The 144179-nt window shown below is 39.4% G+C and overlaps 2 protein-coding genes across 16 annotated transcripts; both read right to left on the reverse strand.

The window, feature by feature from the left end:
• Nucleotides 1–985: 985 nt before the first annotated feature.
• Nucleotides 986–96327, reverse strand: ATF2 (activating transcription factor 2). 14 transcript variants are annotated; one of them, XM_040971752.1, is made up of 16 exons: nucleotides 96259–96327; nucleotides 95301–95405; nucleotides 92713–92804; nucleotides 70255–70351; nucleotides 52128–52202; nucleotides 42566–42635; nucleotides 39624–39720; nucleotides 36607–36725; nucleotides 36346–36474; nucleotides 32269–32447; nucleotides 31488–31602; nucleotides 29950–30036; nucleotides 21818–21967; nucleotides 19355–19561; nucleotides 6853–6958; nucleotides 986–3521 (listed from the first exon to the last, which is right to left on the reverse strand). In XM_040971752.1, the coding sequence occupies exons 5-16, from the start codon at nucleotides 52157–52159 to the stop codon at nucleotides 3295–3297; spliced, it is 1518 nt and encodes a 505-aa protein (XP_040827686.1). In that variant the 5' UTR covers nucleotides 52160–52202; nucleotides 70255–70351; nucleotides 92713–92804; nucleotides 95301–95405; nucleotides 96259–96327; the 3' UTR covers nucleotides 986–3294. The 14 variants fall into 14 exon arrangements, with proteins under 14 accessions (XP_040827686.1, XP_040827687.1, XP_040827685.1 ...); XM_040971753.1 differs by lacking the exons at nucleotides 95301–95405; nucleotides 96259–96327 and having other exon boundaries at nucleotides 92713–93490; XM_040971751.1 differs by lacking the exons at nucleotides 92713–92804; nucleotides 95301–95405; nucleotides 96259–96327 and adding an exon at nucleotides 87699–87857.
• Nucleotides 95788–100328, reverse strand: ATP5MC3 (ATP synthase membrane subunit c locus 3). 2 transcript variants are annotated; one of them, XM_040971767.1, is made up of 5 exons: nucleotides 100250–100328; nucleotides 99962–100060; nucleotides 98737–98814; nucleotides 98209–98402; nucleotides 95788–97270 (listed from the first exon to the last, which is right to left on the reverse strand). In XM_040971767.1, exons 2-5 carry the CDS (start codon nucleotides 99998–100000, stop codon nucleotides 97261–97263), a joined length of 321 nt encoding a protein of 106 aa, XP_040827701.1. In that variant the 5' UTR covers nucleotides 100001–100060; nucleotides 100250–100328; the 3' UTR covers nucleotides 95788–97260. The 2 variants fall into 2 exon arrangements, with proteins under 2 accessions (XP_040827701.1, XP_040827700.1); XM_040971766.1 differs by lacking the exon at nucleotides 95788–97270 and adding an exon at nucleotides 97304–97565.
• Nucleotides 100329–144179: the final 43851 nt, after the last annotated feature.

Raw genomic sequence — 144179 nt, forward strand, 5'->3', positions numbered from 1 at the left:
TTTCACAAACCTTTTCGTCATCACACAATACATCTTTAAGCACAGTAGTAGAATGTGTTCATTTACAAAGTAGCTATGGAATTCCTTCCGTTTCCTCAGACTGGTTCCATTTTACAGACATGACTAACATGTGCTCCCCAGCAAAACTGCTGTTAAGTCTCTATCCTCATTTAGCACATACCACTTAATACACAATTGATTTATTTATTGATTATGTTCTCCAACACTTCCTCTGCTCATATGTGCCTGGAACATGTTCGAACAACATGATGGGAACTGAGATCAGAAATGTCATGGAATGGGATCGGGTAGGACCTTGAAGCCATTGCCAGGATGCAGCACTCATTGAGTGATGTGTGAAACCAGTCGGGCTTCTGAAGAGAGCGGTGCTGTGCCCTGACGTGGTCATAGAAGCTGCTGGTGTGGGCCATAGGGGAGGTGACAGAAAGCTGAGACAACCAGAGGAATCTGGGGGATGGGAGAAGGGATGGAAGAGAGGAAGCTGCTACACATGCTGAGAAGTGGTTGACATCTGAAGAGTGGGAAGGTGAAGCAACAGTGTCTCTTTCTGGGCTGGATGTGAGTTGGGAGATAAAGGGGAATCCAGGGCACTGCGAAGGTGGCTCTGCCTTTAGCACCTGCCAGAACCGTGCTGTCACCAACTGACTTCCGAAAGATTCTGTGTATGTCATGAAGCAAAGTGTAGTTCAGTGATGGACATGTTCTGCTTAAAAGGTTGTGCTAGGCGGCCATCTGAGGGCATGTGGGTCTGTGGATGAAATCTGGGAGTGTCTCAGATGGGGGACACCCTGCAGTTGGAAGTGTTTCATGAGAGATTTAATTTCATCACAAAAATACAAGGAATATTTTATCACAAAAATACAAAGCCTCTCAGTTCTTTCAGTTAATAAATACTTTAAAGGGGGAAAAAAGAACAAAAACCAAGCAAAGCGTGAGAGAGGTAAGAAAAAGCAAATTATAAACATAATTTAAAGATAGAATTTATTCTCTGATGGTTTACTCATGCAAACTGCACATAAAAGAAAATAGTACAGTTTGTGTAACATTGCAAATATAAGGACTCAAAATGCTAGGTACAGAAGTAGTGTGACATCCTGAAAGTCAAAATGGAATTTGTGTTCATACAACTGATAATGATTTTTATTTGCTGAGTACAGATTGATTTACAATGAAAGTTTTGCTAACCTTGGTAAGCTCATTAACCGTTTACATAACTTCTTACATCTATGTAGATTTATTTTACAGTTGCAAGAATTCTGTTACCGAAGAATGTTAACTTGCATAAATAATAAAATAAAAGAAATGCATTGAAGGACCCAGGAGACTGAAAAATCGAGGCTTTTCCTAACCTATCCAAACTACAATAAAAAATAGTCTTGTTGCAGAATTCATATTTTGTGCCTTTGAGATCAACTCCTTAGCATAACTACAGCAAAATCATCATGAGAAATTGATTACTTGAAAATTATGAAGTTGGTGAAAAATAAAAAAAATTAGAAGGAATATCAAGTAACAGTGCTCTCATTTTTAATAAGCCAAACAATAAAATGCCTATTATCTTCATACTTAAAAGTCCTGAAATGTCATTTGTATAATTTGAATGTTTCCCAGTTTGGAACTTACGCAGGTGGGATATTTCCCTGAATTATCAAGGATATTCCATACAGGCTTTTTAAATGTCAGTCTCATTAGGAGATGGCTCTGAGACTTTAGCAAATGGTGTAGTATGGATGCAGAACAAACTACACAACTTATTATAAATGCATTAGATATTTACATAATGGAATCCTGCTTGAATTGTTGCTACTGGGTAGGACTCATAACTATTTTACAAAGTTTTCTTACGCACATCTACTTTTTAATTTTTTGTTTAACAATTTTGTCTATTTTAAAATATTGTACTGTAGTTTGAATGTAACTGCAGAATAAAAATAGATAATGGCACATTAGAAAACTCAGTATCCCACAGATGACTGGATAATGAGAAAAGTGTACCTACAATCATCTCATCAAGAAACAAGCTACACCATGGAATGTTAGTTATCCAAGCCTGCACAGTAATGACATTTTAAACTGCAATCATCTATAGGCCAGCATCACACTGAAGGCATCGTTAAACATTCAAGCAAAGATTGCTGGCATAAACTACTGACAGACACACATACACGCTACAAGCACACCCTTTCTCACACACACACTCACATTCCTCACATTATAATTACATTGTTCTAAAGATAGATACTGATTTTTTTCCACGAGAAACGTTATCAAAATTTGCTACTAAAAGATGACAGTGCTTTCACAAGAATAAGTACAAGTTAGCTCGCAAGTACAAGACAATGGGGGTAAACAGTCTTAAATTGTCTAAGTAATAATTTTAGGCTTCTCTGGCAACCATATCATACTTGATGTATGCATCAATTCCTCAGTTTGTCACCTGAAATCTGCAAAAACAAAAAAGCCTGAAAATAAAGCTAATTTCAAAAATTACTAGACAACTGATAACCCTGTATCATATATAATTTCATATTGTTAGCCTCAAAACATAGGTTTAAAATACTGAATTTAAGACTTGAGCAATAGTCATTTTTGAAATGCTTATGATTGAAAAATTTATGCCTACCTAAAAACCCTTAAAAGAAAATGTACTTTTAGCAATGATCCTGATTTAGTTTTCAGAATGTGCATGAAAGCACTGTATGTCTTTCATCATGCTTCACTCAAAAGTGTTTGTTCATTCTTTTGTTTAATGTGCAAAATAAAGGGCAAAAAGATGAAAAGCAAATTCTTTCTCTTGCCTAGTTCTTTTTGACTTTGTTCAACATTACCAAGTCAACAGGGACTAGGCAGACCTTTGGTATAAACGATGACAATACCACCATCACAGCTGAGGGTTAAAGAGTGGTCAAAAGAAATGGAAGTGGGAAGAGAGATTCAGTAACACCCCCATTTATTAAAACACCACTAAATTAAAGGTGAAAAGAAACCACAATGAATTATAATACAATTTACACATAGAGCACAGAAAAATTAATAAATCTAACAATATTTATAAAAAAAAAAGCAAAGTCAGTCAGTCTTCTTCCAGACTATAAACTGCTGTTCAGTCTGATCATCCACTGCTGCTACACCAACTTTTAGAGCCAAATTTAATTTCAAGTAAAAAAAAAATTTACAACCACAGATTTCGCATAAATGGAAAACTGGTCTTTCCTTGATTTCCCTTTGAAGTCACTAATGAGTATCTAAAACTGTCGTACTGCCGGTTTTTAATCAACTTCCTGAGGGCTGTGCCTGGGAGGAAGGAGCCAAGACAATCTGTGAGCGTGCAGGCTCTGAGCTCTGGTCTGCCATCTGAGTGAGGACTGACGTGGCTACCGCTTCGGCTTTGGAGGTGGAACTGACCCCGTTGGATGTGCTGACCGAACTATGTTGTATTGCTTCTGTATGCGGGCTGCTTGGCACTGAGAGGTCTTCTGAACTATCATCTTTATCAGCAGCTGAGTGGAAACAGAAAAAAAAGATTCGTGTTCTTAAAATATCTGTAGAAAGCGGACCATTTAGACAATTCAGTCTGGCTGGAACTGATGAGCCAAAAACGTGGCTAAGAAGGCAACTTCATAGAAACCAGCAAGTGTCTATTGTTCTATTATCTCAGAGAACAGGATGAATAAATTTGCTAAGTGGTGTTCAGGACAAAAATGAGGCAGGAATTTGGGAGATAGCTTCTTACAGACACAATCAAACACTGTGCAAAGACATTTGCTAAAAGCATTGCTTGCCCACACACCATTCTCATTAAAAGGTTTATATAAAAAAAGGCTGATAACTACATGCATAAACAAAATGGATTCTTACATACAAATTATATTTTCAAATTATCCCCTCTGCATTCTCCATGACTATATTTATTCTGGCTGACTTTCCATCTACAGGATGATCATAACACCTGATTCTAATGATGTATACATGTGAGAATAAGCAATATTTAGAGTCTAAATGCCACCAGCTGTTATGACTGCATGTATTAATTGGGATTCAAATGAAAGCCCATAAAAATTTCTAGACCTGATAACTAAAAAGATATTCAGAAAAGGGCATTGCAAATATTTATGAAAATAAATCTACCAATATTCATGCCTGAACAACAAATCACTTATATGTTTCTCACTTGATTAGGACAGATTCCAGTCATTTAATTTTTTGAAAAATTTGGTATGCAAATACAGGTAAATATTTCTAACATATTTATGTTAGGCGTTCCCACGCTGACCTAGACACCTGTGAACTCAAGGCCCTAACTGCAGAGAGCATTGCTGGGAACAGGACAGCTGCTGGAGGCTCCTCTCCAGAGCTCATGACCATTTCCTGAGCCAGTCCCTTGCTTTTTCTTTGCAGATGTACTGTTTAGGTCAGCTCTTAGATCCCTAAGCAATAGGATTTAACTTTTCCATAAGCATCTGAAAGACGGTGCCGTGTATTTCATTTATTCTTTGGCACCTGGCCTTTTTCACTTGGCATTAAAAATAGTTTTTAATTGAGTGTCTAGAATTCATATTTTACAATCATATGTGAGAATGTACACCTGATAACTAGTAGTTTTAATGTCTGTTTATAGAAAACAACACAGGCTTTTTAAGACTTAAAACTGAGCAGTACAATGTTAAAACTGAGATTGTATAACTGACTTGGTACTGTTAACTTTTACCTACAAAATTTTATAATATTCATTAATTTCCATTAAATCTTAGTTCTCTTTTATGCATATTTTGAAAGACTTAGTTGGAATTACAGCTCATCATCATTAACAATTTTTGTGTGCTAGAACATGAGTTTGCAAATTTCTTCACAATATAAACACTGACTTATTCAATCCATCCATATCTACCTTTAGTATTGAACAGAGAAGTCAGATCTATTTCATATTACTTAAACATTTCTACAAGTGGGGCTAGCCCTGTGGCTTAGTGCATTAATCTGCCGTCCACAGTGCCTGCATCCATGTGGGAGATCTGCAGCCTTACCCAGCCTCGACCACTACAGTCACTTCGGGAGTGAACTAGGGAGGCAGTCCTCTCTCCATTTCCTTATCTGCTATTCTGCCTTTCAGGTGAATACATGAAATATATTTTTAAAAAATCTGTAAGTTACAATTATCTCTCAAGAGCTAAAGAGAATTAAACTTACGACAGTTAACTCTTTACTTCAGTTATTTTGATGAACTAAATCACTGGATAGCAACCTAAATGGATCAATTTTTGTATTCTCACAACCTAGTATAATATATAATCATTAAAAATTTATTCAAGTAGATTTTCATTTTTTGAGCTCATGGTATATAAAATCTCAACATCTACACAACTAAAAATAGATTCATAATTCATTTAAGTAAATAGTTGACATTTGCTGAGCATTTGCTTCCTAACAGAATTAAAACTGTTGGGATTATCTAATAACTTACCAAAGGTTAGAAATAGCAGCTGATTTTGAACAGAATGCAATTAAAAAGTTAATTTACTCTAATTTTACGAAAGCATTTGTATGTTTCCTTTTAAACTACTGAATCAAGACAGCATTCCTGTTTAAGAAAATCATGCATGCATAATGCTGCACTCAGTTACTTCTCCAGGGAAGTCTGTTAAGTCAGATGTGAACAGTAACGGCCTCCTCCCTGCGGCAATCATTGTTAATACAAATCCCAAACATATTTCTACATGGTTCCAATTTACTCCACAATGTGTTTTACCTTCTTGTCAAAATGACTAGATACCAAATAACTGAGATTTATATATTCAAAACTGACAAAAATCAGTGTCCTAAATATATATGGCAATTGAGAGCTGCTAAACCTACTGAATCTCTTAAATTAAAAAATATTGCCATTGCTTACAATGACTACAAGTAAAGATGGTGGCCATTAAGTTTTATGGTGAACACCTGAGGAACTGCTCGTACCCAACACAAACTGTTTCTTTCTGCAGTTACTGACACGGGCAAATTAAAACGAAGTGGATACATATGGCTGAAACAATCTTCACATTTACAAATATCCTCAAATATCACTAAATCATAAAAATGAAAGCTGTGGGTTACATATTATGAATGTTGCCTAACACATTTCCAACTCTGTTATTTGTTACAAATTTGTGCACGATGGACAAAATTGGCCATTTATTCAAGAGTAACAGCTGGTTCCAACATTGTGCATCTTATCAAAAAGGGACATTACAAAAAGAAAAAAGCAAAATTAATCTCTAAAATGATGAAAACAGAGGAATCTCATTTTTGCGGGGAAAGACTTTAGGAAGATGCTTATAAACAGATAATTTACACGTTGTTCTGTTTTAGTACTTTTATGACCACGAGGCTCAATGTAAAGGTTCACAACAATAAAAACATTGCATGATGCTGACAAGTGAAAAGGAACGATAGGATCTGATGCTGAACGGGCAGTACATGTGGTTAAGTGAAGACAGCTGAGCTAAAGAAAGCCCCATCATCACTAAACGGAGGCTAGAATGAAAGTAATGTTCTGCCATGTCAGTCTAAGGCACTATTACTGCAGGAGATAAGAGATCATCAGTTACTTATTTATTATAGAAATATGTGATAACATCTATAAAAAAGCCAGAAAAACTCAAAAATTTTCTAGGGTTTCAAAAGTATATACTCCCCACCGCATTCCCTAATAACTTTGCAGCAATTCTGACATTTCATCTTGAGTACTGGAACTGCAGTCTCCACTTTTTTTTTTTTTACTGGTAGTTCTAGTCACTGCGGCAGTAACTCAATGCAGTAGCCTAAGGCCATGGGTGATGGAACATTACTCACTATGATAGCCAGATTTCTTCTGCATGGCGGTTACAGGGCAATCTTTATGAGCCAGAAGAAGCTGCTTCAGCTGTGCCACTTCATTTCTCAGCAGGGTGACTTCGCTCTGCAGAAGAAACAACTCTGTACCTTACCAGCATTAAACCACACAAGTCTCACTGTTTGAAACAAGCACAGATTAAGACAGGAAAACTGCATAGCTTTGGCAGAATAAACACACTATTTAAATGTCTCCTACTGAGTATACATTTTTATATTATAGCATTTGTGTAAAACATAAATTTTTAAAAAGATAACACAAGTGAAGTTTAAAAACCTTTTAAAAAATTACTTGAGAGCAGTGTGTGTGTGTGTGTGTGTGTGTGTGTGTGTGTGTGTGTGTGAGAGAGAGAGAGAGAGAGAGAGAGAGAGAGAGAGAGAGAGAGAGAGAGAATATCAAGCTCCTTCCCAACTGGTTCACTCCTCAAATGCTCACCTGGGTGTGGACCTTGCTGAAGCCAGAAGCCAGGATCTAGCAACCTAAGGTTTCTTTCATGTATAGCTACTTAAGTTATCACTGTGCCTCCCAGGTTTGTGTTGGTAAGAAGCAGAAGGCAGGTGCAGGGCCAGGCACTGACACAGCACATTGGCGTCTTAACTGTTAGGTCAAATGTTCATCCCTATTTTAAAGTTATTACATTACTGTTTGCTGTGGGAGTCTCCATATATCAGTTAGCAGATAAAGGCATCTTTATTACACACACATTACATGCCTTTTTAATTATCTAGAAAATTGACATGTCAAGGGATGATTAATTCTAATTACTTGATAACAAAAAAATCATTCAAGGATATTAAGCAAACTTCCAGTTTTCTTAAACCAGGGAAATCTTTACAGGAGAAACCACAATCATCCAAGAATCATGGATAATACCTAAATTTGCAAGCTTTACAATGGCTCAGCTGCCTTTACTCAGGCAAATATATTTTGTATAAATTTAGATCTGATAAGTCAGTGGTGGTTTATCCCAAACTTTGTGATAGAATGAGTACTTCCTCATTTTTAATTTATTAATCTGATGAATTCTATGTGAAGTTTCAAATGGAGTGAGTTCAATTAATTCCCCTGGGTCATCCTCAAATATTCAAAACACATGAATTAGTTATCATTACCAATACTCAAAAGTTAGACTTAATGTAACAGGTTATAACATAAAAAAGTTTATTAACATGTTTATTAATCTGGACTTAACAATAACCATTGAGACTTCACTTATGAACCAAAAAGTATTGAGAAAACATAGCCAAGAGTCATACATAAAAGCTCAGGTACATCAATTTCTATCCTCATAACCAGAAAGCTGAATGTATCAGGGTAGGCTCTTCCTCCTAGAGTGAGCATGAACAGAAAAACAAACAAACAAACAAAAATAAAAGCTAAGCAATTTAAAGGCAAGTCTGCTGGGCCAAATAGCTCCACATATTTCAAAAATAATGAACTGTAATGCTTTATTAAAGTATGTAGTAAAAGCTGATGCTCCTAACTCTGAATCATGAAGGAAAGGTTAAATTTCACTGAAGAACACTGCTTTGAGATAGGAGTGTGTAGAGAGTGATCAAACTACTAAAGGGACAATATCCTTTTAAAGCATAAGCTGTTACTTAGAAAGTTCATTTCCATGGACTAACATAACGGTGTCAATATTATTATTATTATTAATAACACAGTGGTGTCAATTAATATTAATCAACACTGCTATGTTAATAATTAATATTATGATTCATTAATAATATTATTGATGAGAAATTTATTATCTAAGATTCCCCAACTCCATCAGCTTGACTTCAACACTGGTATCTATGAGCATCTCTCTCTAATTTCTTTAAGATGAAATGGGACTCTTTACTTACTTTTAGACAAGTATATTAAATCAGTCATAATCTGGCAATTGTGACTATATTGCTTTCCAGCTTTCACTGCTCTTCCACTGTAGTCCAATATTTAACTGTCTTGATCTAATAAAATAGATAATTACATACTATTTTCTTTATGCAGAAAACCCTTCTTTTTCAGATTGCTAATTATTTCACTTTTCTTTAAAACTCCACTATGTACAGTACAAAATGTACAGGAAAAGAGTTGAAGTCCCCAGTTGTTGTATGTGATAAAATCACTGAAGATTAGATAAGTTTATTATTTAATCATAAAATCAGTTGCTTTAAGTAATTTTGAGAAGTAAAAAATAAATGTCTTTGTGGGAAGTGTTGTGTGCTACCTACAGTGTTGGCATTCAGTACTGCAGCACTGCCTGGAGTCCTGGTGGCTTCAATTCTTATCCACCTCCCTGCTAACGTGCCCGGGAAGACAACAGAGGCTGGCCTGAGTACTTGGGTCTTTACCAATTATGTAGGAGACCTGGATGGAGCTCCAGGCTCCTGGCTTTGGCCTAGACCAGTTCCATTCACTGTAGCAATTTAGAGACTGAACAAATGGATAGAAGATCTTTTTCTATTACTCTTTCTTTCAAATAAATAAATTAATTTAAAAAATAAACTAAAAAGGCAGCCTTGAAACTAACGAACGGGATAGGAATTTCTATAAATACATGAGTAGACAAGTCCAGGTCAACCAGAGGTTGAAAGCAGGATGCTGGGCCTGGCACAATGGCTCAGTGGCTAAATCCTCGCCTTCCAAGTGCCGGGATCCCATATGGGCACTGGTTAATCCTGGCTGCTCCACTTTCCATCTACTTCCCTTCATGTGGCCTGGGAAAGCAGCAGAGGACAGTCCAAAGCCTTGGGATCATGCACCCGCGTGGGAGACCCAGAAGAGGCTCCTGGTTCCTGATCAGCTCAGCAATGTTGCAGCCACTTGGGGAGTGAATCAGTAAATAGAAGATCTTTCTGTTTCTCCTTCTCTCTGTAAATTTGCCTTTCCAATGGAAAAAAAAATCTTTAAAAAGGAAACAAAACAGGATGTTCATCAGGTAAAGGTTACTCCATGAAATCAGACCAAAGCTGCATGGTTCTAAGTCATTCATGGTAAAAATAATAAAATTCAAGTCAAGAAAGTGATTCAGGAATTTCAAGATTCAGACATATAAGTATAATGTATAAAGTAGATAGGTATGACTAGGGTCTGGTGTGGTAGCCTCGTGGCTGAATGCTTGCCTTGCAAGTACCGGGATCCAATATGGGCACTGGTTAATCTCAGCTGATCCACTCCCCATCCAGCTCCCTGCTTGTGGCCTGGGAAAGCAGTTGAGGGCAACCAAGAGCCTTGGGACCCTGTACCTGCTTGGGAGAACTGGAGGAGGCTCCTTACTCTTGGTTTTGGATTGGCTCAGCTCCTGCTGTGGCAGCCACTTGGGGAGCGAACCAGTGGAGGGAAGATCTTTTTCTGCTCCTCTCTGTAAATCTGCCTTTTCAATAAAAATAAATAAGTCTGTTACCGTTTGAAATACACCTGATCTTAGTCAAAAGGTCAAGAAGTGATTGCTATTTAAACCAGTTGCATAACTAATGACTGTGTACTGAAAACCTATGCAGAATGTCAGAAGGCAGGAAGAAAAGGAGCTGTTACAAGATTCTATACAAAGAACTCAGAATGCAAAAACAAGAAAGAAATTTACACACTGCAGGTATACACAAACTAGTTTACTTGAGCTGAAGGAAATCTGAAGGGGATGTTAAGTCAGAAGTAATTAAACATTAATGAAATTTTATTATTTAGCATAACCTGAAAAAAAGAAATATTATGTTGGTTATTATTATTATTTAAATTATTTATATGAAAGGGTTAGGGAGAAGAGACAATCTTCCATCTGCTGGTTCACTCTCCAAAAGCCTGCAACAGCTAGGTTGCTCCAGGCCAAAGCCAAGAGCAAGGAGTGTCATTTGGGTGTTTGGCATGGGCGGCAGAGGCCAAGCACCATGTCTGCCGCTTTTCCTAGACCACAAGCAGCGGGCTGGACGAGAAGTGGAGCAGTAGGACACGAACTAGAACCCACAGGGGACGCTGTATCCACAGGCTGCGGCTTTACGTGCTGCACTACAACGTGAGCACCTATGTGGATTACTTTAGATGAGAGCTTAACTGGATTCAGTCTTCATATTCCTACTTGGGAGTTAGTATGCTCACAGACTATTATCTTGCTGGGTGATTCTGAAGATGAAATAAGGGACACAGAAGAACTCTGAAAACATAGAAGTGCCACTTAAACGTGAACAATTCTTATTTTGTAAAAGCAAAACATTTTAGAAAAACAGAGCACACACCTAAAAGCACCATTATGCTGGCCTGAAGTTCAGTGCTAATGATTTTGGCATATATACCATTGCTCTACTTTAACAATACGGGTATCCAAAGGTAAATCATACGGTAGTAAGCAAATGATATTTTGCCATGGATCAACCTGATGAGATCACGGCATGACAGAAAACAAGTTCATTAATTGAAACCTTTTATTGCTATCTAGCCATGGACTGATGATTATGTAGTCCATACAGTTATGATCTTTGACTTCCTATTTTAGCAGACACTTCCAAAATTTAAAAATACTGGACACTTTCTTCTTCAGGGGAAGTTCTCGTTATTACAGATAATAATCTTTAAAATACTTAAGTCCTTACAAAAGTCACTGGTTATCAGGAGTCTTAACACACACATTTCTTCAAAGGTTACTGTGGCTACAAAACATACTTGACAACAAACTAGTTCTTTAATTTGTATCTATAACAACAGAGAAAAAAAATGACAGAGTCCTCACTAGAGCAATAAAATATTTTGAAAATGTTCTGCAAAATCAATGGGAATGACCCTTCTCTTATTCTGATTTATTTACTTATTTATTTAATTCGAGGGATACAAGAGCAAATATATTTCTTTAGACAGGTTTTGGATTGAAGAAGCATTTTCAGCATCATAGAGAAAAGAAGGGCATGAATATGCCAAAAACATTTTGCAAAACATAAACAGTCTTTTTACAGTTTTTACAGGGCCAAAGGTGGTTTAAGCTAGTGAAAATCCTATTCTGATTCTTGAAGTTCTTCTCTCAGGTCTGTGTCCTTGTTAGTACACAAGTTCAGTAAGCAAAAAAAAAAAAAAAAAAAAAAAAAAGATCTCTCATTATTACAGACCATGTGCCTAAGACATGCACTACACACAAGAGATGAGTGTATGATGACAGGATAATATATAATTATCGTTTGCACAGTACTGTACAGTTATGAACACTGTACTCTGCCCTGTAACCGATCTTGTTAATAGCAGCACTGATTTTATCAGTATGATAGATGGAGGAGGCTCAGAAAGATTTCTAATAAAGACTAATACAAAGCAGCGCTGGATCTAAACTCCAGGTGAAGCGTCCTGAAGCAGAGGCATCACCAGCACTGCTCTCCCATTTCTAGGCTGAATTAAAAACTCAGGCATATCAAGGAAAGACAGCTATAAAATATTTTAGGAATTCAAACTGGTGTTGGATGGCATCTTCCATTGTTGCTATTCCTTCCTATTTCATGCAATGAATATAAAAATATTTTTTATACCATGACTAAAAGATTTGGTATTATTTTCTGTAAATCAATGTACCAACAAACAAAATCTTTTCCATATCACTAAATTAGCTTATAGGTGAAAATTTTCATGTATACATCTTTAAAATTATGCTTCTGGTTCACACATATTTTGCAATGTAAGTTTCAAAGCTAAAATCCACAATGAATTTCCAAGTTTTGCTCACAAAATAATGTTTAGTGAGTTTTTCTTCGCTCAAAAAGGAAATGTAATAAACTTGTACTTTAAACACTAAATCCCATAATGAGTGTAACTGAAAAAGAGGGTTAAGCTGCGACTTGAGACTTGGGCATCCCTGATTCAAGTCCCAGCTTCTGCCCTGCTAGTGTGCCTGAGAAAAAGATGATAAAATTAACAGAAGAGATAGTATTTTAGAAGTAATTTATAAGCACAGTATTTCATTCTTGGGTTAGACTGTCATAAGTCACATCAGTATAAATTAATGAAAATAACTTAGCAATTATTTTAGAAAATTAAAACATGGGGCTGGCATGATGGCATAGTATTCTAATCTTCCACCTGCAATGCCAGCATCCCATATGGAGCACCAGTTAAATGTTCTGGCTGCTTCACTTTCCATCCACTTCCCTGCTTGTGGCATTGGAAAGCAGCTGAAGAGGGCCCAAAGCCTTAGGACACTGCACCCATGTGGAAGACCCTGAGGATTCTCCTGGCTTTGGATCGACTCAATTCCAACCATTGATGCCATTTGGGGAGTGAACCAGCAGCAGACGGAAGGTCTCTCTCTCTCTCTGTCCATGCACTTGGACCATCCTTTTCCTGAGGCACATTAGCAAGGAACTGGATTAGAAGTGAAGAAGCCAGGACTTGGGACAAGCATGATGGTTCAACAGGCTAATCCATCTGCAAATGCTGGCATCCCATATGGGTGCTGGTTCATGCCCTGGCTGCTCCACTTCCCATCCAGCTCCTGTTTATAGACTAGGAAAGCAATAGAGAATGGCTCAAGTCCTTGGGCCCCTGCACCCACATGGGACACAGAAGTATTTCTTGGCTCCTAGCTTCAGATAGGCTGGCTCAGCTCTGGACGTTGCAGAACCAATGGATGGGGGACCTCTCTTTCTTTATGCCTCTTTGTAATCTGCCTTTCCAATAAAAATGAATCTTTTTAAATAAAGAAGCCAATATTTGAACTAGCACCCTTAGGGATGCAAGATTCTGAGGTGGCAGCTGCAGCCACTGCACTGCAATGCTGGTCCCCTGTTTTTCAGTTATGCTCACTGCGGGGGTTAATTTTCAAGTTTTAGTCTTTTCATATTTCCTTTATGAAAGAAATAAAAAAAGACAAACTCTTTACTAACAATAGCTCATTAACCATTATTTCTCTCTGTAAATCTGTTTTTGAAATAAAAATAAAAGTCTTTAAAAAAAAGTAAGTTAAGATATGATCATATCCACTGAACAGGGCAGTAACACTGAATAATTAGTATTTTCTTAAGAGACATGTATTCAGTAAAAATATGAATAATCACATTTCAACATGCTAAGCCTATTAGATATAAGTAACCACGGGTGATTATTGCTCACTACCATTGATCAGCCAAGGCTTTATGCCTCATGAAGGATTATTAAGGAAATATGGAATTAGTGAATGTTTTCACATAAAGCCAGTTTAATTATTTCTCTAACACATGATTTTCTTTACAAGTCATTTTGTTCATTAAAGTTAATTACTTTGATATAAGTGGATTAAAATTTTTGCAATTTACTTTATGATAAGCATATTAATTTTCCATCTGAAAAAATATTACTTTTAAAACATTTAATTTTATTGGACAAATAGCTAAGAAAAAAATAGTCGAAAGTAAAAAGATACTCACTTGCAACAACAGAAAGCCATCATTGAAGGACACTTTCTCCCCAAACCTTCCATGCTTCTCACTCACCTTATTATTGCTTGCATATTGGTTCAAGTCATTCCGAAAACCCTTCTCTATACTGAAGGGAGTAAATTCTTCTGTATTAAAAATACTGATTTACTTATTTGAAATTGGGCTGAGGGGAAGAGACCTTGCATCCTGTAGTTTACTACCTAAAAGATTAAATGGCCAGGCCAGGCCAAAGCCAGAAGGCAAAAACTCTATGTGGGTGTCCATGCTGCCTCCCAGGAGCACAAGAGGTGGATGGGAGTGGGACTCCGGGCGTCTGAAGTGGCACTCTAACACAGCATGCAGCTGACCCAAGTGGCAGTTTAACCTGCCGTGCCACAAAACATAATGCAAGGGAGTCATTTCTATACCAATTTCTATGCTTACATTTACCTAATCGTAGATAATTTAATTAATAAAAGGATTAATATGCATGAAATTTAAGAGTGACATTTTGTGAATAATTTATGAGTTGAAATCACATAACACAAAGAGTTTTCCCAAGGGTACATTTAGTATATGTTCAAAATTACACAGCCACCACCCTCCATTTAAGGGTAAAACTTCAAAATAAAACTCTTTACCTAGTAAGCAGTTTCTCCCCATTTTCTCCTTCTTCTCCCCAAAAACATGCATTTTGATTTGATGGATTTAAGGTACTTAGGATATTTCTTATAAATAGATCACACAATATATGATGTTCTGGTTGGGTTTTTACTTAGCATAACTTGTGGGTATTCATCTAGTTAGTTGTAACATACTTTATGCCTTTTTATGGTGTGGTTGAGTACTGTTCCAATGCACATATATACCATAATTTTCTTATTCATTCACTCCTGATGAACATTTAGGTTATCTCCAACAACTTCCTTTTAGCCCATAAAAATATACTACTGATAATTTTGCAAATTAATGCATAAGTAGATGTTAGTCTTTTGAGAAATATTTTAAATACTATCCCCCTCATAATACATTTCATCTTCCTATAGCTTGAAATGAATTTCTGAAATCACTCCAATTTTCAATGACTAAAAATACTGACTCTACTCATTTGTAATGTAAAATATCAACTAAACTTATCTTCAATTTTAGAGCTCAGATTTAACTTCCTGAATTTAACTTCAAGTAAGAAGTCTCACACTGTAACAATGATATACCAGCTAACTTCTACCTTGGTGAAAACTCTTGTCTTCCCTTCTCCAACTTAGAGATTCCCACGGTGGGCCCTTAGGACGGTAGCTGAGATCCAGCCTGACACCTGTTGTCCACACCAAGACACCTGCTCTGCATTCTGGCTACTTCCTTTCCAATCCAACTTCCTTCTCAGGCATCCCGAGAGCCAGCAGGTGATGACTTGAGGAGTTACGACCTGGCCACCCATGTGAAGACCTGGATTGAGTTTTGGGTTCCTGGCTTTGACCAGACCAACTCAGTCATGGCTATCACGGGCACCTGGGGAGTGAATCAGCCAACAGACGATTAATTAGTTATTTATTTAAAGACTTATTTATTTTTATTGGAAGGTCAGACATATAGAGAGGAGGAGAGACAGAGAAGAAGATCTTTCATCTGCTGATTCTCTCTCCAGGTGGCTTGCAACCACTGGAGCTGAACCAATCCACAGCCAGGAGCCAGGAGCCTCTTCAGGGTCTCCTAGGTGGGTACAGGGTCCCAAGGCTTTCAGCCATTCTTGACTGTTTTCCTAGGCCACAAACAGGAAACTGGACGGGAAGCTAGGCTGCCAAGATTAGAAATGGCAGCCAGATAGGAGTCTCACACTTTAGTCACTAGGCTACTGTGCTGGGCCCATATGCATATTAAAAAAAAAAACGATTTATTTATTTATTTATTTATTGAAAAGTCACATATACAGAGGAGAAGAGACAGAGAGGAAGATCTTCCATCTGATGGTTCACTTCCAAGTGGCCACAATGGTTGGAGCTGTGCCAATCAAAAGCCAGGAGCCAAGAGCCTCTTCTGGGTCTCCCACACAGGTGCAGGGTCCCAAGGCTTTGGGCCATCCTCGACTCCTTTTCCAGGCCACAAGCAGGGAGTTGGATGGGAAGCAGGGTCACCGGGATTAGAACTGGTGCCCATATGGGATCCTGGTGCGTGTAAGGCGAGGACTCTGGCTGCTAGGCTACCACATCATGCTTCCATATGCATATTTCTTAATAACCTTCGGTATATTTATGGTTTTTAAAGTTCCTGATATATTCTAGACATTAATCCTTTGTCAGGTAAATACCTTATAAATATTTTCTCTCTCTCTGTTGGTGGTTTCTCCTCTCCACAGATTATTTAATCTTTTGCTGTGCAGAGATTTCAAATTTGGTAAGATCCCTCAGTCTACTTATGTTTTTGTTGTCTGTGTCTTTTGGGTCTTATCCCAAAAACTTGTTGCCTATATCAATGACTTTTTTTGGTTAATTAGTTATTTATTTATCAGAAATGTAGTATACAGAGAAAGAGAACGGGAAAGATGCAAGTGGAGGAGTAGAGAAAGAGAAAGAGAGATGTATTTTCCACTTGCTGGTTCACTCTCCACAGGACTGCAACAGTCGGGACTGGGTCAGGCTGTAACCAGGAGTCCACAGACCTCCCATCCAGGTTTCCTCCCTCATGGGAGGCAGGGGCCTGAACATTGAGGTCATCCTTTGCTGCTCTGCCAGGCATATTAGCAGGGCACTAGATGAGAAGTGGGGCAGCCAGATGTCCTTATGGGACACTGCTGTTATAAGCCAGGCCTTAACCTGTTAGTCCCAAAACACCAATGTCTTAGCATGTGTCCCCATTTCCTGTAGCAATTTCATAGTTTCAGGTCTTACACGTAAGTTTTGATACACAGTGAGTTGATTTTTTAAATATATGGTGAGGGGCAGGGATCTAATTTCATTTTTTCTACTTATGCATATCCAACAATTCCAGAACCATTTATTGAAAAAGACAATTCTTTTTCCAATATATGTGTCTAGTACTTTTGTCAAAAATCAGAGGGCTGGGGTAACTATTCATTAGCCATAAAAAGAATGAAATGTGTCACAAAAATGGAAGGAACTGGAGGACATTATGCTAAGTGAAACAAGCCAGGTATAGAAACACATGTAATTCCTCACACGGGGAGCAAAACAAAACAAAACACCTCCTCATCTGAACACAGTGGTTTCTAGAGACCTGAAGGAGTGAGGTACAGAGCCAGTGGGTACTAAATCAGAGTTGGATCAAAGGAGTAAGTTTGTGGTATTATTTGGCAAAGCTGGGCAGATGATAGTTTGCAGTAACTTACTACATACTGCATGAACAGATAGAAGAAAGATCATAAGGTAATATTAACAAAGGGGAAATGCTGATCCCTGTTTTCACCATTACACACTGGATACCTGTATTGCAATATGAAACTGTAGCCCATAAATGTCAATTACTCTTAATAAAAATGTAAAACCTCAATAAAAGGAAAAGATTCCACAAACAAATAAATGAAGAAAGAAAAAGTAGCACATACAATAGATTGTTATCCAGGCTTATAAAGAAGAAAGTTTGCTACATTCAGGAACTTGGTCAGATCTTGAGCATGCTATGGCGGTGCAATGAGCCTATCACAGAAGCACAGTACTGCATAATCCTACTGGGGTGAGGTCTGCAAGAGTGTCATTCCCACAGCCAAAGGGTGCAACAGTAGATGCCAGAAGCTGCAGCAGGGAAAAGGGAAGCTGCTAATTATGACTATGATGCTTCATTTGGTATGAAAAATAAGTTTCAAGTATATGTTATACCACATTGTATTCATAGTCAACAGTAATGTACTGTAAACTTGAAAATGTGTTGAAGGTCTTATAGTAAATGCCCTCACTGCACACACACAAAACCTTAAAACCAAAAACCAAAAGCCTGGTATGTAAGAAGATATTTGAAGCCTATGTATTGCACTGTCATATTAACTTTTTCTAAATAATTAAAACTTTTGCAAGGCAACCTTCTTGTTCTACTGCTGCCATATTGATAAAAAAGGAGAGTCAAGACTTTAAAATGATATTTGCCTCTCAAAACGGAAAATTGTAGGTTACAAAATTTATGTTTGCTTAAATGTTACATCTGACTGGTGTTAAAAAAAAAACTTTTTCCTAAGCATTTAAACAGATACATTGATGACATTTTCAGAGATACAGCTAAGAAGACAGCAGGCCTTTCACAATTGATTATGATTGTATAGATTCATTTTTATTTGAGAAAAGGATAATTCAGACTATTGATTCATATCAACAATTACAATTTATTAATATCACTTTTTTAGCGGATGTTCATCAACCAGGACCTTAAAATATTTTACTGAAGAATATTTCAAATGTTTAAAAAAATAATAGAAAGAAAAGGAAGAAAGCAAGAACAGAAGGAAAGAAATATATTTGGTGGTAATACGGTCAGTAGGAATGTACAAAGACTGCACGGAGAGGGTGCCTGCATCTCCATAGCATGAGGTTCTAACAGATGCACCCGAGGCACACTGGCAGGGCAGGAGGAATGACTGGACTGCCACTGGCCATATTGTACCTGTTCTGTGGATAATTAGAGTCCTTCAGTTTCCATAGCTGTCAATCTGGCACCTCTCACGGGCACTATATTCACTTTGAATAAAACAAAAGAACAAAATTTATAATTTAAGGAATGAAAGAATTTAAAAATAAAACTATTGCTGGAGAAACGTTATAGTTGTGATACAAAGCCAAAACTAACATGAAAATAAAGTACAAGTGCTGTTTCTTAGTATTAAAAATTCTTTGGACTTTATATCACAACATAATAAAGTTTGAGTACTTTTGTGCCAAACAGGTAAAAGTTAATACTTTAAATTCCTTCATGGCATCAATGTTGAAATTTTTACATTACGTCTCAGCATTTCAACAAGTTTAAAAACTATGATTTATTACAGATTCTCTATGTATATCCAATATTATGTCCTAAAATGCCTGGATGACCAACTAGAAAAAAAATAAGGAAAAGGCTATGTTCACAACTATGAAAAATAAATAAGAATAAACTTTCCATGTATGCACCATACCTGTAGCTGGCCATTTAGTGAGCTCAGGTCTTCTGCTTTCTTCTCTAAAGACTGAACCCAGACTTTCCTTTTTTGTCGGCATCTTGAAGCTGCTGCTCTATTTCTTTCTAGAAACTTTCTCCTTTTCTCATCAGGATCTTCATTAGCTGCTCTTCTTCGACGACCACTTGTATTTTGGGTCTGTGGAGCTGTGTGAGCTGGAGAAGCCTAGAATAAACAAAGTCGGATGCTTGTTACACTCACATTTGTGGTTTGTGACTGAGTTAACATAGGCAGTAAAAAGCTTTATACGGGGAAGAGTTGCCTTCTTTACATTCTAAGTCTTGTTGAATTCATCAGTATTTTGTGGCAACATGAAAATCACCCTGTGATTTAACTCATCTCTTGAAATAAAGACAAGGTATGACAAATTCCCACTGACACAGTATTACAATGAAAGCATTTTAAAACATGTAACATTTTAAATTACATAGTAATACCATGGAAAAATTGAAATTATAACACAATTATTATATATAGGTATATTTTTACTAAGTATATTTAAATTACTTTTTTTAATTTAAAAGGCACAGATAGAGAGAGAGAAGGCAGGAGAGACAGAAATATTCCATCTCATGGTTCATTCAACCAAATCGGAGACAAGAATCAAGTTCTAGGCTCCTGGCTTCAGCTTGGCTGAGACTTTGCTGTTGTAGCTATTTGAGGGGTAACCAGATGATGAAAGATCTCTTTTTCCTTTAGTCTCTCTGCCAGCCTATCTTTAAAAAAATAAAAATTCTTAAAAATGTGTAAGTCATACTTAGTTTGCTGATTATACAAAATCAGCCACGGGCTACCTTTAGCCTTTGAACTACATTTTGCTAGCCCTGGAATCACATTAAAATACATGCACACTCTGAGCCTCCTCAGAGGTTCAGATGGAGTAATGGACACCTGGTACCCCAACAGAGGATGGAGGACAGAACAAATCAACCAACTACCCCACCCTTATGTTGGCAGTGAAAATCTGGTCAAAAGGAGACTCTAAGGTGAACTATGTCAGCCAGTGCATTCTGGAGAGAATTCATTGTGCTCGGAATGGCAATACTGGCAGCAATTCAACACTGTTGCACTATCAAAACCACTTGAGCAGGACCCTTGGAGCATGCCCCATTCGGGGACCTGGGATGTGTGGGAAGCTGGGTGGGCCTTCTCCCTTTATCTCCTCCCTTATCCCAGACACATTAAAAATAAATAAATAAAAGAATGTGGAAACAGTGGTCTTACCCTCTTTCCTGTAGCCCTTGACCCTTTGTGTCCTAATCAACTATGTAAAGATTATCAAAATAAAATAATTACATGTATACACACACGCACATACACACAAACACACAGACATTCATCTCCCCTCTCTGGCCTCTACATCAAGCTAGCAACCGCAATCACATTATATTGTATTTTAAGTTTGGTAAAGATAAGATACAGTTACATAAATATTTATGCTTAGATGGCAATTTAAAACTTGCTGTTTGCATGTTTTGTTCATTGCAAAGTTATGCTTTTAAAATGCTAATGCTAATACTCTTCAAGCAGGGACTACAGAAGGTCTAAACAGTTCTGAAACATCTAACTGAAACATAGTAACCTCTGCCTGTAGAGATACACTACAGATATATCAATCTTCAGATAGGCAGTTGCAAACCAGAGATGAGTGACAAGGGTTTCTAGTATAAACAGCCATCATCAAGAGCTCATCTGCTTCTTTGGTGATGGTTCACAAGTCTGAATTAGAAAAACCACTTGATTTATGTCAGTAATATGAAACAACATGCACATGTATGAACATGTGTATGAATTTAGATGCATTTCTCTCAGAGATTTCTTAGTACCTAAAGTAAGAAAAGAATACTTCTACAAGTAAGTAAAGAGGAGTAATGTTTTACAATGCATCAGAAAACATTAAAAGCAGAAACAAAAAACTGCTACAGGATAAAGGTTTGCCTTTTTGTAACACACGAAACAATATTAATAGCCCTACACTCTCTTTCTAATGGGCCTCTTAACACCAGACTATGATATTTACATAATCATGAATACATGGCATTTTAGGAAACAGGAAGATCAATGATAATTTTAATTAGATTCAAAAAGATTCAGAAAAACAAACACTATTTAGTTGAAAGGGAAAGTTACAGAGGAAGAGACAAAGAGAAATCTTCCATTTGCTAGTTCACTCCCCAGATGGCTCCTCGGGCCAGTCCAAAGTCAGAATCAGACCAATATTTATAAGCACTCAAAGAAACACTCACAGGATGTCAAACAGTAATAACTGCTCTATTACTTTTATTTGTTTTTATGTCAATATTTGTACACTGAAATACCTATCCTAAGGCTTCTGATACGCTTTTGGAATAGTTTTATCAAAAATACATAAACAACCTGTCTCTGGATGATGGAACACCGAGTGATAAACAGTACACATACCGGAGTTTCTGTAGTGGATGTGGCTGGCTGTTGTAAAGACTGTGGTCGAGATTCCTCCGATTGCGTCCTAACCAAACCACTACTATGACCTTTGACGCTATCACCATTGGTAACTGGAGGATGTTGCTGGGTCAGAGCAGCTTTTAATCTCTGAAATGCAAACATCATTGAACAAAATAAGAATCAAGAACCAGTTCCTATTTTGTATCCAAATGCAACTCTCAATGTAGTCTAGTACTACCAGAGGATTCTTACACTTGGCTGCTTATAATCAACTTTAATAGTAAAACAACAACAACATTGTTAACAGGAAATAACTACCTTGGCTCAACTAAAGCAACAACATATCATTAGCTTCCCTTCACCTTTTCTCCTTCAGTTCATCCCTGTCCCTTACATCCCAACCTTGTTAGGCTCCATCCGTATTCTAAGACCTAACCCTCTTTTCCAGATTGTTTGATGCCAATAGTACTTCCATGGACAATGACTCCAGGTTGCATTTTTAGGTCACAGTGCTGCTATAGCTGGATATTTTGCCGTTAGATCTTCCCTGTTCCAAGATCTAATACCAAGTCTATCCCTTTAATCAGATTCTTATATTCTGTTTTGCTAGTAAACAGAATTCTATCTGACTTTGAGAATATGACAGATCTAGTGTTATAAAGAGGCTTTACACACTTAGCACTTACCTCCAATAAGATGCAATTAGAATGAAGCTTCTTATCCTATCTCCAAAACTCTGTCATACGTGACTACCTTATCTCCCAACCAGGCAGTAAACTGTCAAGAACAGAGGTTGTTTTATATCTTCATATATCCCTTTTAACATTTGGTATATTGATTTGCTATCCAGGTACACAAGAAACACACTTGCTAAAGACAGGAGTGGGTTTTGAGGAGAATGGGAACTTGTAAATTTTAAGGTACTTTTACTGTTAGGATCTATAAATATGAAGTAATCACTACAAACTAATAACACTGTAGCATCTCAGCAATGGAAGAGATTTCAGGCAGCTGAGCAACCTATGTCTACTACTGCTGAGACTGCTCTTAAAAACGGAGATGGTGTTACTGCATCCTGAGACCAAAATAAATGCTATTACAAAAATCTGAGTCAGAGATAATGTTTGTCACATTTTCTTAAGATCCAGCGTCAGGGGCCCAACGCGGTAGCGCAGTGGTTAAGGTCCTCGCCTTGCACGCCCGGGATCCCATATGGGCACCAGTTCTATCCCGGCAGCCCCGCTTCCCTTCCAGCTCCCTGCCTGTGGCCTGGGAAAGCAGTCGAGGACGGCCCAAAGCTTTGGGAACCTGCACCCGCATGGGAGACCCGGAAGAGGCTCCTGGCTTCGGATCGGCATAGTATCGGCCGTTGCGCTCACTTGGGGAGTGAATCATCGGACGGAAGATCTTCCTCTCTGTCTCTCCTCTCTGTATATCTGCCTTTCCAATGAAAAAATAATAAAAATAAATCTTAAAAAAAAAAATAAAAAAAAATAAATCTTAAAAAAAAAAAAGATCCAGCCTCAGGTGTATAATTGGGAAAAGGGAGGCTACAGAAAAGAAACGATGGTGTAAGAACACACTGCGTCCTCCCACTATTTCTCAAACTTCCCAAAAGTAAAAACAAACAAAAATCTGGAATATTAAATGCAAAAAATACCAATTCTTAGCAATCATGCCTTTCTTCCTTCCTGAGTATTAAAAAAAAAAATGTGGCAGAGAAAAGCTTTTGAAGAAGGTCTCCAATCAATTCCAGTATAACTGCTTTCATAGCAATTCAACAAACTTTAGAAACAAAAATTTACAATTTAAAAATTTGCCCTCTACATTTATCTTCTCACTAGAACGCATTTTGTCCAGATTGCTTTAAAAAAACATATATAAAATGGCAACAAGAACTTCACCCCAGCCCGTAATGACACCTGGATGCTAGTGGATAGTTTCCGGGGGGAAGCCCAAGAATCAGATGAGTTTCTACCCTCGTGTATTTTTATAATTGTTCTTAGGAGGCGTCTTAAGCACTGGTTTGGCCACAGATGTATTTAGCATGTAAAATATGTTAAAGACCACATCATACTTTGTATTTCTCACAATATAGACAAGATCGCTAGTTCCTTCCTTCCTGTCTTCTTTTTTTTCTAAGGTATCACAGAAAAAGTTGGCAGAACTGAAAGGTGAGGTTATTTTGGTACAAAAAAAATGAAATGTCAGCATGGTTTGTTCATAATACGTAATTCCCATGAACTTTCTGAAGACCCTGTTTCAGTAGCTAGGAGACAGGAAATTAGAAAGCAAGTAACTGATTAGACAATGTGGAAGCTGACGAATGGAAACTTAAGTTACAGGAATTTTCAAATAAGTAGCTCACTGGCATCAGATTAGAATATTTAGGGAAATGATCAAGAAGAATGTTTTCATACAAAGACAGAAATTCACAGGTCTGGACATTGTAAACAGAGTCCAGGAGAAGAGTCCAGAGAAATGGTCAGGCTGCAGAGAGGCATAGTTTATAAGTCGTCTATTAGAGATCAAAATAGACTAGATGCAGCTTGCTTTTCAGCCTAAACACTGTGCATAAATACAATTAAAAGCTGAGATGTAAGGCTTTGTAAATTATGTACTGGTGAAACATTCTTAAGTCCTTAGGTAGAAAACAGAATGGAAGAGCATTTAAAGTTTCAGAATCAAGACCTTAACTCTTAGAATCAATGAAATACAGTAACTGTACCTAGGGGAGTCTGAAGTACATAAACATCACTCTCCCAAACAGTGGTCAGAGGGGAACATGACTACCTCACAGAGCACTTAACAACAGCACCAGTATTCATTTACTACCCCCTTGACTGCCCAAGGGTATACAGCACTCATCCAGTGAGGGAGAGCTAATGTTTGCTCCATGCTGTTACAATGAATCTGACTCCAAAACTGTGCCAGAGTATAAAATCTAAGAAAATGTTTCTAAGAGTTAATTAACATAGCTCCATAGTGTAAAAACGTTTGTAATCTAAAACATTTTAAAATGAGTTAGGTGGAAAAAAGTTGTCTTTTTCATTCACAGATTTTATAATTAACATAAGGACATTATTTGCCCTTGTAAATTTGCTAAAGAGTATCTTAAAGAACAAACAATGATATTTTAAAAATTGATACTTTTTCTCAATAGAGAAATTTAATACAAGGTGAATATATAGAGAAATTAGTTTTAAAGGGTGCACTTTCCAACACATTCAATGAAATCTGCCTATTTTAAATATAAAGGCACACAACATTTTAAAGAAAACATTACTAAGAAGTATACTAATACATTAATATTATTTACAGTTACTGTTTAATCATGTAAAGTTTAGCTACTATATTAAAAACTTTTCTTTCCTAGAGATGTAAACTGTGTCAATTCAAACATGAGTAGTTTGTTATACTGATCAATTTGATACATCCACATTAAGAGGTGATCTGCTAAAAATTAATTTGTCTATGTTGCACCCTTGAAAATAATTTTTTTCACATCTGTCAGAACTTGGAAGGAACAAACTACTCCATCATAGTTCAAAGAAAAAAAGAAATTTTTGGAAAAACAATTTATGAAAAAGTCAGATCCATATTTCATGTCTGCCACAAAAGCTCATCGGAGTAATAACCCTCCTTCTCCTGGGTGTTATCCTACCATCTGCTGCTCTATTACTTATCTTTATTTTGCAACTAATTAACAGCATAATCTTCTAAATTCAGCAAGTTAATTATCATTATTGTGGTCTTTGCAGCATCATCAGTCCTCATGAAGTCTTGTCTCCCCACCCCCAGAGAACATATGAAAATGAAGGAGGTTGGAAGAGGGTCTGTTTCTATGGAGTGGGCTCATTAGGTGTTTGCTGATTAGCTTGGCATGCAGAGGCAGGTCAGAGGAATTCTGCTGAACATGAGGTTCCATGCAGGGCCCCAACCAAGTTAATGCAGGTTTCTGAACATTTGCCAGGATGCCCTCTGCTAGCTCTTGATAGAAACCCCTGCAGAAAACCTACTGGCTGCCTGCTGTGTGCAAGGATATTTCTCAGTTTGTCACACAAGTCTTAAAGCAATGATGCCTTACTTTCCTAAACCTTCTTGAACAAAACTCCCAGATGATTAACACCTAAAACAATCTGGCAAGGTATGATGTAACTCTGTATAAAACAGCAGGTCACGCAATTTTTCTGTACCATTAAAAAGTACTACATAATTTTGTGTCTGTGGGGCCTCATCCCCATTTCTTTATCATATTCTTACTTTTCCAAAGGCTAAAAAAACTGTTATTTGAAAAAAAAGCTGAAATGTTTTCCTGTAGTGAAACAAAAGCAAATGTCTTATTTTAGTATTTGCAATAAGCAAAAGCATGATACATATATAACATTTTCCTATAAGCATCTGACATGTAAGTCAGGTAATACTAAAGGCACCATTGGTTATCCCAGCATACAAGATACATTTCTCTCCAGCTCTTCTAATCTGGCGTTGCTCTCACATTATTTTTCAACCACAAGTCACTTTAGCATAATTAACAACTATACTACACAGTATGTCACTAGCAGATTGTGACTGCAAAGGTCAAATAAGTTTTTGACAAAGATGAAGAACTCCAAAATCATCCTGCTTAAAATATTTTCAGAGACGAAAACTAGTAGCACCACCAGCAATACAAAATCCAACTGAAACAGCAAAAAAGAAATGATAGGTATGGAGTGGGCTGGGGGCTGGGGCTGGGTGAACAGGCAGAAGAAATGCTTAATAATTAATAAGAATCTAGGCAGGGTTGGGGGAATATCCAGCCCACCAGTTGTGTAAGGCCTGCAAAAAAAAAAAAAAAGTGATCTGGCCCTGCCACAGTAACCACAGGTGGGATATGAAATTCTGTAAATATATGGTAGACTTATTTCGAAGTTGATACTTTAGTACGGTTCATGAATGCTGTTACCAACATCCAAATAGTCTTTGGCAGAAAACAGGTTTTTCATCCCTGATATGATGTGTGAGTTGGGAATCAGGCATTTGGTGAGTTTGTTTCTAGAATTCTGTTATAGGAAAGAACCAAGTTCTAGAATCATTCTTCTGCTCATTAAGAAAGCTCTGTGCATGGGATACAAATCAACACATCTTTCTGCAGTTGGGATGACACGCTTTCCATTTGGTAAGTCCACTGAGATCTTGGAAGCCTAATACATTGATGACACTGATGTTTTAACTTCAAACTTACAAATAAACTGTAACTATTTGGCATTTTATGCTCTAAAAGTATTCAAAATAATTTGCAGACTAAGAAATAGATTCCCCGTGGATTTCCATTTCAAATATTTAATAGATGATTTTAGTTTTAAGCAATTTCAAAGTCTCTTTACTTAATCACAATTGGACACTCTTGTTTATTATGTCAATGAAACAAGCAATCACCTAAGACGGCTTTTTTTTATACTGGAAAGATTCTAACAAGATAGTTAATTGGATTGTTAAATTTTAGTGGAGCATTCTGTGACTCTCCATGCTATTTGTGGGTCTTTGACCAGTGATTGTTGTTCATACATAAACTTAAAGAAAGTTACTGCTTTAAGTTTTTAACATACACGTATTATAACACTATTATTCTTAACTCAATTTCCTAGCAGCCTAAAAGAAGAAAATATTCTGGTTAGAGTTCTGTTTAATGGTTTATAGCAATACGGTCTACTGTAAGAATCCAAAGTAATTCCTTGAACTGAATTTGTTCCTTTTGAATTAACATAAGCCTACTCAATATGTAAACATATGATGTTTTTATATTTCTGCTTAATCTATAGTCACTGTGTGGCAAATTAAACTGCATTTTCCATTAATCAGTATGTTTAACACAAAGTATAAAAAACATTTCTACAGAAGCTCCTTTGTTATTGGGTGAAGAAAAGTCACCTTAATATCACCAAAAATCTGATCCAAACACACAATGAATGATGTAACAAATTTTCCCCTTGCGCCTTATTATTATTATTATACATTTTTCTTTCTCTTTTCCTTCCTTCCTTTCTTTCTCCCTCCTTCCCTTCCTTTATCTGAAAGATCTTCCAACTGTTGGTTCACTTCTCACTTGCCACAACAGCTGGGGCTGGGCTGGGCTAGGCTGAAGCCAGGAGGCTGGAACTCAACCTGAGTCTCCTAGTTGACAAGGACTTGGGTACATGAGGCATCCCCTGTCACGTTCTAGGGTGTGCATTAGCAGGAAGCTGGAATTGGAAATGAAGCTAAGACCTGAAGCCAAACACTCTTAATATGAGATTCAGGTGTCCTAAGGGCATTGTCATCTCTTTTATCTGTTCTTCATCTTAAAACTTATTTTCTCTCTCTTTTCTGTCTCTACTGCTCTGCCTCTAAAGTACATGAAAATAAATAAATAAACATTTAAAAATGTATGTATTTATGTATCTAAAAGAGACTAAGGATAAAAGTTCCCATCTGCCAGTTCATTCTCCAAATACCGATCATGGCTGACCTGGGCTGGGACAGAACTGGAGCCAGAATCTTTGCAGCTTCTCTCCTGGGTAGTAAGAATACCAAACATTTGATCATCACCACTATCCTAAATGCTGGCCAAATGCATGCATCTCATCCCTACTCTCTTGGGTTTTTATGTTCTTTTTCACTGTGCTTGATAACCAGGGGCTGGTGTTGTGGCATAGTAGGCAAAGCCAATGCCTCAAATGCCAGCATCCCATGTGGTCAACAGTTCACTTTCTGTCTATTTTGTTTTCAACCCAGATCCCTGCTAATGGCCTAGGAAAAGCACAGAAGATGATTCAAAAGCTTAGGCCTCTGCCATCCACGTGAGAGCCCCAGATGAAGCGCCCAGCTCCTGGCTTCGGCCTGCTTCAGTCCTGTTGTCATGGCTACCTGAGGAGTGAACCAGAGGATGGAAGATCTGTCTCTAACTCTCTCTGGAACTCTGAATTTTAATTAATTAAATAAACCTTTACAGAATCTAAAGTGATTTTACACTTCTCAACTACTTGTTCATTTAGAAGTCAGGATTGGGAATACCACCTCACAAATCATATAAAACCTGAGAAATCATCTGTCTGGTTCTGCCAGGCAACTGCAGGTGGCACTTGAAATCTGATAAAACTACAGCATGGTAATGTTTAAGTGTAGTATAGTCAATGAAAAATGTTCTAAACATTCAAATGGTCCTTGGTAGAAAAGGGTTCCCTATGCAACAGATGGTTAGATAAGTTTTCCTATTATTTGCACCAAAGGAGTGCAAATAATTTAAAAGTCTTGCAATACATAATTTTTCATGTGTAAAAATTTATGTTACCAATTTGGTACCTGGAGAAGAACTGAAACAAACATTATCTAATAATCACTTATGCACTGATTTCCTAAGAAAATAAAAATGTATTAAGAATTAGCCTGCATTTTATTTCACTAACATTATTAGTTCTTAGTAGTAGCTTCAGACATTACACCAAGAAAATCAGGAAGTTTTATAGGGCTAAGTGTGGCCATGGACATGAAAGCTTAATCCATTTACTTTGTAGATGAGGAATATATTTCAGAAAAGTTACAGTGGATTGATTAAAGATGGTGAATAGCAGAAATGGATTAAAATTAAAACACATGTCTTTCAATTCCTACTACAGCTTATTTCTTCAAATAACACTAATTTATTAGTACTTGAAGCACAACAGAAAAACATGTGATTTTCATTTTATGTATCATACACAAATGCTTGACTATATGAATTCTATTTGCAAGTTTGGAAAAAAAAAAACCTGTACAACCACTTATTTCAGCACTGTACTGGTGATCAGATCTAAGATCAGCTGTAATACCCCTGGCTTCCAGCAGGAGGAGAAAGAGCTTGTGTAAAAAGTCACAGCAAGAAACCAAATCAATCAGAAACAGTAACTTTACTCCCAATTTACCTAATTTATTTTACTACCACTAACAAGTGGCACTTACTAACTATACTGACTGGAAGCTTTTCTTCACCAATTTTCTTTCTACAGCACGGCCAGAGTCCATAACTTTTGAAAAATGTGATATAAACTGCATTTTAAACAACTTTTTATGGAAAAAAAAAACACATTCAGAACAGGCTTGAGAGAGTTACAGAATAAAAACCTGCTTACCATTTTTGCTTCTGACTGCACTGGCTGGGGAGAGGAAGGACCTGGGATTCCTGGAACACTAGGCACCATGGTGACTGGCCGAACAAGCTACACAAAGAAAATGCAAAGGAGAATTACTGGAGAATACCTTCAAAATAAGATTTGTATTTCATTGGTACAATGGTTGTTACAGCACTTTAAGATTTTATAACAGACCACTATAAGTCTATTTCTGCTTGATTATATATCTACATCATACTCTTGGTGATTTTATAGGCTGTTGTCACACTTTCACTTTGATTTCAACAAGGTTAAACCTTGTGACAGTGAGTTATAAAAACAATTTCCCAATACACCTTGCTTTTCTAAAATAGATTTCCTAGGTCCGGCACAGTGGCATAGTAAGCTAAGCCTCCACCTGCAGTGCCAGCATCTCTTACAGATACGATTGTGTTCTGGTTGTTCCACTCTCAATCTGACTCCCTGCTTGTGGTCCAAGTCTTCGGGCCCTGCATCCACATGGCAGACCACAGGGCAGAAGCCTGTGGCCCAAATTCGGCCTGGCCCAACCCCAAGCACATCAAGAATGAAGCAGCAGATGGAACATCTTAACTCTGCCTTTACAATAAACAATAAATCTTATAAAAACATTTTCTAAAACAGGTTTTCAATATATTAACATAATTTACACTGAAAACCAAAGTGTAGTAATTTCTCAAATAATTTACCCCTTTATATTTTATTTGTCTTTCCACTGAAAGGACAGTTATTATATAAACTGTATCTTTCATATCCAGTTGCTTTCATCACAGGTACATTTAACAGAATAACCAAGTCATCTTAAATATATGGTAATAAAATTTCTTCCCTCATAAATGAAGAAGCAGACATACTATGAGTCTTTAAAAAATCTTTCAAGGACGCATTTTGTAAGCAAAGTCTGTATGAAAAAGATGTATTACCTCAATGTTAATTTTGGATATTTAGATCACTTGGAAGAATTAGTGAATTCTTAAAATATAAAAGTGTAGTTTTACTATATTCCTGGAAGTAAAACCTCACCAACAGTGTGGAATGCTATTGTAAGTAGGCTGTTAAAAATAAGCTCAAAAAAGTATATCATAAATGATTACAATGTACTGACCAATGATATGTATCTACAAGAAAAAGTTATCATTTTATATAATTACACAATATCTAAAGCTTGGAATAAGATTTCCAGAGGAGAATAACAGATTAAAAAATTGTCATGTCATAAATAATTTAGATGAAGATGTCAATCTGAATTTTGCAAATTTAGTCAATTAAAATGTGAATAAGTAGTGAAGATATTGATGTAAAAAAAAAAAAAACAAGGAAAGCAAGATTACTGAACTATGTGCCCTTGAATCACAGAGGCTATTAAGCAAATAGCAATGAATAACTACCACTTACCATTAAAACGTACTTTCCTAAGTTCAGCTTCAGAAGTCAACCAAGTAGTTTCAGCTCTACTTCTAATTACTTAATACAGGCCAGTTTCATTATAAAAATTTAAACAGTCTAAATTTGTAACTTACTGGGACTGCAGCTGGAACATGCACATTAGAACTTGTAATTGATGCAGGAATAGCAACAGGCATGGTTTGTCCATTAGGAAGATGTAACAGAAGAGGAAATGGGCCTGGCACAGGGCTAAGGAAAACAAAAGAAGCGAAAAGAAAGGAAACAGATTCATAGCAACCATCTCTTAAAAACACAGTGACATTTTTACTTCTATTATTATAGCATTTACAAATAAATTTCATGAGCATTACAAGCTGCGAAAACCAAATTACCATTAATTAAATCTTAAATGTATTGTGAGTGTATCAGTGTTTAAAAAAAATGGGAGCAAATTCCAGTTTGCAAGATGAGAAAAATTCTTACCAGAGAGGTCATAGGAACTACTATTTTTTAAAAGACTTATTATTTATTTGGAAGGCAGAGGGATGCAGAGAGGGAGAAGCAGAGGCAGAGGTGGAGACACAAACATCTTCCATCGATTCATTAACTCCTTAAAGGCCACAGTAGCCAGGGCTAGGACAGGCCAAAGGCAGGAGCCAGGAATGCCATCCTGATCTTTCCACAGGAGTGGCAGGCATCCAAATACTCGGGACACCTTGTGTAGCCTTCCCAGGCACATTAGCAGAAAGCTGGACTGGAAGTGGAGTATTCAGGACTTGAATTGCGATATGGATAGTGGTAATTTAACTGCTGGTGGGCCCTAGAAATTTCATTCAAGAACTGAAAGACATGTCATCTTGTGAAATTTCATATTTCTGTCTGAGACAGCGGGAAGGCAGAAGAGCCATCACTTACACAATTGGCCTGTTGGAGGACGGTGCCTGTGTGATTACAGTACTAGAGGTTGGTGAAGGTACTGCCTGCTGAATAATTACACTTGAATCAGAACTTGTAAGCAGCACATTGGGAACTTGTAATGATGCTGGGCGAACAATAGCTGATGTGGGCTGTGCAGTTTGTGCCAATGGTACTTCCTGTTTAAGAGAGAACCAAAGGGTGGCATTTAAAATGACATTCATTCATTTTTCTTAGTGAATACAATATACACACACACTTGTGAACACATCCACAGGGTAATGCTTAAGCACTCAAAGTAAACTGCTATCTGAAAAAACTAAAAGGAAGTTTTGGAAATAGCTGTAAAGGTTCAAAGGCAATATTCAATTAATAAAAACCCTAATTTTAAAAAAACATTTTTTTTCAAGGACAGCTCATTTTTACTGTAAATTCATAACTATGTTAGGTTAATTATTTGGCAATGATTCTGTGAGAATATTAGTGAAAAAGTAAAAATATAATCCATTCCTGTGGATTGTAAAACTTAGAATCCAGAAAAGACTGCCTGGGTCTCATCCTCATTTTACTGTACAAAGAGAAAACAGGTCCAGACAGACTGTACTATGATTAAAACAAAGCCAATGACAGAATGTTAAACTGTTTGCTAATCTGAGGTAGGCTGTTCTTTCTATAGCAAAAACTTCTCAATATCAAAAAAATCAAGTAATAAATCCAGTAATAAAAACAAGAATGAGGACAATCCAAATCATGGAAGCTAGAATTTGTGATGTAGCCAGTAACCTCAAGTTAAACTCACCCGAGTTTAACAGATAACTAAACACAGAGATTAAGTATCTTATCTGAAATTTCTTAACCAGTTAGTATAAAAGTTAGTCTCCTGTGATCTTCTGAATATGCTTTTATGCTACCACTTACTTTTAAATTTTACAAATTATACCGGAAGGATAAACTAGTCCTATTATAGCTGCACTTATTTAACATGTTTGAGAACTTACATCCTAATGGAACAAGAGATGATAGAGACAGTAAATAGGAAACAAACAAGAAAATAACAGACTAATAAATGTTATAGAATAATAAATGCAACATGGTAAGACAGTGAAAGATCTCTGAGAAAAAGAGTTGGTGGAACTGGAGGAAACAGTGAGAGGAGGTAGCTCTCAACAATGGCATTTATATCAAACCAAAAGGATAAAGAATAACACACTTTAGGGTGAAGAACATAAAATAAAAAGCTAGTAATGGATGATGAACTCAGCAGAGTGGTACATGTGTAGGCAGATAATCCAGATCACAAAGGGTAAATGCTAAAGAATAAAATTAAAATGGCAAAGGAGATAGAAGTGGGAAGTCCAATTGCTAAGCTGACTGCTAATACTCCAAATAAAAGATGATGCTCAAAGTGGTGACACTGAACACAAACTGAAGAGGACAAAATTTGACATATATTTTGCAAGTAGGGCTCATAAACTTTGCTGTTGCTTTTAGTGTGAACAAAAAGAAGGAATTAGGATGCTCCCTAAACTCCTGGCTTGAGGAACTAGGAAGAAAAAGCAAACTTATCAAGATGAACAAAATGGGAGAACAAATTAGGGCTCTAACAGATGTCTGAAGTTTAAGAAGTCTACGAAACATAGAAGTATCTAGATGGAGTTGATTTAAATTTATGTTACCAGCACAGACTTTTTTTTTTAGATTTTCTTTCATTTTTATCAGATTTACACAGAAAAGGAAAGACGCAGAAAGATCTTCAACTCACTGGTTCACTCCCCAAGTGGCAGCAATGGCTAGAGCTTAGCCATTCTGAACTTTGAAGCCAGGAGTCTCCTCTGGATATCCCACATGGGTACAGGGGTCCAAGGATTGGAGCCTTCCTTTGCTGCTTTTGCACGCTTAAGCAGGAAGCAGGACAGGAAATGGAACAGCTGGGACATGAACTGGTACACATGGGATACTGGCATTGCAGGTGGAGGATTAGTGCCAGCCCCTAGAGATATGCTTTAAATATAGGGTCCGGATGGCATCAGTTGAGGAATAGGCTCAGAGCTGATTTTTTACAACTTACCATAGCTATGATCTACCCAGTGGGAGTCCTGAGTGACTGAGGAATATGGAAAAAAGGAATGCCTCCAAAATGGTGCTGAAGCAGCCACAGTGAAAAACTGTGTGGAGGGATTGAAATGTTTTCTAAGAAGGTGGATCTCAAGGATTTTATAGCAATGTTAGTAACTATAACAATGTGGAAAAAAATTTATGTTCAAAACCAACAGAATTAAATATATGAAGATAATGATAACATAAGGTACAGGTATTAAGCATGTATGCAATAGCCAGGGTTGGTTCGGGCAGAAGTTAAAAGCTAAGGATTCATTTACTTAAACCATCATCTGCTGCCTCCTAGGTGCCTTAGCAGGAAGCTGGATTGGAAGCAAAGTAGTTGGTACTCAAACCAGTACTCCATGACGGGGTGGATTCCAAGTGCTGGTTTCACCTGATGTGCCACAATACCTGCCACCTCATTTGTTTCTATTGTTCCAGTGTTTATACGAGCATGCTTTTAAAATCAGAAGAATAAAATGAAAAGAAAAATAACTTAAAAAAAAAACCTGTAAGATCAAATTCCTAGGTGAGAAGTTACTTCAGACAGAAGAAATTGCTATCATCACAGGAAATGACAGTCCCATGTATGTTACTCCACCTAAAGACTTTGTAATGGGATAAGATGTGAAGGGTGATGTCAGTGATACTAATGATTTTGATATGGTGCCTGGGCTAATGTGTCTGTATTCTAACAGAAAAGTTAAAAAGCAAACAAGAATAAATAGTAAAAAAAAAAAGTCTTATAAAATAAGAATATAGAGAATATTTATATAATTGCACAGTATGTGTTTCACATTAACTATTACTAGAAACAATAAAAAAGTTAAAAAAAAATCCCAAAGTTTATGGAGTAAAAAACTATAGCAAGTCAGGCTAATTTACTGAAGAAACAGGTAATTCTACATATCTTTTATGTGTAGGCTATGCCACCAACAGCCTATGTGTATAGGTTGATGAATGCACATTCTATGATATTCACACGTTAAAAAATATCATCAACTGAACATGTCCCATTTGTTCAATGACACAAAACTACAACTGTATTTCTTCATAAGTAACTGCTCAGCCATGGTAGGTGGAGTCCAAAAAATTATGGCTTTAGGAAAAACATATAAGAATATCATCTCTTTTTATGTCCCATTTGTCCTTATTTGTAAACACATGGTACTCCTAAATAGGTGCACTTCCTATGTGCTCACGAACAAAAAACTAATCAAGTAGTACCCATAACCACAACTGTGGCCCATGTGGTCCCAGGTTAGAGGGTCCTCCGGATGGTATCATCGTCTCAGTTGCAGCTACTCAATATCCACAGATGAGAATAACCAGTTCTTTACCCTTTGAAATCCTACATAATCACTGTTCATATAACTTACTAGATAATTAAGCTGTTGGTTTGAAATCCTTGGATACCAGAAATCTTCAAAAAAAACTCATGAAGAAGGTATGTCATGAAAAAAAAAAAATCAAACATTCATATTGAACTATTCATCAAAATAAATTTCTCCATAAACTTAAATAATTTCATCTAAAAGTAACTAACCAGTAAATTCAGAAAAACTAAGTTAAGTGACACATTTACATTCCCCTTTCAAAACAAACTTTACCTAGCATAACTATTCTCCCCTACAATTTCTTTCTAAGTTGATTATTTACAACATGGTGGGTAACAGCCAGGCCGAGGATCACATAAGGCCTGTGAAATCATTTCATTCAGCCCTGCCACGGCAACCACTAGTGAGACTTGAAATTCAACAAGTCTACAGAAGACCAGTTTGTACACTGATAATTTTGTATGATCCACAAATATTATAAATATCCAAATGGCAGAAAAAAGGTTTCCAACTCCTGAAAAGGGGGAATCTTCCCTGAAACAGTTGGCTATTCACAGGCTTTTACACATTAAGTACTAAACTTTACTTGGGTACCAACTTTTCCCCCTTAGTTTCTATTTCTATTGCAAACATCACTCACCTTTTCATCACTGGTCGTTGATTCTGGGTGAGGTAAAGGACTATCCTGGTGAGTTGTTTCTACAACAGAAGGCTCCTCAATTTTACTTCTTATGATGGGTGTTGCAAGAGGAGATAAATCTAGGGGCATCTAAAATGTAAACAATAAAGAAATACCACAAATTCAAACACAATCACCAAGCCTACGGTAAGAAAGTCTGAAGTATATGCTAGCAACACCTCTACTAAAAGTACTTTCTTAATCTCATGATTAACAACATACTTTTTTAATGTCATCTTCTGAAGCTTTCTTGAATTCATTCTCAAATGGACTTGCCAACTCATTAAATAAACCAACTTCTTCACAGTTTTTCAAGAATCTTGTAGGTGTTGGGGTCTGATCTGAAATAAATGTCAAGAAATAATCACACAGATTTAAATATTGTCCATATCAAGAAGCTAAAATACAATAATTTAACAAATTAGCAGGACTGGTTCAGTCACAGTTGTTAATGCTCTCTTTGCAATGACCTCTTCCCTTTAAAGCAAACAAAATTCTGTTAAATTTATGCTGCGTTTCCAGGTATTTCTTCCAACTTCGAGAACACAAAGTATGAAAGAAGTCCTCTTTTGCTCTTAGTCCACCTCTCCAGACCCTCCCTCTGAGTAGAATGGCAAAGCATCTACTCAAGAGATAAACCGCTATTGTCTAAAACAGTGATAAGAACTTTTTCAAAACTTGGCATTAAAAATTATTGTCTCAATACATGTAGTTGGGGAATACTAGACTAAGAGTATGCATATGCACTTTAACTTGGCACTTTTGCTAGACTCTCATAATACATCATGAAAGCAAGCTTAAAGTAAAACATATTTGTACTAGGTAGATATTAAAGTTAGAAAAAGAAAGTGAAAGCCTTAAAAACAAAACAAACCTCTCCATATTAGTATTTACTAGATCTATTATTCAATTTTGATGCATTTTAAAAGCTTGGCTTGAGTTATACAGAATGTCTAAATAACATTTTAGTTAATTTTTAGGCAATAGAAGAATAATTAACTACATTTTTGGAACTTAAAATATTTAAGCTGTACTTCAAATTGCAGCTTATGTGTATATATGTATTGTTTACAGAACAAATGTCAGTTAAAGACAGTGTTCAAAGAAAGAAAAATTTAAGAATTTGGGTTTAGTTGTATTATTTCCAAAGCTGTTTGTTTATACTGACTAGAGTGGTAACATATTCAAATTCTGTTTTCTCTACTTTAGGGCATCAATTTTATAGGTTAAGAATCTAACCTAATCCCTTCCCCTTCCTTCCCTCCAAAGAAAGAAAGGAAGGAAGGAAGGAAGGAAGGAAGAAAGAAGGAAGAAAAGAAAAGAGAAAAAAGGAAAAAGGTATTCTACTAAGGATTATCTCTTCAGGTTTAGAAAAGAACACTCATGAGCTCATTTATGACATCAAAATGAGCATACTTGTTAACCATTGTGTCCCGCAGTGGTAACTACTAGTTTACCTTTGACCGTAACATATACAGAGTATTAACATTTTTACTACATGAAAACATAATAGCCACCAATGGGACTCATTTTTCCTATTCAGTAGACAGACCTCAGGTCAGGCCTGGCTTGGTCACTAATCATCATCAGAAGTGCTGCCCATCAGTTTGTCTTTGGCCTGCATCCTACTCCTATCTCCAAAATCATATTACATTAAGGACCCTAAGTATATATATCAGCATAAATACCTCATGACTGAATTGATGTCAAACATAAATTTGACCCATCTCAAACTCAAAGGTTCCCTAAGCCCTTTAGCAAGCTTACGTTAAACAGAATGAAGTCTTAAAATATGTAAGCACAAATCACTTTTATTAATGACTACTGGAACTGTCAGACTTAAAATACCAACACAGACACATTGTGCTACATGCAGATTGTATATGGCTACTGATCATCAAACATCCTGCACACATCATGTAATGAATGCTAGTCAACATGTTAGTAAAATCATCACGTGCTGTGTTTCAATGTACTATGTTTTCTATTCCAATTCATATTATAAATTATGTATTTATATAAATAGTAAAATAATTTCTAGAAAGCAAATTCAAAATATTTTTGAGTTAAAATATTAAAGACAACAGGCACTGAGATTCAGAGAAAGGAGACCATCATATCTAAGGTGAATTTCCCTTTTTACCTTTTGTTGTTCTAATTATCTGATACACAGAACTGCAAAGAAATGCATTATTCATTCTTCTGTGCTTCCTTTCATTTATGAAACTGTATCTTTCCAACATAAATTATTTTTGATAAATTATGTACTTTTTGTTATTCCCAATTTCATTACAAAAGTTTTGATACTGAAAGCACAGGAAAAACCATCCAATATCTGCTGTGCTATCTATCCCAACTATTGGATATGAAAATTTGATGCATGCACTTACAGTTTAAAAGTACTAGTATTAGTAATTCCAGACTCACAAAGAGTGTAACTTAAGTTTTAGAGGAGAAAAGAGAACTTAGAGTTAATTTCAGTATTTATGATATGCAAATTCATAATTATGATAGAAAAATGTCTAAAACTTACAAAATTTTCTACAGCAATCCTTATTTATAAGAAATATAAATGCACTAAAATTATACATATTTTGTATACATGTACATAGATGTGTGTATAAATACTTACGTAGACTGTAATGCAGCATGAAATGACAATAAACCAATGCATGAACTGGGTTTCTCTTTTCACATATTATGAAAATAATTGTCTACTTGGCCAATATTGCATGTATGTAGGGCCAACATGCACAAAAAAGCACTAAGTGAATTTAGGACACCTTTCATAGTGTGCTACTAAGACAAGTGTTTTGCATGAAAAGAAACAAAATCCTAATGTAAAAATAGGTCTTGCTCTCTACCAGAACTTCATCTTTTTCTATCTTCACACAGCCTTGTAAACCAGGTACAAGACAGCTAAAAGAAACAATGACTAAACATATTAGTTCAATTACTAGCAAACTGTAAATTTTATAGATGGCATGAATGTTCTCAGAGTTCTAATTAACTTCCATGAAGTTGATACTGAAAGCTACATGAAAACCACATAGAAAGGTGAAATGAATGGTCAGAAGGAAACATGAAAATGTAATGGGTAAAATACATGTTGTCAACATTTACTGTAAATGAAGTCACTGGGATATCACCAGACTAAAGTATTTACAGAGAATACACAAAAATTGTGCACATTCCAGGTGAAATATGTATATAAGCTATTAATAAAAGCATATACTAACCAGCCACAATGACACTGTCATTACGTGCTGGACCAAATTTCAGTGTCATCTCATGTTTATGTTTATGGACAGCCAAATGATCCTCGTTGGTAAAACGCTGTGGCAAAAAGTTTTAAAATATAGTTAAGATTTTCAATCGGACCAAATAAGTAAAATGATAAGGAAATTCATTTCCACAACATGTAAAACCACCATTAATAGTGAAATAGCCGTTTGTAAACTATAAAAGAATTTGTTGTTAGTATATACATATCAGACTTCAAATATTTGCAGAGAAACCCAAGAATATACAATACCATTAGGTCACATAATTGATTTAAAAACACACCACTAGCATTAAGTCCTTAACTGTAATGCAACTGGAAGATAAGTTATCTTAAAAGAAAGAGAGAAGAGAGGTAAGGGAGAAGCAGGGAGAGAACGGAAAGGAGGCAGGCTGGTAGGGAGAAAGGGAATATCATTATATTCTTGAAATTGTATCTATGAACTATATTGAACCTGTTAAAAATGAAAAAAGTAAAGCTAAAAATTTTCTAAAAAACAGTATAAATTTTAATCATGTATTATTACAAATACTCCATGACACAATGGCTTTAGAAGAAACTACTCTATTTACTTAGATTAAGGTTACTTACCACTTCACTAAAAGAAAATCTTTTTAGAATTCCTTTTTTAATCCAATAAATGACAATCAAAGCACTTCATTTTAAAATAAAATTTTTAACTTAAAGTCAAAATAGTTTTCCATCAAAGTTCTTATAAGAAACCAAAACTATCATTCTTAAAAGATTTAATTATTAGCAAGACTGGGAAAAAGGAAGATATAGGAAGTGAGCTCCCACTTGGTGGTTCACTTCCCAAATGCCACAACTAGAGCTGTGCCAGGTGGTTGTCTAGAGTTAGGACTCCATCCAGAGTGTCACCTTATCAGAAATACCTTCCCTGACCAATCTGTTGCTAATAGCACCAATCCTGGTAACTTCTGCTTTTACACTGCTCAACATCGGTAGACAACAAATAAATTATCATAACGTGATATAAATATACCCTTACCAGTTGTAAATTAAAGCTACCAGAACAGTCTTGAGAAAAGGAGAACTGAACTGGAGAACTTACCCCACCTGCCTGGAATGCTAACTGCAGAGTAATCAAGACCATGTGGTAATGACATAAAAGTTGACAGACATGAGTGCAAGGAAATACAAAGCCTAGAAACACATCTACGTCTACACAAGAGCCAAAGTAATTCAAGGAGAAAGAAAAGTCTTTTCAACACGGATGCTAGAATATCTGAAAAAATACAGTAAAAAACAGTCTGTTTCAACACCAATGTCACAGCAGAAATGAAAATTCAAGATGAGACAGAAACCTAAATGAAAAAGCAAGCTTTTAGTAAAAATAAAAGAAATATCTGTGACTTAAATGTATACAAGTTTATGTCACAGAAAGCAACAATCATAAAGAAAAAAACCGAATATGTTATATTTCATTAAAATTAGAAATATCTATTCATAAAAATGCATATAAAGATCATCTACAATTCAAAATTAAAAGACAACCCAATTTTCAAAAAAATTAAAAAACAAGCAAAAGATCTGAAAAGACACCTCATAAAAGACAAGATACTAAATCGGCAACGAACACAGGAAAAAGTGATCATCTTTTCATTAGCCATCAAATACAAATTAAAATTGCAATGAGGTATCAGCCTACCACACAGAAAATGGTTCAAACTTAAAAGGTTGTCAGGACCAGATCCTGACAAGGATGTGGCATAAGACTTAAATTATTTTAGGATATAAAGTGATATATCCATTTTGTAAAGCAGTTTGATAATTTCCTAAAAGGTTAAACATGTATCTACTACACAATTCCAGCACTCCTTAGTAATCAATCCAATAGAAATGAAAGCCTACAACCATAAAAAGACATGTAAATGAACATTCATACCAGTTTTGGTTATAACAATCAAAAACTGGAAATAAATCAAATATTCACTAACTTACATTTGGATAAACCAATTATGGAACACAGAAATATTACTCTTCAACAAAAAGCTTTTATCTACTGATCATGTAACAATGAGGAATCTCAAATTACATGTGAAAGGAGACACACAAATGTACACACTGTATGGTTCTACTTAGATAGCATTCTGGAAAATGAAAACAAAGATACAGTGACAGAAAGCAGATCAGTGATAACCAGATTTGTAAGGGATGAAAAAAATTACAACTGGCAGGAGGAAGCTTCTGGGATGGTACATGGGTGTAGGTTTTATGAGCATATATGCATGTTAAAATTTAATACATTGTATAATATTAAGCATATGTGGTTTATTACGTATCAATTATATCTGATTAAAATATCAAGTAAAAAAAACCAATAGCCAATGAGCACTGCATTGCTTATATATGATTCATTACCTTATGAGTATGTTGTGATTTTAGTACACATTAAATACATTTACACTCTTCCTTAGTGTTTAAATTATTTTAAAATTAGATTAGAACTATAAATAACAGATTAATAGATTTTTTGTCTGTGTACAAAACTGAAATACTACTTTCTGGAACTGCTTCCATGCTCGTTCTGTATTAAAGACTTAAGAACACGATTACATCAGTGATAGTGGCAGACAGATATCAGCTCACTTCTTAAGAATTCAGTCAGTAAAACATTCACCCTGGATTTTTGTCCAGTGTCATCACTTTTCTGGTGCAACAGATGACATCCCTAGCTCCCCACATTAGACAGAACTTTCTAAAATTCAAGTGCGCCAATGGGGAAAAAGGAAGATTCTCTTATCAACTTTTCCAGATTTTTTTTTATCATAACTCTAAAATTATATAAAATATTGCCAGAAAATGACACCGTATTTTATTATCAATGTTTCAATAAGCGAAAATGCGTAACATGATTTAAAATAATTTATATATTACCTGGCCACACCCAGGGGCAGTGCATAGAAAGGGTTTGTCATCACTCATATTCCACAGGTCCTTGTATAGTCTGGAACAGAACACACAGACATGGCTACATACTTACTGTTCACATTAAGCAAAGGATACTTCTAATTATAAAACAAAATTAGATTTTCATTAAGTCTATTACACAACTCACATATATGAATATAAAGGAAAGTACTTATATTTTAACATCTTCCACTTATTTTGAATTGAGAAATATATGCAAGTTGTAGATTTTGCACATATACAACAAAGATTAGGAACACTGGTCTATGAAGCTTCTTAAAGTACTTGGAGTGTAAGAACAAAATATTTCTAGTGAAAGAGTATTTATGACATGAAAATACAATAAAATGAACAAATTTCATTCACTGCCAAAAAAATCAAATGAGCAAGTATCACAGTTTTGTAAAGATCATATTGTATAATTAAGGGCATCTTAAGAGTGCTTAGTGTTATTAAAATATTTTCATTCATTAGTTTAATATTTCTATCTAGATATCCCATCAAACAACAATAGGCACATGTCTGAAGATTTTTATATCCCTTTTAAATTCCCTGTCTTTCCTATGTGTATCATGGAATCCTCGCAGGGAAAACAAAACAAAAGAGAAATACATCTCAGCCTCAGAGATTCGCTCCTCTCAGTCTAGGAGAGTTGGTTTCCCAGACCTCCTGTGGATACTGAAATCTAAAGATGCTCCTCTCTCATAGAAATTGACACAGTAACTGAATATAATCTTTTAAATCCTCTTGTGTGCTTTATACCACATCTATATTACCTATAATAATAAAACACAGGATCCGGTACCAGTAGCCTAGCACCTAAATCCTTGCCTTGCATCCTTGCCAGGATCCCATATGGGTGCCAATTCATATCTTGGCTGCTCCACCTCCCTTGCAGCTTGTAGCATGGGAAAGCAGCTGAGAATGGCCCTAGGCTGAGGGACCCTGCACCTAGGTGGGAGAACTGGAAGAAGCTGCTGGCTCCAGATTGGCTCAGCTCTAGCTATTGTGGTCACCTGGGAAGTGAGCCAGCGGAGGGAAGATCTTTCTCTCTGATTCTCCCTCTCTGTAAATCTGCCTTTCCAATAAAACAAAACTTAAAACAAAACAAAACAAAACAGAAAAAAAACCAACAACAACACACACAAAGGACAGGTACTATGGCATAGTAGGTTAAGCTTCTACTTTCAGCACTGGCATCCCATATTGGAATCTGGCTCTAGCCCTGGTTGCTCTTCTTTCTATCCAGCTAATGTGCCTGGGAGAGCAGTGGAAGATGTTCCACGTCATTGGGCCCCTGCACCTATGTTGGAGACCCAGAAGAAAGTCAAGGCTCCTGGCTCCAGCCTGGATCATCTCCAGCCACTGAGGTGGTCATTCAGACAATGAACCAGTGGATGGAGGATCTCTCTCTCTGTAAATTTGCTTTGCAAATAATTTTTTAAAGACAAGCAAAACAACCAAAATGCAAATGCTATGTATACAGATGACACAGCTTAATAACAGTGTGTATATGTCCAGTACAAATGATATTTTTAAGAATGTTTCCATTTCATTATGAATTCATCATATCGACAGATGTGAGCTCCACAGATAGAGAAAGTGGACTGTATTAACATAATGAACATTATATCTCTAATTTTGGTCTTTTTCTAAATCCTAAGATTCCAACTCTGTTGGTGATGTAGCTGGAAACAGAACTAATCGCCTGAGATGAAGGTCAAAGTTTTTGCCAATATTGTCACACGGCTTTTTCCTAATACATCTGAGGTTTGATACAGCTTGTTTTTTAAAAAACCCACACTGGTCCACAATAGTTATTGAGTTTTGATCATGTAACAATGATCAATAGCACAAAAGGCTTCCAGGAAGTCTGAATTAATACCATATATATTGGGAACTCAGATTCCTGTCCTCAGAACAACCAAATTTAAAATACCAAGTCTTCTTAGTCCATCTTACCAGAGAACTGAGGTCACAGAGCAAACTTCAGGAGAAAAGTGGAGACAGGGGCAGACACTGAATCACTATTAATAGGAGCAGAAGCCTCCTGCTGGAGCCATTATTCACATGAATACTTCAACTTTAATTCAGACTGACTGACAGAGGTCAGGGAAGACTCGTTTGGGAGCTCCTGGGCCCAGAATGAGAGTAGGGCACAGGCAGAAACACTTTCCTGTTTTACCTAAGCAGTCCACTGAGGCCTCAGAACCAAGACTGGAGGGGGAAAAAAAAAACCACCTTGGTTCCAGCAAAAGGATGGGAAAAAACATTTTAAAATAGTCCACACCAGTTGTGTTCTGCTTAAACACAGGGCTATTTTACAACAGCCTAATTGGCCTGGGGAAAAAATACCCCACTCCAATATGCTTCCCCCCCCCATTCACCTTAGTGGCAGCAGGCAATGACCATAGGAAGCTTCCCTTCTCCCCAGGCCTTAGTCACCCCGACAAACAAATTACTGGTCTCATCACAGCAGCCACAAAGCTGCAAAGCTCAGACCTTAATCAAGAAGGTGCTTTTCTAGACAGACCAGAAACAACACAGGGAAAGAAACCAGGACACCAAAGGGTATTTTAGATTCAGACACCCACAGCTACAGGAAATAGTAAACATAGCCTAACTCCTAGCCGGAAAAAAAACTCAGGCAAAGGCCTGTTTACCTCAGTTCCTTTCCCTTGAAGCACCATGTCCAGCTTTCAACAAAACAATTACAAGTCATGCTAAGAAGGCAAAAAACATAGTCTAAAGAGATTTAAAGAAAATAAAAGCTACAGCAGGGTAGAGATTTTGGACTTATTGGGGTACAATTTTAAAATAACTATAAATACTATGCAAAGACAAAAGTGAGCAACATAAGTGATATAGGTAAAGAGAAAAATTCCCAGAAAGAATAAAAAGAGAATGTTAGAGGTAAGAACTGTCACAGAAATATGCATGGCTGAGACAGCACATGGGACACAGCAGAGCAAAAAACCAACATCAAGCTTGGCTTCTACAGCTAAAGTGCAGAGAAAAAAGATCAGAACAAAAGGCATGACTTGTATTCAAAATGTACGAACGAGCAAAAAAAAGGAGAACAAAGAAATATTTTAAGTAGCAAGACCTTCTCAGAATTAATGAAAGACACCATCCCACAGATCCTAGAAGCTCAGAGAATGAGAATATACATAATCTGTACCTAGAATCATCATTTTCAAACTGAAGAAAAATCAAAGACAAAAATCCTGAAGCCAGACTTAAAAACCAAAGAAAGTAGAAACAGTATGAAAGGAATTTCTGCTCTTAACTATCTTTTTTGTTCACCAAATATAAATTCAACTGTGAGAATTCATAATATACCTCCTTAGAAAAATCAATTATATATAAAATGACTCCAATGAAGTTAATACTTTTTGATTCTGTAAGGTTTTCATTATTACACTGTAGAGAATAAACCCTAAAACACATGCTATAACTGATATTCATCGCTTTTGAATCTCTAAAGGTGGCTTGCAATACAGACAGTAGAGCAACTGTCATTAATTTTCCCTTAGTACTGAAGATTTTTTCTCCTTAGTAATAAAAGTATTATAGATGCATGGTATCTTGACAGATCAAACTGAGTGTTGTTCAAAAATTATTACTTCAAATGATAAACAACACTTTTAAAAAAAGATTTATTTATTTGAAAGGTAGAGTTACAGAAACAGAGGCAGGGAGGGGATCTTCCCCATTCGGTGACTGTCTAAATATCCCCAGCAGCCAGGGCTGAGGCAGCCCAAAGCAAGGAACCAGCAGTTTCTTCCAGGTCTTCCATATTGGGGTGGAAGGGGCCAAGCACTTAAGTCATCTTGTGGTGCTTTCTCAGGCACATTTGCAGAGAGCTGGCTCAGAAGAGCAGCTGGGTCTTTGAACTAGTGCCTACATACGATGACTACACTGCAGGACTGGCTTAACACGGTTCTCCACATGCTGGCCCCCAAATGGACAACAATTACTCTGTATAACTTCAGTGAGGTGAAAATGTTAATCTTTTAAAATTTTTTCTGACACCTATACTAAACACCTTGGTCTGAGAGAGGTACAGGTAGTTTACACAATGCCGGAGAAAGCCGAGCCACCTGCTCCACCACACCTGCCCATCTCTTCTTTTTGATATACAAGCCCTCAGATAAGAAAATCTGAATGATTGCACACATAATGATGACCCTGACCCAGCCCTCTAGGTTGAAGTAGTTACAAACCCTCTCAAATTCAGGGCATGTTTATGTATTTCTTCTTCTGAGACCGGCCTAGTAAAGTCCTCCCCCACCTCTATTTCTTTACTAGACTGGTTATTCTTTTTATTTATTGATTTTTGAGTTGCTGATATATTGTGGATACTAATCATTTCTCAACTAATTTAGCTTGCAAATATTTTTTCCCGTTCTGTCAACTGTCTCTTCACTCTAGTTCCTTTGATGTTGCAAAGCTTCTGAGTTTGCCCTAATCCCATGTGTGCACTTTGACTTTTTCCTGTGCTTTGTGGCTGAGTCCTTATCCAAGAAGTCATCACCTACACCAATGTCTTCAAGTGTTTCCCCTATATTTTCTTCCACATAAAAAAGGCTTTTCAAGTAGTAAGTCAATCAGAATTTCTGTAATAAATCATCTTGGACATGAATATGTATTATTCCAAATTTCATTTGCCAATATTTTCTTCAGAATATTCACATTTGTTTCTCATTGTGATAATCTTGCCAGGTATAAAGTTTATGATGACTTAATGAAAAAGCAAATACCTAAGAATAAATTTAATGAAAAATATACCCCATATACTAAAAACTTTAAAACATTTGCATAAAATAATTAAAATGGCTAAATAAATGCATAATGCAACATATTCATGGATTGGAAAACTTGATGCCAACATGCTAATTCTATCCAAATCCATCTATTACAGATAAAGTATAATCTCAATAAAAATCCCAGCAGATTTTCTATGTATATAGAAACTGATTCTCAAATTTACTGGAAATGCAAAACTCAGAATAAGCCAGACAATCCTTAACAACAGTTACCAAGGGTCCGGTGCAGCAGCATAGCGGCTAAAGTTCTCGCCTTGCATACCGGGAATCCCATATGGGTACTGGTTGTAATCCCATCAGTCCTGCTGCCCATCTAGTTTCCTGCCATGGCCTGGGAAAGCAGTGGAGGATGGCCGAAAGCCTTGGGACCCTGCACCCATGTGGGAGACCGAGAGAAGGCTTCGGGCTCCTGGCTTCGGACTGGCTCAACTCCAGTCTTTGCGGCTGCTTGGGGAGTGAATCATTGGATGGAAGATCTTCCTCTCTGTCTCTCCTCCTCTCTGTATATCTGACTTTCCAATAAAAATAAAATAAATCTTAAGAAAAGACAAAAGAACAGTTACCAAGCTAAAGGACCTATAAAACATAGACTTATTACTACAAAGCTACAGTAATTAAGATACTTTAACACGAGTTTAATAACAGATAAAGCAATGGAACAGGATGGGATCTAGAAATGAACTCTATAGTATGGTCATCTGATTTATACAAAGACTCGACTATAGTTTTTCAATAGTCCTAAAATTTTTATGAAGAAATAGTATTTTACTTTAGTCCTTAATAATTGTGTAATGAAATTACACAAATTCCCTTTACAAGTGGCTTATAAATTTTTTAGGTCAGTGTTTCCCAAAGCATATTTTATTGGGATATAAATACCTACTATAGAAAAAAAATACATAGCGTCAAATATATCTGGGAAGAGCTAAGTATATGGGCGTTTGCAGAACTTGTTCAGAGCCTCTAATGCCTATCAAAAAGTATCTCTAAGTGACAAGATTGACCTGATGACAATCTCATATCATATATAAAATTGTTACAGTGGATCACAGACACAAAAGTAAAAGGTGATGAAAGAATTTCCAACAGAAAATTTGAAAAACAACTTGTGTGATTTTGGAGTAGGAAAATGATTCTTAAGCAGGATGCAAAAGGCAATGTTCCACAGAAAAGACAGAACAGATTTTACTGTATGTAGTGCATTTTATTTTGTGAAGATCATACCCAATTAAAAAGCAAAAAAGAGCAAAATGATTTATGCAACTAAAAACTAACAAACAAGAAATTACAAAGTTAATCTTACCCAAAGTACACTTTGTTCCAGGACTTTTAACTATCTTTTTGATTTGAGAAGGGCATAGGCTAAAAAAAGCAGAAAAACCCATATATATATATGGGTTTATATATATACATATATATATGTATATAATTTTTATATAGTGGATGCCTCTCACAGCACTCTAAAAAGAATAAATTAGTAAATAAAAAGAGGCCTGGCTCACAGTATTTCTATTTCTTTCTGCCTTTCAAAAAAATTATTTTTTTAAGTTTTTTTTTTTTTTTTTAATTGGAGAGGCAGATATACAGAGAGGAGGAGAGACTGAGAGGAAGATCTTCCATCTGATGGTTCACGCCCCAAGGGGCCACAATGGCTGGAACTGAGCCAATCTGAAACCAGAAGCCAGGAGCCTGTTCTGGGCCTTCCACATGGGTGCAGGGTCCCAAGGCTTTCGGCCATCCTCCACTGCTTTAGGACTGATGGGATTACAACCGGCGACCATATGAGATCTCAGCATGTGTAAGGTGAGGACTTCGGCCTCTAGGCCACTCCGCCAGGCCCCCCAAATAAATTATTTTTTAAATGAAGAAAAATTGAGGGATCGAAGGAATGCTCAAAGAAAGGCAAAGGAGGGCCCAGCATGACAGCCTAGTGGCTAACTCTTTATCTTGCAGCTGCTGTGCAATACAACAGTCCTCATGAAGCTCTAGGAACCAACAGTGTATTCTCAATGCCTGTATCAACTTTTTTCCATGCCACCTGGGTGAGATCAAACTGTACTTGTTTTTATTTGCCTAGTTATTCTCACCATCAGGTTCTACCATGTTGATGCAAATGACAAGAGCTCATACTTTTTAGGGTTGAACAGTATTCACTTCTGTATACATGTTACAGTTTCTTCATATGACTATTTGTTTTTATTTCTTGGCTATTAAGAATGATGCGGCAATAAACATGGGAATATTGAAGCCTCTTAGATTGATCTGATTTCATTTCCCTTGGACATATACCCAAAAGTGGAATGGACAGATCATAAGGCAGGTCTATGAGGAACCTACATACTGTTTTCCACAACAGCTGTTCTAATTTATGTTCTCATCAACAGAGTGCAAGGGTTCCCTCTTCCCCATATACTTGATACCACTTACCTTTTGTCTTGTTGTTAACAACAAATCTATCTGTAGTGAGGTGATACCTCACTATGGTTTTGATTTGCAATTGTCTGATGAAGTTCAGCATTTTTTTTTTTTTTTACTTCTTTTGGCCTATCAGTAACAGAGTTATTAAAACAATTCAAAATTAAGATTGTGTATTTTAATTTATGTCTTCTTTTTGGAAGTAGCTGTTTAGATGTACTGATCATTCAAAAATTGGATTACTTGAAATTTTTTTGCTATTGACTTTTTAAGGTTCCTTACATATTTTGGTTAACTTGTCAGATATATAGCTAGAAAATATTTCTGCCACTCTACAGATATTCTCTTCACAGATGGCTTCCTTTGCTGTGCAGATGCTCTTCAGTTGGATGAAATTTTAGTTGTGTATTTTTGCTTTAATTTCTTGTGCTTTTGGAGTCTAGCCTTGAAATGCTTGGCCAATCCAAAGTCCTGAAGTGGTTCCATGTTATTGAAACATTTCAGTTTTATGTCTTACATTTGGGTCTTTAATCCACTTTGAATTGATATTTTGTATATGGTAAAATTAAGTATTTCATGCTTTGTTCCAGACCTTCCACAGAAAGTTCAGCTTTTCCACATTTACTATGTTATTGTGGTTTATTTCATATTTCCTTCATTATGCTGAGGTATGTGCCTTCTGATCTAATTCACTCAGAATTATCATCATAAAGGAACGTAGGGTTTTTCTACATCTGTTGAGATGATGGTTTTTGTCCCTCCTGCTGTTCATGTGGAATATCATATTTATTGATTCCATAATTCTTGCATGTTCATTTGATCAAGGTAATTTTTTAATGTGCTGTTGGATTCAGTTGGATGGTATTTTGTTGAAGATTTTAAATTTATGTTGTGTTGTGGCCTATCATATGGTCCCAGAAAATGGTCCATGTGTGGGGTTTTAGCAGTTCTGTGGTTCCTTGTATTCCGCCCAAAGTTAGAGGAATGGAGATAAAGGCAGCCCCTTGGCCACTTGAGTTAGCACTAAGCTGCATCACAGTTCAGTGGGCTTTAAAAAGTCCTAAAAGTGGGAAAGGGATGAAGAAATGGATACCAGGCCCAAGAGAGATACCACAGCAAATTTTTGGTTCTGGGACAAGTCTGGAGGTTCTGTCTGTGAACACTGGCCTAGGAGTACTGACATTCGGATTTTATCAGGTACTGGATCTCACCGTGGCAGGCCCAACTCTGAGTTTTAAGGTAAAAGTTCAAGTTTCTAATCTTGCCCTACTTTCAAGTTGCAGGAATTCAGCTTTGCCAACTGCCAGATGAGACTGGTAGTAAGTAGGAGAATTGGCAGTGATTGGCTAAGGAGGGTCTAAAAGCTCACGGCTTGGTGCAGAAGTCACGATGCCATGTCCATCATGGAGGAACTGGGCCTGGATTTCAAGTCTAAGTGTGTACTCCACTTCCTCGCCCAAACCCCATGCAGGAGGTGAAGTTTCTCCTTTCATGCTATACTTCTTGAAGCTGAGGGAGGTGTGACATGGGTAATTCATTCTTTCCAGATTTATTCAGTGTGTCTCTTCTTAACATTATGCTAAAAATAGACACTGTGATTGCTCACCTGTTTATTCACCTGTTTGGATGGTGACTTAATGCATGAACAGTTGTTTAATTTTCTCTGTGGGAGAAGAAGAATGCTATAGTATCTTAGTCAACTGATATCTTGGTCTTCTGGTAAGAAGTGATTTTTGAAACCACTAGGAGAAAAGGTGATGGGAATTTTAAGATGGTTGGATCAGGCTAACAGTATCTGAACTTACAGGTCAGTGATTAATTAACAACACTATACATGGGACAGACATGCAACAAAAATCTATGATATATTTCTTAGCATGTGTGTGTATTTGTGTGTGTGTGTGAGACAGAGAGAGAGAGAGAGAAATCTGCATGTAATGAAGTCTCTATTTCCAACTACAAGAAAACATGAGTGCAGAAGATAAACACCATGGTATCACCAGAGAAGCAGTGAAATTCAACATGGAGAAAAACCTATGACAAACTACGGTCTTTTCAGCAAATAAATGCCACGGAAGGGAAAAGAAAGAGCTAAAATGTAGAGAAAATGCTTTAAAGAAACTTTTAATTAACAGGATAACCAAATGTAGTAAAGATAATCATTGCTTCTGATTTGAACAAAACAAGCACAGAAAGATAATTGGTTTCATAAATGTGGAAAAAAACAGATATATGAAAGAATTAATTTTAAAAAATGCTAAAAATTCCAAACATTGTACACATACCTGGCAGAATTGACATGTAACTTGAATTTCATAAGTTGAACAGCTTATCACATCCTCTTTTTCATGGCAAGCATACTGAAAAATGAAGCAGTTTCACATTGTTAAAAATATTTTGGAAACATGTCTTAAATAGAAAATAAAAGTGCTCAAAGTATTTACTGTAACATTATTGTTATCCAAACGCCCAGTTACTATGAAGAATTTTTTTAGCTTTGTAGGGGCCAGTGCCATAGAGTAGTAGAATGAGACTTCACCTATGGTGCTGGCATCACATAAGAGGGCTGGTTGGGTCCTAGTTGCTCCTCTTTCAATATCACTCTTTGCTTATGGCCTGGGAAAGCAGCAGAGGATGGCTCAAATACCTGGACCCCCGTACCCATGGGGAAATGTGAAAGAAGTTCCAGTCTCAGCTCTGGTCATTACAGACTTTTCAGGAGTGAATCAGTGGATGGAAAATCTTTCGGTCTCTCCTCTCTGCAAATTGCCTTTCTAATGAAAATAAAAAACACACCTTCATTTTAAAAAAATATTTATTTTTATTGGAAGGTCAGATATACAAAGAGGAGAAGAGACAGACAGGAAGACCTTAAGTCCAAAGATTCACTCCCCAAGTGACCACAACAGCTGGAACTAGGCCAATCTGAAGCCAGGAGCTTCATTCCAGGTTCTCCCACATGGGTGCAGGGTCACAAGGCTTTGGGCCATCCTTGACTGCTTTCCCAGGCCACAAGCAGGGAGCTGGATGGGAAGTGGGGCATCCAGGACTAGAACCGGCACATGCAAGGTGAGGACTTAGGCCACTACACTACCATGCTGGGTCAGTAAACTTTCATTTTTTTTTTTAAAGATTTATTTTTATTATTTCTTTATTGGAAAGGCAGATATACAGAGAGGAGAGACAGAGAGGAAGATCTTCCGTCCAATGATTCACTCCCCAAGTGAGCGCAACGGCCAATACTATGCCGATCCGAAGCCAGGAGCCTCTTCCGGGTCTCCCACGCGGGTGCAGGGTCCCAAAGCCTTGGGCTGTCCTCGACTGCTTTCCCAGGCCACAGGCAGGGAGCTGGAAGGGAAGCGGGGCTGCTGGGATTAGAACCAGCGCCCACATGGGATCCCGGGCGTGCAAGGTGAGGACCTTTAACCACTTGCGCCACCGCGCCGGGCCCGTAAACTTTCATTTTTAAAAAAGGAATATAGAAGTATAAATACCAGGAGTATAAAGGCAGTACCAGGACCAATCTGATTGCTCTAGACAAGATTTCTGAGTTAACCTTTGATACCTTTCTTTCTAATCTCTTCCGCTATCTGTCATCTACAACTGTCTTGCTCCTCAACAAACAAGTTCCTTACTTTCACAAGGCTTTACTTCCTAGTCAATTAATAAAAGTTCCCATGCCCTTATCACTATAGCTTAATATCTAGCTGAAGTGGCTGTGAATATCACCTGTTAAATCATCTTGAGACATAAACAAAAGCAAATGTTCTGGGAGGCCTCACTGTTCCCTCGTGGCAAATCTAATTTAATCTCTCTTTTTACAGCAAAATTTGAAATATGCCACTAGATTTCTGCAAAGGGGTTTTTTATTTCTTTTTTTTTTTGGCTGTGCAATATTTTTTAAATTTTTTTTTATTGTTGTTAACATTGTATTATGTGATACAATTTTATTTTGAATTTTATGCTACAAGTCCATATGGTCTGGGATTTTTCTCCCTACCCCAAATTCCCACCACCCAACTGATTTTCCCCATATTGTTACAATAGTATAGTCCTTCAGAAGCAGTCATCTATGATTCCAGTGTGCCCTGACACTGCTGGTACAAGGTCAGACAGTCCAGCATCCCATTGTCTAGACGTGTCCAAAGTTTCATTGGGAGTAGGGATGCATATTGCATTGTGTCTTCACATCTGGATATGGAGGTCTCTACTGCACCAACAAAGGAGTTTTTTAAACTATAAATTGTTGTGGAAATCAATGACTACAGAGTCAGAATTGTTAACATTTCACTATGAATTTCAGGAAAAGTTTATATTATCTTACTTTAATTTTCTGTTAATTTTTTGAAGCTCCCTCATATAAATCATACCGATGTCTAGGCAAGCATCAACAACCTGTACTTGCAGAAAAATCACTTTTATGAATAGTATTCAGGAGGGCTTTAAGTAAAATTTAAAAGAAATCAGCTTTCACTTTCCTTCTCCTCATGTTCTAGTGTCACTAAAGTTGCTTGTCTTCTATCAACAAACATTTGGGAGTCTACTCTGCTGAACCTATGCTGGATCCCGGGGATGTGGAGGTGCATTCAAACAGATCTTGCCTCCATGACACTTCCAGGATAGTAATGGTGCCCATTTACTGGCCAGGCACACAACTCTGACTTCTGTAGCTTGTAATAAATTAAGAATGCAACTCAGTTAATAATAAATCGATCTCTGAGTGCTTTAAGGACAAATGTGATCATTTACTTAGCAAAACTGACTAGATTTGGCCTGCTAAGGGTTATATTCATACCTAAGAAGCAGAAATCTGAATTACCCCTCCTTTGAAACTCTGCCTCCTACTGGGTACTACCTCCCATTTAAGAACGTCAGGCTGCCTGTCACTGGGAAAATGACCCTTAGCTTGCATGCTATCTTCATACTGAAGTTCACCATCTTCCAGATGAGTGTCTCACTCACTGACGCTGGAGCGTTAAAGCCCAACTCAAATTACGCTTTGTGATACCTTCACCATAACCCAAATGAAAAATATCTTAGACAACTTAGTCTATGTTATGCTTTGCAGATAGTACTATTATTTTCTGAAACATAACCTATTACATAATCAGTGTGGTTCTCTCACACCTACACACTGCCTACCTACTCCTTGAAGAGTCACAACAGAGCACAAGGAATGTGAATTTTTGACTCAGAACTGGCTGGAAGCCTGGTTGTGACATTCTCAAGATAAGCGGCCTTGTACAAGTTTCCATATGATTTTGAGCTTCAGGTCTTCCTACAATAAGGGCAATATCACTTACTGCACTACATTGATGTAAGCAGTAAAAACAGCATATGTATGAAGCAGGCATTTAGCACCATAGCATGCCAACTGCTGCTCGTATACCTGCATGCCATGGGTGATTGGTTTGAGTGCTGGTTTCGCTTCAATTCCAGCAAGCTTTTAATGTACACCTTGAGACAGCAGGCGATGGCTAAAGTACTTGGTCACTGCCACCCATATGAGAGGAAGGGCCAGAGTTCTAGGCTCCTGGCTCTGTCCTAGCCTGGACTCAGCTATCACGAACATTTAGGAGGGATACAACAGGTGGAAGATCTCTGTCTCTCTCTCTCTGCTTTTCAAAGGAAACTTAAAAACAACGACAATTAAAAAAATAAAAAATGGTCTATAAAGTCACTAGCAGACTATTTGGCGTACTAATACTTTTCTATTTGTCCTTACGTCCCTGCAGTATCTTACCACAAAGAGCAAGCATAAGGCAAATACTGAATTAACTCACAAGGAACTACAACTTGTATTTTATTTCTTATAAAAGTGTAAATTCTGTACCTTACCTCAAAAAGGCTGCCAGACACTATGATTTAAAGGAAAAGATATTAAGTGTCTTTCTCAGAAAAGCTACTATCAAATGACTTTTCTTAAAGAGATAGTTGACTAAATTTGATCATCTGAAGTTCAAATATTATAAAGACGCCAAAACATGACTTTTCTCAGCAAACTGTAAATACTTGCATTCCAAGCCTTGTATTGGTTTAAGAGGTTGGAGAATAGGGCCCGGTGCGATGGTGAAGTAGCAGCTAAAGTCCTCGCCTTGCACGCCTGGGATCCCATATGGGCGCCGGTTCTAATTCCGGCGGCCCCGCTTCCCTTCCAGCTCCCTGCCTGTGGCCTGGGAAAGCAGTCGAGGACGGCCCAAAGCTTTGGGACCCTGCACCCGCGTGGGAGACCCGGAAGAGGCTCCTGGCTTCGGATCGGCATAGTATTGGCCGTTGCGCTCACTTGGGGAGTGAATCATTGGACGGAAGATCTTCCTCTCTGTCTCTCCTCTCTGTATATCCGCCTTTCCAATAAAAATAATAAAATAAATCTTAAAAAAAAAGAAGTTGGAGAATAGCTATAGCAGCCATCAAATATAGAATTAAGACTAACACCAAGATTCTTCTAATAGTTACAAGGTGCTTGATCCTGACAGATGAGATAAAAGGGAACACTAGCCTTGTAACTTACAATAACAGAGTAAATGTAATTTGTATAGATGGTAGCAGCACCTGGAGAAGCCCGGTCGTATTTAACAGCCTCATTTACATCTGACAGCGTACTGTTTGGAGAGCCTAAGTGTTTACTCCATCACTATGAAGTTTAGTAAATAGGAATAAATACACCACAGTTACTTAAGGGTAAATGAAACATTGCACTAAAACCCAGCTCAATAACTTGTGTAAGTATTCAAACAATAGTTGCCACAATTCTTTAAAATATAAACATGTACTAGAGTTGGCTTAGATGATCAAGAAAGATTAACCAAGCTTCTAATTATTACTCATGTTTTAAAGGTTTTTATTCTCTGGAGTAGTACTAATTCAGAAAGCCATTTATCCAAATTTGGATAGTGAAAATAGACAGGAGGGCCCATGCAGAACACCCACCTGACAGGGAGGAAAAGGCCTAGTGACAACAGGTTATTCATTAGGCACACAGATGATTCTGGGACAGTACAGGATGTGTAATGAGTATTTTGTGCTCCCCAACCCCAAAAAAGGACTTTCAGATTTCACAGATTTGGCCAGAATGGGACAAGTTGAGAATCAAGATAAATAATGAGAGTAATGGATCACATCCTGAATAAAACAGGGTTCTAATAATCTACACTGACATAAAAGGAAAAACTGAAAATTTGACAATGTTATATCTACATTGCTCCAAAAGCATCTCCCTCAAAAAACATAGTTGAGAGAGCAGGTGCCTGGAGCAGTGTGGTTCGAGTGACACTTGGGATGGCCGTATCTCGCGTCTGGCTGCGGCCAACCCTGGCTGTTGCAGGCATGTGCAGGATGAACCTCTCTGCTTTTCGAATAAATGGGAAAGAAGCAAGAGAATTAAAACATACACTTTAAAGAGTAGGAGCAAAAATGCCTGGAAATCATCATTTTATTCAAGTGATTCAAATAAGGACATCCAGAATCCTGTGCATAAGAGCAAATGCAATGAGAAAGACACATCATGATTTCTCGGACTGTCATATAAAAGACACAAAACAAATCATTGCAAGGTGAAATTCTTAATTGAATCCTTTCACCTGCAAAGTGAGATCTAAACTTGAATCCTTTGGCTATGAAGTACGTTACTGGAACAACTGAAAAACCTTCAATGTGATTTACTGATTAGACACTAACAACATATCTGTTAATTTACTAACTTTTACAGTATTTTATTTTGTGGTTGTACAGGACAATGCATTCTTGTCAAAATTAAAGTATCTGGAGACAATAGGTATCACATTGGTAACAGAAAATTTTAAACTTAAAAAATTTACATAAGCAGCTTTAGACAAATAATATGCAGTGTAATAACCCATTATGTAATCATTACATAATTTGCATCCTGTAAGTTTCAGTAATATGATTACTGAGACAGACCCTACAAAATATAAATGATTCTTTCTGCTTGTTTCTGTTTATGATTTTCATAATACATACTGAAAATAGGAAAATTACATTTTGCATTGTAAGGTTAAAAAAAATCCATAATCTTACTGTAGTAGAACAACTTACAAATCTGAAAAAAACTCAAGGGATGATACCAGCCAATCTCCTTGATCCCTTTATTAAAACATGAAATATATGTGAGTTCTGTAAGACAAGACAGACGGTCCATTTGGCTGGAGTGTCAATTTTTCATGTAATTTTGAACCCTGCCATTCAAATGATTTAGCAGATAAAAAGTAGCTACTTTTCTTATACCTCTCTCAAAACCAAGTTAGACAACAAATAATTCATTTTCATTTATTTCACAGAAAATACTGCTGGGAAGTAAAAATACAAAACAGCACTGTATCAATTTCTTATGATTAAATTCAGAAATCTATTTTTTTCTTTAAGATTTATTGGAAAGGCAGATACACAGACAGAAGGAGAGACAGAGAAAAAGATCTTCCATCCCCTGGTTCACTCCAAGTGGCTGCAATGGCTGGAGATGAACCAATCAAAAGCCAAGACCCAGGAGCCAGAAGCTTCTTCTGGGTATCCCACATGAGTGGAGGGTCGGTCTCAAGGCCTTGAGCCATCCTCTATTGCTTTCCCAAGTCACAAGCAGGGAGCTGGATGGGAAGTGGAACAGCCGGGACACAAACCAGTGCCCAATGGGATCCTGGAAGATGCAAGGCTAGGATTTATTTTCTAGGCCATTGCACCAGACCCTGGAAATTTCTAAATTTTAAAATGTGTATTTCATTTTCTAATTTGTTGGTTACTGATCTATAAATGCTGCAAATCCTTACTGTCAAGCATATATGTGAGTTTCAAACCAAATTTCTGAAACTCAGTAACATTAAACATTACAGATAATATAAAGCATTCTCAAACATTCCCAACACAAATAATTCACTTTATGAATTTTTATTTTAACACAAGGATAGAGACAGAAAGGGAGAGAGTGACCAGTCAGCTGTTGGTTTACTTCCCAATTGCCCACAACAATTAGTATGAATCCAAGGCCTAAACCAAGAGACAGGAGCTGAACCTCATGTGGGTGGCAGAATGACCTTAATCATCACTGTCGCTTGCCATGGTCTGCATTAGCAGCAAGCTAGATGGAGTCAGGAACCAGACAGAGTCAGGTACCAAACACAGGAACTCTGACTGGGATGTGTGGGTGTTGGGGGGAGTGGGGGGGGGATGGCGGGTGTCTTAACCAGCATCTTAACTCCCTGCTCCTACATTGTGAAATTTATTTGGAAAATATCTGATTGCCTATTTCGTACCCCAAAGCATGTGAAAAAAAGTGAGATGGCCTCTGCCCTTAAAGTCAGTCTAGTAGACAGACAAATAACTAAAAATAAGTTACATACATATAGCAATAAACACAGGTGCCATGGGAGAATAAGGAGAACAGTGCAGCTGGTCATTTCTTGTACACAAATATATTCCCATTTTCCTGAAAACCTAATGTGCCATTAGTAAAGGGCAATCCCACATATTAATGCCCCTAATATACAAGCCTCAGATAAATTGGGAAAAACAACTAAGAAGTCAATCAGACTACTTCTTAGGAAATCTGTAAAATGGTAAAGAATCCAACAGAGGTCGGCACTAGAGACTCAAACTTATACAAAGAAAGGACTGGTGATAATTTGGTATTTTGTTCATACTAACAAAGTGAAAGCTAGAACAGAACATGTGCATGTGGGCGTGCGCTCACATGCGTACACACACATCAAGACAAAAAAAACAAGCAGCCAAAGTAAATTCTGCAGCGTCTAGCTATGCCTTCTGTGACTGGGTCCCCTGAGTTTCCAATATTATATCTGAGGTCCTCTAAAAAGGGAAAAAACAAAACAGGAATTTTTCTGAAAGAGTTGCTGCATCTCAACTACCAAGCTAATCCTGTAGAGGGCTTTGGAAAAGGACAGGGATCCTGCCACAGCTGCATCTTCTCAAAAGAGGTATCAGTCACTCACGGATGACCTTTTAGGAAGAGAAGACAGCACCCCAATGAGGCACAAAGAGGGATCTTCTGATGGCGGATGCATGGCATATAAGGCTGAGGGAAGAAAGGGAAACCAAACTTGAAGGGGCTTCAAGGTCAGGAAAATGTTTAGATTCTACTCTCAGACCACCCCACCCACCCCTATCATTCCCCACCTCAGGATTATGAACTGAGGCCCTGGCTCATAAGAAAAGTTTCTCAGGATTTGAAATTTGGGAGGAGGGTGAAAGGCAAAGGAAGAATGCAACAGAGACTATATGTGGCCTCACAAATCCTAACATACTCCTTCCTATTTGCAATCAGGTGCCCCTTAAAGAGAAGGGTTACTCTACCCTGTTTGAAAAAGGGAAAGATTTGATAGGTGAAGTACATAATCAGATAAGCATATTTTTCCAAGATCACTAACCCACATGTAGAAGATGGGTTAAAGCTGCCAACACCATACCCCCCAAAAACCAAGGCCAAAACACTATTAATTCAAGAGAATGAGGATGATCTGAACTCAAGCAGTCTCTCTTCAACATGAGAGCAAAGGAGCAGAGAGGAAGAAAAGCCTTCTTAGGAGGAAGTCTCAAATCTTTAACCTCTTCCAGACCCCTGTAAGCAGTCTTACCATCCTACCTCTGGCTTAATCTTTGGCTACCCCACAGGCTTCTTGCCTTTTTAAAGATGTATTTATTTGAAAGGCAGAGTAAGAGAAGACAGAGAGACAGCTATCCTCCATAAGCAGCACAATGGTAGTAACCTGGCACCTTAGCCCATTTAGCACTTTGTACCACTAGGATTCTGTACCACTCAGGACCTGATCCTCCATTCACTGGGATCAGTACCCCAAAAAGACTCAGTTATGGTTTTTGCGACACAAGTGGTTGACCTGCCCACCACTTCTAAGTGTTGTGCATGCATTGGGGACATTGCTCAAGATTATGCCTGCACCCAGCCTGCTCACAGTGGCAGTGCTGCTACTGCAGCTTTGGCACTACATAACAGCACCATCTGGCAGGACCTGTCCTGCGGCTTCAGGTCCACCAAGACTGGGATTCTGATCACCTCATGCAGACAAGAGCAAGATTTTGGGTGTCTATGTGTCTCACTCATCCCAGACCAGCCAAACACCTGACTTAAAGCCATTAGATGGCAGAGGTCGTTTTTGTGCACCCTACCATCCTAGCATCCACATAGGTCCCAAAGCTTCAGGCTCTCCACAGAAACTGAGCAGTACTGTGTACATCTGCCCATCCAGGTTGACCCTAAGGCTTTGGGACTTTGCTCAGGCATTAGTAGTGTGGTCCGCAAGCTAGGGAATCAAGCGACCCTCCTGGGTCCCACAGGTACCTATGAATCAATTCCTTACCATGCACACAATTCTGCAACTCACTACACTAAAAGACAGGACAATGTCTAATTGGAATAGAAGCCATAGTAACTCATCAACACAACATCAGATTTATCTTCATTGAAAAAAAAAAAAAGGCTTCAATATAAGAAACTGTCTTCCCTCCCTTTTTAAGGATTTCTTTATTTGAAAGTTACAGAGAAAAACAAAGGTCTTCCACTTGCTGGTTCACTCCCCCAGATAGCTGCAGCAGCAAGGGCTGGCCCAGGCTGCAGCTGGCAGTTTCTGCTAGGTCTCTCACATGGGGGCAGGGACTCAAACACTTGGGAAACCCTCTGCTTCCTTCCCAAGCCATTAGCTAGGTTAGAAGGGAAGTAGCTGGGAATTGAACCAGAGCCCATACAGGTCGCCAGCACTGCAGCTGGTGGCTTTACTCACTGTACTACAACACTGCTGTCAAGTCACTCTAAAAAGCAACCAAGCGGCACTTCTTTGACTTACTGGTTAAGATGCTGTTTGGGATGCGAACATCACATTGCAGAGGGCTGGGATTTAAATCCTGGCTGCGCTCCTGTTTTAATGTCGGCCTGAGGCAGAGAGTGATGATTCAGGTAGTCGGATCACTATCACCCACGTGGAAGACCCAGAATCAATTCTGGCACTGTGACCCAAAAGGCCAAATGGCTACTTGGGATGCCCACAACTTCTCTTAGAGTGCCTGGCTTAAATACATCCTCTGCCTCTGATTCAGCTTCCTACTAACGTGCCCCATAGGCAGATGAGAGCAGAGGTACCTGGATTCCTGCCACTCACATGGGACATTGGGATGGAGTTCCTGGCTTCTGGTTGTTGCAGGCTTGTAGAGAATGAACCAGCAGATGAAATTCTCTCTCTTCTGACACTCTGCCAAACAAGCAAGTAAATAAAATATGGGTTGATTGACTAAATTAAAAAAATCCTGTGGTGGGGCCAGGGTGGTGGCATAGGACGTGAATCATCCCCCTGCAAGTGCCGGCATCCCATATGGATGCCCATTCATAGACAGGTGGCTTTACCTCCAATCGAGCTCCCTGCTTGTGGCCTGGAAAAACAGTGGAAAACGCCCAGCACCTTGGGCCCCTTACCCACATGAGGGGATAGAAAAAGCTCCTGATTCCTGCTTCAGATCAGCTCAGCTCTGGCCTTTGCAACCAGCTGGGGGGTGAACCAGCAGATGGAATACCTCTCTTTGTCTCTCTTCTCACTGTAAAAATCTACCTTTCAAAAATAAATAAATAAATAAATATTTTCAAAAAAACAGATCTGCTGACATACCACTTACAAGAAACTCACTTTTCTTCTAAACACATCAATTGCCTGCCTCCAAAGTATTCGATTTCATAGAAAAAGCATTGTTAGATCTAAAGGAAGAGACAAGTCCCTGCAAAATAGAAGTATGAGGATTTCCAATACTCCTGTCTCATCAATGGACAGATTATTCCAACAAAAACAACACAAAAGAAATATAAACTGTCCTACAAACTAGACCTAACAGGTAATTACATAACATTTAATCCAACAGCGGTAGAATATACCTACTTTTCATCAACATGTGAAGCATTCTCTAGACCATACAGTATGTTAAAGAAGTAATTTCACCAAAAAATTTGAATTAAATCATGTATTTTTCCTGATAGTATTGGAATGATATTGCAAGAATATCACAAAAACAAGGAACTCAAGAAATGAGACAAATACATGGAAACTGAACAACATGTTTCTGAGTGAACAATGAGTTGTTAAAAAAAATCAAATATGAACTTTATAAATTCCCTGAAACTAATGAAATGGAAATGTACTCAAACTTGTGAGATACAGCAGAAACAGTACTAAGGGGGAAAGTTAACAACCAGAGGCTCTAAGCTGTCACATGGAAACAGCAAAAACACAAACAGAACAAACAACCTAACATTCTACCCAGGAACTCAGAAAAATAAGAATAAACCATAAGCAAGAAAAGGTATCCTCATAGTCAACAGGAGGAAAGATATAAAATCACAGTGGAAATAATGAAATGGGAACTAAGGAACAACAGAAAAGATTAGCGAAATAAAGAGTAGGCTTTCTAAAGACAAACTAAATTAATATACTTTTAGCCTGAGTTTTAAAAAAAAGAAAACGTGAATAAATCAGAGATTAAAACAGATATTATAATCGACACCAAGGACATACAAAGGATCATTAGGGACTATTATGAACATCTACTATATATTAATGAAGAGAAAAATTTAGAAGAAATGGATAAATTTATTGACACATTTAACCTAAACAAAATTGAATCATGAAGACACACAAAACCTAAATAGGCACAATTAACAAAAGTGAGTCAATAAACTTCCAGCTGAGAAATTGGATGGATGCCTAAGATGGATGACTTCACTGCCCAATCCTTTTAAAGCTTTTTTTCCCCACTGCCCACAGTTTTTTTTTTCTTATTCATCGTTTTCAAGATATCAAAAAATAACAAAACAAGAAACAAAAAAACCCTGAAAAAGAGGGAACCCTTCCAAACTCACTCTACAAAGGTCCTGTTATCTTGATTCCAAAATCAGACAAGGGTACAAAAAAGAAATCTAATGGACACAAAAACAAGATTCTTCAACTGGGCCTGGCGTGATGGCGGTTAAAGTCCTGGCCTTGAACACGTGCTGGGATCCCATATGGGCCCTGGTTCTAGTACTGGTGGCCCTGCTTCCCATCCAGCTCCCTGGTTGGTGCCTGGGAAAACAGTCGAGGACGGCCCAAAGTTTTGGGATCCTGCACCCGCATGGGAGACCCAGAAGACGCTCCTGGCTTTGGAAGAGGCTCCTGGCTTTGGATCGGCTTAGCACCAGCTGTTGCAGCCACTTGGGGAGTGAGCCATCGGATGGAAGATCTTCCTCTCTGTCTCTCCTCCTCTCTGTATATCTGCCCTTCCAATAAAAAATAAATACAAATTTTTTTTTAAAAAAATCTTCAACACGCTATTAGCAAACTGAATTTAACAACACATCCAAAAATAATTCATCCTGACCAAGTGGGATTTATACCAGGGATACATGCACAGCTCAATAAGTAGAAACCAATAAATATGCCATATAAACACAATGAAGGATAAAAATCATGTAATCATCTCAATGGTTGCATAAAAAGTATTCAATAAAATTTTACACTAACCCATAACAAAAACCTTGAACAAATTAGTACAGGCAAAAGTTAACTCCACACAATAAAGGCTACACATGACAAAGCCACAGACAACTTTTTTTTTTAAAGATTTATTTTATTTTTTTTGGAAAGATGGATATACAGAGAGGAGAGACAGAGAGGAAGATCTTCCGTCCAATGATTCACTCCCCAAGTGAGTGCAACGGCAGGTGTGCTATGCCAGTCTGAAGCCAGGAGCCTCTTCCAGGTCTCCCACATGGGTGCAGGGTCCCAAAGCTTTGGGCCGTCCTGGACTGCTTTCCCAGGCCACAGGCAGGGAGCTGGATGGGAAGCAGGGCCACCGGGATTAGAACCAGCGCCCATATGGGATCCTGGGCGTGTTCAAGGCGAGGACCTTAACCACTGCACCACCACGCCGGGCCCGACAACTTTTTTTTTTTAAGATTTATTTATTTTTATTGGAAAATCAGATATACAGAGAGGAGAGAGAGAGGAAGATCTCCTGTCCAATGATTCACTCCCCAAGGAGCTGCAATGAACAGAGCTGTGCTGATCCAAAGCCAGGAGCCAGGAGCTTCTTCAGGTTCTCCCATGTGGGTGCAGGGTCCCAAGGCTTTGGGCCGTCCTTGACTGCCTTCCCAGGCCACAAGCAGGGAGATGAATGGGAAGCGGGGCTGCTGGGATTAGAACCAGGGATCCTGGCACATGCAAGGTAAGGACTTTAGCCTCCAGGCTACTGCACCAGGCCCCACAGACAACCTTATATTGAATGGAGAAAACTGAAAGAATTACCTCTAGGATCTGGAACTTGAGAAGGATTATCACTGCTCTTAATCAAAGCAGTACTGCTACAACTTTTAACCAGATTAGACATGAAAAGGAAATACAAAGCATCCAAGTCAGAAAGGAAGAAGTCAAACTACCCTGCTGACAGACAATTTGGTTCTATTCAAACAGAAAGCAAAAGACTACAAAAACAGATCAACCAATTCACTAAAGTTGCAGAATACAAAATAAATTATCAAAAACCAGAAGCATTTTTGTATGCAAATAATAAATCTGCGGAGAAAGTTATACAACCAACTCCATATGGGGCTGGCATTGGGATGAGCAAGATAAATCATTTACAATTCCACTTGGGAGTGCTGTTCGAGTCCTGACTGCTCTGCTTCCAATGCAGCTTTCAGCTGATGTGCCTAGCAAAGCAGCAGACTATGGCCCAAGTAATGAGCCCTGCCCCCATCTAGGAGACTGAAATGGAGTTCTTTAGCTCTTGGCTTTGGCCTCTCCAACTCTGGGCTGTAGCAACTATCTGATGAGTCAATCAACAAATCAAACATATCTGTCTCTGTCTTCTGCTACTCTACCATCCAAATATATTTTTAAAAACCAAAAGAGCAATCCCCTTCACAGTCACTACCAAAAACGACCTTGGAATAAATTTAACTGGGATATAAGAGACTCCTACAAGGAAAACTACAAAAACATTTGTCTTAGAAACTGAACAAAGTGGAAATATCTTCCATATTCATGATTTGGTAGAACATTTTTACAAACGTCTATTACTCTAAGTGACTTACAGATTCAAGACAATTCCCATAAAAGTATCCAGCAATATTTGCATACACTAGAAAAAAATCCTACAATTCCTATGGAAACACCAAGAAACCTGAAGAGTTAGAACAATTTGGGATGCTGAATCCTACACTGGAGTAACTAGGTTTGTGTTCCAGCTCTGCTCCGTATTGGAGACCCAGGGGTTCCTGGTTAAGCCTATTGCAGGTTCCTTCCTCCACATATCAAAGAATTCAAAGCAGCAGGCACAGAGATGTACAGAAGAGCAGGGTTTGCTTGGAGTAAAAGTGCAGGCTCAAGAACCAAGTCATTCGTGAACAAAACAGACAAAAAGGCCAAAGGTCCCAAAGAAACACCTTTCTCTAAGGAAAACCTTTCACCAATTGAAAAAGCATCCATGAAGGGAAAAACCTTGAGGAAAAAGAAAAAAGCTCCGCACAAAGATAAAGCCTGGTCATGTGGGAGGAAAAAAGCTTGATTACAATAAAGTCTGAAACCAGTATAAAAAGCTCCATCAACAAATTTAGGCTTACCTTTCAGACCCTCCAGAGAGGCATTTGGCATGAGGTCCTGGGTGAAGCTCTGTTTAATATTCAAAGGGGACAGTGGGCTCCAGCACCACCTACTTCAATCACACTGCTGAAGACTACAGAAATGTCATAGCATCATGTGTGGTGGGAGTGGGCATGCCCCCAGGGTAATTTTGTTATAATAGCCCACATTGAGGGTACACATGCCACAGCTCTGTAGGCTCTTGCCAGCTAGAGCTGGCCAATTCCCACTGTGGAACTTGTGGTTTTTGCTGCTGGCAAAATGGTAGGGCTTGCTGGTGCATAGGAACACATGAGGAGGCCTGGCCTGTGCATAGGACAGGAAGGGAGTCTGCAGGGTGCACAGGAAGACTCCTTGTGTAGGCCCAGTCAGAACGTCACAGGGGCTATGGCAAGCCTGCTGCAGCCTGTGTGAAGGTGACCAATATGAGCTGTCAACTTGTCAAACCATCACCTTGTCTGTGGGACTCAATCATGAATCCTCACCGCGCATGATTTGGCCAGGGCTGTCAAATTCTGCTAGAATGATCAGGCACTGATCCACAGTTATTCATTGACCCAGCCTGCAGGGTCAGTTGGCAAGCAGCTGTCAGACTTGTGCTCTGACAGGTATTAAACTCCAGCAAGGTGTCTTCCTTTAGCTTTGTACATTCCCACAACACTAGTGGCAGAGGGTGATGGTTCCAGGAGTGGGGTCCTTGCTACCTACCTGGGAAACCTGGATTGAGTCTTGGCTCCTGGCTTTGGCTACACCCAATTCTGGCAATTGTGGGCATTCAGGGAGTGAACCAACAGAAATCCAGTCTTTCTCTGTCTCTCAAGCAACAAGAACACCAACGCAGGAAAATGGTTTTTTTGTTTGTTTTGTTTTGTTTTTTAATTACAAACCAGGAGGTATTACAGTAGCATAAACAAAAATAGCACGGTACTGGCATAAAACAGATAAAAGAACCAAAGAAGCAGGACAGATAAATCAAAAAACAAATCCCTGTATCTACAGTCAATATATCTTTGACAAAGGAGTTAAAAACTTCTCCTGGAGAAAAGATAACCTTTTCACACTGGCAAAAGTAAATATTTCCATGCAAAAGACTAAAAAAAAGATCCTCAGAGATATTCCCCTCCTTACTTTAAAACAACAACTTCCACCACCACCATCACCCAGAATGGATTACTGACCTAAATTTAAGACCTAACACTATGAAAATACTAGCAGAAAATATAAGGAAAAACACTGAATATATATCAAACTAAGATGCTTCTACATAGCAAAACCAACAAGTTGGGGTTAAATATTTGAAATTTTTCATTTGAGAAAATATTAATACTCAGAATGATTAAGGAACTGAAAAAAATTCAACAGTAAAACAACACCCAATCCAATCATAAAATAACAAAAGAATTTGAATATACCATTCTCAAGAAGACTATAAAAGGTTAACTAAGTCATGAAAAAAAGCAAAATATCATTAGCCATCAGGGAAATGCAAATCAAAATCACAATACAGTATCATCCCACTCCAATTAGAATGGCAATTAACACAATGACAAAAATAACAAATGCTGGCAATGATGTGGAGAAAGGAAACCGTTACATAATACTGGTAGGAATGCAAATTAGTACAACCATTAGAGAACAGTATGGAGTTTCCTCAAAGAATGTGAAAATAGATCTTCCTTATGACTTAACAATCCCTTTCCTGGGCATATATCCTAAGAAAACTAAAAGAACATACCAGAGAGATACAAACTCCCAATTCATTGCAGCATTTCTCAATAGCCAAGATATGCAATCAACCTAGATGTCTACACATGCATAAAAGATGTGGCAAATATACAAAATGGAATAATACTCTACCATTAGAAAAGAATAAAACTGGGCTGGTACAATGGCCTAACAGACCAATCCTGTGGTACTGGCAGTCTTTACTGATCACTTCCCAGCTGCTGCACTTCTAATCCAGCTCCCTGCTTATGGCCTAGGAAAGCAGTGGAGGATGGCCCAAGGCCCAAGGCCTCGGGCTGCTGGACACACATGGAAGATCTAGAAGAAGTTCTTGGCTCCTGGTTTTGGATCAGACCAGCTCTGGCCATCAAGACTATTTGGGAAGTGATCCAGTGGATGGAAGGACTCTGTCTCTAACTTCGACTTTTCAAGGAAAAATAAGTACATCCTAAACAAAAAGAATAAAATGCTGATGTTTGCAGCAGAACAAATGGAACTGGAGATTGTTACAGTAAGTGATAAACCAGACACAGAACAATAAACACTACCGGTGTCTTCTCTTTTTTGTGTGCAAGGCACATTATCTAAACTGTGATTACTAGAGGCCAGGAAGGGTAGGGCAGGGGACTGGAGAATGCTGGATTGTAGGTTCCAAGTGAGATGGGTGAAGGTAAGTGGTTTTGGAGTTTTGCAGCACAGTGGAGTAACTAAAACTCACGATAATGTATTCTATTTAGTATAAAGAACTGGAATAATAGGACCTGAAGAGTTTCAAACACGGAGAAACTAGAGGCAAATGGAAAAGCTGGGTGCTAAATATGGTTGATCTATGCTATATCTATGGATTAAAATGTTGCATTGGCACACAAACGTGAAAGTATTAAATGCTAATCTGACATTTGAAAATAAAATAAATTTAAATAGAGAAATTCTAACTTTACATATACATACACATTTCAATTATTTCCTGATTTAAGAAATGACAGTAATTGTGCACATATAGAGTTTCTCTTCTGACCTGAATCTTCAGATTTAGGTACTACAGTACTGGCCAATTTGCTTGTGTATCTTGATATACCTACCAAAGTCTATAATGAGGTCTCCATTTTTTCACAGATTTTACATGCTATAGCACATTTATTAAGTTGACAGCTTCCTTCCATATATAGAAGCAGTATATGCAAACTATAAATGATTGAGACCAAAACACACTGTGCTTCCAGTGGTTTTACTTGTTTCAAGATTTATTTTTTAATTATTTGAAAGGCAGAGCTACAGAGCAAGAAAGAATCTTCCATTCTCTGGCTCACATCCCAAATGGCCACAATGGCCATGGGTGGGCCAAGCTGAAGCCAGGAGCTTCCTCTGGGTCTTCCATATAGGTGCAGGAGCCCAAAAACTTGTGCCATTCTCTGCTACTTTGTCAGGCACATTAGCAGGTAGCTGGATCGGAAGCGGAGCAGCTAAACTCAAACTGGCACCCATATGGGATGCTGGGGTTGCAGGTGGTCGTCTAACTTGATATACTACAATGCTGGTCTCTGTACTTTGCATTTCTAACATCATCACAATGTGGTTAGAACACAAATTCTCTTAATAGCCATATAACTTTCAATTGATGTTTCTAAACTTAGCAGATATTATTCAAAAAGTAAATAAATCTGACATTTTGGTTAGCTTGTACAGTCTTAGACTACATAAATTTTTGCTCAAAATATTTTTGAAATCAAGAAAGTATCTTACAAATTAACTTCTGCTACTAAAAAATTTGGACCTTTATGTGGGGAATCCTTTGCTAAACAAGGTTCTCTTCTCAGATCAGTTTAGGAATCTCTAGTTTACACAAAATTAAACACTTTAACATAAGATTTCCATATGCTTTTATATGCTGAGACGCATTCTGTCTTCAAAAAGACATTTATAAATATGCTGATCATCAAAATCTGAAAAATTACAATCTGGAAACAACTATTGAATTCAGTAATGACTGCGAAACAGTCACAAAATAAAAAGGTATTTTATATTATTAAGCTATTATAAAACCCCTTACCTTTCTCGTTGGTGGGCCATGAGCTTGATTCACTCGGCTGCCAGGAATCTCTCAGCTCTTATTAAGTTAGTGGTTTTCAAGTTAACATCTAGTATTCCTAAGGAAAAGGAGACAAAAAGCAGTGAACATTAACCTGCAAGACGTAAAGAAGCAACCACATACAGTTTCCAAAAGGAAATACTTTAAATGTTTCCTTTATTGTTAAAATGCATGTGAATTTTGCTTTCACGCTACATATTAAAAACAAGCTATACTTTCTCTATTTCAAAGACAGACACCGAGACAGAACATGCAAACTGGCATGTGCTTCCATCATCTGATTCACTCTTCAAATACCTGCAATGGCTGGTACTAGGCTGACCTGAAGCCAGCACTCAGGAAACCAATCCCTTGAGCCATCGCCACTGCTTCCCAGGGGCCATATTATCTCAAAGCTGGATTCAGGGACCAAACCCAGGTAATGGATTCAGCACACTGTAACATCTTGATTGATACAACTGTGCTTCATCCTATATTTTTTAAATATAAAGGTTTCCCTCAAAATCTTCAAAATTCTAGGAAGTAGGACAATGGAACCTTGGTGAAAACAGGAAAATGTAACTTTTCACCAAAATAAATTGGTGCTGACGGTGAATAAAAGGTGGATAGGTCGTGCTGGATATGAGCACCAAAATTCTTAAAACGGAGATTAATGTTTTTGCTTGAACCACTGTTGTATCAAAATATCCAGGGTATTTTTTTTTTCTATAGCTGAATGTTGGATCAGATTCAACTACTGGTGACACATAGCTCAAAATAACAATGGCTTAAATGATTCATAAGCTTATTTCTCTCATGTAAACACTGCAAGTCCAGAACCATGACAAGAAACTCAGTTTTTTGCTTTTGTTGCTTCATCACCCTCAATCTATGGTTTTCCCTTTATGGTTTAAAACAACTCATGTTTTAGCCACATCTGCTCACTAGACAACAAGAACAGAAAGGGAAGAGGAGCACATAGCCTCCCTTTGGCTTCAGAAATTGCCCAGAAAATTTCTCTTTACATTTCACAGGCCAGACCTTAGGCACACAGCCAAAGCTAGCAAGCAGAGAAGATGGGAAAGAAATTGCTTGTTGTGCCACTGGCTTAAATATGAATTGGAATATCCACCAACAAGGGAAAAAAAGAGAAGGAATGCTGGTGGAGAATGAATTATTTCTGTCATCACACTCAATTCATTCTAAAATATAAAATGGCCAGATACGTCAAAGACAACCTTGGCAGTATGCTGAATGGAGCTGCCAAATGCAGAAGATCTTGCCAGTGGTGCACCAAGACCAGTGTTCATAAGAACTTCTCTAAACACGCCAGTCCGTAGACAAAGAGGGAGAAGAGAAAAAAAAAATCAGAAGATGATGACAATGTATTAGAGGAAAGAAAAAGCCTACATCATTATTTGGATGGGTAAATTTATACAAGCAGTCCACCAAATTCAGAAATGATTACTCAGAGCCATTCTGTCCTCATTTCCCAAGGTGAGATGGAGAACCTGGCAAAAATCTCAACTACCTATTGCATTAGGAAAGGCACTACTCCTGGGCGCATGCGGGAAAGTCCACTTTCCTTTACTGTTACCCCTGGAATGCACGCCACTAAAGTCATGTGTGTACTTGGGAGAGTTCCCTATTACACACACTTTTGGAAAGTAAAGTTATACTTTAAGTTCCATAAGGTTGGATGAAACATTCTGCAAATATTTAAAACTAATATAAACACCAAAATTAGAAAGGCTCTCATTTCAAAGTTGATAATAAAAGTCAGTTGCATACACAGAATATTCCTTAGAAGAAAAAGGACTTGAATAGGACATTTAGCTATGTAAATGTAAAATAGGGACTATAAGTGAAAAAGTAGCTCAAAGGACAAACTGCTATGGGAGACAATGCAAATGTTCATATTTTCCAAGTTAAAGGTAAATTTCTACAAATCATTTTTTGGGGGAGAAATGTCTTTTGTTTTACGTATGGCTTTGGGTTTTCCTTTTTGTATAAAGACACTGTGTCCTTACTTTTAATTTCAGCAGTTGCTTACCAAAGCTTAGAAAATCACCCTAAAACACAGCAAGACAGATATCTTCTTACTATTTCAAGTAAAAGGGAGCAAGACTAAGCTTCTGCTTAGCCTGCGTAGAGTATGTCTTACTCAGAATGCAATGTTTATGGTATTTGAGCTTTGAAAACCTTAAGAATAATGTCCTCATTCTTATACCTGAAAGGCAGAGATCTAAGGATCCTGTCCTTTACCACAGTCACACTACCTACTGCACACGTGTTCCTTACATTTGGGTACAACCGACTTGAGTAGGACTCTCCAAACAAAGAAAGACACTGCTATCTCCAAATACCCATCTAACAGCCAAACAGCATGGCAGGAAATAGGGCCAAAAAGGTAGGCATGAGTGAGAAAAAGGAATTCAGTTTCTCCTGGGCATGAACTCAAAATGAGTTTAACAAAACCAAGGGCAATCCTGGGTGGTGGAGAAAAGCTGACTTCTTGTGTTGTGGGAGAAAAAGTGCTAGACAGAAAGGGGGGCAGTCTTCCAGGGTGGCAGTCTTCAAACCAGGTACACATCACAAAGGCTTTCCAAACTATACATCAGCATCCAGGTCTTCATCTTCCCTTTCGTTTTCCTAAAAAAATGATCTGCCTACTTTTCCTGAGTCTTCATTTTCCTACTTTTCAACAGAAGCTCATCTCTTGGGGCCAGCATTATGGCATAGCAAGTTAAGCTTCAGCCTGTAGTGCCAGCATCCTATATGGGTGCCAGTTTGAGTCATAGCTGCTCTACTTCTGATTCAGCTCCCTGGTAATGTGCCTGGAGAGCAGCAGCAGAGGGTGCAAGTGCTTGGACCCTTGCATCCTTGTGGACTCAGAGGCAGCTTTGGGCCAGCCATCTGGGGAGGGATACAGCAGATGGGTGATCTCCTTCACTCCAAGTCCGCCTTTCAAATAATAAATGAATAAATCTTTTTTTTTTTTAAAGTCCACCTTTCTCATCCATTTCAAATCATAAGAGAATACATTGCCCTTTGGGGATGGCACGAAGGCACATTGGCACAAGTGCTTGGGACCCTGCATCCACGAGGTAGACCAGGAAGAAGCTCCTGGCTCCCAGCTTTAGAACAGTTCAGCTCTGGCTACTGTGGCTGTTTCGGGAGTGAACCAGTGGACAGAAGAACTTTCTCCCTTTGTTTCTCCTTCTCTGTAAAATCTGCCTTTCAAAAAAAAAAAAAAAAAACAAAACAAAAAAAATGCAATGCCCCAGGTTATTCAAGTTTTCCAACAAATGATGGCCAATCTCCCATCTTCCCTTTTCCCCCTAGAAATAAGAAGAAATAGAAAGCTTGGAAACAATGATCACCTCCATTCTCCCTAACTTTAGATTCTTCCCACCCTGATTGACTGTGTAAACGTCATCTAAAAAAAAAAAAATGTTTCCCAACAAATGAATAATTTAAAACAGCAGTATCTTTGAAGGCTTCAGTGATCAAGGCACCATTAATCATGTCTTTCCCAATCCTTTCATTTTTGTTAAGAGATACTTTATTTGAAAGGCAAAGTGAGAGAGGGAGGAAGAAACAGAGATCTTCCATTTGCTGATTTATTCCCTAAAAGACCACAAAGGCTAAACTGGACAAAGGTGAAGTCAGTGGCCAGGAGTTTCATCTTGGTCTCTCACACGGGTGAAACACCCCAAGCACTTGGGCCATCTTCTACTGTTTTCCCAGGCACATCAACAGGAAGCTGGATTGGAAGTAGAAAAGTCAGATTTGAATTGGTACCCATATTGGATGCCAGAGTCACAGGCCTTTCCTGATACCCCAGAATATCAAGACCCTTTCCCAGCCTTTTTAAATAAAAATGTATTTATCTTTTATTGGAAAGTCAGACTTACAGAGAGAGGGGAGACAGAGAGAAAGATCTTTTGTCTGCTGGTTCACCCCAGAGTGGCTGCAATGGCTGTAGATGAGCTGATCTGAAGCCAGGAGCCAGGAGCTCCTTCTGGGTCTCCCATGCGAGTACAGGGTCCCAAGGGTCCCAAACTGTCAGGCCATAAGCAGGGAGCTGGATGGGAAGTGGAGCAGCTGGGACACAAACCAGCACCCATACAATATCCTGACACATGTAAGGCTAGGACTTTAGCCTCCTAATCTTAAAAATCTCTGCTCTTTAACATAAACACACAGCTTTAAGAATGTCATTCTGCCCTGTTGAGAAATATTCTGAATTCAAATATATTGTATAGTGTGAATGCAAAAGCAATAATTCTCAATCATTTCTCTCATTCTGCAACTATTAGCTTAAAAATTTTTTTTATCTTGGCAGAGTTACAAGAGACCAAAGAAAAAGCCAAGAAGAAATTTTGAAAGGATTGATATAATTGTTTAAGCTGCTTCCTATAACGCTGGCATTTCATATGGTTACTGGTTCAAGTCCCACATGCCCCGTTTTCCAGTCCAGCTAACATGCCTGCAAAATCAGCAGATGGTCCAAGTGCTTCGACTCCTGCACCTGTGTCGGACACCCAGAAGAAGCGCCTGGCCCACAATTAGGGCCGGCCCAACCCCAGCCATTTAGGGAGTAAACTAGCAGATGGAAGATCTCTCTTTCCCCTTCTCCCTTTTTCAAATACACACATACACACATTTTTAAAAGCTAAATATATACTTATTACAAAGAAGTATGATAAATTAAATACATTTTAAAGCAAAGTACAACTGGATTCAAGTAGGGAGAAAATAAACATATTAAGAAATACAACAATAAGCATTGCTAACTCTGAAAGGTGAGTTTTTAGAAGCTAACAATAGTACTGGACATTATGAAATCTGATGATTGTTTCCACTGAGTCTATATGCTTGAGGAACAGTTCTCATTTTCTTTCTTTCTATTGTTGAATTCTTTACCTAGCGGAGGGTTAAACCTGCAATTGTTTAGGGAACTCAAAGTATGTCACTGTAAAAACTACAAAGATTTTAAAAAGAAAGCAGAGGGAGAGATTTCACTCTGTCTCAATCTGTATCACAAAATATATGATATACATTCACCTCATAAAAATTTTGAAAAAAGATAGTGTGAAGTAACCATGATATTTACTTATGAGAGTGATGTCAATAATCAGAAAAATTAAACCTTTTCAACTATTAAACCTTACAATGAAAAAATATGGAAATAAAGTTAGGAATGTGCAAGGGCATAGTTTATCAAATTTCTTTTTGGGAGAATGTGAGGATAGTAGACAAAATAGTTTCCTAAACATGTGCAGGCCCTAGCCCCTGCAGTCTGTGAACAGGTTAAATTATATAGCGCAAAGGAATATGCAGATATAAAAGGACTGATCGTGGCATGGTAAGATCTGAAGCAGAGGACTTGCTGCGCACACCTGCATGTCTCACCCACAAAAACTGTGAGGTAATAATTTTGGTAAGAAGCTAAGCATGTGGGCACCAGGGTGCCTGCAGTGGCCATCTCATGGGAGCCAGGGGTGTAGGACTGCAGGGAAAACTAAGGGATGGTGATGGCAGGGCTGTACAGGCACCTAGGGCTCACATCCAGGCAAGCAGAGCAAGCCTAGGGGTTTTCCAAATGCATGGTCTAGGACGCAGTTGGGGTAGGGGAGGGGAGAGCCCTAGGTTACTATGCTGGTGGACTTGGCTTGCGGAACTCTGAAAGGGCATGGATCTTGGGTGTGTGAGGGGTAAGGTCCTAAGCCAGCACACGTGCCATGAGCTTGGGGACACTAGAGGGCAGGCAGAGACCCAGGACAGCTCACCACTCTACCGGATCAGGATTCAGAAGGCTGGGCTGAGAAACTCATGTGGTTCTGAACGCAGGGTCTGATCAGGAAAAGGGGCAACAGAAGTGTTGGAGAGAAGACCACTAAGGGAGTGTGCTACAGGTGAGGAGTGACTTCTGAGGGACTTCCATCAACAAGCCCACTGTACTTGCAGGTAATCAGGGGGGCTGAGACCGAGCAGTTTGGAAGGGGGAAGCTGGAAGACCTTTATGGGTCAGACTGATGCACCAGCCCATATAGGAAATCTGAGCTGGGCTAGTAAGCATGGCTCACTGGCAATAACCACACTCTGGTCCACACTAAAGCTAGGACTGGGAGCCAATCTGGCAGGGTTAGATCACAGCACTTGCCAGTGAGAGTTGGAACCAGGAACAAGTAATGTTAGGCTGCACCATGACACTAACCAGGAAACAAGAGAACCAGGTCTGGAGGCAGAATCTGTATGGGATTTGTGGGGCTACCCCAGTGGAACCACAACTTCTGCTGGTTTGCTTAAGAGCTGGGGTGGTGATGGTGTGAAATAGGCATGATCATGGAACCTTCTGACACTCACAGGTACTGGGGTTGGAATCAGGCTGGGTTGGCCCAGGATGCAGCACTTCTAGGTGCATTCAAGACTAGGGTGTAGAGTAGGCCAGGCTACAACATCCACCAGCTCACACAAAGGCCAGAATGGAGGGGGCAGATTATGCCAGGTAAGGCCTACTACCCAACAGAACATGTACGATCTGGATCTGGGTCTGGGAATGAGCCCGGAGAACCACAGGTCCCACTAGTGAGCCATGTGATTCAGGCCTGGGTATTGGTCAGGCCAGGAAAGGTAGCTCCATCCATTGGCGAGTATGTGGGCTGGTTCTGGAGGGGGTTGGACCAGGCAGGGCCAGGCCAAACAGCCCACTGACAGCTGCAGGAGTCAGGCTGGAGTATGGGTCACACCTACTGTTTTGCATGAGCCAGGAATGGGAGCAGACTAGGTAGGGCTGGGCTGCAGCACCTGCCAGCATGTGTTGGGCCAGGACACGGTAGCATCCAATAGCAAAGGCCAAGATGGGGGGTGGGCTATGCCAAGCTGGGTCAGAACAACCAGTGGCACACTTAAGATCTGTGGCTGGGAACAGGCCTTGTTGTGGAGCTAAGGAACCATCCCAACTGGGTTGAGGTTTCCACCTGTGAGCATGAGAGTTGGTATGGGAGAGGCGATCTGGGCTAGACATGACTGTTGTTCCCCGGCATGCATGTGGTCTAGGTCCGGGGTGCACCAGACAAGGCTTGACTCGTGAGAGCCAGAGTAGAAGTAAGATAGGCTGGGTGTGGGTTGGTCATGCAAGGCTGCTGTTCCTGCCAGGACAGGAGGTGGACTAATCCATTCTGGGCAAAGGACCCGCCCATGTGTGTTAAGATCTGCCCCTGGGAGAAGGCCTGATAGAGGAGCTTGGGGGACTGCTCCATCAGGACTCAGTCATTGCAGGTGAGCACAAGAACCAGAGCTGAGAGTAGCCCAAATCAGACCAGGTTACAGTGCTCACTGACATACGTGTGGCTCAGGTCTGGCAGCAGGCCAGGGCCAGTTCATAACAACCCCTTGGCAAACCTGAGAACAAGGATGGGGTGTTGGACAGGCCAGATCGGACCACAACACCAGCCAGTTGAGATTAAGGCCAGGACTAGAGGCTGGCTGGGCTGGGCTAGGCTGCAACATCCACCAGTATGAACTGGAACTGGGGGAAGAATGAGTCAGGCCAGGCTATAGTACTCACCGGCAAATGCTGAGGTGAGGCAGGGCATGCTAGATTGGGCTGCAGCACCATCCCGCACATGTGAGATTCAGGGATGGGGATTATGAGCTGAATAAGGGGCTGTAGCCCCACTGCTGCTGGGCCACTGTTCCCACTGGTGACCATGAGAACTGGGACTACAGACAGACCAGACCAGATAGGGCTACAACACCTGTTGGCTTGCAGGTGAACTGGGTTGAGGGAAAGCCTGGGATAATTGACTGTACCCACTGGTGCATGGCAGAGTAACTACAGGTTGGTTGGGCTTTTTTGCAACATGAGCTAGCAAGTGCCGGAACTAAGGAAAATCCTATCAAGCTGGACTGCTAAACCTCCTGGAAAGTGAAAATCCAGGATTGGGAGAGGGCCCAGTAGGGAGGCTGTGGGCACCTCTCTGATGGGTTGCAACTCCCGCTGGTGAGCATGACAACCAGGGCAGATGGCGAGAATGGCTAGAGAGGCAATGGCACCCGCTGGCATGTGTAGGCTGGATAGTAGGGTTGGCTGTGTTGAGTTAGGATTCAATGCCCATGGACATGTAGGAGAGCTGAATGGAATGTAGGACAGACTGGACCAGTCTGCTGCACATTCTGGCAAGCACAGAAACCAGGCCTTGGGGCAGGCTGGGCGGGGCGGGGAGGGAGGTATTGGGGTTGCTCTGACTAGGCTGCAATTCCTGCTGGTGTACGTGATGGTAGAGTGTGTGGTGGGCAGGGTTGGGCTGGGCCACAGTATCCATAAGCGATGGGACTGGAGGCAGGACTGACCCAACAACTGCAACTACCAGTGTGTATGTAGGTGGATGTGGGTGACAGATCAAGCCAGATCCCATACTGGCAAGCACAAACAAGAGTCAGGCCTGGAATCACCTCAGACAAGGTTTCTTTGGGGATCCCCTCAATGAACTGTTAAGACTCAGAACTGCAACCATGGGGAGAATTGCAGGATCTCTGTGTGGTCTGACCATGAATTGCGTGTGTCAGAACTGGGCATCTTAAGTGAGTAAGATGGAGCAGTGGATGGCATGCCCAGATGGAGGATATGGCAGTCCACTGGGACCTGTAGAGAACATCTGGTACCAGCACAAAGGAGGACAGAACAAATTGCTCTACTACCTCAGCCAAACGTTGACAGCAAACATCTGGGTGAATGCAGACCTGGGGTGGACTGTATCAAACAACATCAAAAATAAAATCAAAAGTTAAGCATGTGGTAATTTGTGAGGCAGGAATTGAAAACATAGTGAGCAAAGTCTTTGTAAGCTACTAACAGGATGGGCCTCCACTGCAGCAACACCTGACAGCTTTCTCCATGCTATAATTTACTTACTTACTGGCCAAGTGTCACAAAGACCTGATCCTAAAGCTCACCTTGGTAACAGCAATATGACTATAAACCTAAATCCAGTAGTTTGAAAACCTGTAGCTACCCATTAGTAGGACTTCATTCCCTTTTCAGGGTTAAAAGAGCTTTGAGTTCATACATTATAAAAAACTGAGTGGTATATTCCATTATGAAACACTGAAACAATGTAGAAAACAATACCCATTTCTGGGTTGTCAAAAATGAATACATGCAAATACATACTATATTACATGGCTTTTAAAATAACATTAACTTTGCAAATTTCATTACATATCACCTTGACTTTACATGCTTAAATAACCTAATCTTACGATCTCCTCTATTTTTAAGTCCAGACTGAGAACCATAAATTTAGTTCAACTTTTAGATAGTTTTTTTTCATTCATCTTTAATCCACAGATTTGATATTACCCATAATTTTGACATTTAAGTTAATCAACGAAGAGAAATTAAACTATTCAGAAGAAAAATATAATCCTATCTCTGATGAGCAATGCAACAGTTTTGATTTTTCCCCAACTCACAATATACATGACAGACGTCCTTCACACATTTCACAATGCCTTCAGACTACACTAAGGCTTTGATCAAATCCCACAAAGCTGACAGGAAATGTAAGAGCATCACAGATTATTGGAGACTTCATTGAGCAGTGAACAGTGGAATCAGTTCAGTATCTCAAAAAAATATTCTTTAATAACAATTATCCAATTTTAAGTTAAATTTTATTTTAAAAATTTCATTTTGTTCCTTAGTAAAATAAGGTACACAATTTTCTTGCACTACTGTGTGAAGTTACAATAGACTAGATTAATAAATACAAAGAACTTAGAGCTTAGCATTTATGCATATGAAAGCGCTAGTGCAAATTTTACTGATAATATTTTAGATTTGGTAATGGGATAAATTATGTGACATAATAGCCATTGCATTGTTGTTACTCAAGGCAAATTAAAAATTATTTTTGTAACAGTGAAAAGAAATTCACAGCTCACCAAAAACTACAGTAATTTATAGTTATCACAACTCTCAAGAGCACAACATGTAGAAGGCACAAAAATTATATATATTCCCATTACAACACTAGTAAATTCACCCCTCTCCTCAAGGTATGTCAAAATTTAAGTGAAAAGGGCTGACGGTATTAATGGGTAAGGTCACTGCCTGCAGCCTGGCATCCCATATGAGCGCAAATTCCAGTCCCAGCTGCTCCACTAATGAGCCAGCTCCCTGCTAAGTGTACCTGGGAAAGCAGTGGAGAATGGCCAAGTGCATGGGAAACCTGAAAGAAGCTCCAGTCCTTCTGGCCATTTGGGGAAGAAACCAAGAGATGAAAGATCTCTCTCCTACCTCTCCCTCTCTCTTTCTAACTCATTCAAATACATAAATCATAAATAAAAATTTAAATGAAAGTTATATTATTAAAGGAATAACCTTTGACCCAGTGACAATTACAAACAGAGGCAGTTATACTAGTTGAGTAATTAGAAAAAAACTTCTAAAGAACAGAATCGTGGGTGTTTTAAAATAAATTAATTTTTAATTGCTCACATAGCAGAGCTGGTAGAGGTAGGGTATGGGATGGGGTGGAAAGCAGGTAAAGAGACAGGGAGCTCCTATCTATCTGTTCATACCCCCAAACACCTGTGATGGCAAGGGCTTGGGCCTGGGCCAGGGCCATAGCTGGGAGTCAGGAATGCAGGTCAGTTCCTCCACACAGGAACCTGCTGCCCTGAGCATAGCCCCTCCTCCCAGGTTCTGCACTGGTGGGCTGCTGGAACCAGAAACTAGCAGCTGAATGCAGGCACTCCAATGTGGAAGTTGAGTGCCTCAACCACTGTGATAACCACCCACTCCACAATGGTGATATTTTAATTTATTTAAATGTTTAGCTAAATTATTTAATTCCCATTATGAGGAAGAAACGAAAAATCTCACAAGAATGTTTATAGTGGAAAAGTTATAGCAAAAGAAAAAGAAAACTAAACTTTATGGAAATTAGTGTGTCAACATTTTATAACAAAGTACAGATACGCTATATAAATTTGATACAGAAAAACCTGGCTTTGGCTAATGTGTATATGATCTGGTGTAAAAAAAAAAAAATGAGAAAATCAAGTGGAATGAAAATATTGAGATGGTAAATTCTAGCACAAATTATAAATCCGTAGGGAAAGTTCAACTTTTACCAAAGCTCCCAAGAAGCTGGCTGCCGGCCTGCCTTGCAGACACATCCCAAGCACGCCTGGAGAGGCTGTCTGCCCGAGACTATTGTTACTACTATTGAATGTCAACAACAATAATCACTATTCTTTACCCTGGGTCCTCATTAAGTTCCTAGCTCTAATAGCATTGCGTATACGCTATTTAAACGTTAACAACACAGCTGAGCTAAATATCAGTCTCCTTAAAGATAAGGAAACTAAAGCACAGAAACCTTCTATAATTTGCTTAAGTTACCACAGCTAATAATTAAGTAGCAGTCTCATGACAATCTGGCTCCTAATAACTACCCTTTGGCATTGATTACATGCTATGTGCCAGAGGAAGTTACTGAGGAAACAAAAACCCATTCAGTTTGGCTATAATACATTCTCATTGAAGAGTTACTGATACGGAAATTAGTTTGTCATTATGATTTAAGAATGCATAATTACAAATACAGAAATCCTATAAAAACTATAGTTGAGAAAGTAGCTCTTAAACAATAAAAAGTAGCAGATATTCAATGTGCAAACCACACAAAACTTAAGGAATATTGTTAGTGGACTGTCAAATTTTTCAATAAAGCTTAAGAGAAACAAGGTGAATGAAATTACAATTTGTTCCAAAAGATCAGGAGCAGGTAACTAACTTCAGAATGATCAAGTCAATTAAATGACCTTAACATTGCTGAATGGAGGCCAGGTTGTGGCACAGCATGTTAAACAACGGCTTACATCAGCATCTCAACTCCTATCAGACCACCAATTCGTGTCCTGGCTGTTTTGCTTCCTATCCAGTTCCCTGTTAATGAACCTGGGAGAGCAGTAGAAGATGGCCCAAGTACGTGGGCCCATCATTCCTGTGGAAGATCTGGAGGAAGTTCTAAGCTCCTGGCTTAGGCCTTGGCCGGGGCAGTCATTTAGGGAGAGAAACAGCAGATAGAAAAATCTCTGTCATTCTTCCAAATAAATTAAAAAAAAAAATTTTTTAATCCTGCAAAATAACACAACTTGTTACTATTAATAGTTCTCAATGAAGAAATCACATTTTATTAATAATCACAACTTTCAAGTTGGAAAATTATAGAATATATAGTGCATTAACACTTTTATAACAGTATAAATTTCCTTAACATTTTGAAGAGGTCAAAATTTGGCAACCATAGAAACATTTTTAAGCCCTTGGGATTAGTATTTATTAGTATTTAATCCACTTGGGATTAGTATTCTATGAGAACAAATAAGACATGTGTATAGAAATGTTCAAATCAATGCTACAGTAGTCAAAAACAGGAAATAATTATGTTGCTGTTGGGCATGTAAAACTGCAGTCTTGGATTGTGGTTTTGTTAGCTATAGAGAACTATCAAATATTACAGAGGTTATAGAACGTGGGAAAACACAATGCTGTAAAATAACACATGTATAATCCCATGAAAATGATAACACGTGTAACAGAAGGAAGCACAAATAACAAAAACACTTGCTGTTAGTATGGCACTACTGCAGTTGAATTCTACCATTTCCAAAGTGTTCAAACAAGTACAAAAAACATACTAGCCCAAACCTTAACTGGGAAAAACAAAGCTTTTTGTTTTTCAAAAATTGCAGACCAAAGCAGTAAAACCAGAATGATGATGACTTAGGTTCCATTAGGCAAACTAAAGAACACTTAGGGAATATATTTATAAGTTTAAGGCCAATGTTATTAAAGCAAAAAAAAAAAGCAAATTTGAGGCCCACTATCTTGAAGATACAGAGTACAGACTTGATTAGGCCAAGACCCCAAGCACTTTATGTGTATCTCTTCTTGTAAAAATTTTAAATCAAAATTTACTGTAATTGCTAAAATGTCAAGAAGGAAAAGGCAAACAAACACTACAGGTATTTAAAAATGAACACACTAGTTTCAAGATAGCCAAAAATGAAATATCTAAGATATATTTATATTTAGTACTTACTATGGAAAATTTTTATAATTATTGGTGACAATTCATAAGCTTCCTGAATATAAAATGATACGCAATTTTTTAATCTTGAGAAACAGAACAAAGAAAATAAATGTTCTAGGGAGTTCTCCCTTGGTATTATAAATAGGTAAATACGATCCTTACTATGCAAATATTAAAATTACATAAAGTGGGGCTTGGTGCGGTAGCCTGGTGACTAATGTCCTCACCTTGCAAGCAGCGGGATCCCCTATGGGCACTGGTTCTAATCCCAGCAGCCCTGTGTCCCATCTAGCTCCCTGCTGGTGGCCTGGGAAAGCAGTCAAGAAAGCCCAAAGCCTTGGGACCCTGCACCCACGAGGGAGACCCTGAGGAGGCTTCTTGTTTTGGATAGACTTAGCCCCAGTCGTTGTGGCCACTTGGGGAGTGAATCAGCAGATGGAAGATCTCCTTCTCTTTCCTCCTCTCTGTGTATCTGACTTTACATTAAAAATAAATATTTTTTAAAAGTTGCATAAAGTGGGGCCAACGAGGTGGTAGAGCCAGCTAATCCTCTATTTGCAGGACCAGCATCCCACGTGGGCACCAGCTTTAATCCCAGCTGCTCCACTTGCATTTCAGTTTCCTGCTTATAGCCTGGGAAAGCAGCAAGAATGGCTCAAGTGCTTAGGTCTCTGCACCCACAGGGGAGATCAAGAAGCTTCTGGCTTCGAACTAGCTCAGCTTTGGCCATTACTGCCATTTGGGGAGCGACCACTGAATGGAAGATCTCTGTTTCTCCCTCATTTTCTGTAACTCCTTAAAATAAATAAATCTTTAAAAAAAATTGTATAAAGAAAGCATGCAGCACTTAACTTTTTGGCCTCCAAGAACAAGTATAAGACAAATAACACTAAATTACTGACTTAATGCAAAGTTGTTTCTTTTGAATATATTTAAATTATAATCAACAGCGTAATCAACATTACATACATTAATTTTTACAAGGATGAGTTGATATTCAAATATTGTCATTCACTGGGTTTTAAACAAGGGAGGTTCTGGTTAAATATCTAGTTGTAAAGAAGACTTCAACTACTTAATCTTCACTAAGGACATTTCAGTAAGAAAAACAAAGAAATAGACACCAGCTTATACATCATAATGGCAGGAAGAACCTGAAGACAAAATAAGTGAAATACATGTAGCAAGAATGGTGGAATTTTGATTTGATCTAACAATTTATCAGCAGAGAACACCTAGATCATTAAACACCCAAGTTTCCCAAAATACAAAACTTTTGAGAAGCAGAAATGTAAAGCGAGCTCTCACCTGGCACTCCCCAGATGCCAACAGCAGCTGGGAGTGGACCAGACTCATGCTAGGAGCTGGGAACTCCTCCCGAATCTCCTGTTTTCACTCATGAGTAGCAAGAGTCAACTATTTTGACAATAATCTATTGTCTTGCCCGCTCCCAGAACACAAAAATTCAAGTAGAAATACAGGTGATTTCTTCCAGCTGATGTTAAAGTTAACAGATGCTTGGTAGAAACCATATCTTTCAAAAATTTTGAGAGTCAAAGAGCCAGAGAACATTCTCATACACTGCTTCACTCCCCAAATGGCCACAGGGACAAGGGGACGGGAGTGTCAAAAAGGAATTAACACCAGGAGCCAGCAACTCAATTCAGGTCTCCCACAAGCAGACAGAAACCCACCTACTTAGCCAAGCAGCAAAGGTACAATTTACCAAAGGTAGAATCTGGAGTTTACAGTCGAACCCAAGTAATCTGTTTAACATATGGGCCTAAATGGTGCCCTAACTATCAGGCCAAAATGCCCAGCATATATCATTTTTAAAAGAAGGTCGCATAACTTCCAAATCCTGAAAACCAATGAAAAGGACTCCCTTAATTTGTTGTTAAGGAGTTGAAGTATAGCCATTTCTACTCTTCGGTTTAAAAATAAAGACTGGTGGATATCTCACTGCTTAACATGCCATTGTCCCACATACTGGGATTCACAGCACCTGGGTTTGGTAACTGGCGCAGCTTCTGATTCCAGCTAATATGTGCCATAGAACGCAGGGGAAGGTGGCTAAAGTAGCTGGGTCCCTGCTACCCACATGGGATAACTAGACTTGACTTCCAGGCTTCCAGCCTCTTCCTGACCCAGTCCCAGAGACTGCAAGGATTTGGGGAGTGAACCAGCAGACGGAAGCCCTCTCTCCCTAACAAACACAAACTCCAAAAGAAGAAGTCTATGGAGCAATTTCTACATTGTTGTTGATAATATAGTGCCCCAAATACAAAATCAACATTATAATCAGGTATTCAAAAAAAAGGATTTACATGAATCTCAACCAGATCTACAAAAGTATTGTGTATCTTAAACAGAAAAAGTCACTGAAAGAAAACTCCTATTTTACTGATAATTCTAACTTTAAAAACTGAAGCTCTAAATTAGAAAAACACATTTCAAATAATTCTTGAAAAGTTAACAGCAGCAACATCCTCTCAGAACAAGATTAAACAATCTTGGAAAGGCAGTATGCACATCATCACAGATGCTGTATTTTACAAAGACTAGCATTGTTAAATTACTGATCTTTTTTTTAATATTTATTTTATTTTTATTGGAAGGCGGATATACAGAGAGGAGAGACAGAGAGGAAGATCTTCCGTCCACTGATTCACTCCCCAAGTGAGCGCAACGGCCGATGTGCTATGCCGATCTGAAGCCAGGAGCCTCTTTGGGTCTCCCACATGGGTGCAGGGTCCCAAGGCTTTGGGCCGTCCTCGACTGCTTTCCCAGGCCACAGGCAGGGAGCTGGAAGGGAAGCGGGGCTGCTGGGATTAGAACCGGCGCCCATATGGGATCCTGGGCGTGCAAGGCGAGGACCTTAACCACTGTGCCACCGTGCCGGGCCCTAAATTACTGATCTTAAAGATTCCAGAGCTAATTGTTCCTGACCTGAGAAGGGTGTATTTTTTTTAACAACCTGTGCATAATGTTCCCATCATTTTGTTTAAGTGTTTACATTGGGCTCTTCAAATCAATGAAACAAATTTAAATACAAGATAAAATTACAACCGTGTTTCTATTTCAGAGCATTTAACCCTGCAGTTATTTTTAACAAGCTTTTGTTTAAAGAAAAAACCTTACCTTTACAATTTGGTACAATAGGCCTGGACATTTTGGCTATTAAAGATTATGTTTCTTATGGTTATTACTGACAACAGCAATGCCAGTGGTTATGAATTTCTTTAAATAAGAAGTTCGCTCAGAGGACAGTTCTTTTTTCTAATTGCAAATACATACTTAAGTGCATACACGTGTGATTGCCTCCCAATCCCGTAACGTCCATTATTATCATTTATCAATTAGCCAATAGGTGTGCGGTCCATCAGAAGCAATTCCTTTTACCACCCTACACTCCCCGATAAGTAAAGGTAGTGTTACATTACTTGGAAGCACAAATCGTCCCCAGCTCCTCCAGGGAACGCGCGCGCGCGCGCGCGCACACACACACACACACACACATCCTCGTGTAGCCCTGCTTCCTAGGATATTGATTTTTAAAAGGCACTGATTTCCCTACAGAAGATCTGCAGTCCACATTGGTAAGCCTAAAATGGGGGGGAGGGGAGGGAACTATCAGAATCAATCTGCACCCACACCTTGACCCCACCCCACCTGGAGAAAGGGGGAGGGGTGCAGCGAATGTGCGGGTGGCGGAAAGGACAGAGAAGGGCCGAGACTAGCAGCTCCCAGGTCTTCCTAGCCGTTCAGGTTCCGCCCAACACAACGACCCTGGACCCTATCTGCGGTGTCGCCTCCCGATTCTCCTCTCCCTCCGTGCCACCATCACCAGCCCACGGTCCTCCACCGCCTGAGTCCCTGGGTGGAGCGAGGCCAAAGTGGGCCCTCTTTCTGCTCCATCTCCCCGCGTCCTCATCGGATCCGACACCTCGGGGACCTCCGGCCCCAGCCGGGAAGGGGAAGCAGCATCGGAGGGAGGGGGTCCAAGGCGAGCCGCTATCCCTTTTTCCTCCTCGTCAAGGAAAGCGCGCGCGAGGGAGGGGCCGGAACAACGAACGCCAGTTACCTAACGGTCCGGCCCGGCCGCTCAGGCTCCTGCCGCCGCCGCGCGCCGCCGGCCGAGCGGGCAGCACCGCCTCCGTCGCCCCCGGGGCTGGGGACCGCGACGGCGGCGCCTGAGGGGGATGAGAGGCGGGGGGTGGGGACGGGGTGAATGACGTCGCCATGTTAGCGCTTTTCTTTCCCTTTCCCTACAGTCTCCAGCCCTGAGGCCCTCTCCCCATCGCCACTCACCTCTCCGGGTCACTGGTTCATGGTCTTTTCGGTGGTCCAGCAGCCCGGGGAACAGCCGTGTTTACAAACTACCCCGGAGGAAAGGGCTGAACCGCACTTTAAAGGCCACGGGCTCCCACAGGCTTCCGTCCTCTCTCGCGAGATCAGACTGACAAGCCTTCTCTCCGCCCCACTCCCGGCATCCCCCTTTTCTTCTCGCGTCCCTGCTGGCCACGCAACACGCCCCTTCTTGCCTTCCTCGAGAGGCAGCGCCTCCGGGTCAGGTGATTCCATCAAGTTTAAGGAAAGGGGCGGGTCCGGACGGGGTGGGGGAGAGGGCCGGAAAGAGGGGGCGGGAACACAAGACCACCCGGGCGCTGAGGATTGGACAAAGCGCCTCGAGGGCGGGATCAGAGCCGGAGCGTCGTCGTGGTAACCCTGGAGCTGCCACGGGCCGTGCGGACCGCCCTGCTGGAGGCGGGAGCCGGGAGCAGGTGGCAGAGGGCGCGGCAAGGTGTCGGGCTTGGCTTGGGAGACTGCGAGTGGCTGGAAAGCGAGCAGGTGTTCGAGCCCTGCTCCAAGGGCTCACCCTGTTTCCGCTGCTGTCATTTCCTGGTCCCTGGTAAGGGAGGTGGGAAATGGAGGGGAGGTGCGCCTCTAACCCACCTCCCGGCCATCCTGAAACCTGAGAGGGGGAAGCTTTGGTTGGACTGAAGTCTAGCAGAGACAGAGATCGCCGATAATAAAATGAGTAGGTTCTGAAGGGAAAAAGAAAAAAGCCTTTACCCTGAATGGGTTTTCTTTGAATGTTACTAGGCCATAAACTATAACTGGTTTTTCCTAACACCTGGTTTCAGTATGGTATTGGCATGTAATTACATTTAAAGTCATTTACCAAAAGAAAATACACTGTCTGCTACTGTATCACCATCATTTAAAAGTATGCAATGATTTGTGTGTAACAGCATACATATTACAGTATTCCATTTTATTCATTTTCCCTGTGCAGATAAAACTGCTTCAGTATGAAAAAAATCACTTTAATTCTTTACAACTGCAACAATTCCTTACTAATGTTTCCTAAAGCTCCAAAGCACACCAAATTAGAAAATGACAGCAGCAGTACCCTTTGCCTAGAGTGCTGTCTCTTGATTCTTAGTGGGTCTTGGTAAGGTCAAAGAAATGTCAAGCTGTTTGTTTTTAAGTAGGTACAGAAAGATCATTTGATCAATTTAACATGAGAACAAAATAAACCATCTTTACAACTCTGTAACTGATACAGGTACACTCCTAAGAACTAAGAAGGAAGGGAAATAATTCTTACTATTACTTTATGCTTCTCTATACAATGTAAAGCTTTTAGTGTTAACTGTAGTTGGTTGTTAAATTAGGCATAAATTAAAAAATATGATATAACGCTTCTGTGAAAATTTGCATCATCTACTAAATGAGCTTTTTTCAGTGCCTAGTTTTTAAAATATATATAGATATTGATTTCTAAGCTCCAGCAAAATAATGACTCCACACCATCTATTCGTTTCTGGCCCACATACTTGTAGAAGAGGCAACTCATTCTTACAAAATCAGTTGTTAACTACCCATGAAGCCTGAAAGAAACCATATTATTAATGAATCAATTGATTGGATAGAAGTATTTATTGGAAAGTTAGAGATCTTCCATCTACTGGTTTACTCCCCAAGGGGTCGCAATGGTCAGGGCTGAGCCAGGCCAAAGGCAGGAGCCAGGAGCTTCATACAAATCTTCCTTGGGGCAGGAGATGCTCTGCTGCTTTTCCCAGGCCATTCATGGGAGCTGAATTGGAATTAGAGCAGCCAGGACTGCTATGGATGAACTGGTGGTATCCATACAGGATACCAGCCTCATAGGTAGTAACTTTGCCCACTGTGCCACAATGCTGGCACCAAAAATCAAACAGTTAACAGTTTAGTTCTTAAGTTAAAATGAGGGTACCATCCCAATATCATATTAGTAATATAATAGTGTGAATGTAATGGTGATAAAACAATAAAACCTTAGAAATTCAGATTGTTGATGAAAATTATATTGGACATAATGTGTTATTGACAATCACAAACTGTTAGGTCTAGAAAACATTGATTAAAATGGTACTCTGCTTTATCCCCAAAACATCTAATGTGAGAAAAGGAAATATCACTCAATTAGAGCAGATTTTAAAATTTCCTCTCCTTGTTCCTGTGTCTTCACTCTGTTGTCAAGTATGTGATGAAGTCTTGCTCTATCTAGATTGGATGGAAACACCTGCAACAACCAGGAGTGGATCATGCCACAGCTGAGAGCTGAAAACACAATCCAGGTCTCCCTTGTGAGTGATAGGAACCTGTGAGCTGTGGCTTAGCCCCCTGCATTTGCATTAGCAGGTGCCAATATCAGATATCAGTCAGATACTCAGATATGGGATGAGTGTCTTAACTACCAGGTTAAATTCGCACCCCACTAAAGTGCTGGTTACGAAAAATCCCAGGAATCAGCAGTCAATTCTAAATGCTCTCAGAGCCTTGCAAATGCCTCCATATGCGGTCTTTTCACCTTGATTACAAGCATGATAGAGTTGTTAATCCACTAATCTGTACTGCTCATAAAAATTCTAGAATTCTGCACCATATGCAAGCTAGGGTAAAGAGAAAGAATTAAAATTTTAAGTAACTTTCCCTTTTTCTTGATATTTTCATCTTTTTGAAAGGCAGCGTGAAAAAAAAAAAAAAAACAGAGGTAGAGAGATATTCTACCATTGAGTCACTCCCTAAATACCAGCAACAGTCAGGGCTGGGTCAGGCTGAAGCCAGGGGCCAGGGGCCAGGAGCTCCATCCAGGTCTCCCAGCTGGGTGGCAGGGGCGCAGGCACACAGCCATCATCTGCCTCCCGGGATGCGTTAGCACAGAGCTGGCACTCAGAGCTGGGATGTGAGCTTAATGTGCTGTACCCCGCTGCCCATTCCAGAATTCATTTTTCAAACATAGTTTCTGAGGTGGCATTTAGTGTAGCAGATAAGACACCCACTTTTAGAGGCCTAGCTTCAGCTGCTACAAGCATCTGGTGAAATCAACAGTTTGGCGCTCTATATGCCTCTTATAGAAGTAATACATTTTAAAAAGACACCTACCTCCTACATTTTGGAGTACCTGGTTTGCTTCCTGGCTCAGCCGTTGATTCCTGCTCCCTGCTAATGGGCTGTTGGAGGCAGTAGTCATGGTTTAATAATTAGGTTCCTGCTGCCCACATGAAGACCTGGATTGAGTTCCCAGCTCTGTGGCTCTGACCCAGGCCAATGCATTGCAGACAACTGAGCCGTGAACCAGTGGAGGCAGCTGTCATTGTCTCACAAATAAAAAGAAAGAAAAAGAAAAAAAAAGAAAAGGCAAACAAAGGTTCTGCTTGTCTATTGCTGAGTAAAACTCAGAATATAATAGCAGGGCATCACCTATGTCTTCCTTTGCACAGCTTTTCCTGGGCTGAGGGGAACGAACCTCTTCATTTTTCTCTTCAAGATACAGCCCAATTCAATGGACGAATTGGGATTTTATCCATGAGATCAAGAGATGTCAACTGAATTTGAATTGTGGTAACGCAGCAAGGTGGAGAAATCCACCATGAGGAGAGGGTTCGGGGAAGGGTGGGGGGAATCCCAGTGCCCATAACACTTTGTCACATAATGCAATGCAATTAATAAAAAAAGAGATGGGGGGGGCTTGGGGAAGCAGGGCATAATTATAGCCAATTGAATCTAAGGGATGACATTTGGCAGCACAGCCTCAAGACATTTTAATTGATTTTCTTGGCAGCTTCTGTCTCATGGCAGATCTTCTTGACCCACTGACAACCCAAGGTTTTCCTGAACATTCCTGAATGGCTCATGTTAAAGTTACCTCCTCAATACCTGTCCTCATTATGCAAATTTCTGTTCAGAATATTTCAAGTGTAGAGAAGCCCAGCCCAAATCCTTGGGTTATCAAAAGAATGTATAATCAATTGTGTGTATCATCATGGGGCAAAAATTAAAGAACTGTATTTATCTTCACAGCATTCCCATGAGTTTAAGCCAGCTGCAGTACAACCATCCCAGAGAGGGAAAACAGAATTTAACAATGTTTTTATGTTAGCTCTCACCTAAATCTATAGTGATCACCATAATTATATTCTGCTCTCCACATACCACCAAGTTAACAGTAAGAGTGAGTGAAACCCTTTCTAGTATAGCATTCTCTGGCATTCCAGTAGCTACCCTTTTTGGCTTCCCTTAACCAGTCTATTTTGTCAAGCTGATGCCTACATGGTACCCAAAGCCATGGATTCCTTATGTCAGAAGCCAGGTCACGACTGGTGGTGGTCCCATGGGTCCTCTTGGGTCCTTGGACTATGTTTGTTCCAGTAACCTTCCTACCGTGGTTAGGTCAAGTGTCAACTGATAGCTTTGTCTCTTTGCTCTTGGAGTATCAATATGTATTGGGCATAAACAAACCAGGCACTGTTCTTGGCTACAAATAAGGCAGAGTCCATTAAGGAGGCTCTCAAGGGAGGAGGGGTGAGGAGACACATTACAAATATTAGGAAGCAGATCATTTACCTACTAGCAAGTACTGTGGAGAAACCAGCATGAGAACAGGACGTACTGAAAGTTTGTGTTGTTTGATAGAGAGAGCTCTGGAGGGGTGGGCAGTTCTGTGAGCTGTCCCAAGAAGATAATGCTGAGTTTCCAGCAGCTGGAGACTCGGTCAACCTATGTAACTACTTGAGGAAGCAAACCTGGGACTCAACTACAAGAGGAGATCCTGGAATCTCCCTGGCTGGGCAGTGCTGACTGAAAGCCAACAACTTCTGATCCTCTGGGTGCCTGTGAAGATCAGTTGTACGGTGCTAGCTCTTGCTAACAGGAGGAACTGCAAGAGCCCTGGGATTTATGAGTCCCTCTTGCTTGCTGGCAATATTTATGATCCCTCGAGGAAGAAGACAAGACCTCAGTTACTAAACATCCCTGAGGCGATAACGTTACTTACTTGCGTCATTCAGGAGAAAATACACATTCTTGTCTGGAACCAGGACCAGTTTTTAGAGATTATAAGCAGATTGTTGGCTGAAAGTATGTGACCTAAAGTGATGGGGTGGAGGAAGGGGTGTAAAGGTGGGCAGAAAAAAGAGAGGAGTATAAATAAATTCATGCCATCTGCTTCTTAAAAGTCTGTACAAGCAAAGGTATTAAAAAAAATAAATCCTGCACGATGGGTAAGCTTTGGCTGCTAGTAGCTATATACCAAAGCAAGTCAAAAGCACAGTGTTGCTTTTGGTAGAGAATCCAACTACCACATTTGTGGCAGCAGGAAAGGATGGTATTCATGTGGCAGAAATTCATCCTCAATGTGAAGAATTGGACAAGTAACTGGCAGGCCATGTGTTTGAGCCCCAAGTCCATCGTATGAGGAGCAGATATGAAAACAACTTACCTTACCTTCAAAGATTTTGAACTCCAGAATTCTTTAAATTTCTTATCTCTTGAATCTTACAGAACTGGATGTTGCACTTGAGACCCCTGAGCCCTTGAGTCATCTTATATTCCAATGTGTCACCCTGTTGTCTTCATGTGTTCCTTATCCTGCTTGGGGTTCTTGGTCATTTTGTTGAACACTGTGCCTGTTTACCATCTGTCCAGTGTCCTCTCAACATTTTCTCGTGCCAATGACAGGCCCCCCAAATCCCTATCATTCTATGCATCAGTTCATATTAATGAGCTCCCCAGCATTGCTGGAGTGACAAAACTAGGTTGGTAGTTTTGTGTACAGAGGAGAGGTCCTTACTGTTCCTCTGTACATCATTTATTTGCTGTTAAGAACTTGTCACATCTCCCAAATTTGCCTTTTCCTTGTCATTCCTAATAGTCATATTAAAATAATTAAAACATAGGCTTTGTAACAAAAAGTTCTGGAGTTGGGTCCCAACTACCACTTACTAGCCTGTGACTTTGGGAACTACTAAACCCTCCAAAACCCTCCAAACCCTCCTTAGGTCTATTTTTCTTAAGTTTGAAAATGAAATAAAAATCCTAATTTTGCAGAGTTACAGTAAGGGTTAAATGACTGTTTTATGGTATCTTGAAAGATTTATGCAAATTGTGAAAAAAAAAACAAAACAAAATTATACACAGATTTCAAAACTTTGTTGTTCCCTAAACTTTTCAGCTGTTTTCCCAAGAATTCCAGATGTTAGAATTACTTAAGACACAGAGCTCTCATGTGCCGGTTCTTCTTTCCAGATGCCCATTGTGGCCTGTGTGTGATCTCACCCAGAAGCTGGGAGTACAATCCAGGTCTTCCGCGTGGGTGGGTGGTACCAAATTACCTGAGGCATCATTGCTGCCACTCCATTGGCAAGAAACTAGAGTCTGGAGCTGGAGCTGGGAAGTAAACCCAGGTACTATGATGTGGCCAAGTTGGCTCTTCCCTCTAGCAGACAGCACTTACAATTTTATCTCCTCTCCTCTATTTAGTTCCCAAGATCAAGTTCTTCTCTAACAACTTTGGCAGACCGGATTTGATTGCTAGCTCCAACTCCTGACACCAGCTTCCCTTGGGAGGTGGTGATAATGGGTTAAGGATTTGGGTACTGCCACCCATGTGACTGCATCCCTGGCTCCCAGCTTCAACCCCAACCATTGCAAGCGTTTGGGAGTGAATTGGCAGGCATGAGCTTCTTCCCAGTGGTCTGTTTTTGCTTTAAGAGTTAAAACACACAGTATGCTCATTACACCACCCTTGCCTTGGCCCTCATTACTTCTTAGGAAAGCTGTGCCAATCACTGGTCACTGCTGAGCCCCAGCCTATTCCACATTGCTCTCCGACTAACCTTTACAGAATAGCCCTGAACTTTGAATGGCTGCCTGTGGCCCCAGTCTACCTTTGCTGCCTTACCTCACACTACATTAGCATGCTTCTTTTGCTGTTCACTTGGCAAAATACTCTTCTGGCCTGTCATTACACCAGTTCCTCAAGGTTTCAATTTTTCACAGGTGTCCCTCACTGAAAAGTGTCTCTGCCCTGACTGAGCATTGTGGAATTCACCACTTCACTCTGAATTTTATTTGCAAACATGTCATATTCATAGCTAGAAGATAAGCTTCTCTTTAGTTCAAAGACTGACTTCATCCTCCAGCTTACTATTTTTGTTATTCTCAAAGGCATTAAAAATAAGTCCTAAGGGAATGAAAACCTGAAATAACTTTGGGAATCACATTCCAAATAAATAGAGCTGAACTGGTACTTTACCACTCTAGAATGCTTTTGTCTGCCAGTTTATTTCCCATCTGATGTGAAAGTAACATCTTTATCGGCCTCCACTTGGAAATTTAAGTAGTTAGCAAAAGCATTTACTATCAGTATTTGTTTCCAAAACTCATAAATGAAAGATGGTACTCCCTATAAAAATGATGCACAGTAAGTTCTTCTCTTGAGTTGGTGTATTCCAGTGATATATTTTCAATGTCAGAAAATTTTTTGTTACTAGAAATAAAACTTAGGATATATTCCAGGATATTGAACCTTCTTTTGATGCTGTTATTTTCTTTCCCCTCCTAGTTTATACCAGTTGCACTTACAGTTGCTGTTTCTTGTTCAGTATCCTGAAGACCATGTAGCAGTTTTAAGTATAAATATTCTTTTCATTTTCAGGGATTCTGTAGCTGGGCATCTCTTGTAAAAACCTGTTCCAGAATCAATGTTTCAGCCCTCTCGACCACCAAGCCAGCACCAATGAGTCATCAATAACTTATGACTGATTTTATTTAAAATTAACTTGGAAGAGACTAGTTAACCTAGGTATTCCTAGATGATTTTGCTGAGATTTTGTACTAGGTACTGTTACAAAGTACAGTACTTTTAAACTGTAGTAAAAACAGGTGGAATTTCCCATTTAAATCATACTAAAGCATATACAACTTTGATAATTATTAGTACAGTTACAATGTCATACATCCATTACCACTGTCTAGTTCCCAATCTTTCATCATCTCAAAACACCACCTACACACGAAGGAGTCATTCTTCCCTTCGTTAGTTGCTGATAACCAACTGGTATTTTTTTTAAATAATCCATATAAATTGGAACATAAAATACATGGCCATTTATATCTGGCTGCTTTCATGCAGGATTCACTCCAACACCAACATTTAACATGTCAATCATCTCATTCCTTTTTATGGCTGAATAATATTCCATCATAAGGACATACCATGTGGTGTTTATCCATTCATTAATTGATGAACATTAGGCTATTTTCACTTTTTGGTTGTTGTGGCTAGTGAACCTGTGAACATTTGAGAACCAGGTTTTGCTTGAGCAACTGCCAACTCTTTTGGCATATAAGCAGGCCTGATATTACTGGTCATGTAACAGTGCTGCTTAAGAAAAGTCTAGGTTCCAGGAATTTACATAATAATGCAAATAAAACCTCATAGTGGCTCTAACTCTAGCTTTTGGGAGTCTCATTTCATTTCATAAAATGTAGCAAGTTTTTGTATAAGTTAGTCATTTTCTTATGTAAGCATACAAATTACCTGGGAAGCCTTTTAAAAAATGCAGATTTCTAAATTCAGTGCCAAAGATATAATTCAGTAGTTCTGGATGCTGAGCAATTGTATTTTTAAACAAGCATCCTGGTTGAATCTGATGGACATGGTCTTCCCACTTGAGAAATTCTGAACAGCTCTCTCACAGCTGAAATCAAATTAGGCAGAGGACATTAAAGGAATAAATTGCAACTTCCCTGTCTTCTTAATCTTCAAATAAACCCTTAAACTTAAAATGGACATATAATATGATAGAATATATTTGCCAGGAGAAAAATTCAGTTTTTGTATAGGAAACATTTTTTTCCATTTTACTAGAAGTGTGACCAAGAAGAGACATGTCATGTTAGAAGTAAAACTCCACAAAAGTACCATTCTGAGGACTCCTACCATAAAAATGTCAACATTAATGGTTAAATATTGCTTTGGCATCTGTTGGTTTTTTAAAAAAAGCTCTCAATCCAGCTTATTCTTTGATAATCATTTTTAAAATAAGAATTCTGTTCCAATATGAAACTAGCTGCTAACTAAATTGAATCCTTTCCTTGACGAGGCATCATATATTCACAGCTGTTAACATGAGATTTACTGAGCAACATTCCCCTCGGACCTATAGCTTTAGACTCGGGGGCAGGTGAGGGTGGGTCCTAAAAAGCCAACAGGCATTATTTCTAGATCTAGCTATTTAAGGGCAGCCAAGTTAATCCTGGAAGGTGGTTCTGCTTTCAAATATTTTAACTCATTTTGGCCCTTAAAAACAAAAAATCTTGAGCAATTTAGGAAGCTTGGTTTAATTAATCATATTTAACATAAGCTTCAGTTATTTTTCCTTTACATAAATCAACAAAAGCCCTGTTAATTACAATGTGAAGAATACTCTACAAAAAAAGAATTTCCATAGAAATGACAGTGGGGCCTTTCTCGTCACTGGGGGCAGCTGCTGCAGCTTCTTCTGCATTGGACAGCTGCAGCCTGAATGCATGTTCTTCATTATGATGATCTAGATTTAGGGAAGTACAAATCACAGCAAAAATTAAAGTTTTCATCTTTAATGAAATGACTTTGGAAATAACGCACATTTCCATGACACCAACACTACAGTTTTCGGAGTCACATTAAAGATACACAGAATTACATCCGTAATTAATATGAATGCCAACATTTCAAGCAGTAATTTCTGTTACATGGCAAACAAAATCAAGAAAGCAACCATCAAACAAAAGAGACCCATGGCTTCAGACAAGGCAAATCCCAGGATAGCATATGAGAACAGCTGCTGCTTCAGCGAAGGGTTTCTAGAAGAAACACAATACAGGACTGTTACTCTGAAAATAGTGGTCTTAACATGTTTGGTCAATGTCAGAGAATCAGGGGGCTTCTACAGGCATCTGTAAACTGGAAAGCCTTTAGAAGATTTACTGGGACCCTTTTTGCTGCTGTCTCTGCTATTCCTATCTCCCTAACACCAACCACGTGACACAAGGCTATGGCACTGTCTCCAGGTGTCATTTTAAGTGGTTAGCTTAGATTCATTAGAAAGGGTTCTGACAGCCTTCTTATCCCTATGAAAAATATGTTCTAAACCTTCTAAGACAGTTTAGAAATAAGACCTTAAGTCAGATAGACTTGCTGCTTTCCAAGAATTTGCTCTATTAATCATTCCCAATACATGTAAGGGTTGCAGATCCGGAACTCAGATTGCATTAAAGTTCATTTCCTGCCACTCACCAGCCACAACGCAAGGCAGGTGGTTTAACCCCTACAACGCTGGTCTTCAGAGTTGTTAGTGTTAAGCAAGATGATGCACAGAAAGCCCTCATAATGGAATGTAAGATGGAGCAACACTTAACAAATTAGCTACTATTATCTCACTAGCTTTCTAAGTTTCCAGCTATTTCTACATTTTCTACATTAACTTACTGGGAGAGGAATGATTACCTGGCATAACCAATGATGAGGCTGCCAAAAACTGTTCCAATACCAGCACCAGAACCAGCCACTCCTACTGTTGCGGCCCCTGCACCAATAAATTTGGCAGCAGTATCAATGTCTCTGCTGATTGCACTGGTCTGAAACTCCCTTCGGATTAGTTGAGACACACCATTCTGGGCCCCATTAAACACTGTAGAGCCCTAGGGAACAGGAAATAAAGGCAAAGGTCAACTCAGCATTCACACTTGTCCGTGATTTCAATTACGGTCAAAATGATAATTACTTCTTATTTTTGTAGCTGAATGTGAATAGGGAGTGGAATGGGTATAACAGGAAAGAAAAAAAAAAAATCAAGAGCTTATAATTCCAACCCTGTAGTTGAAAATCAATAAACAGTAATGTATGCTTTTCAGTGGAGCAGGTTTTTCAACAATCATGGCTACCATAATCTTAAATATAGGCAACTCAAACACTATCTCATGAGAACCATAGATTGAGTATAGTTACCTCATTTCTACTGTTACCACCTCTTACCTCTCCAGTCCTGGCCTCTGGCCGGGACAACACGGATGCAGAAATTGGTCTGTATGCAACTCTGGATCCAATTCGGATCTAGTAAGGAAAAAAAAAATGGTTCCAAGTTCAAGAATACAGGTGAGACTTCACTGACTTCCAAAGAATTAGAGACCTTCCTGTACTGGCTCTTCCCTTCGCTGCCATTGTCAATGTATGGAATTTTAAGAAAATGTCATGCTAATGAAACTGTCAAGCCTGCTATATAACTAATCTGTAATACAAAAAGCCAAAGAACAAAATTGGTCCCCTAACAAGCATTATCCTTAACATTTTAATTATTCTACTGCCATAATTCAGGTCAGAAACAAAAGCAATGAACACCCTAACTTCTTTGGTGGGTTCAGGAGGATCAGGCAAGCATTCCTGGGAGGGTCACACCTGTCATTTAAAATAGCCCGACAGTTTATAGCAACCCTCACCACCTCCCAGCTATTCCTGCATATCCATTAAACATAAATAAAATTTTAAAAGGGGTTTAATCAATTGCACACCAGCTTAATAACCAGAGAAATACTTTGGCCATAAGGACAGATTCCGCTCTGGCTTCCCTGCCCTTGACTGTCCACTACAGTAAGGTCACAGAATAACCCCTTCAGAAGCAAGTCCTGATTCTCTTAAAGACAAACCCTGCAGACGCACACGTCACCGAAAAGCCTACAAAATGATTAAGGAGGGAGAAAAAAGTCTGTATCCCACCGCAGGGCAGACGGTGGGCTCCCCCTCCCCCACGCGATTCCTCCGCCCACACATGGCGAGGCAAAGGCCCTCCCTCTTGCAGCAGCCAGTTTGACCTACAGCTAAGCACCGAGTGCACTACTGCAGACAACTAGGCCTCCCCGACCCCCCAGCAGCCTCAACAGGACCCCAACCCTCGCGTGGCCCCTAACCCGACGGCAACCCGCGGAGACAGGGGGATGGGTTGGGCCGGAGCTGGGAGGATTTGACCTACACGGAGCAGCAGGGGCCTGACAGCTAGGCCTCGGCTGTCCCGCAGCGCCCTGGCAGGGGGGCAAGCGGCAGTCCGAGACAATCCAGGACTCGGAGAACAGGAAAGGGCACTGGGCTAAAGGGCGAGGGCCCGCGGATCCCCGGGAGGACAGTGCCAGCAGGTTGCCCCAGTCAACCACGCGGACGCTGCAGGCCGGGAGGCCCTCAGGTACCAGGGCCAGCCCGGGCTACGCACCAGAGCAGGGGTGCAGGCGAGCTTGGCGCAGGCGAACATCTTACAGTCTTCGGGGCGGCGCGGCAGGAGGATGTGGGTGACAGGCGACTGGGATCCTCTCTGCGGGAGGCAAAGAGGCTTAAGGTCAAGTGCCCTCCAGGGGCCTGTCCTTCCCACCCGGGCCCCAAGGGTTCCCGTGCACGCCGTCACCTCGGGCTCCGTGCCCGCTGAGGTGGCAGCAGAATGAATGGGTCCCTCCTGAGCGCTGCTCCGCCCCGGCCAGGCCGGACTCCCGCGCCCTCCGCTTACCTTCCCCGGCACAGGCGGCGGCGGCGGCGGCAGAGGTCGAAGGAGTGGGGCTGAGCGCGCAGGCGCACACCGGCTCTTATCCGCGCCCCAGCACCCGGATGGAGAAGGCGGGGTATCAGACGCGCAGGGGGAGACGCTCAAGGTCACTTTGGAGTTAACTTTATTGGTAAACGGCCCGGAAGGACAAGGACGGCCGTCCGGTGTTGGTGGGCGGGGGAGAGGAAAAGAAGTGGAAGACCAAATTCCTCAGCGGAAAGGACCGCAGAACCTCTTTGGCGTTTGGTTTTCCCTGGCCTAAGGACGGTGGATCTTTTCCTTAGGCTGACAACCTGTGAAACCCGGCCTTTACTTCTCTGTAGGAACGCCTTTTCCGGTCCTCCCCTGTAGAATAGAACTGGAGTGCTGGCGTAGGAGAGGGCTCAAGGGGGTGTAGCTCACCACTCCAGGAGAAATTAGGGTCCTCAGTAAAGAGAAGTTTTATTCCCCTCAAATAATCCGCGACAGGGTCGCAGAAGTCCGACTAACCGTTACCCGCCCTAGAAGTACTGGGACAAGGGATGAGAAAGTTAAGACAGAGCTTTGTGACTTTGGACACAAAAGTGCTTTCCTATAAAGTGAGTGTGTGTGTGCAGTGTTTATCTTCCAACCCTGTGATTGTTAGAATTAAGGGATTGCAGAAAAGAAAAGAAAAGAAAAGAAAAGAAAAGAAAAGAAAAGAAAAGAAAAGAAAAGGTGGGTCTTGCAATGTATTTTTTGTAGAATTCGGAACGCAAACTTATTTTGACCATTTTCAAAATTTACTCAGTCTTTTGAATTTGAGATTGTAAATGTTCTGTATTTTTGTTTTTCTGTGACATAATCACAAGATTTGGCTCAGAAAAAGGATATCACAGAAGAACATATGCAATGTTAATACCGGTTTTTACCAACTTTGGAGAAAAAAGCTTAAGGTTTATTTTGCTTCTATTTTAAAGGCAGAGTTACCGGGAGAAAGATACTATGTTAATTCCCTCCAGGTCTTCCATATGGGTGGCAGGACCCCAAGCGCTTGGGCCATCTTCTGCTGCTTTCCCAGGCACATTAACAGGAAGCTGGATCAGAAATGGAATGCCCATATGGGATGCTGGCATTGCAGGGCCTGACTTAACCCATTAGCCAAATTACAGGCCCTCAAAATGTTTTCTTAAAAGGAATGCAGAAAGTAGCTGTTACTAAACCTGTTTTTTTCTTAGCTCCTTGAAAATTTCATTTAATCTAGTAGTTCTGACAAATTTCATTTAGTTGTTCTGACAAATGTCTACTACTTCCAGTAGCATAAGTCATCATAAAAGGTTAAATTTTTAGGATGCCCAGCCCAGCCCAGGAGATGGCTGGGGACCAAGCTCGATCCTACACTGCCAAGAGCCCTGGCATGAGACATCAGTCTAGAAGATCAGCCTTGAACTAGTTACCACAAGAGGGCATGAACAGAAACCCTGCAGAGGATGCTCTTAGAACTGAAAATTGAAAAATTAGGAAAACCTTGTCACTGATTCAACCTCAAGTGCAAATTGTTCAAAAATTACATGACTTTAATCATTTTAAGCTCAGTCTTTAGCCCCTGCCACTACCTCACCCACCCCAAATAGAGAAAATTCACATGAATAAGAGAGCTCAAGTACTAAATTCTAACCTGCAGTTATGTGGTGGCTAAGTGGAACAAGCAATAAGGCCTTGGGCTTCAACAATAGATTTTTTTTTTTTTTAGAGAAAAAGTTATTCTAAGTGGATTTGTGTGCAGAGGTGGTTTAAATGACTTTCCTACTTATTCAGCACTGAATCAGTGGAAGCCACAGTTGAAGAGGAAGCGAAAGAGAAGCTGGACTCTCTAGCAGGGTTGTTTCCAGATGGCACATGATCCAGTTGCCTCTGCTAAGGAAGACGTTGAATGTCTATCTCTAACTCCAAGTCCTGCCTGTCCTGTTGTGTTGAGGGCTCTCTCTGTAGCCATGCTGCCATAGTACTATTCTAGATAGATTTGCTTAGTCTTTGTTTGCTTTTTATTAACAGACTTTTTGTTAACAGAAGGTGGGGAGTAGATCTTTTTTCCTTTTTCTTTTTTTGCCAGTAAATATTGTTTATTTAAAAGGCAAAATTGTCGAGAAAAAGAAAAACCTTCCATCTGTTGTTTTGTTCCCCAAATGCCAGCACTGCCAGAGCTGGGCCAGGCTGAAGCCAGTAGCCCAGAACTCTATCCAGGTCTCCTACAGGACCCCAAACATCTGGACCAGCTCCTGCTGCTTTCCAAGACAGATTAGCAGGCAGCTGGCTAGGAAGTAGAACATCCAGGACTCAAAACAGCGATCAAATGGGATCAAATAGGATGCTGGTGTTGCAGACAGTGCATTATGATGCTATTCCTGGGAAATGGATCTTGGATGTTGGAGAGACATCCATGTTGATTTGAGGGGGACATCTGCATAGAGAAAACTTAAAGAAAAAAGACACCTTCTATGAGGACATAAAGAACAAGGGCCCTGGAATTATCTCTGTATACCCATGGACTCTTCTGTGTGTGTGTGTGTGAGGACAGTCTAATAAGTTATGATACATTATAATTTGACAATAAATGACAAGCCTGCATAATAGCTTGGTGAAGAAAGGAATGAGGTTAGTGAAGAGAACCATGCTAGAGAGAACTTCCAAATACAGCCCTGCTTGCCCTTTCACACTGATTTCAACACTCTTCAAGAGTAGACTCTACTTCACCTCTTATTTCTAGGCTGGCCCTATGACTTGCTTTGATTGAGACAATGCATTGGAAATGAAGCAGTGTGGTTTCTGGGCCTACATCCCAAGAGACCTTGCAGCTTGCGTTCTTTGGAGAAGCCAGTCACCATATATAGACATGAGTCACGTGGCTCACAGAAAAGAGCCTGTGAAAGAGCAGAGGCCATCTAGGATTTTCTGTCAAGCCTTCCCTGTCTCCAGCAAGGGGAATACAATTAAGCCATTACCAGCCACCTTGGCCCACATTCCTGATTCAGAATCATCAAAGCGTTGTTGAGCTATTATATTTCAGGATTGCTTGTTGTGAATACATAGTTAAAACAGGAAATGTGGAGACAACAGCATTTGAATATGGGAAATGTCCGTTTTCAAAGTGTAGCCCATAGCAGAGCAGATAGAAGCCTGTGTCTTCCTGGCTCCCCTTGCTTCAAGTACTAAAGCAGAGTTATGCTGAACTTTTTAATGCTAATTAATCTAGCTTCAGGGAAAGGTTTGTTTTTTAAACTGATGAGTTTTGATTTATTTAAAAAATTAAAAAGTTCATTTTCATTTTATTTGAAAGGCAGAGTGGTAAATCTACTATTTGCTGGTTGACTTGCCAAAAACCTGCGACAACCGGGGCTAGGGAAGGCCAAAGCTGTGAGTCTGGAATTACATCTGGGACCCAAGTTCAGGGACCCAAGTATTTGAAATATCATTTGATGACTCCCAGCGTGTGTGCATTAGCAGGAAGCTAGATCCAAAGTGGCGTAGCTGGGATGCATGCCAAATGCTCTGATATGGGGTATAGGCGTCACAAGTTCTGACCCCCAAATTTAAATTTTCATAGCCTGTGAAATTTCCACCATCCTTCGCACACCACTGTGGTAAGAAAATGTGGTAAGAAAACATAAGTTACTTGTTAAAGTGAAACAAATTTTAAAATATGCTCTCTGTTAGAACATATCATTTTTCTTACACAAATTTTTATTTCCTACTATGGACTTCAGTTTTGGTATTGGTTTGTCTTTTTAATAAAGTCTGCAGGAGTAGGCAGCTGTGGTCCTGCTTTCCTGATTGGAGAGCATGGGCTCATAAGACTGCAGCTTCCCATTACCCCACACCCTGGGAGGGGGCAGTGATGATGGCTGAAGTAATTAGGTTCCTGCCACTGGCATGGGAGGCTTTGGATTGAGTTTGCATTGGAGCCATTGCAAGCATTTGGGTAGTGAATCCCACAGAATGCAAGCACTCTTTCTCATCACTCTCACAAGTAAGCACATAACATCATAAAAAATAATTTCTGAAAAATCCCTAAGCCTGCACTAATTTTTTTTTTTTTAGATTTATCTTTATTTATTTATTGGAAAGTCAGATATACAGAGAGGAGGAGAGACAAAGAGGAAGATTTCCACATGTTGATTCACTCCCCAAGTGGCTGCAATGGCTGGAGCTGAGTCGATCTGAAGCTAGGAGCCAGGAGCTTCTTCTTGGTCTCCCATGTGGAGGGCAGGGTCCCAAAGCTTTGGGCCATCCTCGACTGCTTTTCCAGGCCACAGGCAGGGAGTTGGATAGGAAGCAGGGCTGCTGAGGCAAAAACCAGTTCTCAGAGATGAGGAACAGCCATCTAATATCAACCCAGGGTGGTGCATATTCCAAGGATTCTGCTTAAGTTGTTTCAATAGTTCTGAAATGCTATCATTCTTGCTTGATCCAAGGATGAGAAATCCTTCTAATGTCCATTGGCTGACACAGTCGGCCTTAGAGTCTCCATTCACTGAGATATTGTCTGTCATCACTTGGCTGGAGTAGTTGTCCAATTTGTTCTGCCCTCCTTCCTCTGCTATAGTAACAGATATCATGTAAAGGCCCCAGTGGGCTGCCATAGCCTCTGTGTCCATCTGGGCTCCTTCTTTTCCACTGATGAGGCCCAGTTCTGACACATGCACTCTATAATCACAGGACCAGTCCTAGATGTCAGCCCTCAGGTCCCTTCATGTCCTCACCTGTGCCATCCCCCAGACCCACTGCAACCCCACAGTCAAGTGCCCATAAGAATGCTGTCGGGTGCGCCAGTGGGCTTTGCCCAGCACAATTGGCACCCCAGGCCACCCAACCCAGGCCCTGCTGGACTCCCACACTTGGGGCTCATGGACACACTGCTCAGTCCATCCACTGTATAGGTGGGCTAAAGGCCCTAGGCCAGGTGACTTGGGCTCCACCTCCAGGGCTGACGAACTTGACAGCCACCCCATCCCCCGCATTGAGCGTTAGAAAGAAAAATAGAATAAGATAGGCAACTGCTAGCACTCTGCTATGGTTAACACAGTTTTGACATTAACCAGGCCCAGGATGCCCGCCAGCTATTAGCTGCTTTTCCCCCTGCAGTGTAACACTGGCCTAGATATGATACAACCTAGGCCAGTGCCCATAGCTGAGGCAAAAATTTGTAACATTTTAATAAAATTTTATGTGAATAAATTTATCTTGGAAATATATTATTTAAATAAAATTTATAGCATAAAATTTATGTAAAGTTTATAAAATACAAAATCATAGTTTATATAATATTAAATTTTCATTTCAATAAATTTCAAAAAAGTATATAATTTCATTAAAATTCATATAAAATTTATTAAAATGTGATTTCTGTAAGTATATAGAAATTTTAAATTTTTTATATACAATTTTATCAGTTTCTCATAAAATCTATATAAATGTATGTTTCACATGTTTTATATATATTACATGTAAATATATACATTTATATAAACATTTCTATAAGATGCATATACATTTAAATAGAATTTTTTAAATTATTAAAATTTAACAAAAATATGTAAATGTACATAAAACTGATATAAACTCTTTAAAAAGTTATTTAATATTTCAATAAAATTAATTTTAAATTTTAATAAAATTTGTACACAATTTTAATGAAATTTTATAAAATTTTAGTAGAATTTAAAAATATTGTATATATTAAATGTTTTACATTTAAATTAAAATTTATAGCAAATTTTAATAGTTTATATACAATTAAAATGTATCAAATATATAATACAAAATGTGTGACATTTTTACAATGTAGTTTTAAATATCTAAAGATTTTTTAGAAATTTAAATAAATGGTTTTAAATAAAAAAGTTAAGTCATAAAATTCTACAGTTTATTATAACTTTTATAAAATATTTGAAATTTCATACAAATTTTAAATAAATTTTGATATTTTACATAAATCTCACAGCTTTATATAAATTTTATAAATTGCATATAAATTTTATTTTAAAATTTTAACAAAATTTAAAAATTCACATACTAAATTTACATAAAATTCACACAAAAATTTAATTTTTATGAAATTTATGTGCAAGTTTACTAAAATTTATATTGATAATATAAAATGCATATTGTATATAATTTACATAATTTTATTAACATTTAAAAATTTAATGGATTCTATGTATAGATAAAACTTACAGTTTCTATTTTTAACTTATATAATTTATATAATTTAATATGCCACAATCCAGTTTGTTTTATTCCCCAAATGTATTATAATCTCTTTTTGCTACATCCTCATTATTTCAAAGAGAGGAATATAGAATAATCATGTAAAAACTAGTGCCGGTGGGCCTGGCACAATGCCTAGTGGCTAAAGTCTTTGTCTTGCATGTGCCAGGATCCCATATGGACACTGGTTCATGTCCTGGATGCTTTACTTCCCATCCAGCTCCTTGTGGCCTGGAAAAGCAGTCAAGGACAGCCCAAGGCCTTGGACCCTGCACCCGCATGAGACACCTCGAAAAAGCTCCTGGCTTTGGATTGGCTTGGCACTGGCTATTGCGGCTGTTTGGAGAGTTAACCAGCAGATGGAAGATCTTCCTTTTTGTCTTTCCTTCTGTGTAGGTCTTACTGAAAAAATAACATTTGCTTTCTACAACAGAGAAGCTGGTTTCAATTCCTCCGTCTGTCTTCTGACTCTGTCTTCCTACAAATTCAGTCTCTGAGAGACAATGGTGACAGCTCAAATGAATGATTTACTTCCTGTCACTGAAGCTGGACCGAGCTCCCACCTCCTGACGGGCTCCAGCCTTGGCATGGGCCCTTGGGAAGTGAACCAGGGAATGGGCACTCTCTCTGCCTCTCATATGAATAAAAACTTAAAAAATAAAAAAGTAAAAAATGACACCCTGAATTTCCAACAAACTTGTTTGAGTAGTATTTTAATTTCAGAAATCTTATATCCCCAACCTTTTATGGAAATGTAAAACATATTCAAAAGTACAGTGAACAGTGCAACAAATGCCTACCTGTATCTCAGCCTCAACAATAATCAGTCTTGTGTCATCTCTTCTTCCTCTCATAAACTCTTTTCTTTACCACTACATGTTATATTGAGCAAATTCCAGAAATCATATTTAAATAAGTGCTTAAGCATGATCTCCTAAGAACTCTTTTTCTGAAAATACAATCACAATAACATAATCACACAAAAATATATAGTAATTCCTTACTAGCATCAAACATCCCTGCTTGTCTCATAGTATTTTTTTAAAATGAAAGATTTGAACATGTCTACATATTATAATCAGGTATGTACCTTTTAAGCCTCTTTCAACTTACCGATTTTCCCCCTCTTTTAGATTTATTAATTGAAGAAATGGATTATCTGTCTTATAGTTTCCCCACATTCTAGATTTTGCTAATTTTACCCTCATGATGTCATTTGACATATCATTTTATCCCTATATTTCCTAAAAAGTGTTAATTAGGGGTATAGATTTAATCAGATTTGAGTTTTTACTTTCATTAAGTAGATATTGCAGGCAGTGGTAGTGGGCACTTCCTGTGTGTATCACTTGGGAGGCATATCTGGTTTATCATTTTCCTGTTGCTAAACCTGATCAGTGTGGTCATCCTGATTTCGATGTTATGAAGTTCCCCATAACTTTTGCATTTAGTGATTCTCATGGTCATTGATGATAATTGCTTAGACCCATTATTTCATTGAAATTGAAAAATGACAGCATATTCCCATAATTTCCTCTTCATTTGTTGGCTGGGATTACTTAAAAAATTCTTTTTTATTAATTACATTGCATTATGTGACACAGTTTCATAGGCTCTGGGATTCCCCCAACCCCTCTCCGTACCCTCCCCCCATGGTGGATTTCTCCACCTTGTTGCAGTATTACAGTTCACATTCTGGCTGGAATTGCTTTCACACAGAAATCCCCTCATTATTTTTGTTACCCCATATTATGATTAGAATAGAAAAAGCAGGATAATTGGATTCTTTCACTTGCTAGTTTTGGGAATATTGGGTCCTATAAAATGTTAAACCATCAGGAAATGAGTATGGACTGATTTATCTCATAGAGTAAAAGTAGGCAATATATCCTTAAGGAAATTTGGATGATTTTCTGCCTTTGAAAAAAAAAATTGGACTGGGCAAGCTCTAGATCTCTTAAGAATGCTTAACAGTCCATAATCTTTTCTTGCTCCTGAAAAACATTTATACTTTCAATAGTAATTTTCAAAGAGAATTATTTTAACATGCTTTGCCAAAGAATGTGCAACAATTTCCTGAGTTGGTCTCAAAGTTCTGCATGCTAGTATTTGTTTAGGAATTACTTCAGTATTCAAAAAAAAAAAAACTTATGCCAAAATTTTAATTTTAGGTTAAAAAAATTTTAAACTTGACATTTTAAATAATAGAAGACTGTAGTAGTATGTAGAACCCTTTTTCACCCTTTTCCTTGACTCATTAGTTTTGACCTTTTTTTTAGCAGCTCCTTCTTTCACTGTGTACACTCTCTCATACACACAGAGAGACATGTATGCACATATGTATGGTAATGTCTGTATACACTGACATCTGGGAGCATGTGTCTATAAACAAAAGCCATTTGAAATTACTTCTTTGACATTTCTGTGCTTGTTTGTCAGAACAAGAAGATTCTCTTGCATTGCTATCATGAAGTTATCATATTTGGCAAATCTAACACTGATGTAAGACTTTTATCCTATTTATAGTCCATATTCAGATTAATCAGCTGTCTCAATTTTTAAAAATTTTCAGTAAAGTATATTTAAACATTCATAGAAGACTCTTTTCAAATGTGACTGATCTGATACATTATCAACTGCTACTTCCCTAAAGTGTTTCTTACTAACAAGAACATGCTTCTGCACAAATGCAATGGGATATTTTCTATTATTTCCCTATCTCCAGTTACTAATCAGACTCAAAGGAGTTAAAGGGAAAGCAACTTTATAAGAAAATGTTTGGAAATCTTATATGGCATAGGAGATCATATATTAGGAATGCATAACATGTAAGAAAATTCCACAACTTAAAAGCAATAATAACAGATTCCAAACTGGACAAAGAAATACACAGACATGTTACAAAGAAAACCAAATGGCTATTAGCACAGGAAGATTCTCGGCATGATTTATCATTAATTGAATGAAAATTGAAACTATAATGAGATACCATTTTATATCCATTGCAATGTTCTTCATAAAAAATGTTCACGAAGAGACACTGAAATTAGGCATTACTGATGTAAGTGTAAAATGATGAAACTACAATTAAAAATGGTACTCAAGGACTGCATGTGCTGTTAACCTTCTGACAAACTTTAGAACTAGCACAGGGCATTACCTGGAAGAAGCAGGGGACAAGTAAGTGTTTTCATGATCTGCCTGTGTTGTCTTTTAAAGCTGTCAGTATCTGTGGACTGAACTGTGGCATGGTGGGCTGAGCGTCCCATATGGGTGCAGTTCATGTCCTGGGTGTTCCACTTCCAATCCAGTTTCTTACTTTGGCCTGAAGGTGTGTGTGTGTGTGTGTGTGTGTGTGTGTGTGTGTGTGTGTGTGTGTGTTCTCTAGCCTTGGAAGCATGCTGGCTTCAGGGCTATGCCACTTTCCAGGTTCTAAGCAGTCGGGTGTCCTCCACAGGGCTGCTGCGGTGAAGGAAGTTCATAGGGCAGCAATAGCTGAGCCACCTGGGGCCTGTCTCATGAGCAAAACCAGAAATGTGGGCATGGTGGCACCAGAAAAGATCTCCCCAAAAGGTATTTTTGAATTTTTTTCAATTAATATATGATCTAGTCCAAAATAACATATTGCATTTAGTTTTTGTGTCTCTTTAGTCTATGACATTGAGAATGTTTTCTTTTCTTTATTTTTCATGACATGAACATTTTCAAAGGACAACAGGACAACTTCATTCTTTTTCATTGCTATAGTGAACACATTGCTCAATTTTAGTTGTAAATATTAGAAACTGTCTCTGCTAATTTAAGTAGGAAGAAATTATTGAAAGGGAATAAGGAACTCTTAGAATTTTATTATATCAATATATCTAGACTCACACATATATACCAAATAGAATTATTTTTTAAAAATAGATACAAATAATATTATTTAGCATTTGTAATATGCTGGACATTATATTTGTTGCATTACATTTATTGTCTTAATACACATAATTATGTGATTTCATTTTGAAACTACTAAATTCATTTTTTAAACATGAGACAACTATAGATTAGGGAGGTTAGGTGGATTGCCCAGGGTCATACAGCTAATAACGGACTGAGTTAATGTTCAAAGTCAAATTTTGTCTGATCCTAAAGTGTATCGTTTTTCTTCTTAGCCTTTTACTTAATAGCATGACTTGAAAAAGTTGCCTTGTTAGATATTTGTTAGAAGATTAACAATTGATAATTATCAAAAACATTAAGAATTTTTCAGTTGAAATTATAATCCAACAAAAGATACTGCCAACAGCATCCACACTTTTCATCAGACATGACCTAGTGCTGTAGTTGAACGGAAAATGCTCAACATGCACATCAAAATGTACCCACTTGGGGGCAGCCACAATGCAGCTTTTCTGCTTGTTCTGTCTAGCAGCTTCAAGCCCCGAAGAACTAGAGGTGGGCTGGCTGATGAGTTCAGTCTGTTCTGTTGGACTCCGACAGCCAGATCTGATGTCTCAAGAAATAGCTTCCCTAAATCTCCAAATCTGGGGAATATCTTAGTTTGTTGCCCAAACAATAAACTATAATGTGCAGTATAAAACATTAATAATTAGTATATTTGCTGTAAGCCAAATGATGTAGATATATTGTTGGGATTTAATGACCAAGGACTAAAAATAATTTGCTGATTAAAAATTATATGTGAGTTCCGAGGATTGTTAGGATTTATGCTATGCCAAAATTAGGAACATGATACTTGTAATTAACCAGCAGGAGTAAAAATAAGTGCTATAAAATCAAGCTAAATGTTTTCAATTGCTCTTGCATGTGTCCTTACCTGGAACATGCTCTGTGCATGGGTTGGTGGTCCTCCCAGGAGGGAAGGCCTCTGAAAATGTGGCAGCTAACATTCCTGCCATGTCAGTCAGCTCCAACTCACAGGGAAGATCCTTCTGAATAACACTGACATCCAAGATGCCACTGATCCAGAATGTAACTGGAGATGGCCACATTTTGTGTTACAAAAAGCCCCCACACCCTCATTTGGCTGATTGGAGGAGATGGAGCCAAAATACAGACTAGAAAACAGTGGATGAAGTGGCCAGACTCAGAGGGACAAGCTGAACCAATCATTTGTTCACTAATGAGAATCTGATCTGTGGGCAGATGTTTGAATTAGCAGTTAAGATACTGCATCCCATATCTGAGTGCCTGGGTTTGATCCCAGCTTCCTGCTAACATGGACTATGGGAAAGCAATGATAGCTCCACTAGTTGGGTCCCTGCCACCCGCATAGTATTGCTGGAGACAACTGAATCAGAGGTCTTTGTCTTTACACACACACACACACACACACACACACACACACACACAAAGAACTTCAGACCTGAAACACAGAAGCAGTAGGCAGGTGGCAGCATTTAGTGAAGTGAGTATACCAGACAGGTCAGACAGGCATCTCAGCATAGTACCTAGAGTCCAGGCTGCATTCAGACTGGAGTTGTCATCAATATGACATGAAGTTCCTCCAGGTACTGAATGAGCATAATGTGTTTGGGACCTAGTAGCACCTCTCACACCATACTTAGAAAATGGGAAAGACTCCCTTAGGCTGCTCCAGGGAAAGGGCTGGGGCCCACCTAATAAAGTTCTTAGGTTTGGACAAGACTTCTGATGTGCAAATATTGGTCTGTTTCCAAAGCATGTCTCTTGATTTCTTCCCTCTTTCACAAGAAATTCTCATATTTGTTCTTTAGCCCCTCATACACATGTAGGCTAAAATATAACTTCCTACCTAACAACAAGAGACTTGGACTAAGTTCCTGGCTTTTCATTTTAGCTTGGCCCAGCCCACACTGTTGTGGGTATTTGGGGAAGGAAGCAATGGATAGAGAGCTGTGTGTGTATTTGTGTGTGCACACGTGTGTATGTGCAAATGCACATCTTTAATTGGAAAAAGAGACTCTGATTTGGGAAATAGAATATGAGGTGAGTGATAGCAGGCACTGCTCTATGGGGAGGCACAGGGTGGTACAGTATTAAATAGAAGCCAGAGCAAGGCCAGCTTCTGAGGAAGCTACACTTGGAAGAAGTGCACCAAACATCCAGCAGCTAGGATGAGGAAGAGAAAAAGTAGAGCAGCATCATCCAGAATTTGGTGGAAGATGACCCAGAAAGACACACCAAGAGGAGCAGGAACAGAGAACCTGAGTTCTACATCCGCTGGAGCACTTAGGAGCATATTTACAGTTGCTGCTCTGCTAGATGCTTGGGTACAGTCCCAGTTTCTGTCCCTGTCCTGGTCCCTGTTCACTGAGTGCCATGAGAGCTAGTTCCATTGTAAGTCCTAAATATACAGACATTACTTACTTGTGGAGACTTGAGGGAATACGTTGCCCCTTCCAATCAAATTAATCAACTAGAATAGGCCTAATGTGGGAGAACACCAGCACTGCTTCCTATTCTAAGAGTTCTTTCATTAAAAAACATGTGGAAAACCATATATAACACAAAAATAAAACACTTATTCATTGTTGTGAAATGATCAGCACCACCCACCTCTAGAACTTTTTCATTTTTCCAAACTGAACTGTCATGCCCATTAAAGAGTAAGTCCTTGCTTTATGCAACCCATGGTAATCATTATTCTACTTTTTTACAAAATTTTTACTTTTATTACTTTAAAATTTTTTTATTACTTTTTCTTTATTACTAAAGATTTATTAATCTTCCCCATGACACTGACTTACATGCACAGGAGACTATTCCTCTCATTATTCTACTTTTGATCTCTATGAGTTTGATCTCTATGAAGAGTATGCTTTGGCTTCTGAATAATATTGCTATAAAATGGTTCAGCTGTATTTACACAATAAGCCTGTAAGTTACAAAGTTACTGCTTGGAGTTTGGGAGGTGCAGGAGTTATTCAATACAATCTAAAAAACACAGACTATTTATGGCATGCCGTCAATTGCAGAAAGAATGTGCATCAGATGGGAAACCAGATTTGAATGGGAAGTCCCAAGGGAATCTGGTATAGTCTGAGGTCTTTTGCCATATTCCTGCAAAGGGATTATTTGCCCATAAGAACAACTCCTTGATGTACAAGGCAAAATGATTCTAATCTGCAGGAGAGAGATTGGAATTGGGGAAGAAGGGAAGCCAAGGAAATTGTGGATTAAGGTCTGTGTGACCGTGGTCCTTTCAAGCTGTACTTTGTAAAGACCCTTCTAAGTATTTCTGAAGTATTACAGAATCTATGTGGGTTCTTCCAAAAGTTTGTGAAAAATAAAATTAAAAGAGAAGTTTATTTTAGTTCAAAGTATTTTCAAAACCATGCATATAATGGGTCCTCAAAAAGTTCACAAAAAATAGATATTATGAAGAAAAAACTATGTGTGGATTTCAAACATTTCTTACACTAAAATAATATCAGCTTAATTCCCATGGATTTTTTTGGGAGGAACCCACATCTAATTTGCCAGTAATCATCCCTGGTCTTCAATAGTGGGTCTATAAAGATATCAAAGTAAACATTAGCAGCTGTTGTTGTAGCATAGCAGTTAAGCCACTGCTTGCAATGCTGGCATCCCATATAGGCTCCACTTTGGCTGCTCTACTTCTGACCCAACTTCCTGCTATTGAACCTGGAAAAGCATCAGAAGATGGTCCAAGTCTTTGGGCCCCTGCACCCACATGTGAAATCCTGGTCTCCTGGTTTCAATCTGACCTTGTCATTGCTGTTGTGGCTATCTGAGGAATAAACCAGCTGACGGGAGACCTCTATCTCTGTCATTCTCTCACTGTCTCTTTCTGTGTCTCTCTCTCACTCTAACTCTACCTTTCAAATAACTAAATCTTAAAAAAAAAATAAATATAATTCATGGAGAAATAGCTTGGGGAATTGATGTAACAAGTTACCAAGGAAGTTAAACCAAAGAACAAAGTCCAGATGAAAATTTCAATTAAGGAGAGCTGACACACTGCAATGAGTTTCTCTGAGTAGTGGCTGTGAATCAGAATGTAATAATGGTTCAAGACAAAACAAGACCCTAGAAGTGTGGAGATTGGGAAAGTGGTCCAGGTCCTGAGGAAACATATCGACCAACATTAGATGGATGTAAGGATTTCATTCAAGCAAGCAAATTCAAGGTTAGAACAGGCTTGAGTAAACCAGAACTGGTGTTAAGAGGCCACTGGTTGGGGCATCAATGTGATACCATGAATTAAGTCACCCCCTGCATCACCAGCATCCCATATCAGGGAGCCAGTGTGAGCCTGAGTTGCACTGCATCCAATCTAGCTAATATACCTGCACCCATCCATGTTGGAGACCTGAATTAAGTTCCAAGATCCTGACTTTAACTTTGTTCTTGGCTGTTGTAGCCATTTAGGGAATAAACCAGTTGATTTGGGATATCTTTCTTCTGCGCGTTTTTTTTTCCTCGCTCGTTTTTTTCCCTCTCTTTCCATTGCCCTCTGTAACTATGTGTTTCAAATACATAAATTAAGTCTTAAAAATAAAACTCTCTAGGGCTTTGTGTCTAAGTCTGCTTCTTGTTCCTTCCAGCCAAAGCTGATGAAAGGATAGAAGCAGCCCCTAAAACACAGCCATGCTTTTTTGTTTTGTTTTGTTTTGTTTTGTTTTTTAAGCCTAACAGTTGGATGAGACAGAAGTGGGGGCTGACCATATGAACTGCTTACTGCTTTATCTCAGAGGGGAACAAGTACTGGGACAATCAACATTTTGAACGATCTGGGAAAGTTCCATAGCTTTATTTGCTAATATCCCTTTTGAGACAACTCCAAGGAAGGTTTGACAGTCTTTATTCTGAGAACATGCAACATCTCTACCTCAGAGACAACAGCTGTGCCCTGGACACGGTACTTCTGCATTCTTTCTTTTTTTTTTTAAGAATTATTTTATTTTTGTTGGAAAGTTAGATATACAGAGAGGGGAGAGACAGAGAGGAAGATCTGTCTGATGAATCACTCCCTAAGTAGCCACAATGACTGGAGCTGAGACAATCTGAATCCAGAAACCTGGAGCCTTCTCCAGGGCTCCCATGTGGGTGAAGTGTCCCAAAGCTTTGGACAATCCTTGACTTCCTTCCCAGGCCATAAGCAAGGAGCTGGATGGGAAGCAGGGCTGCCAGGATTAGAACTGATATCCATATGGGATCCCGATGCCTGTAAGGTGAGGACTTAAGCTGCTAGGCTACCACACCGGGCCCCATTTCTAGATTCTGAATAAGGCGCTGTACTGATGACTGACTTGGGCACAGTGCAGTATGGCTGACCATTGAAGAGTCATGCTATTTTACCTCCCTGTGATGCAAAGCCCTGATTCTTCTTTGATGAAGGATTTGCTAACCCAGCTTCTAGGAGTGTTATTGGTAAAGAGCCTCCACCTGCCAATCCCATCCAGGGAGAATGGCTTCACCTTGCCCACATCCTTCCATGACAGCTAATATGCAATGACTCATTAATGGGGAATACAAAGCTTGTACCATTTCTGCCCAAATTAAGATAACTTTGGTTTGGCCACTGGGCCATTGCACCTGGCAGATACAACCTTGTTGACAGAAGGCAAAGGTTTCCGCATGACTTCCTTGGGCTTTAATATGCCCTGTTCTGTACATCTATTAGAGTTGCTGAATGTCTGTTTCTTTAGTAGATTCATCTGCTAGTCAATTTGGGGATATGGAGACAAGGGAAACATGGCTGTGGGCTAGCAATAGGTCCACCTCCCACTCTCATTAAATGTAACCATGTAATATATAGCAACCACTTGATTATGACTACCCATATGCTTCCAACGGTTAACTCATTCACATCAAACCTATGAGATAGTTGTTATCTTTTCTCTACAAGTAGAGAAATAGAGGTAGACCACAATTAAGTTATTTACCCAAGGCCACATAGCTGTTGACATAGTGACTGCCACTTCAGGAAGCTAACACCAGTCACTTCACTTCTCATTTCACATCATTTCACATCAATGTCAAGTTGAACCCCAGCAGTGTCAATAACAGTAAAATGGCCATCATTGTCATAATACATTTGTGGCTGAAAAGCTGAAAGGAAACAAATATTTACTTGTCAAATCTCATTTTCCATGCCACTACAGTAACATTTCAACTGTGTATATGAATTTTCTTCGATTCAGCTCTTCCCAACAGTGAGTGGGGCATGTGAGCTCTCTGCGTCCTCTCTTCAGTGTGGCCAAATAGTCAGCGACCGACTCTTCCATTCCCTCCAGTGAGATGTGCAGATATGCTTTTGGCTGGGAAATGGGTTGGGAAAGCTCAGCAAATGAGTTGTTTCAGGCTTTCCTGCCTTCTTAGTCCGCTACTTGTGAATACTCATTATGTTAGGTAGCTGATATGGCTTCTAAAGAGCCTGTTTTGCTGTTTTATTATTTCAATTTGGCTATTTGGGATGTTATATTGTCTCTTATCAGATCTCACCCAGACTAGGAAAAAGGTGAAATTCAGTGTTTGGAAAACACAGAAGGAAGTAGGGCACCAGTAAGAGAATGGTTTGGGACATTACATCAGAAACTATACAATTCATTAAGATGGAAAAAAAGTACCCTGAAACCCGAAGTCAGAAGCAAATTTACATGTGGTACTGGGAGAAAGGATGAGCTTAAAAGTAAGGGCCTCACAGAGCACACAGGGCTGGAGTACAAGAAGGAAACCACATAAATGTTAGCTAATCTAAGAGATTTGAATGAAGGGATTTGCCAGTCAGTTATTCAAATGAAAATCTATATATCAGCTCTATACAAATAGACTGACTTGCAGCTATGAAGGCTTGAAGGATTTCTTCTAGCAGCTGTGCTGTACATTCTGATCAGACAGAACAAAGCTTCTCAAACTTTGCTGTATATTAGAATCACATGAAGAGGGCCCCACGAGATGGCCCAGGGCTAAAATCCTTGTCTGGTAAACACTATGATCCCACATGGGTGCTGGTCATGTCCCGGCTGCTCCACTTCCCATCCACCTACCTGCTTGTGGCTGGGAAAGCAGTAAAAGATGGCCCAAAGTCTTGGGACCCTTCACCTATGTGGGAGACCTGAAAGAAGCTCCTGGCTCCTGGCTTCAGATTGGCTTGGCTCTGGCTGTTGCAGCCACTTGGGGACTTAACCAGTGGATGGAAGATTTTTCTGTCTCTCCTCTCTTTACATCTGCCTTTCCAATAAAAGTAAATGGACAAAAAGCAAATCAATCAATCAATCAATCAATCAATCAATCAATCAATCACCTTAGGAGACATGAAAGCGTGCTCAGGTGTGCCTTGAGCATCTCTTAAATCAGAATCTCTGGGTAGAAACAATGTATTAGTACTTAGATTAAAAAAAAATTCCAAGTAATTCTGACATGTGGAAACCTGTGCTTTAGAACAATGAGTCTCAAATGTTAGTTGTAATAGAATCATCTGCCTGCTGTATTAAACTGTACATGTGCCAGGCTCCAGCCCCTCAAATTTTCTGATTCAGTAGACTTGTGGTACCTCCTGAAAATTTGCATTTCTAGCAATCTTCCAGATGTCGTGGATACTACTGGCTCAGGGAATCACACTTGAAGAACTAATGATTTGGTGAATTATTTCTATCTTGTGTAAAGCCATTTGAAGACATGAAAGTCCTACATTTTTGCTGGGCAACCTAAGACGTTACAACATCCTTGAAAAAGACTCTAACCACAGTTGTAAACTTATTGCACACACTGATCCTCTGGCAGGGTTACACTTAGGCCATCTGTTAGGCTGGCAGCATGCCCACAGAGAATGTGCTATGCCAGTTTCAGCAGGACATAGGTGCTAACCAAACACAGTTTGCAAGGAACGGCTTTCATCACACAGTTAAGTGCCGTTTCATAGGCCAGGCAATCCTGCTGTCTGCAAACAGCTACAGCTTGAGCCCACATGCCTCCTTACATCTGTGGATGCTCAAGGACATGATTAAAAAATAAATAATCAACAAATGTCTGGTTATATTTCTGCCTCAATCTGCCTGCACACTGTTATTTGGCAGGTAGAGGAGCACTCCCTCTTTGGTGACTTAGAAGCCATGCTAAAGGACTACACGTATATAATGTTTCAACACAGCAAGATTTGGATCAACTGTATTTGTCCCTTTGAAGATATCGGGGTTTACTTTATTTAGATTTCCACTCTATTTCTGAAATAATCTTTCTCCTCTTTTATTACCAATATTCTGAACTCTTTGAATTTAATTTTTAAAAATTTATATAATTTTTGTACTAGACTCTCTAAGTGTGATTTTAGGTTCACAGCAAAACTGAGCAGAAGGTACAGAAATTTCCCACATGGGCTTAGCTTTCCCTATGATTGCTACACCCCACCACAGAGCTATCTCAGCATATCATCATCACTCAAAGGCCATAGTGGACTGTGGTTCACTTAAAATTCATCTTGGGTTTGGAAAATGCATAACAGCATGGACCCATCATTATGGTGTGAGTATCCTCTAAGATCTGTCTATTCATCCCTCCTTCTCCTCTAATCCCTGAGAATCACTGACACTTTTACCATGTCCCCAATTCTGCTGTTTTCATAATGTCCTATAGTCAGAAACTAATAGTGTTCCCAGAAGAACTTCTTTTATTCAGTGATATGCATTTAACTTTCTTCCATATATTTTTATGGCTGATGACTCTGGTTTTTTTTGGTTCATTTGTTCATTTGTTTTTGGTGCTGAATGGTATTCGATGATCTGGATGCACGACAGTTTATCGCTCGTTCGCCTGCTGAGGGACATTTTGGTTGTTTTTGGGTTTGGCAGTTGTGAGTAAAGCTGTCGCAAACACCCTCTGTGCAGGTTTTTGTGTGGACATATGTTTTTAGCTCATTAGGTCAAATATCACTGAGCATGAGGGCTGGATTGTGTAGGAAGAGTATGTTTAGTTTTGTGGGAAATCCTCAAACCATCTTGTGAAGTGGCTGTGCCATTCTGCATTCCCATCAGCAACAGAGGAGAGTTCCTATTGCTCCACACATTTTGTGTTTGTACTGTCCTAGGTTTGGCCTGTACTCCCTCATGCTTGTACCCCATGTCAGAGTCCATGACTTGAGTCCTGACTATTCTACTTCTGATCCAGATATCTGCTGGTGCACATCCTGAGAGGTAGTGGGTGATGGCTTGGGTACTCTGTTCCCTGCAGCCTACAGCTGGGGAAACTGACTGGAATTCTAGGTTCTTGGCTTCAGCCTTGCTCAGCTCTGGTTGTTACTGGTATTTTGGGAGCAAACCAACAGATGAAAAACTTTTCAAGTAAAACAAAAAATTAAAAAAAAACTTCAGCTTTATTGGTGGAGGGTGTGGGGAAGTGACATACAATAAATTGCACATATTTAATATGTGATCTAATAGATTTGACATATGTACACTTGCATCCACCATCACAATCATAGTAGTAAAAATATCCATCATGGGCCTCATGTGAAAGACAGTGGCTGAATCCTCACCTTGTATCTGCAGGGATCCCATGTGGATACTGGCTGTATCCCGGATGTTCCACTTCCCATCCAGCTATCTGCTAGTGGCCTGGGAAAGCAATTGATGATGGCCCAAAGCCTTGGGATCCTGCACCTATGTGGGAGACCTGGAAGAAGCTTCTGGCTCCTGGCTTTGGATCAACTCAGCTCTGGCCAGGAGTGAACCAGTGGATGAAAGATCTTCTCTCTGTCCTTTTCTCTAAAAATCTGATATGCCTTTCAAATAAATCTTTAAAAAACACTGATTACTGAGTTTTTTTGAGCCACCTTAATTTTCGCTTCCCAGATGAGTACCTCATTTGTTTCATTCCCTAACTTTGGTTAGAAACTGGGATAGTGCTTGAGTCTAACTAGGAGAAACAGTGTATGTTCTCTTTGAGATATGGCAGAAGTTTGGGTCAGCTCTCACTGCTTTGACTTTCAATGTTCAAGATACTAATTCTAAGGAGAGCAAACACTGAATGACCCAACGGGTATTCTAGCCCTGCCCTTCTCTCACTGTCACTGGGAGGTGACAGTTTCATCAGAACTACTGTCTTTAAGAGATTGTGGATTAGGTATCTGATAGATTTGAATATTAGTTGCCAGTTACAGATCCCAGCAAAAAAGAGTTGCTTGATGGCAACTTATTGGTCAAATAAAGCCTTTGTTGGAAAATGATTGAAGGAAATAGTTTATGTGTTGTTCTCATGTAGCAGGATAATTTGATTTCTTTTTGGCATTCATATGTTGACCTCTCCTTCCTTCTTGAAAAGGACTTTCTGCATATCAGGTATGGGTTGGTGCTATTATGATGTGCCTTTTTCTGGCTCTGTGTCTTCTGCCTTCTTCTTTAATGCCATTTCCTCCACTTCCTCTCCTTGGCCCTATTCTTTTTTATTCTTGGGAATGAGTCCCATTCCCAAGTCTACTTTCTCTGGTTCTTTGTATGCCAGGATATAAGAAAGGTAATTTAGCAGAAACCCGTTTCCTTGGCTGGTGAACTATATTCAGTTGAAAACTGGACCTAAATGCCATTTATCCCATACTAAATTTTTTCTTATCATTTTTTCTTGTCTCAACCAATGCTCCCACATGCAATCAGTGAGGTATGTAAGTTTTCCCAAATGTCCTCTTAGCTAGGTAAACCTCATTCTTTAGTCTATTTCCGGTTTGTTTATTCCCTCTCTGACATAATCTTAGTCTAGAAACCTATCGTCTTTTGTGTGATAAGTCTCCTTAGACCCACAACTGGTCTTCCTTTTTCCATAGCTTTCTCTCTGATCCACACCTGGTACTTCTCTTAGAGTGATCTTTCTATAATTTATTTTTTAAATTATATATTTTAATTAAATAAATTATATTTATTTTTTGTTAAAATTCTTTAAAATTTTTCATGATTTCTGTGATTTAAAGTCTATTCTGCCTCAATACATTCGAAACTGTAGAAACCATGTAAAACAACTCCAACTCCGATGGAATTACATTCAAATCAACAAGGACTGGCATAGTGATGTATTATGCTTAATCCTTTGTCTGTGGTGCTGGCATCCCATATACACACTGGCTCAAGTCATGGATGCTTCACTTTTTTTGGTTATAGTTTTATTTTGAGTTTTTGGATTTTGTGGTAGACAATTTCAAATAGACTGGGATTCCCCACCCCTCCAAAGTCCCATCCCTTGAAAGATTTTTTCCATGTTGCTATAATAGTATAGTCCTTCATAAAGAGTCATAATTCCATCAGTCTCTTATTTAAGTGTGTCCGACATTGCTGGTACAGACAGTGTCAAACAGTCCAGCATTAGATGTTTCTTTCACTTTCAATCCAAGTCCCTGTTTATGGCCTGGGAAAGCAGCAGAAGATGGCCCAAGGCTTTGGGCTTCTGCATCATCTGGGAGATTCAGAAGAGGCTCCTGGCTCCCAGCTTTGGAACCATCCAACTATGGCCTCAGTGGCCATTTGGGGAGTAAACCAGTGGATGAAAGATCTCTCTCTTTCTCCTCTCTATTTCTCTAATTCTGACTTTCAAGTACAAATAAATCTTAAAAAAATAAAATCAACAGAAGGAAATTGGGAAATTCATACACAGAATTATGTTATGCAGTCCTACATAATCAATGGGGTAAAGAAGCAATTATAAGGCAAATTAGAAAATACTAAGATGAATGAAAGTGAAAAAACAAACACTAAATAAATGGGGTAATGCTAAAGTAGTCCTTAGTAGTAAACATATAGCTCTAATTGCCTGTATTAACGAGGAAAGATCTCAAATCAATAACTACACCTAAAGCAACTAGAAAGGGAAAAAGTAATAAAGATCAGAGGAGAAATAAATGGAGTGGAGAATAGAAAAACAATACCTCCCCCACACAAACAAAGTTATTTGAAATGATCTACAAAATTTACACCCTTTAGCTAAGAGAGATAGATTGATGTAGGAGAAGGAGAAAGGGAAGGTGGGAAGGAGGATATGAGAAAGAGACATTGACTCAGTTTAAAATCAAGGATGAGAGGTGCATACTGTGCTGTAATTAAGAAGTTGCTTGGGATGCCCACATTCTATACCAGAATATCAAGATTCTTAGCTCTGCTCGACAGCAGCTTCCTGCTAATGCCCAAGAGGCAGTAGGTAATGGCTCAAGTAATTGGTCCTTGCCATCTGTGTGAGAGACCTGGATTGTGTTGTTGGTTCCTGACTCTGGCCCTAGCTCTTGAGAACTTTTTTTTTTTTTTAAAGATTTATTTTTATTATTTTTTCACTGGAAAGGCGGATATACAGACAGGAGAGACAGAGAGGAAGATCTTCCGCCCGATGATTCACTCCCCAAGTGAGCACAACGGGCCGATACTATGCCGATCCGAAGCCAGGAGCCTCTTCCAAGTCTCCCACGCGGGTGCAGGGTCCCAAAGCTTTTGGGCCGTCCTCGACTGCTTTCCCAGGCCACAGGCAGGGAGCTGGAAGGGAAGCGGGGCTGCCGGTATTAGAGCCGGCGCGCATATGGGATCCTGGGCGTGCAAGGCGAGGACCTTTAACCACTTGCGCCACCATGCCGGGCCCATCTTGAGAACTTTTGGTGAGTAAACCAGCTGATGGAATCTTTCTCTCCCTCTCTGTGTTTTAAAAATAAATATATAAATAAATAAACAAAAAAGAAAGTGATGGACGAAGCAGAGAGCATCACTACTGATTTTAAAATAACAAAAGAATTATGAGGAGGGCCTTGTCTGATGGCTCAATGGTTAAATCCTTACCTTGCAAATGCTTAATTTGGTGCTGGTTAGTATCCCAACTGCTCCATTTAGATCCAGCTCTTTGCTTGTGGCCTGGGGAACTAGCAGAGGATGGCCCAATGCCTTGGAATCTTGCACCTGCGTAGGAGACTCAGAAGAAGCTCCTCGCTGCTGGCTTTGGTTTGGCTCAGCTCTGGCTATTGTGGCCATTTGAGGAATGAACCAGTGGATGAAAGATCTTTCTCTCCTTATCCTTTTCTCCAGAAATCTGATCTGCCTTTCCAATAAAAATAAGTGAATATTTAAAACAAAACAAGAAAAAAAGAAAAAAGGGTAAAAAGTTTGGGGCTGGTGCTACGTATAGTAGTTTAAGATATCGCTTGCAACATTGGTGTATAATAAGCACACCAGTGCATATTGTGGTGTGAATCCTGGTTGCTACATTTTTGATACAGCTCCCTGTTAATGCAGCCTGAGTCCCTGCTGTCCAAGTAGGAGACTCTGATGGAGTTACAGTCTGCTAGGTCAGGCCAGCCATGGCAGCCATTTGGGGCATGAACTAGTGGGTAGATCAGTTTCTTTTTCTGTCTACCATTCATATTCTCTCTCTCTGTATCATTCAAATAAACACATAAGCCTTTATAAAAGGGCATAGGATTAAATAGACATTTTCCCCAAGAAGATATACAAACAACTTGTAAGTGTATGAAAAGATGTTCAATATTATCAGCTATTAGGGAAATATAATCTCAACTGGCTAATCCTCCACCTTGCAGGGTCAGCGTCCCATGTGGGCTCCAGTTTGTGTACTGGCTGCTCCATTTCATATCCAGCTCCCTGCTTATGGCCTGGGAAAGCATCAGGGGATGGTCCAAAGATTTGGGACTCTGCACCCACGTGGGAGACCATGAAGAGGCTCCTGGCTTTAGGATTGACTCATCTCTTGCCGTTGTGTCCATTTGGGGAGTGAACCAGCAGATGAAAGATCTTTCTCTGTGTCTCTCCTTCTTTCTGCCTTTTCAATAAAAATAAATAAATAGTAAAAAAAAAAAAAAAAAAAAAAGGAAGTATACATCAAAGCCACACTAGGATACTACTATGTCTTCCTCTGGGTTAAACTGTGTTCACCTGAATATGTATTGAAATCCTAACCCCTACTACTTGTGATTCTGACTTTATTTAGAAATAGGGTCTTTACAGATACAATCAAATCCAGACGAGGTCCACTGAATAATGGCAGACCTCTTCCATTATGAGAAGAGACACAGGGGCACGGGACTCAAGACTTTGTAAGGACAGAGTTAGAGAACAGCATGAAGGCCCCAACAGATCAATTGGGCAGTTAGGTGACACAAGACACTATAGAAAGGCATGCAACAGTGTTTCCAGTAGAGTATTCTGAGACAACATGATTCTGCCCAGATCTTGATTTCAGACATTTAGACCCTAGAAGTGTAAGAGGCTAATTTTTGTTGCTCTAAGTAATCCAGGTTGTGGTTATTTTGTTGCAGCAGCTCTAGGAAAGTAATGTGCCATTTCATACCCTGATGGTGGATATGTGATAAAAAAAAGACACTAATAGGAGTTTGTGGAGAGGCAGACAGACTGGAGTCCTTACACATAATGCTGGAAGTGTGCAGTTGTGCACCACCTTGGAGAACAGCTTAACAATTCCTCTCATTAGGGCTGCCATAGGACCCAATGATTCTATGTATATATTCAACAGAGATGAATGAATGCATATGTCCATAAAAAACATTTGTACACAAATGTTTCTAAATATTTCTTTGTATATTTGAAAGAAAGGTCTCCCAATCACTGGTTTACTCCCCAAGTGACTACAATAGCCCGGGATGGGCCAATTAGAAACTAGAGGTTAGGAGCTCAATTCAGGTTTCTCAAGTGTGAGGAAGAGAACTACCTAGCTGAGCTATCACCTGCTGCTCCCCAGGTGCACATTAAAGGAAGCTGAATAGGGATCCAAGCTGGGACTCAAACCGGACTTCAATATGAGATGTAAGTCCCCATCTGCTGCACTCAGCGCCTGCCCCATAGAAATGTTAATAACAGACAAAATGCGGGAGAATCCCACATATCCATCAGCAGATGCCTTGAAAACCAAAATGTAGAGTATGCATACAATGGCAATGAAAAGAAACAAAGTGTGGGTCCATGCTACAACACGGAGGAACCTTGAACAGATTATGCTAAATGAAAGAATGTAATCACAAAGGATCATATGGTATCTGACTTATTTCATATGCAATGTCCAGAACTGGCAAATCTGTGGAGGGAGAAGTAACTAGGTTAGTGGTTGCCTAGAGCTGGAGGTGGGATGGGAAAATACTGACGATGGGTATGGGATTTCATCTGGAGGAGGGAAGATGAAAATGTTCTAAAATGAGACAATGATGGTGGTTCTACAACTCTGTGAATACACTAAAAACCATTGAAGCGCATCCTTTAAATGGGTGAATTTTATGGTGGGTAAATCATGTCCCAATTAAAGCTATTGAAAAAGAGCATTTTTCTGTAGCTACTCTGCATTTTGGCTGTCCAGAGCTCACATTGCTGTTTCCCACCTCTAAGCTCTCATATATGCAGGGCCCTTTATGCTGCTCCCAATTGTGTCAGCTTGGCAAATTCCTATTTATTCTTTGCATCTCAGCATATACATTTTCCCTCCAGTGAAGCTTCTGTCCTCCTAGGAAAGCCGGTACTTTTTTTTAAAATTGCTTTATGACACCATTTAATAGGAACTGGGGTCTTCCTTCCCCCTTCCCAAGTTCCCTCCCCTTCCCACTGTTATCAACACTTGTCTGCCTTGTGTCTTGTCCTTTCTCACTGTACCAACCCTTTGGTTTTGCTGAGCTTCTGCCTTCCCTATCACTTGCATCCCTTCTGAGGATAAGGACCACTGCAGCATATCTGTACTCGGAGTACATCATGGTGCCTGGCACTGGGCAAACAGCCAGTAAGCACTGGATAAAAGCAATAATTAGAAAACATATGGAACAAAACTCAAGAGTAAACAGCAAGGAAGAGATTACATAAGATTGTGGCATTCCCTAAATAGATGGTTAAGAATGTGGTAATAATCGGGTGTTTAATGTATGTATAGTTATAAAATCTCTCAATCTATCTTCTGTGGCTGCCTTAGCCACACAGTTAGCTTTAAGCTTTCATTTTTTCCTTGTCTCCTTTTAGTCATAAGTCAACATATGCATACTTGTGTCTAAACAGCTTTAACTTTCCATTTTGAAATAATTTTAGGGCAAGCAAAATATTTTAATTTTTTTAAAGATTTTGCCACTAGGCTATTGCACTGGGTTTCAGCAAAAAAAATATTTTTAAAAAGATTTATTTATTTTTATTGGCAAGTCAGACATACAGAGAGGAGGAGAGACAGAGAGGAAGATCTCCCATCCGATGATTCACTCCCCAAGTGAGCACAATGGCTGGTGCTGCGCCGATCCGAAGCCGGGAACCAGGAGCCTCTTCCAGGTCTCCGCGCGGGTGCAGCATCCCAAGGCTTTGGGCCATCCTTGACTGCTTTCCCAGGCCACAGGCAGGGAGCTGGATGGGAAGTGGAGCTGCCAGGATTAGAACAGGCGCCCATATGGGATCCCAGTGCGTTCAAGGCGAGGACTTGGCCGCTAGGCCACACCACTGGGCCCATAGCAAAATATTTTAAACATCAAAGAATTCTCAGGTACTTTTACCCAGCTTCTTAAATAACATGCTACAAAATTAGGGAACAATGAACAACATAGGAAACAAGTATTTATACTATACTATTCATTAATCTACTGGCAGCATTTGCTGATTGTCCCATTAATGTTCATTTTTCTAGTCCAGGATACTACCCAGGATTAAAGTCATGTCTTCTTCATCTCCTCCTATCTTTCAATATGGGACAGTTTCTGTTTCTCTTGACTTTGACACTTTTATGGAATAGAGAACAACGGTTGTGAACAACGCCCATCGCGTTAACCAACCTCCTTCAGATATTTCTTGTAGGTACCTTAGGAGGCTGCAGAGCACTGGAGGGTTCAGTCTTTAGTATGAGGAAGTTGATCTTATTGTGGAGAGAAGTAGAGATGTACAAACAAACAAATAGTTACCCTGCAGTGTAGTAAGTACTGCAGTGGACATAGGCAAACACTGGCTGTTGAGGAGACATTGGAAGGGCCATCTGGCTTTGTCTTGGGAGACCTGAAAGGATTTCTTGGAAAACATACCATCTAAGCAAAGAGCAGAAGGATGGGGAAGACTGAGCCAGAAAGTGGGAGGTCCTAGACAGAAAAGTGTTCCAGCTGAAACCTAATCCACCAAGTACAGCAGGGCAGTGTAGTCATTTGAAGAATAACCTGAAGACTCCTTAGAAAAATCTTTACACTCAGGACCACATTCGAACATGCTGAAGACATCTGCTTTGACCTTTTCTGTCTTGTCAGAATTCATTTGAAAACCCTTGACATTCTGACATTCATTCCTGGACTTTGGTAATTTCAGAAGTTCTGCTGATAAAATTGACTTTGGGATGCACGATAAATGTGAAGCTAAAGACCGAAAAAGAGGCCTTTTTAATTGAGGTGAATTAAAACAGCAAATTCCCGAAGTACACGAGCCTCAGGAAAGAGTGACTGAGGTTGATATATAAAGGGAAATTAATTTATCAAAAACACTCTGGCCTTGGACTTTGCCAAGAACTAATCACATAGATGTCATGATGAGGTTAGAAAAAAAAATCATGCAATGATGTAACCTTTTTGTAACTTGTCATACTCAACAGGAATAGTCCCCTTTGGATACAAGCGTTAAAATACATTCATGTAAAAGGTAGCTGAGTAGACTCAGGCTAAGCTAGGCATTTAGAGTTTGTTTTGGAAATTGAGGTCAGTCACCATCCTTCGAGTTCACATATTTTTTCTAAAGAGTTGTCTAGTTCAGAGTTATCGGGAGAGAGGGGTGAAAGAGTAGGGGAGACAGAGATTTCTTTCAGCCATGGGTTTGTGCCTCAAATGTCCCAACAATGTGGGTTAGTCCAGGTCAAAGGCAGGAGCTTGAGCCCCACCTGGGTCTCCCAGAGGCAGCAGGGGTCCAGGTCATTGGGCCATCCTCTGCCTGTTTCGCAGGTGCACGTGCAGTTGTATTAGCTGGAATTCAAACAGGCTTTCCCTGTACCACAAGGCCGGCCCCACAAATGTTTTTGATCAGGAGGATGGGGCTATAGGTAAACTATCTACCTCAAGTAAGCAAGCTCTTCCTGCCTCTGTTTCTCCAGCCTCCCCTTTTTGTTCTTTACTTTCCATTCTTTCAACAGCCCTTTTCCTATCTTCACTACCTGCCAAACCTTGAGGAGCCAAAATCCTTTATGTCTTTGACCACCATTGGGGATAATACTTCATCAGGGACACTCAGAGGCTTCTGTTGGAATATCTCAAGCTGGTTCTAGAAACAGAAGTCCCGTTGTTTTGTAGTTGTAGAGTTATGTGGATATGGAATCTAACAGCCCTGAGTAACTATATATCTGTGCTATTTGAAAAAATAACGGCAGCAAGGCTGGCTCTGCAACATAGCAGTGCAGGCTTCCGCATGTGGTACGAGTACTGGCATCCTGTATGGGTGCCAGTTTCAGTCTGAGCTGCACCATTTCTGATCTAGCTCCATTGCTAATGGCCTGGGGGAAGCAACAGACCATTACTTGAATCCTCTGGGGCCCTGCATCTCTGTGGAAAACCTGGAAGTAGCTTCTGGCTCCTGGTTTTGGCCCGGCCTAACTCTGGCTATTGTGACCTTCTGGGGAATGAGTCAGTGGATTCTCTCTCCCTTTCTTTTTTCTTCTTTCCCTAACTCTGCATTTCCAATAAAAGGAAAGAAACCTTGGGCCCAGTGCGGTAGCCTAGTGGCTAAAGTCTTTGCTTTGAACACACTGGGATCCCATATGGGTGCTGGTTCTAATCCCGTTAGCCCTGCTTCCCATCCAGCTCCCTGCTTGTGGCCTGGGAAAGCAGCTGAGGACAGCCCAAAGCCTTGGGATGCTGCACCCATGTGGGAGATCCGGAAGAGACTCTGGACCCCTGGGTTCAGACCAGCTCAGCTATGGCCATTGCAGCTGCTTGGGGAGTGAATCATTGGACGGAAGATCTTCCTCTCTTTCTTTCCTTCTCTGTGTGTCTGACTTTCCAATAAAGATAAAATAAAATTTTAAAAGAATAAATAAAAGGAAAGAAATCTTAACAACAATAAAAAGTAGGTGCCAGTGCCATCAACAGGCTAATACTGCTGCCTACAGTGTCAGCATATCATTTGTCCGCCGGTTCTAATCACACTTGCGGAAAGAAACAGCAGATGGATATTCTCTCTGTATAAATCAGCCTTTCAGAAAAACTTAAAAAAAAAAATAAAAACATTGAAAACTATCAGCAGCTATATCTATCTCTATCTATCTATCTATATATATCTATCTATAACTATCACACTATTCACATGTGTGAAGGAAAACTCAGAGAAGATGCTGAAGAAGAGATTTGATGACCATGGCTTTAGCCATTTGTTGATTGGTATTTCTTTTTACTTTACTTATTGATTTTTTACAATATTTATGTATCTATTTTGGAAAGTTATAGAGAAAGAAATGGTGAGGTGAAAAGAATCTTCCATCTGCTTATTCACTCCCAAGATGGGCTCAATGGTCAGTGCTGGGCCAGGCTGAGGCCAGGAGCTCTTCCAGGGCTCCCATGTGGCTGCAGGAACCCCAAGGATATGGGCCACCCATGCTCTGTTGCATTCCCAGGTGCATTTACAGGGAGCTGAGTGGGAAGCAGAGCAGCAGGGATTCAAACTGGTGTCCACAAAGGATGCTGCTCTTCCAGGAGGTTGTTCAACCCACTATGCCACAATTCTGGCCCCTCATCTACCTCTTAAGAACTACTTATGACGCCTTCTCCTCCTCCAATTTACATGAGATTGTTTAGCATATTATTTTTATCCTTTTATTTTTCTGACTTCATAAACTAGCTGACATCATCGTCATCATTTGAATCACAATAGCTGCATACACCATTACTATTCTGCTTTCTCATTATTCCTGCTCATATCTCACACCATCATTTTCAAGTTATTCTTGCTGTTCCCAAAGTAATTCTTTTTTTTATTTTACTTTCATTCTTGAAAAACAGGTTTGCAGAGCACACAGTTCTAGATTGAGATTTTTTTTCTCTCTCTTAATATTTGAGAGGCACAGTAACACCAGATTTCATTGTTAATATGGAGTAGACCACCATAGGCTTAATCGTCATTCTTTTGTGAGTAACTTCTCCTTTTTCTCTGATTGACCTAGGATCTTTGTCTCTGTTCATTTCTGTTTTTAATGATGTATTCAAGCACCAGCAAAAACTGAAGTTGAATTTATTCAGGTATCTCAATTTACCTATCAATTTAAAGAAAGCAGAAGACGTAGGAACTGGCTACATTGTACCACATAGATTCAAACAGCAAAATTTTGAAATTCTATAAGACAAACCTAAGAAATTAAGAGAAACGTGGCTTTATTTGCAATAAAAATATTTTCAAAAAATGAGACGGAGGGATGAAAAGAGAGAGAGAAAGAAGAGAAGAGGACAGAGAATCTGTATATTAAAAAGTATCTATGAGATATACAATGAATTAGAGTGGCTATTGGTTGTTCATTATTGTATATTTTTGGCAATTGGTTATTTGGATATTGACTCAAAAACTAAAAATATTTTAAAGTAATTAGAGAAGTCTGAACACAGGCTTGGTAATTTGGTGATGCTAAGGAATTGTGTTTTTTTAAGAATTATTAAGTTTATACTGTCATTATGCTTCTGGATTTACAAAGAGTTTTTGCCATCAGAGTGTCACATCAAAATAACCACATTGGAAAGGATACATACATGGGAAATTTCCCCTGGATAACCAGTATAGGGGAATGTGGGGAGAAGGTGTGGATGAAACAAGATTCATTATCAGTTAGGTGGTAGATACATTTAATTTTTGTGCATATTTGAAAACTGTCATAAAAACCTTTTTTTGGAAGTGAAAAGATAATCTACCTCCTTGGCAAAATATATCTAATGCCTATAATTAAGCCAAATTAATATAAAATATCAACAAGAAAAAAGGCCCAAAAACCCAATTTAAAAATAGGATAAAGGATATGAACAGGCAATTTAGAGTAGAAAACATTCTAATGATTATGAAACACTTAAAAGATACTTAGATACTTAGCCTTACTGTTAATCAGAAAAATACAAATTAAAACCATGTTAAAATATCTCTGTACAATGACTCGTTTGGCAAACATTAAAATGCCAGATAATACTGTGTGTTGAAAACTATGTAGAAAAATGGGAACAGTTTTGCTGTGGTAGGAATTTTTAAATTTTTATATCCATTTTTTTGGCAATAGATAGTAAGTCTGAAAATGTGCATTTCTTCCAGCAATGAAAAATTGCAAGACATTTGTCTTCCTAGCTTTCTGTAAAGATGGGATGCAGGTGTGTAATCCAGTCTGCCAAACAGGTGCACCAGCTCCAAACTTTGAATCTGAAGGTTGTTATTAAAAAGTAAGGACCAAGCAGGGTTCCTGTAGTGAAGGTGGTGTCAGTGAATGCACCTAGGTACAGTTTCTGGAGGCAGCAATAACTGTGGCCTGAGAGACAGCCCCAGCAGCCTACACATGCCATTTCAGAAATAAAAGCTGTAGGAACTATGCCAAAATGCAGCACACTATTATCCTCATTAGCTCAGCCCCATGGTGCAATATTAGGTGGTTTGGCTTAAAGTGCGGTTCTCAAGGCCTCCCTAAGATTCTTTCAACCAACCCACATCCTTTAGAAAATTTGCTTTTTCATGTTTAAATGAAGTATAATGGCTTTCTGTTGCTTATAACTAAGAGTCTTGCTGATACAGAAAGCAATTTGACAATGCCCATTAAAATTGAGGATATGCATATATTCCAACTCAGCTGCATATATGCTTTAGAACAGCTGTCCCATCCAGGTCACTAGCCACTCGTCACGTGTAGCTAAGCAAATTGTAGAAGTTGATGTTGATGAATTTAAAAAGTAGTCGCATTTACGTGGTTATTTTACTAAACAACACAGTTCTAGGAAGATGATTTTTTTCATGTGCTCAAAGATGCTGATTATAGTAGTATTTTCAATAACAAGATACTGTACAAGTTCATACTCATATAAATATCATAAAATAACAAAGAAATTGAACTCATATTATCAGCATGGTTAAATCTAAAGAACATAATTTGGAGGAGGAAAACAAGAGGCTTTACAGATGTAACAATTGGGTCAGGAGAAAGAAGAAATTCAGTTATAATATGGTATGGTACAGTACCACTCTATATAAAGTTGAAGAAAACATATATTATTCATTATATTTCTTATTGATTTAAACATCAACTTGAATTTTAAAACAACAAAATGTGAATGAAGGCATCATATTAAATTCAGGAGAGTGATTCTCTTGGCATAAATTAGACTTGTTAAGATGAACACACAAAATTAGTTTTATTGTAATTGAAATTTATGTATATATCAGGTATTTGGAAAAGTTTATGCAAATGGAATTAAGTTTCTTTTGATGTAGAAATTTTTGAAATCCATGTATAATTTTTTAATAGTATGCATTTCCATGAACTTAAAATATTTTTGTTTTATTTGAGAGGCGGGGGCAGGGAGGGGGGATGGGGAAAAGGGGATAAGTAGAAAGAAGGAGAAAGAGCAAGAGAGAGAATGTATATTCCTTTCCACTCCCTAAAATGCCTATAATGGCTGATTTGTGTCAGAGTCAGGATTATAATCCATTGCTTCACATAATTGGCAGAACTTAGTTGTTTGAGTTGTTATCAATGCCTCACAGGGTCTGCATTGTTGGAAAAATGGAGCCAGGAATCAAACCCAGGCACCCTGAGGTGCTTTGTGAGTGTCTTAACGGCTAAGCCAAACACCTGCTCCCTCCAAGAAACGTTTTGAAGATTCTCCTTGTATGTGTGGATTTCACAATTTTGGGGTATGGGTGATCAGCCTAGCAGTTAGGACGCTGTTCAGGGTGTTTGTGTCCGATATCAGGGTGCCTGGGTTCAATTTCCAGCTATAGTTCACAAGGTGTTGAAGTGATGTCTGCAACACTAGGCCAAAAGTCTGTTCTATCTTTGTTTCTTAAGCCTTGTTACTGTTGAGTCTCATAACACTTTTAGATACACAATTTTCTCACACTTATTATTCACTTGCTGAATTCAAAGTTAGCTTTCTATACCTGCATTGTTCACCATGGTTATTACTCTCTTTAGTAAAAGATTAGTTATAAATATAAAATAACAGTGATTTTTAGGCAATACAGAAGGCACAAGATTTTACAAGTACAAAACATAGGCTAGTGAGTGGAAAACAATTGTAGAGAAGTTTTCATAGCAGTTGTAATTTATGAAGCTTCTCTCCTTTGGCAAATGTAGAGCTGCTTCTAATTCCAAGTTCTCATTCGCAGACAAAGAAATCATGGTCTGGGGCCCAGCATGGTAGCCTAGCAGCTAAAGTCTTCACCTTGCATGTGCCAGGATCCCATATGGGCACTGGTTCATGTCCCAGATACCCCACTTCCCATCCAGCTCCCTGCTTGTGGCCTGGAAAAGCAGTCGAGGATGACCCAAAGCCTTGGAACCCTGCACCTGCATGGGAAACCTGGAAGAGGCTCTGACCTCCTGGCTTCCGATTGGCGCAGTTTTGGCTGTTGTGGCCACTTGGGGAGTGAATCATCTGACAGAAGATCTTCCTTGCTGTCTCTCCTCCTGTATATCTGACTTTCCAATAAAAAATATCCTACAAATAAAAAGGAAGAAACCATGGTCTAAAGTCACTGCATTTGACTCAGGCTGCAATGAGAATCTCCTGGTTTGCTTCCCATTCTATCTTTCACTTCCCCCTACTGCCTCCCTTGCTTGGACAGAAACCTAGAGATAATTTGATTGGTGCACGATGCATAAATTCTGCCCATCATAATTAATTGACTATCAGGACAAAAGATGTACACGCATTCCTGGGGAGTCATAAATCTAAACATTTACTTTCTATATTTGAGGAATAAACTTGGAACTAGTTAGAAGTTTTGAGACATAGTGTCTAATTATAAATTCTAATACATTGACTCAAACGTACAAGTGATATTGTTCATATTAGAACACTGGAATTCACTTCCTAAGCTTCTCCCTTAATGTGTCCCAGGGATTGAGATTAGTAAACAGACCTTTGCATATAGGTAAAATCTGAGAGAGTTGTCCTAGGTGTGAACTCCAGAACTCCATGTTCATGAACAAAAAATTTCTGAAGGGTTATATTTGACTTAGGGAACTTGTACTTTTTTTTTTAATATTTTTTGTATTTGAAAGGCAGAGTTAGAGCAAGCCAGAGGTTTTTCATCTGCTAGTTCACTCCCCAAATAGCTGTAATGATCAGAGTTAGAACAGGTGGAATTGAGGAGCTTTTTCAGGATTTCTCAGACAGGCGCAGGAGCCCAAGCACTTGGACCATGTTTCACTGTTTTCCCAGGCACCTTACCGGGGAGTTGGAGTTGGTTCTCCAACTGGGAACCCATATGAGATGCAGGCACAGTAGGTGGCAGCTTAATTGGCTATGTCACAGCACCAGTCCCTGTCTTTTTCCCCCCCCCCCCCCCCCCATGCTTTTCTCCAAGGCTGTTTTTGTTTCAATATCATTTGAATTTCAGGATTAGGGACAGGCGTGATAGCTTAGTGGTTATATCCTCACCTTGTATCCACTGGGATCTCATATGGGTGTTGGTTTGCAGCCTGGCTGCTCCACTTCCCATTCAGCTCCCAGTTAATGGCCTGAAAAACCAGTAGAAGATGGCGTAATTCCTTGGGACACTGCATCTTTGTGGGAGACGCAGAAGAAACTCCTGGCTCCTGGTTTCAGATTGGGCTCAGCTTCAGCTGTTGTGGCCACCTGGGGAGTGACCCAGCAGATGGAAGATCTATCTCTTTGTATCACCTTCTCTCTGTATATCTGCCTTTCCATTAAAAAAAAAAAAAAGTCTTTGAAAAAAAATTTGTCATCAGTTTAAAACCACAGTTTAGAGATTTAACAAAATCTTTATGCAAAGCTGCTACCTTGTTTGTCCTGTGTCCAGATCTACTTCCTCTTTCCCCAGTGGCACAAGTTCCCTTCTTGCAGCTACAACCTAGTTAGTGTGACTCCACCTGATACTCTTCATTCCAGAAGATGATCATTTTTGCTCCTCTGAGATTCAGCTCAAAAGTGCGCAGAATTCAAAACTCCCTCCAAGGGCTGTTCAAAAACTGGGACCAGCACTTGCTTTGGCAGCACATATACTAAAATTAGAACAAAAACTGGGACCAACTATATTCCAATGAAGGCTTAGTTTTCTGTTTTTGGTGGTCATTTATTCTTTGGGTAGAATGTGATTCATAGAGTGTTAGTGCCAGAAGTGATGCTAGAGAGAATTTAATACATAGCATTGATTCCAAGATGAGGAAACTGAAGCACACATAGACCACAATTCTTGCCCCAGATTATAAATTGGTCAAATATTAACATTTCCCCTTGATTAATATTTAGGATATTTCTTGCCCGCGATGTAGATCACTACCTGCCCTAGTATGCATAGCAACGGTAGCTGCTCCTCAAATGACCAAGCAGCTGCTAAACATTTATAGTTTCTTTACTCTTGAAGGTGGTCACTAACTGAACAATTTTTATAGATGATTTTAGCATCTTCTAACATTTGAAATTCTATTTAGGAATCAATGCCATTTTAAGGTAATATTCAGAAGTAACAATCAATATTTTTGAATCATAAGAAAAATTAATGGTTTAAGTAGAAATAACAATGTTGTAATTCAAAGGCTCAGAAAAGAAGCTGGTAAACCTCTCTACAGAGCCAGAGAGTAAATATTTTAGGCTTTGCAGGTCATATAATCTCTGTTGAAACTACTCAACAATGCCATTACAGTGTGAAAGCAGCCATAAACAATATGCAAAAGAATGAACCTGACTGCTCTCCAATAAAGTTTTATTTACAAAAACAGGCAGCAGACTACATTTGGCCTCCAACCTGTAGTATGGTGACCCCTGACCAAAAGACTCGTATTTTATAGGCTTTAAGTGCTCAGTGTATATAAAGTCACCCAGAATGCTTGTTTTAAAAATGCTGATAATCTTTTGTTTGGTTAGTTTTATTTTTCTTTGAAATAGCCCTACATATTTTAATAAATTGGATGTAAATCTAAGTGACAGGGTACTCCTAAGTGATACGTGTGTGGGCTGGCAAGAGTACATGTCACGTGACCCATTCCAGCGATCTCATCTGTAAATGGGCATATAACATAATACTTGCTAACTTGCTATTTCTGAACTGCTTAATTCAGGAATGATGGTAGGCTGCACTGGAGACATAAAGAATATCTTATCTATTTTTTTAGAGATGAATTTGTTACATGTATCTGCTTCTTTATTTTGTTCCAAGTTTCTATTCCAGCCACTTGTGTGGCCGCCTGTGAGTTATCTCTGCTTCTTTATCTGAATCATAAAGAATGACATTTTTCCACATCTTATAGGGGTGGCAAGGAAAGCTGTACAGAGATGCCAAATGTATGCCACTGGAGAGGGACCGTCTGCACACTTTCATAGTGGCATACTGATAACTGCCAGGCCTCACTGTCATGTGGCTTTCCATCAGATAACCTGCAAAGAGAGATTAAAAGGAAAGAAAACTAACAAAATTGAAAAACGAAAGATGATAAAAGGTAAGGATAGTGGCAGGCAACATCTTCAGCTACCACGAAAAGTATTGTTTGTTGAATTCGTTTTGTTGGTGGTCACTTTGTGTTCATTCGGAACATCCAGCAGTTAGCTAAGTAAACACACATGACTGATGAAAGAAGAAAGGGAACTATTTTTACAGGGGCTATTAAACTTTAACTACCATCTGGCAGGGAATGATTAGAGAAGATCAAAATTAAGGCAGTCAACACAAATGCTGTGTGAATACCTCAGGGAATTAACATGGATAAAGACAGTGAACTTGTGGTTAACTAAAGAGACAGACATAAGAGGGAAATGGTGAACACATCCTTTATGACTTTGGACTTCATGGTCACATTCATTGCCAAAGGAGCTCAAAGAGGGGAAATAACAAGGAGGCCACGAGAAAATCTGAAACACCTGGAAATAATCAGATGCTCTGCTCCAGTCATTAAAAAACGGAGTTAAAGAACTACACAGAACCACATCATTTGGGCTTCCTCTCTCCTCAGGAAGGAAATATTTATAGGAGAGGTGTGTTGAAATTGGCAGGTAGTTAATATTCAGATTAGCCTCCCATTTAAAAGTAGGAAATGGGTGTATATACTGCTGGGAAAAACATTAGGAATTTTGTCCTCGTGAACACTAAAGACTCCATAATTCCAGGGTATCACTGTTTCCCACTAATTAAACAGCCTCCACCCAGCAGGTAGCCAGCCTGAGAGAGAATGCATTTAGCCATACTCTTTCTGGGTGTGTCTTGGCCTTCATCAGTTGATGGCACGGTGCTTAACTGTTGGGCAGCTTCACTCTCTTACAGGCACAAAAGGAAGATTTTAGGGGAAATCATTCTAAAAAAAAAATTATAGCTTGGTCCTGCAGTCAGATGAACCCAAAAGGCCAACGTTCCTGCCACTTGAAAGAGAAACCATGGCAGAATAGCTGTGCTGTGGGCCCTTTAACCTGCTTCACTTCTAAGACAAGGATTTCTACCTGGAAAAAATCCACAGCTCCAACTTTGATTACTGGAGGGATCTAGACAGATTTGGAAAAATCAGCTACAGCTAGTTCAGGCCTGGTATGTAGATGGAAATGCCCTGGAGAGGACACAGCTATTGACCAGAGTTCACAAGGCAGTTTATCCCTATGGTTTCTTCTTTTATAAGGACCAACTCAGCTGCAAAATGTCTCTCTATTATACAATCCAATGAAATATGCATTCTAGTCCCATTGTACAGAGGAAAAAAAAAAAACCTGAGAACCAAGATATAGAGAGGTTAAGTAACTTGGCCAAGATTAAGATCACATGGTAGTAAATGACAGGATTCAAACTTGACTTTTACTCTACGCAGCAATAGCTCTTACACTTTGGAATTCATCATGGAATAGCCTGCCCCTCACAACTGCATATCCACCACCATCATAGGCTGAATGCTAGCTCCTCAGTATAATCACCTCCATACTTCTTTCTTGAATGAGACTGGGCTCAATTTCTCTATAGGGCCAGGAAGCTATTAATGGATGCAGCTTGCAAAAGTATTGGAGCAAACCTGCTACAAACCCCTTGCAGTAGGGGGCAGACACATTCTAGCACAGCCAGGGAGAGAGCCAAGTGGGATCCAGGAAGCAGTTACCATGAGGGCAGACATATCAGGTTTGGGCCACTCCAAGGGCATTTGCAGGTGGGAAATTAGTGGGAAATAAAACAACTGAATTTGTTGAGCTTTAAATAATTCTCAGCTTATTTTGGAGATGGCACAATAGGACATTTCTTGTGTTTTTTATTTTTAAAGTAAGATCTTTCAGAGAAAAATTCTATTTTAATGAAAATCCAAATAATGGTATAAGTCACGCACATATACCCAGTGTACCAGAACAGGCAGTGTTAAAAAGTAAGATAATTTCAAGGTATGCCTGAAAGCTCATCATTAACGCATTTCCTTCTGCCTTTGTACTTCTGGAATCTCTAAACATCTGGTGATTTTACCATCAGGAAACGGTGCAGTGTCCATCTGTTCAATCAGGCTTTGGCTTGATTCACCTGGGAGGATCAACCAGATGTGGGCGTCCTTTACATTATTAATGATTTTAGTCTCACCTCTGTACATACCCTGTGAGGGCACCGTGTGAAGTGCTGGGCATAAATCACCAAAAAGTGATCATACTGTATTTTATTTTAGGCATCAAGCAGAACAATTTTTCTTTTGCTGAGAGCATAAATTAGAGTCTGCTTAAATTTTTGTCATCAAAAGACTGTCAACTTTTTTTTTTTCTTGGACAGAAAAAGCATTATCCCAATACCCAAAAAACTTTCCTAACATGCAGGTTGCTGATGTTGTGTGAATCAATCATGCAATCATTTCCTGATCTGTCACTTGGCGACTGACTGTGAGATCCTTACAATGTATTTATACACAAGTTCTGAGGATAGTATGAGTCTTCCCTAGCTCATTACAGTTAGTTGCTAACCATGCTCATATGTTACAACAGCCCCCTTATGAAGCACTGACTGCAGCCAAGTTGGTGGTTGGCACAGCATGACAAAATGATCACATTCTCAGCTCTGTATGTTACAACAGTGGTCTCTGGCATGTTACTTTTCCCCTCTAGCCTCACTTTATCCTTTTTGAAATGAGGCTGACAGTAACGATAGTACCTGCTTGCAAGGGCTGTGTTCAGGATTAAACATGGACTACGTAACCACACTTGGCTAACTAATGACTCAGAAGAGTGAACTTGGATTAAGGCATGAGGCATCATTAGCAAACTACTTATAAAATGTTTTCTCAACAAAACTGAAGAAAAGCTATGGGGTGCCCCACCACCTCCCTGCTCCCACACATGCAGGTCCTTCTTGGTGATTAGCATCCTTCAGCAAAGCAGCAGGCACATTTGTCATCATTGACGGACATCATTATCACCCACAGTACAGAGTTTTCACTTGGGTGCATTCCTGGCCTAGCACATTCTTACAGGATTAGCGAACATATCACGAAAACGTGTCTGCATTACAGTGTCATACAAAGTTGCGGCACTGGCTGGTTTTGTCGGTTCATCCCTCCCTCTTCTCTAACCAAATGTTGGAACTTGTTTGATCTTTCCATTATCTCTATGGTTTTACCTTCTTCAAAATGCCATGAATTTGGAACCATATGGTATGTGCTTTTTTATATGGGCTTATTTTAGTTAATTGAATATACTTAAGATTCCTGCGTGTCTTTGATACAGAGTGAGAGCAAGGCAGAGCGGGAGCAAAGGAGGGAGAGAGATCCTCCATCTACTGGTTCACTCGTAAATAGCAGCAGTAGTCAGGACTGGACAAGGCTGATGTCAGAAGGACCTCCACACTTAGGATATCTTCTGCTGCCCTTCCCAGACACATTAACAGAGAGCTGGATTGGGAGCAGAGAGGCTTGGGCTTGAACTTGTACTCCAATACGGGATGCTGACATTGCAAATGGTGGTGGAACTCGCTGTGCCACAATGCTGGCCCCATTTATGAGGATACTTCAGAAAAATCACTGGAAAATGTGATAATCATGCTTTCCTACCTGACTTTGGGGTATGGCAAATACTGTATTGTGGATTTGCCTGCTCCCTACCCCATTCTGGGACCTGGGGATTCATATCACTGGGTTGTTGGGCGCGAGCATCTACTCTTTTTCTTTTCTTTCTCCCTTTCTTGGCCTGTAGTCAATTCTGCTTGCACTCTCCCTTATCTTCTGCCTGGATCCAACTGGGATACTTGCCATCATTGGCCAGCTTCCCCATGCATGGATTCATAGCATCAAAGAGCCAATGTCGGGAACTCCTGAAATTCCTCTGTTTCTATAACCTCTTCCTGACTCCCATCCTTCTCATATCTTTACTTTACCTGCATGGAGGCAGGCCTGGTCTGGGGGGATTATTAGGGATTGCTCTGACTAGGCTGCAGTTCCTGCAGGTATATGTGAGGGCTAAGTTTGTAGTGGGCAACGTTGGGCTGGGCCACAGCATCCATTAATCAATGGGGCTGCAAACAGTACCAACCCAGCAATTTCAACTACCAGTGTGTGCATAGGCTGATGTGTATAATGGACTGAGCCGGACCCTGTACTAGCAAACACACATGAGTCAGGTCTAGGATCACTTCAGCTGAGGTTTCTTTGTGGATTACCCAAACTGACTCAACTCCAACCATGGGGAAAATCAAGGATCTGTGGTCTGACTGTAGAGTGCATATGCCACAACTGTCTCCTGGTTTAGACAGAGCATTGGACGTCTACCCAGATGCAAATAGAGGATATATCAGTCCTTTGGGACCTGCAAAGGACATCTACTATCCCTTTTCCCCAGACACAGAAAGAAGAAAAAGAAAACTTGGAAACAATGATAGCCACTTTCCCCTAATCCTCAACCCTTCCTATCCTAATCAATTATGTAAATGTCATAAAAAATAAAATTTATATTAAAAAAATAAAAAGTTCCCCCCAAACAGTTTTTCATTAAAAGGGGTATTGTAGAGCAGGACTTAATTGATTGTTCACCAACATTTTATCTGGATTTTTCCTGATATGGTTATCTGCATGGGATGTGATTGAATTGTCTCAGTCTAATAATACTACGTTTAGAAAGGTTTCATAATTGATACTGGGTTCAAATATCACCCAATCGTGAACTGGGATTTGTTTTTGCATTTGAATCAGTGCAGGGGAAGAAATTCAAGGTGAACTCTAAACATTGAATCCTGTCATGTTAAGGTCCTGCATGGTTGCATGCTTCCTAGAATCTATCTTTCATAAATTATGCCATAAGTTCTTTTTGGAGCATTTTTCACATGCTCTTCACACTGTTTCCAATCCAGTATTCCAAATTCAGAATTTGACATTTTTCTCCTGAAACCAAATTCATTTCTACTCATATAAAATTATCCTTTAAAACATGAATTTTTAATGCAAAAAAATTAATGCAAAAGGAATAAAAGGAAATAAAGCAAGGTAGAAGAAAGAATAGAGAGATGAGAGAACTGTATTGTTGGAATTGTATCTATGAGATTCATGAAATCTCTTCTCTCTATATTAATAAATTAAAAAAAATAACATGCTAAAAAAGAAAAATGGAGGTAAAGGCATTGACCTAGCAATTAAACACTGGTTGGGATCTCTTGGTTAGAGGCATGGTTCTGCTCTTCACTCCGATTTCCTCTTAATGCGCAACAGGTGATTGGCTCAGGTGACTGGGTCCCTACCACCCCCATGGGGGGCCTGGAATGAGTTCTCAGCTCCCAGGTTTGGCTTTTCCTAGGTTTGTGCCAATCATTGTGGGTGTTTAGGGGAGTGAACCGGGGCTGGAAGATCTCTGTCTTTCTGCCTTTCAAATCAAGTCAAATAATTTTTAAAAACATTTATTTTATTTTTATTTGAAAAACAAATAAAAGAGAGAAAGAACTTTCATTCCCTGGTTTACTCCCCCCATGGTTGCAATAGCCAGAGCTGAGCTGGCCTGAAGAAAGGAGCCTGGAGCTTCTTTCGATTCTCTTACATGAATGCAGGCACCCAAGGACTTTGGTCATCTTTTTGTTGCTTTCCCGTGCACATTAGTACGGAGGTAGATGGGAAGTGGAGCTGATGGGACTCAAACCAGCACCCATTATGGGAGGCTAACACCACAGGCAGATGCTTACTACTATACCTTGGCACTGGCTGCAGGAAAGGTAATTTCTGTGTCTAACATTTTCTAAACAGAAATATTGACCACTTTAAAAAAGAGGATTTTTAGGGTCATAGGAAGAGGCTGCTTTCTGGAAAATGATAACAGTATAATTTATTGAGTACATAATATGTGCCAGTTGGGTGTTTCATATTCATTAACTTTGCCATATAATCCTCAATATAATTTTTCTAGGTTCAGTGAAATTATCTCATCAGTATATAGCTTATAAATTATACCTAAAGTTTGGTTAGCAGCAGGGCTTGCATGCCTTGGAGTTTACCTTCCATCTGCATCAACAGTTTCTCCTAAAGTCAAGATAAAGAAAAATATGCCAATCAGAAGGCTAATAGCAAACGCTGCTGTATCTCCCATGTTCCAGTACTATCTTTGTCTATTCAACACAGAAGTTACGGAGGTCTTTTAAACACATGTCCCTCTCTGTTTAAAAATCCTCAGATGTCTTTTTTTTCTTTAAAGATTTACTTTTTTTTTTTTTTTTTACTTGAAAGTCAGAGTTACAGAGAGAGAGAGAGAGAGAGAGAGAGAGAGAGAGAGAGAAATATTCCATGTGCTGGTTCACTCCCCAAACGGCCACGTGGACTGACCAGAAACTGGGAGCTTGGAGTTTCTTCTCGATCTTCCATGCAGGGTCCTAAGGCTTTGGGCCATCCTCCACTGCTTTCCCAGGCCGCACACAGAGAGCTGAATGGGCATCCATATGGGATACTGGCACTTGGAAGTGGAGGATTAGCCAGTTGAATCACAATGCCAGCCCCTCAAAGGTTTCTCATTGTCCTCCAGGAAGCACAAAGTAGTAACTCCCATAGTGCTTTGTGTGATCTGGCCCCAGTCTCACTCCAAGGCAAGAGCAGTTAGTTTGCTCCTCATCTGCTCTGGCTCAGTTACACTGTCATTCCCTGGGTCCCAGTAACCCTCAGGAACCTCTGAACATTTTCCAACTGCCTCCTTTCCCAGGAAAGCTCAGGGCATATCTCATCTCACAGTTCATGGCCTATATTTCACCTCAGAGAGGCTCTCTCTATCTGGCCTATGATGTCTTCTGTCACTCCCTTCATGGCATAAATTATAATTTACAGCTGCATAGTCCTTTATTAATCACTGACCTCTCCTACAGATCATATCCTACACCAGAGCAGGGAATAGGGAATAGATACGGTCAGAAGCATATCCAACCTTTCTCTCTCTCTCTCTCTCTCTCTCTCTCTCTCTCACACACACACACACACTCACCCCTATCTAGTTAGTGTCTGGTACAGAAGAGTAGGGGCCCAGTAATACCCAAGGGATGAATGAAAAATGAAAGGGGATTGAACAGAAAACTGAGAATTTGATAGGAGAAAGTCCAGCTCATGCATGACTTCAGGGAGCATGGGATTTGAGGTACATGGGATTGAAGTTGATGAGTGA

Source organism: Ochotona curzoniae, unplaced genomic scaffold, assembly GCF_017591425.1.
Source record: "Ochotona curzoniae isolate NIBS_2020 unplaced genomic scaffold, NIBS_Ocur_1.0 contig_2210, whole genome shotgun sequence".
In the NCBI taxonomy this organism is placed as follows: domain Eukaryota; kingdom Metazoa; phylum Chordata; class Mammalia; order Lagomorpha; family Ochotonidae; genus Ochotona; species Ochotona curzoniae.

What these genes read in the sequence shown, in the direction of transcription:
- ATF2 (XM_040971752.1), bottom strand. Translation starts at nt 52,159, where the DNA reads ATGAAATTCAAGTTACATGTCAATTCTGCCAG. An exon ending in CAACGACCAGTGATGAAAAG is followed by an intron (nt 32,448 to 36,345) that starts GTGAGTGATGTT and finishes TCTCTTAAACAG; the next exon opens with GAAGTACCATTGGCACAAAC. An exon ending in CACTAAATGGCCAGCTACAG is followed by an intron (nt 6,959 to 19,354) that starts GTATGGTGCATA and finishes TTTCTTCTGCAG; the next exon opens with AGCGAAGTCACCCTGCTGAG.
- ATP5MC3 (XM_040971766.1), bottom strand. Translation starts at nt 100,000, where the DNA reads ATGTTCGCCTGCGCCAAGCTCGCCTGCACCCCTGCTCTG. An exon ending in CAGAGGCCAGGACTGGAGAG is followed by an intron (nt 98,403 to 98,736) that starts GTAAGAGGTGGT and finishes CCTGTTCCCTAG; the next exon opens with GGCTCTACAGTGTTTAATGG. An exon ending in CTCATCATTGGTTATGCCAG is followed by an intron (nt 97,566 to 98,208) that starts GTAATCATTCCT and finishes TGTTTCTTCTAG; the next exon opens with AAACCCTTCGCTGAAGCAGC.